The 106,536-nt window shown below is 38.3% G+C and overlaps 2 protein-coding genes across 3 annotated transcripts; both read right to left on the reverse strand.

The window, feature by feature from the left end:
- Positions 1 to 32,325: 32,325 nt before the first annotated feature.
- On the reverse strand, positions 32,326 to 86,758 carry LOC132115801 (fasciclin-2-like). Of its 2 annotated transcripts, none has more exons than XM_059524207.1 (7): positions 86,726 to 86,758; positions 49,392 to 49,427; positions 48,966 to 49,229; positions 36,611 to 36,892; positions 32,976 to 33,263; positions 32,782 to 32,886; positions 32,326 to 32,563 (listed from the first exon to the last, which is right to left on the reverse strand). In XM_059524207.1, exons 4-7 carry the CDS (start codon positions 36,759 to 36,761, stop codon positions 32,505 to 32,507), a joined length of 603 nt encoding a protein of 200 aa, XP_059380190.1. In that variant the 5' UTR covers positions 36,762 to 36,892; positions 48,966 to 49,229; positions 49,392 to 49,427; positions 86,726 to 86,758; the 3' UTR covers positions 32,326 to 32,504. The 2 variants fall into 2 exon arrangements, with proteins under 2 accessions (XP_059380190.1, XP_059380187.1); XM_059524204.1 differs by lacking the exon at positions 86,726 to 86,758 and adding an exon at positions 63,787 to 63,893.
- LOC132128327 (uncharacterized) lies at positions 64,505 to 73,086 on the reverse strand. Its single transcript, XM_059540170.1, has 9 exons — positions 72,799 to 73,086; positions 70,461 to 70,565; positions 70,223 to 70,303; positions 70,046 to 70,099; positions 69,888 to 69,962; positions 69,651 to 69,710; positions 69,426 to 69,493; positions 69,100 to 69,207; positions 64,505 to 64,657 (listed from the first exon to the last, which is right to left on the reverse strand). The coding sequence occupies exons 1-9, from the start codon at positions 72,944 to 72,946 to the stop codon at positions 64,505 to 64,507; spliced, it is 852 nt and encodes a 283-aa protein (XP_059396153.1). The 5' UTR covers positions 72,947 to 73,086.
- Positions 86,759 to 106,536: the final 19,778 nt, after the last annotated feature.

The raw sequence follows: 106,536 nt of genomic DNA on the forward strand, positions 1-106,536 counted from the left end.
TGTATATAACTGTTATAACATTAAGTAATGTGTACTGATACGTTACATTTTTTTGTATTATTCTTTAAAAACGTTTTAATTCCCTTTAGTCCATTTTTTTTCTTCCCCAGAGAGTCAGATCGATTGTAAATGAACGCTATTCCCATTTGCTCGCTAGCATTGATACATTAAAATATTAGCTGAAAGACTAGCAAAACTGTTTAGATAAGTATTACTTAACATTAATAAAAATGTCTGGGGAAATGTGAAAGGTTGACAAAATCATTAGTATTAAGCTAAAAAAGCCGCTCTGACCATTTATCGGATTCGACCACTGAATGAAGCTGTTTGAGCGAGATGAGGTCACACGACAGTCATGCGACAGACACCAAACTCAGTGAGAAGCGTTTTAATGAGGATGCATTTTTTTGTTATAAAAGCTCAAAACCTTGACGAAACAGCGCAGCCGTAAGGCAATCCACTCTTTCAGTGGAAATTTGAACCAGTGCCCCAAATTTACGTTTAAGAGGGTAACATTAGCGTTAAAAAGAAGCCATTTGTCTTATTAGAAGTCAGTGCATCAGCACTAATTAATGAGCAGCTTTAACTAATATCCTAGTTTATCTATTAAATATTTCTTCTTCTGCTTCATCACAGAGGAAGGAGTGGATGAAATAAACGTTTATGCTGCTGGATGACACCAGCATTGCTGCACTAATCCCAAGAATTGGTCTCAGGATTACATTTTTGGGAGTAAGTTTATACTAAACCATGATGATTTAATTTTTTATCACTTTTTCCAACACGTTTCAAATGCAACAAATCAATTTCAGGGGACACAAAATAACTTTTTGCACATCTGAGTTTGGTTCATGGCATTAATAGTGCTAGCACTTACTTCAGATGTTGTGAGAATGGCTGCAACAGAATATTCAATTATTTGTGGTCATATAAGAGACACATATTAAAAGAACACATTTCTGATAGAGTACCTTCCACAACCAATAATTTGCACAACCAACATATTCCAGCACAGTCACCATCAGAAAACACAAATACATCAACAACATTTGACTCTTTCATGGGGCTGATGAGGAAACTGACAACTGGGATGATTTAGCAGAGGAAGATATCACTTAGAGAGTGGCATGCTTTCTTGCAAATCTTAAACCACAATCAAATCAAACCTATTCTGCAATTAATAACATGGTGAAGCACACATCTACTTTGATCACTGATATTGTACGAAACTTGCAGACTAAGTAAATGGCTCTGTTTGATTGAATTGGCCACTCAGATCAGCCTGATGTCAGTACCCTTAACAACCATTTTGAGAGAGCAGCTGAACCACTGATTAACTTGGATTCTGACTATAAACAAATGCAATATTTTTCTGATACCTGACTTTTCATTAAGCCAGAGACTCAACAGTTTCCAGGAATTTCAAATGTCCAGCGTTTGGAAGCCTCTACTGGATGTGTGAAGCAGATAGCAGTCCAGGACACCTTTCAGTATGTACCATTGAAACCCAAATTTCTGACGAATTTTTCATTCCACTGGTCCTGTATAATGATGATTGTGAAACTGTAAATCCTATGGGTTCCTAGACTACAGGTCAAAAACTGGGCCTAATTTACTTTCAGATCAGATGTTTACCACCTGAGCTGTTGTCTTCCGTGTCAGCACGCTTTCTGTTGGCCGTGTACAAGTCAAACGATGTCAAGACATATAGCATGGACATAGTTCTTCAATGCATTGTTAATGATTTGAAGGATATAGAACAAAATGGATTCCAAGTTGAGACAGAACAATTTTGTGGCACTGTAAAGGTTGGTGTTGCCAAAGTGTCAGGATACACACTCGGAGACAAGGGAAGTGAATCCAAATAAAGTGTTTATTTACAAGAGTAAAGTGCAAGATGAGTGATGAGGTGAATCTGTGGCGAAGTTGGTAGCGTTCACCCGAGGCATTGGAGGTAAGCAGGTGAGTAGCCGCGGTGCAATACGTTGTATCTTAGTGGACAAAGGTAATTAAGACTTGGTCTTTTTCCCTCACAGGAATAGACAGCTTGGATGGAAACCGAGTCTGAGGATACACAGGAGCTAGGAGATCAGGGGCCTCATTTATAAAGCGTGCGTACGCACAAAACGGGGCTGGAAACGTACGTACGCCAGTTCCCACGCAAAGGTTGTGATCTATAAAAAACAAACTTGACGGGAGAATGTGCGCACCTTTAAGCAAACTTTGAGCCGTGCGTACGCACATTCTGGAGACAAAGGGAATTGGCGACACCGATGGTGAGGTCGTGAACTGAAGTTAGATTGTAGAAAATAAATGTGAGAAGAACGATTATAAGAATGAATGACATTTAATTTTCACTCCATTTCATACGTTATATCCACATTATCATGAAAATTAAATCCAACAGTGTTATTTGTGCCGATTGTTTTAGGCTATATACATCTAGTAAAATCCAAACGTAATTCAAAATGTATTAAAAGTAAAATAAAATAATAATCAGCACTGCCTTACAGTCACATTGTCCACAACGGGAGCACAGGAGGACATGGCGCGATACATGTGATAGCCTACAGAATAGCATGAAATACCCTTTTATTAGAGAACTGCAGAACACAGTGTAAAAAGGAAATATTTTCCTTAATGTACATAGCCTATATCATAAAATGTCAAAGTCTGCAAATACAGTCATGAAGCACAATCGCTACTCATCATCGGTCCTAACTATTACGGTGTTCATTACAAAACCGTCAAGAAGCATGTGTTCACTATAACATTTTCGTCTTAAATTTTCGCCCACAAATTAATTAAGTGATTTTGTCAAGGTGTTAACGATCAGTCTATTTGCTAGAAACATATAAATTCTCCGGTGACCCGGGTATGTAATGCTTCATGATGGCACTCCTGGCACTGTTGGAGGATTACGCTAATGGCAGAATAAGGAGAGAACGAGTTTTCAGGGACCATGATGATTTCCTGGCCCATGATGATGACTGGCTAATAAGCCGATTTAGATTCCCTAGAGCTGTGCTCTTGGATCTATGTGCTGAATTGGGTCCAGTATTAGAGAGGGCAACACGCCGGAACCATGCCATCCCAGTCCAAATACAAGTCCTCACCACTCTGGGGTTCTTGGCAACCGGCTGTTTCCAGCGGGAATTGGCAGACAGGTAAATTAATAATATAAAAAAACTATAAGTAATCCTCAAATTTGTCTCTAAGACCTTTTTGTATATGAAATAATTCTATTGGAATCTATCATCTCACCCTATAGGTCTGGTATATCACAGCCGTCCCTGAGTGCCATAATATCTGTCGTTTTAAATGGTATACTTAATACACACATATTTTGCATACTGTAAGCACATGTAAATAAAACTTTTTGAAAATCAATATTGCTATTTATATAGGTATATAGCCTAATAAAACACAAATGTAATATGTTGGTAAAAAAAAAATTTGTATACCTTCAGGTCGGACCATTTTTTCTTTAATTCTGCAACTGTCCGTTCTGTCCCACTGACACAATTGACGGCAGAAGCAATACTTTGCCACTCGCACTGCTTCAGAAGCAATACTTTGCCACTCGCACTGCTTCTTTTTATTAGTGACCCCACTGCTGTGGCCACCAAATAACACAGTTTTCCGAGCCTCCACCTCCCCTACAAGTGTTTCAATCTCAGTATCTGAGAAATTACGTTTTTTTCCTCTTTTCTCACCTGTCGCCATTATTAAAATTAGGCTAACAGAAATGCACGTTTTCACTTTCTTGGATTAATTAATTGGCGGGTCGCATGCCAGTTTTCCAGGTATATATGGGATTCCACTCTCATTTACATGCTGATCAGCAATCATGAGGTGATTTGCATTGACTATTTATGGTTAAAAATGGGCGTGTACAGGGCGGGATATGAGGCTGGTTCACGTACGCACATCTGCGGGTGATCTGTGATTTATAAAGGGAACATTGCTTACAGGTGTGCGTACGCACGGTTTTATAAATCGGAATATTTTTTGGCGTACGCCATTTTTGGCTTTTGGGCGCATGTAAACTTTTAGTAAAGATCCTACGCATAGTTTTATAAATGAGACCCCAGATCAGGAATCATCTAGCGGATCTGGAAAAAGATCAATAGAGACACAGAATTTAACAATCTTCAGATAAGTATACTTCTCTTCCGCGAACTTGGAATGGGGTATGACGATAAGCAGGTAAGTGGTCTGTCCTATTCGAGGCTTGACGTTGGAGTGCTGTTGTGAGATGGATTTTATGTGCTGGAAAGTGACGGTGCTGATTGGGAACAGGTGTTGATCAATACTCAGGTGAGTGTGAACGCTGACTGGTGGATGGGACCGAGCTTGATTGGTCCCTAACACCAAGTGTGTGGAGACAATCTTACCCTAAACTCTCTTCTTGGTTTCTCTGAAAGTTTTGCAGCAAATAGTGTCTGTCGTTTATGCAAAATGAACAAACCCTGTCTTCATACCCAGACAGCAGAGGATCCAGATTTGCTGTGCAATGCAGTAAATTACAACCAGGATTTACAGACAAATAATCCTACAGAAACTGTCCTTAATCGAAGATGTGTCCTAGATGAGCTTGCATTCTTCAGTGTTGTTCAGAATGTGACGCCAGATATCATGCACAATATTTTAGAGGGTGTTGGCCCACTAGAGGTGAAACTTGTGCTGTCAACCATTTTAACTGAAGGCCACATTACCTTTGATACTCTCAACTATAGGCTCACAAGCTTTGATTATGGTTTTGTTGATAGGTGCAATAAACCATTAGTCCTGTCAGGCCAAGAACTTAAAAACCCCAGCACCACCACACGCCAGACTGTAGCACAAATGTGGTGCCTATTACGATTTCTTCCTCTTATGGTAGGTGACTTAATACCGCATGACAACAAGCACTGGGAATTGCTTGGTCAGATTAAAAAAAGTGTCACTCTTAATGACAATGTAACCGATGTTAGGGCAGAGGGACGATTACCACACTCCGGAGGAGCAGACACCAGAGGGCACCAAGAGGCAGACAACAGAATGGCTTTTAAAAGGTAAGTTTTTATTAATTTAAAACAATAAAAGCAGTGCTGAGAATGTTTGTGGCTGGAACCCGGTTTGGGAAGAGGAACTGAGGGGGCAAGGGATATTTCTCTTCTCTACTGGCTCGTGGGTGGGACAATGGCTTCTTCTCGTCTTTTCGTCTTGTCAGAAAGTGCTTGTAGGATGGACAGAGGCTTCTTCTCGCCTTCAGCTTTCCCCACGGACAGAGCAGGTAAGTATTCGGCACGTGAAGATGTTCTTAGGACAGCCGATCAAATGAACAGCAGCTTCCCCCACCTCTCTTCTGAGGGACAGACAGTGATGGTGCTCAGACTCGGCTTGTGTACGTGTTCATTGAACAGCCGATCGAATGACAGCAGCTTCCTCACCTCTTCTGAGGGACAGACAATAACGGTGGATCAGGCAATAACAAGTGATACAAGACTTTGGTAATTTACCCGCCTCTGCTCTCGTTCCGTGCGTAGCGGAGCGGCGTCGTTTGGAGAGTTTGTGAGACTGGACTTTCGTGGACGTGAGAGACAGTGGTCGTGGAGCGTGATACTCGGAGTGCGTTGAGCTCTTTCCCTCCACACCGTACACTCGAGTGGGTACCTGGACACAGCTTAGACAGATCGATTTGAAGGAATCTTCACAGTCATAAGTCAATATTCATCCATCAAAGTTTCAGAAGAGACGCAGTCGTTTGATTCTCACCACACTTGTGCATAAATCACTCTTGTAAATCTTCACACTTGTGCACTTCACTCTTTCAGACACCGCAAACTCACTTCTCCACAGTGATTAATCAACTCGTTTCTCTTCTCTCTGTAGGGTGGATGACTCGAGGAATAATGGTTTCAAAAGATTAGCATGAACACAACAGCGATCCTCCCAGCTGTTCCAATTACTACGCTTCGTTCTGTCAACAAGATCACACACACTGCCCGCAAACAAAGGTTAGTTGCACACTGGTGATGGTCAATCTTCAAATGTGGTTTTCTCAACAGGTAATCAATGGAAGGGTGCACTTAACTTTTCCTCGGTGAGTCACTCAATATCCTGCAGTGGTTTCCTCTCTCACTTCTGTATAATCCTCTCACTTACTTCATTGCGTTGCTGTTCGTGGTTTCTGCAGAAAACTCACCAAGTGAGCATGCCTCGGGAAATCTCACAGTAGAACTCCTGATCTGGCATTAAACCTTCAGCCTTCTTACTTCACCGCCGGTGTCAGCACACACACTACTGCCTGCCCAACCGTGCACACTGCTCAAACACTCCTTTTTTATGCTCCTCTTCTGAGCACGTGCTTCAATGAAGCGCAGCTGATTTGCTTCAGCAGGCGCTCGTTATGGCCAACACTCAACAGAGCCAGATTTAAGACCAATGAGGAATCCTTTTAGATTCACCAGTTCACTCGGTGACACCCTCCCCCACCGGATCCGTTCTAGTCCCGAGAACGGGGCCCAGACTCCCATTCTCCCTATCTTGCAGGGGGTACTCCTCGGGTCTCCCGTTGGGAGCGTCGAGCTGGGGCAGCGGGTTCTTCCTCTCTTGGCGTCGGAGTGGGGGCTCTACGGATCATAGCCCAGCCCACCCAAGGTGGTGCAGGGGCCACAGGGGCTAGCGCCTCTGGTTCTTGTCTCGGGTAATTGGGACAGGGGCGCAGCAAGTTTTGGTGCAGGCCTCTCACAGGGCCAGGCTTACCCTCGGGACGGATGGTGTACACGGGCTGGTCAGGCCTCTGCTGTCGCTCCACTACGTAGGGGGTGGTCTCCCACCAGTCGCTAAGTTTCCCCTTCCCTTGGCGCCGGTTATCCCGTACCAGCACCCGTTCTCCTGGCAACAGAGGGGCCTCTCGGGCAGTGCGGTCATACAAGCGCTTGTTTTTCTTGGCCGCTACATCGAGATGTTTGGATACCTTGTCGTAAGCAGAGTGGAGTTGGCGGTGGTGTCGGTGTACCCATTCGGTGGTGGTGGCAGGGGCCTCAGCTGGAGTCGTCCCTAACAGCAGATCCGTGGGCAGACGTACATGTCTCGCAAACATCAGGTAAGTAGGGGCATACCCCGTTGTGTTGTGGATGCTGTTATTGTAGGCCTGTACCAGGGCTGGTAGAGTGTACGTCCAGTACCCTTGGTGGTCCGCATCCAATGTCCCTAACAGGCTCAGGAGCGTCTGATTAACCCTATCAAGTCGATTAACGCGGATATGCGTTTTGAGTCATTTTCTCCTGATAACCCCGAAAAGAACTTAAATTACACTTTCAGTTTTAATCGTACAGATAAGAGCAATACATCAATCGAATCTGTAAAGGGTCTACTTTTTTTTGGATACAGACATAATAACAACAAAACTTTGTGCACTTATAAAATAAAGATAACAAACAAGGTGCGCTGTCTGCAGCCTTTGTCTGCGCTGATCTTCTTTTACAAACACGTCATTTAAATGAACTGTAACTCCGTGAATACTCAACGAAAATACATGAGAGAGATATCTATAGAACGCTTGACATGTCTATTTTTAAACTAAACAAGTGCCGCCGAAAACAGATATTCTGTGATAAAGTAATCCATATGAAAACAACGCGATGTCTGTTTTTCATGTCTCCCTTCATTATATCTAATGTGACCACGCCCCCGCGCCGAACGCGCTATTCAGATTCAAACTGAAGCGCGCAGCTTGAATACGCCCATAACAGAAGAAAAAGCAGCCAGACTGTTAAAGTTTTTTTTATTTTACTGTTTGCTTCGCGATGAGAGGAATAACACATAATTCACCCCAAAAAGATGTGATGTGGTTGAGGATTTGAGAAATGGATTTCCTCAGAAAAAAAGAATGAAGCACTTTATTCAGCAGAGATCATAAACATGAGTAAGTCTCTTTTTATTTATTTATATACTTGTACTAGTTTTCACATAACGTGTAAACGTTTTACTAGTTAGACTTTTTCCAAATTATAATTCCTGACTAAATGTATAATCAAGTGAAACATTATGAAGTTCCAATAACAATATACAACACTATACCCTTCGAAAGCTTGATGTAAATAATATAAATGTAACAAATAGATAACTGTAACAAATGTAAAAACAATGCTTTTCTTTCCATTTATTCCCCCTAAAAACCCAGAAAAATATTCTCAGCTCTTTTCAACATTAATAATAATGATGATAATAATAACAACAAACGTTTTTTTTTTTTTTTGTAGAAAATAAGATTGTTAAAACGATTTCTGAAGGATTGTGTGACTGGAGTAAGCATGCCAAACAATTTGTTTGAAAGTCAGCTTTGATTGTTTCTAATAAACTGTTTAACTGCTCCCCCAAGTGGATATCAAATTATGTTGTGGGATAATTAAATATATGCTTAATAAACTACAAACATAAAATTATATAGATTTATTTTGTTCTCACATTCGTCTTGTAACTCCTTCCTCTCAGTGGCACAGATTACTGAGAGGCTCATTATGCAGCTCATTATGCGGCCCTTTGTCTTCTCAGGTGTAAATCACAATGATATTCATGGTAGTTGACGCCTACTCGCATATGACTTTTACCAACAAAAAGTGTCTTAGAAAATTTAAATCAATATATTGTTTTCTGTGAGTGAGTAAACAAGATGATTTTCACATCATTTAGAAATAAAAATTCTAGGCTACAAGCTCCAGTTCTCAAAAATCCCGGGAACCATTGTTCTTTATGTGTTTTTTTGCCTTATTCAAGCGTTTTAACATTTTTAGTTTTTCACTAACCACGCATAATATTTTTTTTCTCAAAAACACAATCATGTACATACATGCATTTCACATATTATTACAGCCCAGTTTGTGCTGATTACAGTGAGATTAGTCTTTACCCATTTAGATATTTATAAGAAACTGAAAAAAGCACAAATGTCAAGGCATGACAAAACTTCTCCAGGCCCCAAAAATACCCTTAGACTCCAGAGGGTTAAAACGTTCACACCCCCCGTTCCCCTGTGGGTGATAAGGCGTGGTGCGGGTCTTCCGGCATCCGTACAGATTGCATAGCTCCTGGACGATACGGGACTAAAAGTTCGGCCCTTGGTCGGAATGGAGCGTCTCAGGGCATCCAAATGGCTGGAAGACGTGTCTCCATAGAGCACTGGCAGTGGCAGTGGCAGTGGCATATTTGGTGAATAAATCGGTGACTACCAAGATGTTCTGGTAGCGATCGGTAGGGCGACTTAAGGTCAGAAAATCCATAGCCACCATATGGAACGGGGCTCTAGGTCTTACTGGGACCATGGGGGCCCTCACGTCTCGCCGGGACTTGAACAGCGTACAACGGGGGAATCCTTGTACATACCTCCCCACCGACTCTTCCTCGCTCCAGATGTGACAAGTGGGAATTGAAGTCGGGGGAGTAGACGATCCCATCGTCCAAATAGACCAGGGTGGAGTCCATCAGCTGCCCTCCCAGGCATCGCTGCATAAGCCTCTGGAAGGTCGCAGGGGCGTTGCAGAGGCCGAAGGGCATGCGATCCCATTCAAACAGACCAAAGGGGGTGGTAAAGGCAGTCTTCTCGCGGTCTTGTTCCTCCACTCTCACCTGCCAGTAGCCACTCGCCAAGTCCAAGGTGGAATACCAGCTGGCGTTGGTCATCCCCGTAAGGGAATCCTCGATCCGGGGCAGGGGGAAGGCATCCTTCTTCGTCACCAAGTTCAGTTTGCGATAGTCTACGCAAAATCTCCAAGAGCCCGTCTTCTTACGGACTAAGACAATTGGGGCGGCCCATGGACTGCTGCTCTCTCGAATAACTCCACGTCCCAACATTCCTTTTAGTAAGGCACGGACTTCTGTATACAAAGTCGGGGGTACCGGACGGTATCGCTCTCGACTGGGTGGAGCGTCTCCGGTAGGTATAGCGTGTTTGACTATATCGGTGCACCCATAGTCCTCATCATGGGTGGAAAAGACATGTTGCCACTTGGCCAGTAAACTCTGAAGTCGGCGGGTTTGTTCCTCTTGTAGGCCCTCCCCCTGCAGGGACTCGCTCAGTAGGTTGATCGGCATGCCTCGTGTAGCGGGACCAGGACAAGACTCTTCCCTTGCCAAACTGACTTCGACCACTGTTGCGCTCACCTGGCAGAAGCGGACCTCCTGCTCCTCCCTCACCTGATGGGGACTTACTGGCGTGATACGGGTCAGTCGTTGGTGCCGGTAGAGATGAACAGGTTAAGCATTAGTGTTCCTCATTTTGACTGCAATTCGGCCCCGACGGGCTACTGTTAACCCCCGAGCGACTTCAATAGTCTGGCACTCCCAGTGGGGCTCAACAAGGATGCAATCTTCATGGCCATAGGCCCGCTCTGGAAGCCGAACCCAGACCACAGGCTCACTCCGGGCAGGGACAGAGACAGCATAGCGACAGGCTACCCAACCAACGTCTTCCCGATCTCGTTGGGGGCTTGCGGCCTGCACCCGACGATAGTCAGTCACAACACGCTCCCACTCATTCTTCTCGGCTGCGGAGGTGTAACGGGGAGGACCAGCCCGAAACAGCTTTTCCCAACAGTCCATAATCACGTTCATTCCCAGCAGGGCTCGATGTTCCTCCAGACAGGAGTCTCGCACAATCACGACTCCTTTTTGTGGGATCGTGGTGCCATGGATCTCGAAGTTGGCAACCTGATATCCGATGTAGGGGATGTTCAGGCCATTTGCTCCTCGCAGGGTGAGCCAGGGGACTTCAACTTCAGGTAAGTGATGAGCATCGAACAGATCTTTGGACAGACACTCGGCAAGCATGGCAACCTGGGATCCTGTGTCTACCAGGCACCGAACAGTAACACCATTGATTTTAATCTCCACGAGGGAGCAATGTCCCACCAGGCCATCTCGTGAAGCTGGATTGACGAAAGGGTCCATCCGGGGGGTCCCGACCACTTGACCCACAGTGGCCGGTCGTTCTAAAACCCCCCCTGCGAGTTCCGTCGGTGGCCGCATTGGCGGCTATAATGTCTTGACTCTCCGCAGGTATTACAGATCGGGCGCCCCTGTTCATCCCACTGGAACCTGGAACTGAACGGGCGGCTGGTGCGTCTTCCCGGATCCCTCCCTCCGTCAGAATACGACCGTTCCCGAGGTAAAGGCAAGGGCTCTGGCCGCCCACGGCGGAGTTCCCCAAGAATGGATTTTGAGAATTCAGCCATCTCTTCTCTGACGTCTTTCATCAGCTCTGCACGTAGGGCTTGCTTCCAGTCTGTCAGTTCGGGCTGTGTTGAGGCACTCGTTCCACTTGCAGCCATACACACCGGTGTCTCTACGGTCTCTTGTTGATCCTGTTTCAGGGCTAGGGCCTCCTTACGTAAATCTTCGAAGGTCAAGGTGACATCCCTTCAAAGCTGCAGTCTCAGACTCTGTCGTTTTGGACCTTCTCGTAACCCCAAGAGGAACTGATCTCTGAGTAGGGTCTCTTCCTCACCCAGTCCATGATGCTCTCGACTCTTCAGTCTAGAGAACTGTTCTTGTAATCGCAGAGCAAATGCTCGTAGGGTCTGTCCAGGTCCCTGCTTACAGTTAAAGAACTGTGTTCGTAGCACTGCCACTGGAGTGGAATCACCATACTGCCCGGACAAGAATTCAAATATGGTCTGTGTGGTGGCTCGGACGGCTTAAGGCACTGCTCTGACTTCCCTCTTCGCCTCCCCCTCAAGCGAATTCAATACGAATTGTATCTTCTGTATTCTACTTGCGCTCTCCAGTCCGTTAAACCTAACTCTGAGCCAGACCCACCATACTTCTGGGCCCATGGGACTCCCATAAACATTGATGCCATTGGTTGTCGGGCAGCTGGCAAATCTTCGTCCGCCATCCTGGGCCCTCTGGCCGCTCAACTCCGAGTGGTAACCCTGCCGACTCCGCCAAAAGTTATGTAACCGATGTTAGGGCCGAGGAACAATTACCACACTCCGGAGAAGCAGACACCAGAGGGCACCAAGAGGCAGACAACAGAATGGCTTTTAAAAGGTAAGTTTTTATTAATTTAAAACAATAAAAACAGTGCTGAGAATGTTTGTGGCTGGAACCCGGTTTGGGAAGAGGAACTGAGGGGGCAAGGGATATTTCTCTTCTCTACTGGCTCGTGGGTGGGACAATGGCTTCTTCTCGTCTTGTCAGAAAGTGCTTGTAGGATGGACAGAGGCTTCTTCTCGCCTTCAGCTTTCCCCACGGACAGAGCAGGTAAGTATTCGGCACGTGAAGATGTTCTTAGGACAGCTGATCAAATGAACAGCAGCTTCCCCCACCTCTCTTCTGAGGGACAGACAGTGATGGTGCTCAGACTCGGCTTGTGTACGTGTTCATTGAACAGCCGATCGAATGACAGCAGCTTCCTCACCTCTTCTGAGGGACAGACAATAATGGTGGATCAGGCAATAACAAGTGATACAAGACTTTGGTAATTTACCCGCCTCTGCTCTCGTTCCGTGCGTAGCGGAGCGGCGTCGTTTGGAGAGTTTGTGAGACTGGACTTTCGTGGACGTGAGAGACAGTGCTCGTGGAGCGTGATACTCGGAGTGCATTGAGCTCTTTCCCTCCACACCGTACACTCGAGTGGGTACCTGGACACAGCTTAGACAGATCGATTTGAAGGAATCTTCACAGTCATAAGTCAATATTCATCCATCAAAGTTTCAGAAGAGACGCAGTCGTTTGATTCTCACCACACTTGTGCATAAATCGCTCTTGTAAATCTTCACACTTGTGCACTTCACTCTTTCAGACACTGCAAACTCACTTCTTCTGAGGGACAGACAGTGACGATGCTCAGACTCAACTTGTGGACGTGTTCATAGAACAGCCGATCGAATGACAGCAGCTTCCTCACCTCTTCTGAGGGACAGACAATAACGGTGGATCAGGCAACAACAAGTGATACAAGACTTTGGTAATTTACCCGCCTCTGCTCTCGTTCCGTGCGTAGCGGGGCGGCGTCGTTTGGAGAGTTTGTGAGACTGGACTTTCGTGGACGTGAGAGACCGTGCTCGTGGAGTGTGATACTCGGAGTGCGTTGAGCTCTTTCCCTCCACACCGTCCACTCGAGTGGGAACCTGGACACAGCTTAGACAGATCAATTTGAAGGAATCTTCACAGTCACAAGTCAATATTCATCCATCAACGTTTCAGAGGAAACGCAGTCATTTGATCTCACCACACTTGTGCATAAATCACTCTTGTAAATCTTCACACTTGTGCACTTCACTCTTTCAGACACTGCAAACTCACTTCTTCTCCACAGTGATTAATCAACTCGTTTCTCTTCTCTCTGTAGGGTGGATGACTCGAGGAATAATGGTTTCAAAAGATCAGCATGAACACAACAGCGATCCTCCCAGCTGTTCCAATTACTACGCTTCGTTCTGTCAACAAGATCACACACACTGCCCGCAAACAAAGGTTAGTTGCACACTGGTGATGGTCAATCTTCAAATGTGGTTTTCTCAACAGGTAATCAATGGAAGGGTGCACTTAACTTTTCTTCGGTGAGTCACTCAATATCCTACAGTGGTTTCCTCTCTCACTTCTGTATAATCCTCTCACTTACTTCATTGCGTTGCTGTTCGTGGTTTCTGCAGAAAACTCACCAAGTGAGCATGCCTCGGGAAATCTCACAGTAGAACTCCTGATCTGGCATTAAACCTTCAGCCTTCTTACTTCACCGCCGTTGTCAGCACACACACTACTGCCTGCCCAACCGTGCACACTTCTTCTTCTTCTTCTTCTTCTTTGTGCTTATTTGGCGGTTCGCATTCTTAAAAAGAGCATTACCGCCATCTACTGTGGGTAATAGATCAGAGACAAAATACACTAGACTAGATCACCACTACCAGAACAATCAGGACTCGTGCTTTCAATGTTGCTGCGTGTTCAGCTCCTCCATCTACGGCAAAGTCCATCTCATTCCAGAGAGGGATGCTGTTACATGTATAAAAAAAAAAAACTTCTAGTATAATAATCTATCTGTATAAAACAAATTGTATACATTTATAACCCTTCTATATTCTATGGATCAAATTGGTTCTTCTTAAGAACTTTATTATTAACCTGCCCCCTTCTACTGAATTTAAAATTATCCTTAATGTTAATTGCTGATTACCTTCCATCTGCAGTTCTTCTCTTAGCTTACTTCTTTCCTCTGAATATTTATTACACTTAATTAGTACATGCTCCACCGTTTCTCTTATTCCACACCATTCACACAAACCTGTATGATGTTTCCCTATTATTTGCATTGTTGAATTAAGTCCTGTATGTCCCAATCTTAATCTAGAAATAATACAATCTTTCTTCCTTCTTTAACTTGACTTCCTTCCTCTCCCTACCACTGGTTGTATTGAATGTAAATGTCTACCCTTTTCCTCATTGTCCCAGTACATTTGCCAATTATTATTTATCTCCCTTTTAATTATTGATTTGATTTCTAATTTGCTATATTTAATTTCCATATCTATAGTTTCTTTTGCCATAGCCTGTTTTGCTAACTTGTCTGCTGCTTCATTTCCTGCTACTCCAGTATGTGCCGGAACCCATAAAAACTGAACTATCTTATTTTCCTGTTGCATCATGAACAATATCTGTAGGATTTCCAAAACAATATCTTGTCTAGTATCTGATTTCTGAGCTTTCAGGCACATCAAGGCCGAACTTGAATCTGAGCATATTAAAGTTTTACTTAAACCCATTTCTTTTATTTTATTAATTGCTACCATAATTGCTAGTAACTCTCCTGTAAACACAGATACATGATCTGATATTCTTTCCCCTCTCGCCACTTTCAATCTGGGTATGATGTACGCTACCCCTACCTGTTCCTTTTGTGGATCCTTAGACGCATCTGTGAAAACATGTACATATTGTTCATACTTACTCCCAATATACTCTTTTGTCATCTCTGCCTCCAACATCCTCCGATTTTTATCTTGCCTTGATTCCAATAAGAATAAATCTACATTGGGTTGAGGTAATATCCATAATGGTATTGTTGGTAATATTACTGCTGGAATAACACTGTACTCATTTAATTTCATATCCTGAACTAAATCCTTAATGATCCAACCAAAATTGTTAACTTTCCCTTTCCCATGTTCCCAACATGTTTCAAGTATACCTTTTGTTGGATGACTATCCTTCTGCCCTTTTAGATTAACCCAGTATGCCAGTGTCAGTTGCTTCCTTCTTAAATGAATTGGCATCTCCCCCATCTCCACCTGTAACGCTGAAACAGGAGAGGAAGGGTAAGCTCCACAACATATTCTCAACGCTTGAGATTGAATTCGCTCTAACTTTCCTAACTGTGACTTAGCTGCTGTTCCGTATGCAATACAACCATAATCTAGTATTGCTCTTATCATTGTTGAATAGATTGTTTTTAATGCCATTCTGTCAGCCCCCCATTCTCGTCCTGAAATACACCTCATTACGTTTAATATCTTCTTACACTTTCCCTCCATCTTGTTTATATGTACACTCCATGTAGCTTTGGCATCAAACCACATACCTAAAAATCTTATGTCTTTAACTTGTTCTATTTCCTTATTATATAACTTCATCTTTAAATCAATACTTGACCTTTTGTTTGTAAAAAATATATATTTAGTTTTCTCCACTGAAAATTTAAAACCCCATTTATAAGACCATTTCTCAACACTTTTTAACACTGCTTGCATTTTTTTAACAATATATTCTACATTCCTACCTCTAAACCACAGCGCTCCATCATCCGCGAACAGTGATTTATTTATATTCTTATCTATTGTTGAAAATACATCATTTATCATAATAATAAACAACAACGGACTTATGACACTACCCTGCGGAGTTCCATTCTCAATTATTCCTTTCCTTGATATATATTCCCCAATCTTTACTTTAATATTTCTTTCCATTAAAAACTCTTTAATCCAATTATATAATTTTCCGTCTATTCCAATTTGATCTAATTTGATCAATAAACCTTCCTTCCATAGCATATCATATGCTTTTTCTACATCAAAGAAAACTGCTATTAGAGTTTCTTTATTTATCAAAGCTTTCCTTATATCTGAATCCAAATTAATAATTGATTCCATTGTACTTTTTCCCTGTCTAAAACCATTTTGATATGGGGAAAAAAATTATTCTTCTCCATATGATACATTAAACGTTCTGTAATCATTTTTTTCCATTACTTTACCTAAATGTGCCGTTAACGCTATCGGTCTGTAGTTTAGTGGAATACTTGGATCTTTACCTGGTTTTCTAATAGGAATTATTACAGCTTCTTTCCAATTCTTAGGTAACGTCCCTTCTTCCCATACCCTGTTGTAAAACTCTAGAATGACTTTAAGAGATTCTTCACTTAGTTTTGTTAACATTACATAACTAATTCCATCCTGTCCTGGAGTTGACGCTTTTGTATTTTTTAATGCCCTCTTCAATTCTGAATATGGAAAAGGCACATCTAGAATACTATTTGTTACTCTTTTTTTCCCTAAAATAAATGGATGTTCCTTTGATAACTTCTCCCTCGTTTCCTTACATTCCTTCATCAAATTATTTGAACTATTTATTTTTGAAAATTCTTTTCTAAACATCTCTGCTTTCTCCTCATCACTTATTGCTATTTCTTCCCCACTACTTAACACAGGATACTCATATTCTCTTCTAATGCCACTCATCTTTTTAATCATACTCCATACTTCCCCAATTGGAGTATTTTTCCCAATTTCTTCACAATATGCTCTCCAATATTCTTTCTTCACTTCCCTTATTGTTCTTCTAGTTTCTGCTTGTGCCTTTTTATATATTATCATGTTTTCCCAATTGTGAGTTTTCCTTAGAATTTTAAATGCTTTCCTTTTCCTCTTAACAGTTATTGCACACTCCTCATTCCACCATGGAACTATTTTCCCCTCCCTCTTTCCTTTGTTTTTCGGAATGCATTCTCTAGCAGCATTCTGTATTACTGATATTATTTCTGTATATATTCTTTCAATTATTATTCTTTCATTCATCTTGATCATTTTCAATCCTTCCTCACATATTCTTTCAAATTTTTCCCAATCTGCTTTCTCATATTTCCACTTTCCTGTATTTACTTTCTTTATCTTCCTTATCTCATTATTTACAATTGTACTTAATATTGGAAAATGATCACTACCCACTGTACAATTTAATACCTCCCAATATATTATCCCCCCCAATTCATTAGAAACAATAGTTAGATCAATTGCTGATTCCCTCCCTAAATTTACATCCATACGAGTTTTTGTTCCATTATTTATACACACTAAATTCTCCTTTTCCATCACCTCTTCAATGACCATACCATTTGTATCTGTCAATAAACCTCCCCATAAAGTATTATGGGCATTAAAATCCCCACACCATATTACTCTTTTTTTCTCTTAATCCTTTTATTGCTCCCATACTTTCTTGTGTTGTTTTTTTACACGGATTATAAAAGTTTATTATAACATAATTCTTATTTCCAACCCATATTTCTACCACTATATATTCCAGCGTTTCCCCTTTCTCCAAAACTCTATATGGTATTTCCTCTTTTACAAAACTGACACATCCTCCTCCTTTTCCTTCTTCCCGATCTCTTCTCACACTTATGTATCCTTTTAAAACAAATTCTAACCTAGGATTCAACCATGACTCTTGAATACATATCACATCTGGTTTATCTTTCATTTGGTTTATATACCCTTTAAATTCTTGTCCATTAGCATACAGGCTTCTAGCATTCCATTGTAATAAAGCTAACATACTAGCCTACCCCTAATTCCTGACTTGACTGAGATTCTGTAAGGTTTTTCATTAGGTCTTCACATTTCAATCCCTTTATATCTAGAAATCTCTCTGCCGCCTTTACTATTATTTGTAGTTTTTCTGTTCTCCTTTCTGTTTGCGCTGTACAATTAATTACGTCCACCATAAAGAGCACAAAATTTTTCTTAGTTACTATCATTGCATCTTCTGGTATTCTACCATCATCCATTCTTCCTGTATCTTCATTTATTTTCCCATACTCCACCCTCTCAGTACCACTTTGTCTATATCTATCATTTACCGCTTTCACAGCTTCAGCATATGTCCCATTATTCTTTGACTTTTCCTGTTGAACTTCCACAGCCTTTTTCCTCACCTCACAACCTCCATATGCCACATTGTGATTACCTCCACAGTTGCAACACTTCAATCCAACTCCCTCTCCACACTTCCCAAATTCATGCTCTCCTCCACAACGCGCACACCTCATTTTAGACTTACAAACTAACGCAGTATGTCCATAACGTTGACAATTATAACACCTCAAAGGAGGGGCCATATACTGCCTTATCGGGTAACTGATATAACCCAACTTAATCCGATCTGGTACTTCTTTTCCCTCCAATTTTAGACGTACTGACAAGCTATCCATTCTTCTACCTTCTCTGTTCATTTTAAGTCGGACTGCTTCTATGACTTTTACCCCCTCTAGATTATCTTTTAATTCCTCCATCGTAACTCCTAACGGACTTCCATTTATTACTCCGTACACCCATGACTCTTGTCCTACAATCTTGTAACTCATTACTATCTTTTTCCCAATTGTCTTTAATTTTATGGCTTTATTTTTTTGTTCTTCATTTCTACATGCTATCATTAAAGCTCCATCTTGCAGCACTTTTGCAAAGGCTATCTCTCCTACCAGCTTTTTCAGTTCATACGTCAACGTCAATGGATTAACTCCTAAAACTCCTACCTCTCCTTTAAACTTCAGTATTATCCTAAATTCCTTATTGACATTATTGCCCTCATCCCCCTCTTCCTCGCTAGCTATTGAGCTGCTTTCTGATATTTCCTCTTTACCTTTTTTCCTCTTTTTGTTTACCTTTTTTCCTGTTCTGGCCATATTCCATCCTACCTCCATATCATCCTCCTCTTCACCTGTTTCTCCCATTCTTAGAGTCTCTGATTCATTCCCGGTTCGATTTCCTTGATTCCTCGTATTATACGTATTCTTTGACTTATTACCATACACCGCCACTCAAAGTGTCAACCAAGTCACCAACGTAACCACACACTGACCAGATTCCCGTGCACACTGCTCAAACACTCCCTTTTTTATGCTCCTCTTCTGAGCACGTGCTTCAATGAAGCGCAGCTGATTTGCTTCAGCTGGCACTCGTTATGGCCAACACTCAACAGAGCCAGATTTAAGACCAATGAGGAATCTTTTTAGATTCACCAGTTCACCCGGTGACAACAACGTGAAGTTAATAGTTCAGAGATGGACAACAGTTTCTTTCAGTCAACTTTACTTTGCCTACGCTGTTGTTCCTAACCAGGCAGTGGTCCCTAACCATTTCTGCATGGATACACCAAACATCTCTTATACAGGTACATAGAACTGTAATTTTTTTGTCATTGCTGATAATAATGCTTGATATTTACTTAGTTTATTTTTCTTTCAAACAGTCTCTGGTCCATATCCCCATCAACAATCAATCATGTCCCTATCAGCCTGTAAGGAATGAACAACCAACACCAACAAGTCTTGACAATTATTTTATGTTTGTTTGTCTATACAGTCTACATTATTTTTTACAGTATATACGAGAAATAACATCCTTAGAAAGGCACCTAAGGCTCAAAGAGCGACGTCAGATGGTGCGGTTGTTGGTTTCTTTTTGGGTAAAAGTGAGTAGAAGTATTAAAGTATAATCACTTGACAAATTTTCTTAAATAAATAAAACTACACAAATAAGGTCTATATGAATGTTCATATGTTAGTTTCTTTGTAAAGCCCAGCAGCTGAGATTAAAAAAGAGATGGCACTAACTTGCCAGTTTCCTTGTTTGAAAAAGAGTGAGGGACATGGATATCTAAGTTGTGCTAACACATTATGATTAAAAGTGAAGTAAAGTATGATCACACAAACTAGCAGCGAGAACCAGTCCCCACTTTATGACAGATTTTTATTTTTTTTATTTTTAAGGTGAGACAATGCAGGCAAAAACACTGTTTTTTCAAGCAACTGTCAATTTTGAGATTTTGGGGTTTTTGGTTTTTCATAAAATGCTTTTTCAAACTAGTGGAAGGAAAACATCCAAAAGACACTGTTAAGTGTTTCTTTTATAGCACTTTATCTGTTTGTGTCAATAGATTTCAATTACAACACATATTTTTAAAGGCCGTTTTCTCAAAATGAGTTTTTTCTTCAACACTGAGCCTTAAATCTCCACTTCAGTAGCACTTACACACACCAAACTTGACATTTTTATTCCTGTCTATATTCTGAAGGTTTTAACAGAGGGATTTGTTCATATATATTTTCCTTGATTATATACAACATTTTATTCCCCCCAAAATTGTGAAAATATATTGTTTTCTGGCTGTTCAAAGTATTTTCTGAATTATGGAGTGACAAAAAAAGATAACCAGAATTCCCTCTGTAAAAACATTTGACTCTAATATGTCAAAAAAATTAAACAAAAAATTTGAAACTGACTTCATCTAGTGTTCAGATTTTTGTACTAGACATTTATGCAAATTAGCACATATTTCATTAAATAATGCCTCATTTGCATATTTAAACATAACATTTTTGAAAACTTGTAATACAAAAAATGTTTGCAATAATCAATGTAATCAATCAACTGGGTAAGTAAGGTGATAACTATTAGTTATTTTTTTTGCCCTATTCACCTGCAGTGTCTCGTCTTAATTTTTGCAGGAGGCATGGTATATACTTGGTCATTATCTTCACCCTGCAACTGGGTATTTAGAAGAAAGACTGCACATGACGAGGAAACGTCTGAGAGCCCCACACAGCCAGAGACAGTACAGACAGCCACAATCATCTCAGACTTCCTCTGCTCGAACAAGTTTTCCACTGCCAGCTTAGAGTTTGGGAGGGGTCATTAATGTGTGTGTGTATGTTTAAATTGATAATTGATAGTAAAGACTTGTTAGAAAATGATCATATTTTGAATATTAAATGCTGTTCTTTTTAACTTCTTATTCATCAAAGAATCCTTTAGAAAGTATTACAGGTTCCAGAACAATATTAAACCTGATACTAAACCAGAATATGATAATGATTCTGAAGGATCATGTGACACTGAAGACTGGGGTAATGACTAATGAAAATTCAGCTTTGACAGGAATACATTATATTTAACATTTTATATCTTAAAACTTATATTTAACCCGTTATTTAAAATTGTAATAATATTTCACAATATTACTTTTTTTATCAAATAAATTCAGCTTTGATCATTAGAAACTTCTTTAAAAAAATCTTGTGGTGGCCAGAACTATTAAAAGACTAGTATTTTCAGCAGCTAAAATGGTTTTAAGACAGATATTTCTATCTTTTGTTATAGTGTGGCAGTAGGAAATACCAGTTTACGTTTCAAAACATTAATTGTGCCATTAATTGTAATAATCCAGTGAGATTTTTGTCTGATGACAGCCAGTGCTCCACACAGAGATCTGATCTGATCTGATCTTCATCAGTCTGTTCGGAATATCAAGAAAAAAAAAACCAGAACAAACTGAGACGGACTCAATCAGAAGGACTCTGGAGAACAACGTCTTCAAGATGCTTCCAGAAACCTACCTACAGATTTCCCTGAAAAACTATGCACAAGTGCATCTAGGGCTAAAGCTGCTTTAAACCCAAAGGATGCTCCCACCAAATGTTGTTTTAATTTAGTTAATAGATTTTCATTGATAAAAAAAAAAAATATTTATCACATTATTATTGACAACATCCTCATTTTAGAGCAATTACACAAGTGCTTAACATTTTTAACAGTACTGTAGCTTTGCAGGTAGGTTTCTTGAAGCATCAGTTCTTCTTGATTGAGTCTGTCTCAGTTTGTTTCTTCATGTAACTCCAGACTACGGTGGCTGAGACAGCTCAACACGCTGCAACTTAAGAAAACACAAGCAAATTGAAAAAACATCAGCAAGTGAAGAAAACATCTTCATCAGTTTGACAACACAAGTGTTTTAAATCATCACAACACATGCATATAACGAAACGAGCTATAAATCATCACAACACATGCATATAACGAAACGAGCTATAAATCATCACAACACATACACATTAAGAAACAATTAATGAAGCATTGCAAATTTATTTTCATTAACCTTGAAATTATATTTAGTTAAGAATATTAAAGTTAGCCATCTTAAGAAACGTTTTACATTTAATCACGTAATTATTCAGCTTATTTAGGCTAATAATATCCAAAAGATAAAGGACTCAATGGTGTTTAAAAAACAAAAAAACTCACCTTTCAGTTCACCAACAACTCCACGGATCAGTAGCCACCAGAGCCGGACAGTAACGGAGTACCTTTACTTGAGTACAGTACTTCAGTACAATTTTGAGGGATCTGTACTTTACTCGAGTATCATTTTTGGGGAGTACTCATGACTTTACTCAACTACATTTGAAAGGGAAATATTGTACTCTTTACTCTGCTACATTTCTATCCATAACCTTAAGTTCCCGTTACGTCTTCGGCCCCATCCACACGGAGACGGAGCTTACTACAATCCGATCTTTTTTTCCCTCGTCTCAAGAAATATCCGCTTCCACACGAAACCGATGTAGTATAAATGCCAGACCAGCATGTGGCGCTGTAATTCTGCCACAGAGATACACTAAAAACGGACAAGAAGACATGGACTCTGCTCATAAACCTTGCGCGTGGTACACAAACAAACATGGAACAATACATTTATTAATCCGTGTTAATGTTAGTTAATAAAAAGACAATCATTCAGTGTTTGTTCATGTTTTTGTTGCTGTTACGTGACGTAGTGGTGTCTGATTTTTTATTTTTTTATTTTTTATCTTTTATTAGAGTTCAATTAACAATCATACAAACATCACAGTAATTCAAATTACAAACATACAGGCATCACAGTTCGTAAACAAATATTACACATAAAAAAAGACTTACAGAGTTCATTTTTTAATAAAAATAAATAAAATGAATTTATATTTTCAATTGAAAAGTTTTGAGTGTATATCAATTACTGACACAGCTTTCTTATTTTTTACAAATTTAAGAGACTCAAAATATATATCAGTTTCAATTTGGAAACAGTTAAAACATGGTCTTGATTTGGAAAATGTAGCTTTATGAATATGGAATTTACCTAGTAAAATAAAGAGATTTACAATATTACATAAACTTCTATTACTACAATCAAAATATGTAATAATCTGTTTCCCTTCAAGCGTTATTGTATGTTCTGTTTTAAATGCCACATAACTTTTAACATTTTTCCAAAATGTAATACAAAATGAACAACCTTAATGTTCATGATTCAATATGTAAAGATATAAATACCATATTTACAAATTTTGTGGGGGAAAACAGACACCATCACCTTAAAAAAGCGGTGCTTTCTGGTTCGAAGGATGAAGGCGGATTTGAACTTTTTGGCTTCGGTGACTAAAAAAAAGTATATATATATATATTAACGCAACTCTGACTTCCTTTTAAAAAAAATAATTAAAAAAATAATTAAAAAAGTTAACTAATTTTATCTTCCTCAAACTCATGCAATTGTTTCATTTTCAAAAGATGTCTACAAAATAATCAGTTCACAGAAACCATGGTCTCCTCAGTGTTCACTAGGTTTATAGAGCAGCAAAGGAAACCATTCCACAATCTGCATGTTTTGAACACATTTTCTATGATACTAGTTTCAAGTATATCTGAAGAGTTCAGATGCAAAAGCCTCTAAGTGCCATCTCAAATTTTCTTATGAGCTTTTTTTTCAAGCTTGTATTTAAGTTCAGTAATTTAACTTAAATGACAATTAATAATTTTCATTGCCAGTAATGTGAAATAAGTGAACATAAACATACAAGCTTGATAAAAATGATCATTATTGAAGGAAATTTCAGATGGCACTTAGAGGATTTTTCATCTCAACTCTTCATATTTAGAATAACCTAAATAACTGCATCAAACAGAGGGGCGTGTTTTACTAATAATTTGTTTATTTTTGCACAAGGCACTACATCGTTTTAATTATTTTGGTGTTATCAGAATACATAACACTTCAAAATTAAACTTACCAAAATAATTGAGTAAAAATTCAATAAAAGCCAATGTCATGTATGTATTTGTGGTGGTATGGAATACTATTTTATTAAGGTTTCGAGGAAATAAAAAAAGTTAAATTACTTAAATAGTTAATTTATAAATATTGTTATTTTTAATGTTACGTTTAATGTTAACTTATTTCTACTCAGTTTTATTTATTAATGTACCAGATGCAGTTACTCAGATTTACTACATTTTTTAGAGATTATCCTCCATCTGTTTGCATCTGTAGATTTCTTCTAAATTCACCAGTTTAGATTTCTACATTTCAGGGGGAAAGACTCTTGATGTAAGTCAATAATTGGGGACGTTCTGTATGCAAATTAGGCGTCAACTAGTTAAAATGCGCACATTTGCATCTAATTGACAGGGAAATGCAGGTAAATAGGATAAACAAAATAACTAAAGCATATCACCTGGTGGTGATATATGCTTATTTTATTAACTTATTTTATTACATGGCTTGGTTGAATTCCAATGTAGAATGCGGTCTGTTATAACCAACAGACCGCTGTGCGGAGTATAACAGAGCGTTGCCATGAAAAACAGAGCGTTGCTATGGACTCACAGGATTCTAACCGTAGAGACGGAGCGGACTATTTTCTTTAGCGGAAGCAACACAATCGGGTTTAACAATCGGGGGAGAGGGAGCGCTTCAGAACTCCTGACTGATATTTAGATACTATATTTCAATAAATATATTTGTTTGACAGGGAAGCTGTGTGCAAACAGAAATATATATTATTTTTAAAAAAAAAAAAAAAGCATCCCAGAAAAAAAGGGCACTTTCTCTCCAGGAATAAAAAGGGCAGGTGCTCAAGCCCCCTTTCATGTCTATGTGTGCACGTGCCTGGTTATAGCATTATCAATTTGATGTTTGTCATTCAAAAAGAGAGCTGTATCATCAGCTAGTTGAGTTACTCTAATTTCCCTACCAAAAATAGACAATCCCTTAATAATAGGACTATGTTTAATATGTAATGATAGTAATTCAACCACCAGCAGGAACAAAAATGGTGAAATAGGGCAACCCTGGCGAACTGATCTCACTACAGGGAATCTTTTGGTTGTGTTGGGATATAATATCACAGAACTATCAATATTTTTATAAAGCAGTTCAACTATAGATATAAAATTTTGTCTAAAATCAAAAATCTGAAGTGCTTTAAATAGAAAATAGTGTTCTGCCGTATCAAATGCTTTATAAAAATCAAGAAATACTATCAGTGCATCAGTACTGATGTTATCAGAATAATCCAGCAGATCTAGAACAAGTCTTATATTGGAGCTAATGTGACGTTTAGACATAAAACCTGTTTGTGTTTCACGCATTATCTCATGAAGACCTTTTTTTAATCTTTTAGCAAAAATTAATGATAAAATGTTGTAGTCAATATTTAAGAGTGTAATAGGTCTCCAATTTTCTATCACTAAATGATCTTTATCAGGCTTAGAGAGAAGACATATTAAACCTTGCTTCATGCTCGAAGACATTTCCTCTTTTAAGATACATTCTTTAAATCACTCAAATAAAGGATTTTCAATCATTTCCCAAAAATGCAAATAAAATTCAACTGAAAGCCCATCATTACCTGACGATTTACCTTTTTTCATTGAACTAACAGCCTCTGACATTTCCGCTTTAGTAATAGGACGGTCGCAATTTAACTTAACCTGTTCAGATATAGTTGGTGTAAATGCTTTAACTGAATTGATGAATTTATCCAGTGTTCGAATTGAGTCAAAGCTCTTGGGGGGTCCCCCAATCCCCCCCCCCCCCACCCCCCCCCCCCCAAAAAAAAAACAACTAATAATATACATATTTGTATTTATTTATTTCATATAATAATATAATTTACTTTACTTTACTTGTGAATTTAATTTACTTTGTGTGTTTCATAACATGTTTTTGCAGCTGAGCATTTACTATGTAAAATTAAATAAAAATCTATGAAATAACAAGATGGCTCTTCTCTTCTTTCCCTTGTCCATATCTGAGAAAATAATGTAAGATGTAAGTTGTAATATTATATTTGTTGTCGTTACTGTGAATATATTTAAGAAAGCACTCCATGTTATTCATGCTACTTATTAAGGTTATTAATGGTGATATACTATGAACAGTGCACATGTAGGCATTTTATTTCATTAAAAAAAACTAATTTATCTTGAATGTAGTTACATAACCCTTTCATATTTTCAAGCAGAAGTTGTCATAGTTGGGTAAACTTCTATAGTGGTGAATGAGAGTATATGTTTAAATATATGTTTTGTCACAATAGTGTTTCTACAAGAGGGAAAAAATAGAAATAATTTGATACGATTACGATGCTGATGACCATTAATCAATTTTGATCTCTTGATTCACTATCAATTCACATGAATAGGCCTACTGTACTTACTTTTCTTGGGTTAAACTCAGTATTTTCTTGCATTAATTAATATTCACTTGTGTGTGCTTATACGAGTATCTTTTTCAAATGTATAATCTAGTGTTTGATCATGTCTAAATATTTATTTAAATGCAAAACCTAAAAATAAGTAAGCAGTTATGACCTGCAATACTCTTTTGAGCAACTAGAGTATGTATATTTATTAGAGTGGGTAAACAATGGCATTGCAAATGGAAATTATTATTTTTCTGGCCACAAAATGACTTTAATTTGCCTCTTTGCATTGAATTTAAAATCCTTTTCTCCACTTAACCTTAAATAATACACTAATTGTATTAGGCTATACATAATAATGGAAAATAGGATACAATCCATAACAAAAACGGTTGATCTGCATGTTTGTCTTCGGCGTAATAATCAATGCATGTGTGTCTCACGCACAATTCGTGAGAGTTAGCAACCCTGCTTTATCATCGTTGACACAAAAAAAGCCTTCACCTGATGAACTTTTTCATCAGTAATAATGTCCTTAATTAAATTAACACTGTTTTTGAGCAGTTAAGGTTACTAGATTTAAAATGATTTGTTTAATTCAGAATGGGTGCAATGCTAGCTCCAAACAAGATTCTATTTTTCTCAGAATTACGTTAGATGGCTAATTACAACTAACAAGCCGATAGTGAGCTAGCATCATAAGATAAAAAAAAACAACTATTGACAGACCAAGATTATAAGTGACTCTCTGATTCTAAGATAAACACTTATTCAGTAGCAATAAATTAGGTATACCAAACAATCATAAAACAAAGAAATATTATCTTACCGTTATCGTGAGGTAAAATAATGACGAAGGATCACTCTGTCAGCCAATCACACAGCGACGTCGCGCCCGCAGTCTGTAAATTCCTTCAGAAAACAGCGTGTGGCGCACTTGAGCGTATTTTCAGATGCACATCTAATTTGAAGTAGCTTTTTATGGGAGCGGCACTTTTTACAGTCTATGGAGCGGCAGCGCAATACTTTGGTAAAAAATAGATAGATAGGGCTATGTCAAATATTGTTTCTATTTTAGTTTTAATGAAAAACCAGGGGACCCCCCAAGGTCATTTTTTTGGGCCTTATGGGGGGTCCCTTGATGCTTATGGGGGGTCCCGGACCCCCCCAGCCCCCCCTCAATTCGAACACTGAATTTATCACACTCAATGAATTGAATATTAAACTTGTATATATTGCTATAAAATGTACCAACATATCTTGAAATGTTTAAAGAATTAGAGGTGATGTTATTATCAATTTTAAGAGTCGTTAAATTATTTTGTTTCTCTAAAGCAAAGAAATAACTCAAATTTTTTTCTCCTTGCTCTAGCCACTTTGCTCACGACCTTACAAAAGCTCCTTTAGCAATATCAATATACATATCATCTATTCCCTCTTTTAATTTTTTCATTATAGTTTCTTCTTCCTCTGAAAGATTATTCTTCATCATTAAAATATTTAAATTATCCATAATGCTTATTTCTTTTGCTATATTCTTTTTTTTAATTGCTTTACTTCGTTTAATTGCTATTTCTCTCATTTTAAATTTGAAAAATTCCCATTTTTGTATGTGATTCACATCTTTATTATCAAATATACTTTTTGCTGTTATTTTGACTAAATCACAAAACTCCTTATCTTTTAATAAATTATTATTTAGTTTCCAATAACCACGTATATTAACATTTTGTTGTTTTGTTCCTGTTAAATGGATTGCAATTAATTTATTATCAGAAAATGGAGCATAACTATGTGATGATTCTGCCACAATAGCACTGTGGCAGTAGTAATGCAATATTTAGAAAATGTACTCTTATACTCTTGATACTCAAGTACTTTTAAAACAAGTACTTCAGTACTTTTACTTAAGTACACAACTGACTGTAGTACATTTACTTGTACTTGAGTAAAATTTGGCAAGGGGTATCTGTACTTTTACTCAAGTAATAAAGCTGTGTACTCTGTCCGCCTCTGGTAGCCACTGCACGATAAACAAATCCAAGTCAGGTCCGACACTTTTTGAGGTCTCCTTGAAACATTTCCATTGTGGTCAGTGCTATTTGCAGCGAGTTTGTTAATTGCATGTGTTGTGAAGATTTTCAGCGCATTTCGTTTATGCATGAATTGTGATGATTTATAGCTCGTTTCGTTATATGCAGGTGTTGTGATGTTTTAAAACACTTGTGTTGTCAAACTGATGAAGATATTTTCTTCATTTGCTGATGTTTTTCAATTTGCATGTGTTTTCTTAAGGTGCAGCGTGTCTCGGCCACCGTACCAGACAGACTGATGGTGACCAGATCTCTGTGTGGGGCACTGGCTGTCGTCAGGGAAAAATCTCACTGGATTATTACAATTAATGGCAAAATAAATGTTTTGAAATGTGAACTGAAATTTCCTACTGACACACTATAGCAAAAGATAGAAGTAAATGACTTTTGGCCACCACTGTATATATTTATGTATTTCAGCATATATATTTAAGGCATGTCAGTATTATCACCAGTAAAAAAATAAAAAAAATAAAAATCATGCATGCTCTCCAAAACACACACACACACACACACACACACACACACACACACACACACACACACACACGTTTGTTTTTGTGTAAAGTGTGTTCATCCCATATGCGTAATGGTTTTAATACTGTACAAACTGTATATTCTATGGCCCTACACCAACCCTACACCTAACCCTAACCCTCACAGGAAACTTTGTGCATTTTTACTTTCTCAAAAAAACTCATTCTGTATGATTTATAAGTGTTTTGAAAAATGTCCTCATAAGTCACCCTCTCCTTGTAATACCTGTGTCATACCCATGTCATTATACAGAGCCCACACACACTCACACACACACACAGAAGTGACATATTTTGATCAACCAGTTAAATTTGTTAACACTGTTATGGTGTATATCAAACCAACAAAAAGGCTTCATACATTTTGTGTCATGAATACTATGCTTAAAGTTATTTTTATTATATTATAAAATACTAACTTGTTATAAGCCATGTAAAGCTTGAAGTTATTCATTAAGTCAGAAAATCATGCAGCTTTTTTTAACCTTAAATAACATTTAAAAGACAAAAAAGAAAGAAAAAAAGTAATGTTTTTTTGTTTTGTCATTGATACACCAGGGCCCTTATTCATAAAGATCCTAAGAATCCTCTCAGAAAACTCTTCATTTAGCTTAAAAACTTTTAAGTAGGAGTCTTATCTTAAGAGCGATTCGGGACCGATCTGAGAGCAACTCTGAGTAAGAAAAAGACAAAAACTTTCATCTTACTGAGGAGGCGGGGCTGACCCTGTTGCTATGTATGACACAATCTTTTGAAGACTGTGATTGGTTGGTTGTCCAAGAAGGAAAAAAAAGAGTGATTTTAAGTATAGGGTCTATTCTAATTCTCACTTTGAATTTACATGCGTAATTATTCCCATTTGACCGTTCTCTCTCTCTCACACACACACACACACACACACACACACACACACATTTTTAATTTCCTATAAGGTATTTGATTGGCTTAGAATGATAAAAATTGTTCCACTCTTTCCAATTACAGTGATTGCTGTTCTATTTAAGTGGCGGTTTAAATGTTGGTTTTAATGTATCAAACATGGAATCAAAACCAAGAAGGGCGAGAAAGCCAGACTGGACAGAGGAACAGTGTTTAATTCTTAAAGGAAAATTCGGGCCGGGTGTCACAGCAAGGGACGAGAAGCAGACATAGGAGCGTATAGCACAAACTATTAATGGTTCATTCCCCCTGCTTGTGCGCACCTTTAAGCCTGCTATATTCATAAATGCAGTTTTTTGAGCCTGCAAGGTGGGAATGTCCAGTGGAAACGAAATGAACTGCGACACAATAAGATGTTCTGAAAGCGCTGTAATTGTTTGTGTGATCACTCTGCTTACAGAAGGTTGTGACTGACCCAAATCATCACTACTGCATTGGTGCATTTTCCCAGTTGCCAAATATCGTAATGTAGTGATTACTTTAATTTCTGGCGCTATGGCATTTCTGCGCTGTGTCGGAGATGTTAGCACTTCTCTAATAAGATCAGTCACAAACATGATCCCTGCACGATCTAATCTAGCGTCTTATTATAACTCACTGTCATCCATTGTCTGCAACACATTTCTTCTGCCTCTTCGTCTTTCTGACATTTTCTCCTCTCCTAAAGAAACTCTTAAGCTTCTTAAAAGTCCTCGTCTGTGCTCCTAACAAGTTTGACCTTAAGGCCTCTTTTAAGGGTTAAGATGATTTCTGAATTACTTTTTTCTTTACTATGATTTTTTCTTTAATTTTAAGATTAAACGCCCACATTTCTAAGAATTTTCTAAGAATTTTGTCACTAGGAGCTACTTTTTGCATTAAGATTCTTTATGAATAAGGGCCGAGGCTTTTATTGCCCATGTCATGATATAATGAGAATATGGAGGTGGAAAAACAGCTGATTTGTATTCAGAAGCCCGAACTGAGCAAAAATAGCTACTTGGTGCACTTTATTATTTATATAGCCAATATGTAAATTAATGTGGTTTTTATAACAGTATGCTATTCAGGACATTGACTACAATGATGGCAAGATGAACTAATAAATGTTCCTCAAAACACTGTTGTATCATTATACGATATATATTCTAACACGATTTGTCTAATGATTTTGATCAAGTAGAGATTTTTTTTTTTTAGTTTTATTCGTCTTGATAATTCAGGGTCCATGGAAATTCATGTATTGAATATGATACAGATTTATAGGGTTAAAGGACAACACTTAATTTTATCTTTACATTTTTTCACTGTTCTCTTATTAAAAATTATACAGCAGTGAATAAAGGCACCAGTTATATATAAAAAAACACTAGAAGCTTTATTAGCTTGGTAAAAAAGTATTGCAACATTTAAATGAACATTTAACACAAATATACATAATAGAAGTATACAGCATACAGAGTCTATATGTATACAGTGAAACTAAATTACTAATAATAATTATGCTAATAAATAGACAATGAGATCTTTATAACAGTCTAACAGAAACTTACATAAAATGATATAAATATATCAGTCACTCAATGTCTTAGTAAGATGAGATTTAATAGTTTATATTACAGCTCTTTGGTTTCAAAACATGTAATGCAATACAATACAATAATTACTGAGAAAATAAAATACAATTATGCTTGGATAAACAGGTAAAATCGCTTCATTCCAGTAAAAGTATAAAGCCCTTTTATTTGTTAAAAAAAGTATGATACAAATCAGATGACAGAAGACATAGACAAGGTTATTATTAATAAAAAAATAAATAAATAAAAAAAGCACAAAAAAGCATCATCAATTAAAAACATGTGAAGAAGTAATTTGACATCACATAACTGTTGTTAGTTTCATCTGAAACAAAGTCTGCTCCGTCTTATCTCTGGAGGTCTGTTCACTTAAAGTGTCATAATGAACCTGTTCCTCACATTCAGTAAAATATTCATATATCAGATATTATTGATGTCTCTGTCTCAGCTTTTATTGACAATCAGGTTAAAACTGAATAAATCATCTCTGGGCTGAAATGCCATTAGTTTGAACATTTCTCCTCCGTGGGTCTGTAGAAGAACTGATCAACTGCAGGAAAACGGATTGATTTTATTAACAGTTTTGTTTGTTCCCTCATTTAGGATGATATCTAGAATGAAATCATATGATAAATGATAACATTTGTGATGAACTCTGTGTAAAGTTGTATACATGAGGCCCCAGGAGAATTAGAAACGCTAATAGTCTGCATGTGTGAGAGTGTGAATGTGTGTCTGTTAGTCTTGTGAGTTTCCTTCAGTCTGAAACTCCAGCATCCTGAGACTCTGCACTCGGTTTGAAGAATGGATGAAATCAGGTTGAAGTTTGTTCCTCTGTTACAGCGTACTGGCTTTGGTCTTCAGTAGATGTAACTGTGACACACACACACACACACACACACACACACACACACACACACACTTTAACACTTTCTGTTTTGCTTCCACTGCTTATGAATGAGCACCATCTGTTGTAAATATGGATCTAAATAACATATGAAGACGAAGAGTAAAGGGCTGTCTGTCAGTGAATGTGAATCATTGGTAAAAGTGACTGAGACGGAGAGAGACGGATCAGACAGAAGTGTTACCTCTCGCTCTGTAACATTTGAACAGCAGCACGACTGTCGACAGCAGATACGGACAAGCTGCCAGAAGAAAACTGAGGATGCTGAAGACAGAAATCTGACCTGAACCTGACAAACAGAGTCACAAACACATTGAGCAACACTAGGCTTTCAGAAACTTTCTTGGGTTATTATTAATTATCACAGTAATTACTCACCATTAAGAGACAGATGTATTCGGTCACTGTCCTGTGATGAGTTTGGTCTCTGATCTCTCTGTCCTCTACACCAGTACTGACCCTGATCTGATGTAATTACTCCTCTGATAGTGAGAGTGTCTCTGTTTACAGTGTAACGATCAGACGTCTGTAACATTACACTGTCTGTGTCTTTATACCACTCATATCTCCAGTTACTGTGAGACTCAATCACACACTTCAGATTGACTGTCTCTCCAGTGAATACAGGACTGTCTGGAGTTACAGTCAGTGAAGATCTGGGGGAATCTGGGAAGATAAAAGCAGACAAAGATAAAATGAAAGAGTTGCAACTCAACACAGTAACTGTGTATTATACATCTTGTTTTATGTATAAAATTAAATTGTTTAGGAATCGAACATTAAATTTCCATATTAGTTGATCATAAAGATGAATGTCTATTTCATCTCTGGTACTTTGGAACTAAGATATGAAAAAAAATCAGAAGGTTATTCTGTTTCTTACCTCATGACATTAATTAATAGGTGCTGTCATAAGTCACATTAATTGTTTTGTTTTTAAAGGGTTAATGAAATAGTAAATCAAATTTGTGTTTCGTTTACACAAATAAGAGTTTGATCTACAATACAAAATCTTGTCATCGTCTCATTTCAGTCGTGGAAAAAAGATCAAGTGAAGTGAAGACTAAACAGTTTGAGTTTTGGCTTCACTTGGCTATAGTGGAAGAAAGTAGAGAAGTGTTGTGCATTTTTTAAAGACAGTCGATGATTTTGAACAACTCATGTCTGTCCATCAGGGCTGGGAAGGTTACTTTTCAAATGCATTTCACTACAGATTACAAAATACAAGCTTTAAAAGTAATCAGTAAAGTATTTAGTTAGATTACTCAGGTTTAGGAACTTAAAAAAAAATTATCAGCAAAAACTAGAAGCATATCTGGATGTAACGGTTCAATTAATTTATGATGCAATAAAGTTCACAATACAGATTACACCATACAATTTTCTTACAATTTATTTATATATTTATTTACAAAATGAGATTTAAGACAAATTATAAATGAAAATGTGTCCTTTTATTATTAGACAAAAGACAAAATGCTGCATTTTTCTTTTTGATAATAAAAAATTATAAAGCTTAATAAAACCTAAATCAAATTTTCTAAAAAATCATACAACTAAAAGAAATATCAAAATTTAAACAAACAATGTGTCTGTCTATTTTAAATCAGCGGAAACCATTTGAATTACTATCCAAACAAGATGCTAAATACATGTTATTTGGATTGTATAATTAAAAAATGTAAGTAAAAACCGAATGGTCTGATTTTACCTTTGTGAATGAGACACAGATGTGACTCTCTGACAGCAGGTGCCACTAATGGAACAGCAGGTATTTAAAGGTATCGCTTGAATCAACAAGACTTAGAAAGAGGTGCAAACGATCAACTACGATCCGTTTCACTCCTTCAAGCAAGTGAACAAACGCAAATCACGTTAGGAATTGTACATCACTATTCACGATAGTCCTTCAGTCAGGGCGGGGATATATTTTGGAGCCAGACTGGAAAACACAATAGCGCCAGGATGTTGGGCTAGCGATTTTACGAGCCCTGCACCTCAGATCTGTCCAGTTTGTGAACAATTGGTTCCCACACTGGTTTCGTTAATCAAAATAAATTATTATTTTAAAAGATTGACTCAAAATAATCATCTGTTCATGAATTGGATCATGAACTTGCATTACCGAACCAAAGATGATCTATTCTTGAACATTTGTAATAAATAAAGACTTCAAGTTCATCTGTAAAGCTCATAAAGCTATTGTTTGAGTTTATAAACTTTTATTTCATGCATGATTCATATGGATCGGTGCCATTATTTGCAGGGGGGTTACGGGGGTCATGACCCCCTCAAAAATCAGGTCCAGCTAATATAACCCCCCTAATATCTTCACATCATTCAGATTAAAATAAATATGAAATATTCAGAATGAATACTTTTGTTCGTTTTCTTTATTAATTTCATTTGCCAGCAAGGAAGATAGTATCATATTTTAAATAATCTGTAATGTGCCCACCGCATCGACTACTTGGTATTACCCAATGGCTTTCTCTACCAAGTTTGTTCACTATTTTGCACAGTCGCTGGGATGAATGGTTGGAGAAAGCTGAAGGAAAGATGAAAAGGACTCTGAAAAGCTGCCAGACAACGATTTTTCATTGTTGGTCGACACCAGCCAAAAAAAAAACAAAAACAAAATCCTGACCAAACCGAGGTATCCCTATTGCTAAGTTAGCTGTTAATTTAGCTCAGCTTTTCTCAAAATGGTGGGGAATAGAGACATGACAAGTGGCGCGACAAACAGGTTTTGTGCCCATCTTTTTAATTCCTTTATTTACTGAACATACACTCAAAACAAAACAAAGACAATTTTAAGTATCACACCTTACTTAATCTTTCCATGCGTAAGTTTAAACGTTTTTCAAGGCGACCGTTATTGATCGTAGTATCACTTTATGGTTCCCATGGAGACGCGTCATTCATTGCTCGTTACAATAGCGCTGAATGACTCATGATCTGCTTTTATTTCCTTTTTTATTCAAAATTTCACAAATGTGTTAGCTATAGCAGGATATATCTGATATTCCGATTGTCAAATATGTGCAAGTGGATGTGTTTTGTTGTTCAAACACCTTTATAACGATCGCGTTAGTTGAGCTGTATGCGCAACGTATTTTAGGTAACGTTATCTATCTTATTAAAATACATAACAAAATACGTACATTATTAGGAATTTACCACATCCAGCTCAATTTGAGATTATATATATATATATATATATATATATATATATATATATATATATATATATATATATATATATTTATTATCTACATGTGAGTCTTATTTCATGCAAAGTGCTAATATAATTGCACTTTCATTTTCTCTAATTGAAAGTTTTTAATGCTGTTATTTGATGTTAAGTTTTTAATCAGTAAAAGTGTCACAATGTGTTTCTAATACAGGAACGGCAAATTAGCATGTTACCTTTTATACAAGAAAATTATTAAATAAATAAATAAATATGCCCCGAGTTGAACCCCCCAACCCCCCCAATGGTAGACCCAAAGTTACGCCCATGATCTGTGATGATGAGCATGTATCCTCACTAGGATTTGCTAAATGAACAGCTGCTGGACACAGTTTTTTTGTTTCAGCAGTTGCAGTAATGGATGAAATTCCAAAACTGTGACTTAAATATTAATAAATGACATCAATATAAAAAGAATAACTGGTAATCTAAATTCATTACTCCCCGCCCCTGCTTCCATCAACCACAAGAGTGATACTTCTGTTAACTTTGCTGTTTACAGGTGCTTCTCAATAAATTATAATGTCGAGGACAAGTTTATTTATTTCAGTAATTCAACTCAAATTGTGAAACTCATGTATTAAATAAATTAATAAATCAAATGAACACAGAAGTCTTTGGTTCTTTTAATTGTGATGATTTTGGCTCACATTTAAAAAAAACACCAATTCACTGTATGTATTTTTCTATGTGAATATAAACTGTTTTCCCTAAACATTAGTTGGAAACACCATTTAGGAGACGATGATATTAATCTTACCTGTCACAGTAAGATAAACAGCAGATCTTGATGAGTTTGGTCTCTGATCTCTCTGTCCTCTACACCAGTACTGACCCTGATCAGATGTAATTACTCCTCTGATAGTGAGAGTGTCTCTGTTTACAGTGTAACGATCAGACGTCTGTAACATTACACTGTCTGTGTCTTTATACCACTCATATCTCCAGTTACTGTGAGACTCAATCACACACTTCAGATTGACTGTCTCTCCAGTGAATACAGGACTGTCTGGAGTCACAGTCAGTGAAGATCTGGGGGAATCTGTGAAGAAAGAAGACAGAGCTTTTTCAGTCAGAAACATGATCTGATCGTCTGAGTTCCTGTGTTTGTGTGACACTGATGATGGTAATTTTTTATTTTATTTTTTTTTTTGCTTCTGGGACAGTTCACCAATCACAACACATTCAGTTTTCGGAAGGCAGGCCTTTATCAAACCTGGAACTAATCGAGATGTTTGTGCCAGGCTGGGGGGAAGTGTATTGTAATAATGTAAATTATGTGAAAAATAATGCATTTTTCGAACCACCAAGCATGAGAGCATGTTCTAGTACACTCCAAAATGAAATCAAGACTTTGTGAAAGAGCATAATATGAACTCTTTAACCACTCCTATCCATCCGAGGTATTGAAGTTTGAAGTTCCTGCATCATGAACACTAATTCACGTACTTTATCAGGAAGATAAAAGTGGGATTTGTTCAAAGCTGCTATTATCCACATAGATCTTTTGGTAATTCAATAATGTTGGCTAAAAAGTAACTAGTAATTAGTGCTCTGAGTAGTTTTTGAGAGGAGTACTTTGTACTTTTACTTAAGTACGGTTTTCACATATATGAGCAGCATTTTAGTCCCTCTTTTCACTGTTTACAATTACAAATTGTTTACAATTTGATTTTTATATATTTATTTAAGTCATTCAGATGACCAATCATGTGCTAATTTTGGAGCCAATTAAGAAAAAATATTTGTACAAAGGAGACATTAAAAAAGGCTTTGTAAATAAACAATATAAACAAACAAACAACTTTTGAAAAACGAATTATTTTTATACAATTAGGTCTCATTAGTTAATGTATTAATTAACATGAACAATAAGTCATATATTGTGAACAGTGTTAAGTTGAAAGTGTTATGTTGTTTTTAAATGTTCTTTTAATTTAATGTAATTTTATTATTATTATTATTATTTGTTTTACTGTGATGGTTTTATTTAGAACAGAATTTACCACAGAAAACACATCATGATAAATGATGAATCCTCACTGTTGGAATAATTGTGAAAGGAATCACTTCTTTTGAGAATGAAACTGTTTCTTTATTTAGTTGCCCTGACTAACGTGTGCTGATGACTTGATCTGAACCAGACTGATGTTCTCCAGACCTGAGAGCTGATGGACGAGGCAGGTGTGTGTGTGTGTGTGTGTGCAGGGCCGGCCAGCGGCATAGGCGGTATAGGCAAATGCTAAGGGCGCCAACATAGACTGTATAAAAATATGGACGTATTGTCCGTGACGTCACCCGTAGACTACTGAAGAGATTTTTTGAGGCCTAAAGTGTGTAGAGCGGGCCGTCGCCATCGCCATGGGCGTCACCGCGCGACTCTCCCCAGACAATCAAAAATGGGCAAAAAGGCGGGAGCTAGTTGCTGTAACCACGCCCACCTAGCGCGACGGCAGTGTCAGCAGCGGCAATCCACCTGTCACTCAAGTGGCCACGCCCTTAATTATGCAGAACTTTAAGTCTTAATATAATTTAAACGGATGAGTTATAAAAAAAATTCACCCCCCTCACAGTTGTCATGAAGGGCAAAATTAGCTATTTAGACCAAAATCATTTTTGAACCAGGCTGTAAACATGATTTTTCCTGCTGTAAAGTTGGGCATTTTAACATGGGGAGTCTATGGGACTGACTCCCTTTTGCAGCCAGCCTCAAGCGGCCAGTCGATGAATTGCAGTTTTAGTCACTTCCTTATTGGCCTCACGAGAGAGAGGCCCTGTCCCAAATCGCGCACTTCATGTGGACTTTCGGTCTCGTGGACTTGAAATGCGCGTGCTCGCCGAGTCTACGAGTCCGTAGGCCGTCCCATTCAGCATTTTAACGCTCCGAAGTGTGCTCAGCAGCGCCCCCTTTGTACCCTTGAAGCGGTCTTCCGCGAAGCCCGCATAGAAGCAGGCTCCACGCACTTCAACTACCCAGGAATCCTTGCGAAAGACCAATCAGACAACAGATGGGAGGATATTTCGCTCACGGACTGTAAACATGGCTTAGAAGAGAATATTTAAGTGTAAAAGTATCAATGTTTTTTATGACATAGGCGTACATTTTACCAGTTGTTACTTACAGTTATACAAACATTATCGACCAGTTGATATCTCAAACATAATAATAGCGCGTTAAATAATACGATCGCATTATGATTCATTACATAAATAGAACCGAATGTCATGGCTTTATGAGTCATATAAACGTAGTATGAAAATTGAAACCTATACATTTTTCTTAAACTCATTTTAATTTTGTGTTAAAATTTAACATTATGTATTATTATGTACAAATGTATTTATCATTTAAATAACCATGACATCTATTCTAATGCCCAGGTGGCATTTACAATTATAGAACTGTAAAAGCAGGCTGTGTATTTCACATGGACATATTATTTGGGAAATTAAATTAATCCTGTTCTCTATGCTAAAGACTGTAATTTGTTTAATGATATTTGTGATATTTTTCTAATAAAGGGACTGATGAGATGACCTTTAAGTTTATTCAGCTCCGTATGGAGAGGGATAAGTCAACCAGACCTTCTTCCTGTTTCCGGCGTGACGATCGAGTCTGTCCCAAAATACCTCTCAATGCACCCTCGCGGACTCGCGCTAAGGGCCCTATAGGTCTGCACTACATGACGTCACCGAAGTGTGGACTCTGAGGAAGTCGACAAGTCCGGAGTGTGCCATTTGGGACAGGGCCAGAGCGGGAGGTTGGCGCTCGGGCGCCACTCATCCATATGGGGCGCCAGAATGAGTGAACGAGTGAATTTATTTATTTATTTTATTTTTTTTTACATATTTTTTTTTATAATAGGCTACTATTTAAAAACCATTAATTCGAAATACTACCAAATAAAGCAAAAAAAAAAAAAAAAAGTCAGGCTCTTCAATCTTCCCCCGCCCATCGAGTGCTTGAAGTGCGTCAGAAAACGAGCGCGCGCGATCAGTTGTTGGTAATTTGTTGTGTAGCGTGCCCGACGCCGCGTCCAATGTAGACAGCACTGCTTTTGTTAACACACAGCTCGTCGAAACGGGCCTGGCAGCTCGCGCCAGTTCTAGACACGGTGAAAGTTTCCTGATTATGACGGAAGGCCGAATTCACATGACACATTATAAATGAGCATAGTCTGCGATAGATACAGTGCCAAAAAGAAGAGAAGAGGATAAAGACAGAGGTAAAGAGATTAAGTGAATTAACAATTTATTGCATAGGAGTAAGATACTATAATTTCATGGCAGTTATTTTTACCTTAAACTTAATGTTAGCAGTTGTTCTGAGTTCTGAGTCCCCAGACTGTGATTTTGTACAATCATGTCAGTTTTAAGATGCATTTTTTATTATCACTTTTTAGGGCCCGAGCACCGAGGTGCGAGGACCCTCTTGTATCTGCTTTGTTTATTAGGGCCCGAGCACCGATGGTGTGAGTACCCTCTTGGAATTGCTCCGTTTATTATTATTAGGGCCCGAGCACCGATGGTGTGAGGACCCTCTTGGAATTGCTCCGTTTATTATTATTATTGTTATTATTATTATTAGGGCCTGATCACCGATGGTGTGAGGACCCTCTTGGAATTGCTCCGTTTATTATTATTAGGGCCCGAGCACCGATGGTGTGAGGACCCTCTTGGAATTGCTCTGTTTATTATCATTATTATTATTATTAGGGCCCGAGCACCGATGGTGTGAGGAACCTCTTGGAATTGCTCCGTTTATTATTATTATTATTATTATTATTATTAGGGCCCGAGCACCGATGGTGCGAGGACCCTCTTGGAATTGCTCCGTTTATTATTAGGGCCCGAGCACCGATGGTGTGAGGACCCTCTTGGAATTGCTCCGTTTATTATTATTATTATTATTATTATTATTATTATTATTCTCTAAGATGAATCGCATTTTTGAGGGCCTAAACATGCTCGAAAAGTCATGAAACTTTGCACACACCTCAGAACTGGCGAACATTTACGTCTGATAGGGGTTTCAGAAGTGGGTGTGGCAAAATGGCTCGACAGCGCCACCTATACACGTTCAACGGTGTGCGCCTCGAGCTACGTTTCACGTACATGTATGAAAATTGGTATACACATGTATCTCTCCAATACCTACAAAAAAGTTTCTTGGAGCAAAATCCGAAACCCAACAGGAAGTCAGTTATTTTTATTTTTATGAGCAAATTTTGTGTTATTTTTGTCATTTCCATGCGTTGTATTTTAACGAACTCCTCCTAGAGATTAATTCAGATCAACACCAAAGTTGGTATGCCTAATCTAAAGGCCTTTGCGATGTTAAATTGCGAAGATTTTGAGTTTTCGTTAAAGGGCGTGTCCGTGGCGGCCTGGCGAATTTCGATGATTCGCCATGAAAAATGAAGTTGCTATAACTCAGACATACAATGTCCAATCTGCCCCAAACTTCACATGTTTGATGAGACTCCGAACCTGAACAGATTGACATGCCCATATTCAGTTATAGTCATAGAGCCACCTATTGGCAACAGGAAGTGACATATTTTACACTGCGACTAACTACTCCTAGAAATTTTATGACATCAATGTCTTTTTTGTGGTCAGTCTAATCTAAAGGCCTGTGCGATGTTAAGTTGTGAAGATCTTGAGTTTTCGTTAAGGGGCGTGTCCATGGCGCCGTGACAAAATTCAAAGTCTCGCCATGGGAATAAAAGATTTTATAACTCAGGCATAAAATGTCCGATCTTCCCCAAACTTCACATGTTTGATAAAAGTCCTGGCCTGAACAGATCTGAAGGCCAATATTCCATCGGGTGTGGCAAAATGGCTCGATAGCGCCACCTATACACTTTCAACGGAGTGCGCCTCGATCTATGTTTCACGTACATGTACAAAAATTGGTATACACATGTAACACCCCAATACCTACAAAAAAGTCTCTTGGTACGAAATCCTAATCCCAACAGGAAGTCGATTATTTTGAATTTTCCCTGCAAAATTGGTGTTGTTTTTGCCATTTTCAGGGGTTGTACTTTAACGAACTCCTCCTAGAGATTTATTCAGATGAACACCAAACTTGGTCAGTGTAATCTAAAGCCCTTTGCGATGTTAAATTGCGAAGGACTTGAGGTTTCATTAAAGGGCGTGTCCATGGCGGCCTGACAAATGTCGATGTTTCGCCATTAAAAAGGAAGTTGCTGTAACTCAGACATACAATGTCCAATCTGCCCCAAACTTCACATGTTAGATAAGACTTCTGCCCTTAACAGATCTACATGCCCATATTCAGTTATAGTCATAGCGCCACCTGCTGGCAACAGGAAGTTACATGTTTTACGCTGCAACAAACTACTCCTTGAAATTTTATGACATCAATGTTATTTTTGTGGTCAGTCTAATCTAAAGACCTGTGTGATGTTTAGTTGTGAAGATCTTGAGTTTTCGTTAAAAGGCGTGTCCATGGCGCCGTGACGAAGTTCGATGTGTCGCAATGGGAATAAAAGATGTTATAACTCAGGCATAAAATGTCCGATCTTGCCCAAACTTCACATGTGTGATAAGGGTCCTGGCCTGAACAGATCTGAAAGCCAATATTCCATTGGGTGTGGCAAAATGGCTCGATAGCGCCACCTATACAATTTCAACAGAGTGCATATACACTTTTAACGGAGTGAGCCTCAAGCTATGTTTCACGTACATGTACAAAAATCGGTACACACATGTAACACACCAATATCTACGAAAAAGTCTCTTGGTACAAAATCCGAATCCAAACAGGAAGTCAGTTATTTAGAATTTTCTCTGCAAAATTGGTGTTGTTTTTGCCATTTTCAGGGGTTGTACTTTAACGAACTCCTCCTAGAGATTTATTCAGATCAACATCAAACTTGGTCAGTTAAATCTAAAGGCCTTTGCGAAGTTAAATTGGGAAGATCTTGAGGTTTCGTTAAAGGGAGTGTCCATGGCGGCCTGACAAATTTCGATGTTTCGCCATGAAAAAGGAAGTTGCTGTAACTCAGACATACAATGTCCAATCTGCCCCAAACTTTGAATGTTAGATAAGACTTCTGCCCTTAACAGATCTACATGCCCATATTCAATTATAGTCATAGCGCCACCTGCTGGCAACAGGAAGTGACATATTTTACGCTGAGACAAACTACTCCTAGAGATTTTTTGACATTAATGTATTTTTGTGGTCAGTCTAATCTAAAGGCTTGTGTACTGTTAAATTGTGGCAATATTGAGTTTTTGTTAAAGAGCGTGTCCATGGCAAAAATGACAAAATTTGATGTCTCGCCACAGCAAGAGAAGTTGTTGTAACTCGGGCATAAAATGTTTGATCTTCCCCAAACTTCACATGTTCGATAAGAGTGCAGCCCTGAACACATCTGAAGGCCAATATTCCATTATAGTGATAGCGCCACCTGCTGGCAACAGGAAGGTTTGCACATATATGGAATAAACATTGATATATTCTACTTATATTTATGAGTTTAAACGCATATTTCTCACCGTTCACCTATTTACTAGAGCCACTCGCTGCCGGTGAGCCCGGGTGCGAGGGCCTGTTCATCGCTGCTTGCAGCTTTAATTATTATTATTATTATTATTATTATTATTATTATTATTATTATTATTATTCTCTAAGATGAATCGCATTTTTGAGAGCCTAAACATGCTCGAAAAGTCTTGAAACTTTGCACACACCTCAGAACTGGCGAAAATTTGCGTCTGATATGGGTTTCAGAAGTGGGTGTGGCAAAATGGCTCGACAGCGCCACCTATACACGTTCAACGGTGTGCGCCTCGAGCTATGTTTCAAGTACATGTATGAAAAATGGTATACACATGTATCTCTCCAATACCTACAAAAAAGTCTCTTGGAGCAAAATCCGAAACCCAACAGGAAGTCGGTTATTTTTAATTTTATGAGCAAATTTTGTGTCATTTTTGTCATTTCCATGCGTTGTATTTTAACGAACTCCTCCTAGAGATTAATTCAGATCAACACCAAAGTTGGTATGCCTAATCTAAAGGCCTTTGCGATGTTAAATTGCGAAGATTTTGAGTTTTCGTTAAAGGGCGTGTCCGTGGCGGCCTGGCGAATTTCGATGATTCGCCATGAAAAATGAAGTTGCTATAACTCAGACATACAATGTCCAATCTGCCCCAAACTTCACATGTTTGATGAGACTCCGAACCTGAACAGATTGACATGCCCATATTTTATGACATCAAATTTTATGACATCAATGTCTTTTTTGTGGTCAGTCTAATCTTAAGGCCTGTGCGATGTTAAGTTGTGAAGATCTTGAGTTTTCATTAAGGGGCGTGTCCATGGCGCCGTGACAAAATTCAAAGTCTCGCCATGGGAATAAAAGATGTTATAACTCAGGCATAAAATGTCCGATCTTCCCCAAACTTCACATGTTTGATAAAAGTCCTGGCCTGAACAGATCTGAAGGCCAATATTCCATCGGGTGTGGCAAAATGGCTCGATAGCGCCACCTATACACTTTCAACGGAGTGCGCCTCGATCTATGTTTCACGTACATGTACAAAAATTGGTACACACATGTAACACACCAATACCTACAAAAAAGTCTCTTGGTACGAAATCCTAATCCCAACAGGAAGTCGATTATTTTGAATTTTCCCTGCAAAATTGGTGTTGTTTTTGTCATTTTCAGGGGTTGTACTTTAACAAACTCCTCCTAGAGATTTATTCAGATGAACACCAAACTTGGTCAGTGTAATCTAAAGCCCTTTGCGATGTTAAATTGCGAAGGACTTGAGGTTTCGTTAAAGGGCGTGTCCATGGCGCCGTGACGAAGTTTGATGTGTCGCCATGGGAATAAAAGATGTTATAACTCAGGCATAAAATGTCCGATCTTGCCCAAACTTCACATGTGTGATAAGGGTCCTGACCTGAACAGATCTGAAGGCCAATATTCCATTGGGTGTGGCAAAATGGCTCGATAGCGCCACCTATACACTTTCAACTGAGTGCATATACACTTTCAATGGAGTGCGCCTCAAGCTATGTTTCACGTACATGTACAAAAATCGGTACACACATGTAACACACCAATATCTACGAAAAAGTCTCTTGGTACGAAATCCGAATCCAAACAGGAAGTCAGTTATTTAGAATGTTCTCTGCAAAATTGGTGTTGCTTTTGGCATTTTCAGGGGTTGTACTTTAACGAACTCCTCCTAGAGATTTATTCAGATCAGCATCAGACTTGGTCAGTTAAATCTAAAGGCCTTTGCGATGTTAAATTGGGAAGATCTTGAGATTTCGTTAAAGGGAGTGTCCATGGCAGCCTGACAAATTTCGATGTTTCGCCATGAAAAAGGAAGTTGCTGTAACTCAGACATACAATGTCCAATCTGCCCCAAACTTCACCTGTTAGATAAGACTTCTGCCCTTAACAGATCTACATGCCCATATTCAGTTATAGTCATAGCGCCACCTATTGACAACAGGAAGTGAAATATTTTACACTGCGACAAACTACTCCTAGAAATTTTATGACATCAATGTTATTTTTGTGGTCAGTCTAATCTAAAGACCTGTGTTATGTTTAGTTGTGAAGATCTTGAGTTTTCGTTAAAAGGCGTGTCCATGGCGCCATGACGAAGTTTGATGTGTCGCCATGGGAATAAAAGATGTTATAACTCCGGCATAAAATGTCCGATCTTGCCCAAACTTCACATGTGTGATAAGGGTCCTGGCCTGAACAGATCTGAAAGCCAATATTCCATTGGGTGTGGCAAAATGGCTCGATAGCGCCACCTATACACTTTCAACTGAGTACATATACACTTTCAACGGAGTGCGCCTCAAGCTATGTTTCACGTACATGTACAAAAATCGGTACACATATGTAGCACACCAATACCTACAAAAAAGTCTCTTGGTACGAAATCCGAATCCCAACAGGAAGTCGGTTATTTAGAATTTTCTCTGCAAAATTTGAGTTGTTTTTGCCATTTTCAGGGGTTGTACTTTAACAAACTCCTCCTAAAGATTTATTCAGATCAACACCAAACTTGGTCAGTTAAATCTAAAGGCCTTTGCGATGGTAAATTGATCTTCAGTTTTTGTTAAAGGGCATGTCCATGGCGCCATGACAAAATTTGATGTCTCGCCACAGCAAGAGAAGTTGTTGTAACTCAGGCATAAAATGTTCAATCTTCCCCAGACTCCGCATGTTCGATAAGAGTCCTGGCCTGAACACATCTGAAGGCCAATATTCCATTATAATGATAGTGCCACCTGCTGGCAACAGAAAGATTGGCACATATATGGAATAAACATTGATATATTCCACTTATATTTATGAGTTTAAATGCATATTTCTCACCGTTCACCTATTTACTAAAGCCACTCGCTGCCGGTGAGCCCGGGTGCGAGGGCCCGTTCATCGCTGCTTGCAGCTTTAATTTATTAATGTTTTACTCTACAGTTGTGCAGTTTTGGGGGGATACAGTACAGGCCAAAAGTTTGGAAACATTACTATTTTTAATGTTTTTGAAATAAGTTTCTTCTGCTCATCAAGTCTGCATTCATTTGATCAAAAATACAGAAAAAAATGTAATATTGTGATATATTATTACAATTTAAAATAATTTGTTTTCAATTTATTATAATTTAAATTATCATTTATTTCTGTGATGTAAAGCTGAATTTTCAGCATCATTACATATATATATATATATATATATATATATATATATATATATATATATGCTAAATCATGAACACAATGACAGGGTGAAATGGGCTGTGATGCATGGGGCGCCAGGTAAAATTTTGCCTAGGGCAGCAAATTGGTCAGGGCCGGCCCTGTGTGTGTGTGTGTGTGTGTGTGTCAGAGTCTGATTCAGTCTGTATGTCTAGATTTACTGTGACATGATAATGATTCAGTGTGAGTGTGATCGGCTCTCTGCAGTCATTTATCTCTAATGGTCCTTTTCACTGGGATTGTTTAAAATTTTGGAGATATATATATGATATAGGCATTAGCTCAAAATTACACCCAGGTTGACCGTTAAACAAGTTTGCAACATTATAGAAGTGAGAGAGAAACATGTTTGTGTTTTAAGTGAATCCTCACTGAGAGATGATGTAACTCCTCGAAGTGATGACACCTGAATGTACATTATTTTACAAGTTTTTTTGTTGTTTCTTTTATGTGCCAAAGTAAAATTGCTTAACAATCAAACTATATTTAAAACAATACGCAAATCTTATTTTTGTATCATTTTATATAATTCTGCCTTTATTTTGCAAATTTTTAAAGAAAAATCTAAACCTTACCCTTAATCAGCATAAATGCTATTTAAAATATTTAAAATAATATTTAATTGACTTTTTTGATGTAGTATTGATGAAAGAATACATATTATTGCTATGTCTTTGAATAGCAAATGTATTGGTTGTTATATTAAATCTATGTTTGATCATGTCTTCTGCTAATCGTAATGAATCACTGCTCCAAACCTTGGGCTGAAGATTGATTCAGCTTTATTAAGGGATAACACACAATCGTAAAAGACAAAGGGTCAAACACAGGACAAACAATAGAAACAACAGATAAAACACAGACAAATAGAGAAATCCAGGAAACCAGGCAGAAGATTAAAACCATGACATGAAAACCAGAGAGAGCTCAGAAATGCAGAGTAAAACACCAACAAGACTTCACAATGAGAGTCAGATCCATCAGGGACATAGTCACAAAACATCTTAAGACTAAAGTAGCTCCGAAGCTGCAGATCTAGAAGAAACTCTTAAAAATAATGAGTGTGTCAGTCCTAATTTTAAGACTCCTACATTTCTGGTCTTAGAGTATTTTAATTTTCAACAGGAAATATGTTTCTGTGGGAACTGCTTCCACATTTGACAAATGGCAGAAGTGATATAAAAGTGATTTATTTATTGAAATATGGATTTCTCTGACAAAAACGCATGTATTCTCTACAGGAGGCATTTATTCATCCCCCAGAACCATGTGAGACACGTTTTATTACAGATGCGCACGCTTTATTAGATGTGTTTTGGACGGTTGAACAGAAACACCTGTCCACTGCAGTGATAGAGCTGAGAAGAGACAGGACAATTTTTTAGATAACTACGATTGAATTAGTCTGAAAGAAGTCATATACATGTACGATGCCTTGAGGATGAGTAAAACACAGGGACATTTTTGGGTGAACTAACCCTGTAATGACATCATCTATAGCAAAAAGTTTAACTCCGCCCTTTCCTCAGTTTAAGATTTCTCCAAATTCTTTAATAAAAACTGGTCTCTGCAGCTCTGTGAATAGGTTTTAAAAAGTACTCTAAAGAACTTCTACTTATGAAAACAGATGAATGTGTGTGTGTGTGTGTGTGTGTGTGTGTGTGTGTGTGTGTGTGTGTGTGTGTGTGTGTGAATAGAGCCTTGGGCTTATTCAGGGTGAGTTATCAAGATTATGAGATGACAGATGAAAGTAATCGAACAAGATGAGTCCGGGCAATGGATGATGGGAAATGAAGTCCATGATGAGAAAACAAAGACAGAAGGAGTGCCCTCTTGTGGCTATCACACACACACTTCAGCTGACAGCAGTGACACGAATCAAGTCCTTCAGTCTTATCTGAGAACAACAGGTAACAGAGTTTTGTGTCCCTGACTTAAAAGAGAGAGAGAGAGAGAGAGAGAGAGAGAGAGAGAAAGAAGAAGAAAGAAAGACAGAAAATGCCTGGTTTATAATTTCTTGTTTCCAGATGAATGTTAACTGCACTATTCATAATATATTTATTTATACCGGGCAATGTATAACATATTCCTACATGATTATTTCTTTTTTTTTTTTTTTAAGAAAATGCTCAGAGTTACAGTAAAAGCATGAATCTGACTGATAGATTTACTGTGTGCTGTTATTTCAGTATTGCTGTAATTGAAATTATTTCAGCAAATAATTTTCTACATACATTCAGTTCAGTTAAATCAGTCAGAGCTATATTCCTAAACTTATTCACCCTAGAGCAGCAAATCCTGATGTTAAATGATGATTAAACAGATGTGAATCTGATCACTCACCTGATAGAGTCAGTGTAACAGCAGCACTGATGTCTGATGATCTCTGTGAGTGTGTGTCTCCTCTACAGCTGTATTCACCTCTGTGAGACACATCAGCTGTGAAACTGTACTCTGCTGTTGTTCTGTATAGAGTATATCCATCTTTAAACCATCTTTATATCCACTGAGTGTGTCCTGCTCCCTGTATGTCACATGTGAGAGTGACTCTCTCTCCTCTGAACACACGCTCATCTGGAGTCACCTTCACTACAGCTTTTGGTTTCGCTGTATTAATACACATATGAGTAAATATTGATCATCAGTATTATTGCATCAAACACTGTTATGAACTCAAAACCTCCTCGTGAGAAAAACACTGCATTGTGGGCAAATAAACATCAAAGAATTACAAAACTATTCAGATTTGTTAAATTTACAGCACAGTACCTTGAGTGAGTCCAGCGTGGATGAAGGACATCAGCACTAAAAACAGAAGAAACACAGATATGAAGCATTTCCATTCATTCAACACAATACAGATCACTGAAACATGTCTAGAGTTTGAACTGAAAGTGTTTTTCTGTGTTTTGAAGCTCATCATGAGAACTGATGCTGGAGATTCTCCATCATTTAACATCAACACACACAATGACGTCACAGGACTCATGAACCGATACGAGAGTCGATTCACTGATGATTCACTGATGATTCACTGATGATTCACTGATGCCCAGAGAAGCACTTTCAACCTCTGAGATTCACAACATACAACACATGAGCATATTCTCATCCACCAGTGTGACGTCTGTCTCTGTAACGCTGTCTGTCTAGCTTTCCATTGTGTGTTGTGTTTTTATAATTGTTTTCGCTGTCTTTATATTTTTGTTTTTCTGTTTGAATAACTATACATGACCCAAATTAATTGTGTATTGTTTCCTCTGTTTGCTTATTTTCTCACTTTTTGGTAAAACATGAAAGATGCTGTTGAAATATATCAAGTGTAGAATCGTGCAATTTTCATCCCAGTAACTATAGACAGATTCAGACGATAAATATTTCTCATGTGGACATCTATAAAAATATATTTACACAACACTGGTTCATAGGATCACAACTCACTTCTGATCTGTGAATAAATCACCATCTGAATCCAGGAGTTTTAACACAAAGGAACACGCTGCTCGTGATGCTGGTCACATGACTGTCTTCTGTAAATAAAATATATGTATTTACTAAAATATCTACAGTATATAATCTTATTTATTATTTAATTTTTTTAAATCTCCTGTTCAAAAATAGGAAAATAGACATGATATAGTTGTATATAATTATACACACTACTGTATTGCATGCGTGCTGCTGCCATTATAAAGGCCCATTTGAATGTTTGTGATTTTCAGTGGTCAGAAATGATTTAAACACTTAATTTTAAGTCTGTTTCATCTTGTAAACTCAGAGATGTGGATTCAGACAGCATTTAAACCACAACACGACCCTGGTGTTTGTCAGAAACATTTTTTAATTCAGAAAAGGATTTGTACAAGGGTGGTAAAGGAGGAAAAACACTGATATTCTGGATACGGACAGCAATTAAATCACAGACTACCTCTTGTAAATGGTGTACAAATTAATTAACTTTTGTATTAAGACACTAGTGAACAGGTTACATGCAGTAAAATGGTTCATCTTTCTCATCACTGATTATTCACTGAAACAAAACAAGCCACAAAACTCCTGAACAAATGAAGTCAAAGTGTTTGAGATGCACTCAGCCTCACTTCCTGTTTGACGCTGCTACCATCAACTTAATTTATTTTACAGAGGCCCAGAAAATAATTTAGACACTTAGGATGTTTTCACATGAAGTATATTTAAATGAACCAAACTCAGTTCAGTTAAAGTGAAGCAGAAAAGAAAACTGCTGCCAGTGACCTCAGTGCTTTCAGTGTTCACAATGTGAACATGATGATACAACATATTCATATCTGAAGTTTATCACAACAAGTGGCCTTTAATTTAACTAAATATAACACAAGCATCAATAAAAATAATTTCACAAAATAAAACATGATAATAAATGTGATGTGTAATAATTACAGTCTTTCTGATAGTCAAGCATTAGTGGAACATGTTTCTGCTAATTTCTAAAGGTCTATAAACCTGAGCAGAACTGACTTCAAACATCCACTAAACATGATGTTGAAACAACCGGGTTAAAACTGTGAAAAAGTGTCTCAGAAAACAGAAGTTAGATCTAAAAAAGCTTGAGCATCATTTGTTGGCACTTGTTTGGACATGTTGTGTCTAATGCGATGGAATTCATACATTTTTAAAGAGATCGTTCACCCAGAAATGAAAACTCTGTCATTAATTACTCATCCACATGTTGTTCTAAACCAGTAAAACCTTCGTTCATCTTTGAAACACAGATTAAAATATTTCTGTTGAAATCCAAGAGCCGAGACCCTTCATAGACAGGAAGGTAACTACAATGTTCAAGGCCCAGAACTGCAGTAAGAACATTGTTAAAACAGTCCATGTGACATCAGTGCTTCAACTGTCATTTTATGAATCTACGAGAATACTTTGTGTGCAAGAAAACAAAAATAATTACTTTATTCAACAATTTCTTCTCTTCCTTGTCAGTCATTCATTACAAGGACGCATGTGTGTGGGGTGCTTTTTTCATGATCATGTTTGTCATGTTGGGTTTTCTATTTTGCAAGCTGTTTGAGCATCACAGTCAAACTAGTATCCCTATAATAAAGACAAAACTTGTTACATTAAGGTAACAAAATATGAAAAAGTATGGATATTTAGGCCAATATGGGAGAAGATAAAAATCTCTGTCATTATTTTATCTTCGTTATAAAAAAAAAAGAAAAGAAAAAAAGATACACATTACAAATACACATAATTTTTTGGTACAATAGTATTTAGCCGAAGAAACCTGAATGAATTTCCTTCTGGATAGGTATAAAGGTATAAAACCAAACAGTTTCTGGTTTACAGTGACATCCAGAGTATTTTTCCCCTTACTATCAAAGTCAATGTGGACCAGCCACTGTTGGGTTGTCAGCTTCTTCAAAATATATATTTATTTGTGTTCAGCACAAGAAAAAAAATAAAATTAATAATAATATACTGTACGTTTGTGAGTGAATAAACAATGGCAGAAATTACATTTTAGGGTGAACTATCCCTTTAATTACAGTGGCACCATGTTCAGTACTGTCCCTTTAAGACCTGCACACATCTAATATACAGACATGCATCTGTTTCTTTCAGTTATTTACTTTCATTTTAGACATAACCAACTGAGGCTATACACAAACCTTGTGTGTTTTACCTCCTCTGACACCTTTGGTAGGCTGTCAAGGAAAATGTTGTCCACACAACACTCTGACTTGAGCTCATTCCTATACAGATTTTGATAAAACTGTACTGCCCTTCCCCGAATATCAGCACAATTCGACAATAACACTCCATCTTCAGAGCGCAATTCATGAATAAACAAACAATTTCTGCCCATTCTTTTTTTCCAGATTAAAAAAAGTATTGGAATGGTGCATCCATCTGGTCAACGCTTTGAATGCGTGAACAGAGTCCCCTGTACTTTATTCCCCAGGAGATCAGCTAACTGAGCTTTCTTCTTTGAGCAGGCTTCTAAAAAAATTAATCTCACCAGCAGATTGAGTCAAATGTAAAAATTCAATTATGTCTTTTTCCAAAAACTCTAAAGAACGAGTCAACTCCTTAGTAACGTTGTGAGTATACGCTTGAGTAAATTGTCTTATTTTAAATCTTACCAACATACTGTACATCCACTGTTGCAATGAATAAAAAGACGACTTCTTTGTTCTGTGAGTTTGTTCTCTTATTTATTATTTTATTTTAAATTCAGCAAATTGTCTGCTTCATCACTGAGCTGTGGACAGCAATAGAAGTTGCGGTCCTCAGTGCCGCAGAAAAGTGCTGGAACGGAGATGAAGGGAAACCTGTTTTTTTTTTAGAGGGGGTGGGGGGGGTGGGGGGGTTGGGTGTATTCAAAATTGTCAATGCGAAAAATTTTGTGTCATGTCTAGCTCGACATTATCCTGAATAATCATATACGCTAATCGCCTGAAAGAAACAATGTGTTTTAACAGAGGTGATCCGCTATTGATTGGGATCTTTTTAATCAGAGATAAAGCTTGTCAAAATTTCGTCACTTACGAACAGTGGAACATTTGCCAACGTAACTCTCTTAGCCAGGGGCGCCCCCAAGGGGTGGCCACGACCACCACTGTATAATCTCTGGCCACCCCTGTGGCCACCTCTAGGATGCTTTGCAGTGGGTACTATTAATTTAAATGCATAATGTACGTTCACAATTGTTTAAAAAATGAAAAAAATACAACCTTGCAGCACTCGCTGCAGCCACCATAAAAGATTGCAGATTGGCGCCACCAGAGTAGCTGCCCTCCCCGTCCAATCAAAACAGAGTGAGCGCATACATCACGTGACTGCTGCGCATACGCATTTATAGTGATGTGATATTGATTTTATACAACAGTTCAATAAACAAGAAGTTTTTGTTCATCATTCCAAACACAGCCAGTGTTTTGCAGCTTCTGTTTTCTCTGCATTGCAAAGATCAATTTTGTTGATACTGATTGCATTTGCTGGGTAACAGCCTAAATGCAAGTATTTGACCAAAAAGATGGCTCACTTTTAGAAAAAAAATGGTATAAAAGGTAAAAATAAGAATCAGCTGTCAGCACAATTAGAAAAAAGACATCAGCACAATAACACTCAGCAAAATAGTCTAATTATCGTTATCGATAAAATCCCAGAAATCACAGAGATGTAACTTTTTGTCAATATTCCAAACTGTAGGAGCCATAATTAAGTGGGCTGTCACTCATCACTGGGTGGTGACGCGCTGGGTTTGAGGTCACGTGTTCACGGGAGGAGTTTTCATAAGGCGCGCATCTCTTTTGTGAATGGAATCTGTCATGGAGATAGGGGGGCCGGGGTTGCCGTAGTTTTTGTTGAACGTTCGTTTGTTTGTTTAATTACATCGTTTTCACTGGATTACATGCAATACGTGTACACTATTAACATCTGCTATGTATGTGAACCTAAAGACACTTGTTTTAATTAAATGCCACAAAACGCATTTGGTTGAACTCTGTGCTTCTGTGACAAACACCAAGCAGCGCGTCATACAGATATACCGAACCCAAGCAGCTCCTCGGAAGCGACAACAGGGCTTGGAGTCGCTACATTAAGTCAACAAAAAAGAGAATTTGCCGAAAGCCATCGCTCGCAATATCAATCCACTTTGAACACGACACGTAAGTGCATCAGTGATCTACGCGCAGGCAAAGAGCCGCATCAAACGCGAGGAGGCCAGGTAAGCTTACCTGTGGTAGTTTGTATGTGGATATGGAATCCTTATTGCAATAATACATGAAGTATTTACGATTGGAGCATTTGGATGAAAGGATACTTGTTGGATGCCCGTGTGTAAAGGTGGATTTTTGCTGTTATTGACGCTTATGCAATGTGGATTAAATAATGCGATGTTCAGATGGAGTTTCATGGGAAATGACAATGCTGCTTCGTTGAAATGAAAATGACGTATTTGTTGCACACTGGATGTATAAATGTAAAGGTTCACTGACAGAAATAAAGGGAAAATGAGTGAAATAAATGGTGCGGCCTCATTTCCAGGTGTAAAGCCTAAAAGGCAAAGTAAACTTACTGAAAAAGCGTTTCTCCTAAAGTTGGAAAAATTACAACATGAACGCAAAGGTTTTGTGAGTAAAATGAAAGCCTTAATACCGGAAATGAAAGGACTCATGCATAAAAAGGAAAATGTGTTTCAAGTAAAGGAATCTCTTGGAGCATTGAATGAATTGAGTGAAAAGGCCATCATTGCTCACAAGGAAGTGTTGCCCTTATTTCCAAAGGATAAAACTGCACAACAAATAGAGTGGTTTTCGAGCATAATGACATACAGTGAAACCTTTAAAAATGATGTTCAAAAGTGGCTCGATTAAAGTGAACCCGATGTAAATGACAAGGGTTTGTTTGAAACAAACGGAAAGTCATCCTTGGCTCAAACAAATGAAACAAATGGAGTAATCAAACATTGTTTGAACACAAAGGAAACTGCTGATGAACTGAAACCTTCAGACAGTGCTTCAAACATTGGAACATGTATCTCACTGTCTACCACTTCTTCTGCACGTTTAAAGGCTGAAGCAGAGCTTGCTGCTTTGGGTGCTCGACAAAGGTTATTGGAAGAAAGACACTCACTGGAAGAAGAAGAAGAAAGATTAAGAAAAAGGAAAGAGAAATTGCAATTAACCACGGAAATTGCTGAAAAAATGGCAACATTGAATATTCTCAAAACAAGAAGTTCTATCAGTGGAAAGTCATCAAAGGTTTCAAATGCAAAAGCAACGTCAAAAGCAGCATCACGTGTCTCAAATGGAATGGATTCTTATGTTGAAAAGAATAAGTCTAGGCAAACTTTCAATGTTCATGCAGGAGAATTTATTCCAGCAATGCATGTAAAACAAAATGCAACCAAAAATGACGAAACATACTCTCTCAAATACACAACAGCTCCCTCTGCTGGACAAAGTTTAGTGCATCCTCAGGATTTGGCCAACACACAGCTTGTGCATGGACCCATTTTAAACACACAAGTAAATGAAGAAGATGTGGAAAATAACAATGAAGTTTTGGGAATTATGAAAAAGCAGAATGAAATAACCACTCTTTTAATTCAGCAACAATGTCTCGCTGCTCTGCCAAAGCGAGAGATCCCTGTGTTTGATGGGGACCCATTAATGTACCACACCTTCATAAAGGCATTTCAAAATGGAGTCGAGAGAAATACGAATAATAATTCAGATCGTCTATATTTCATGGAACAGCACACTAAAGGCCATGCGACAGAACTGATAAGGAGCTGTCAACATATCAATCCTGACAATGGATACATGAGAGCAAAGGCTTTATTGAAGGAGCATTTTGGAAACGAACAAAAGGTTGCTGCGGCCTATATGGATAAAGCCCTCTCATGGGCCAACATTAAGAGCGAAGATGTAAGAGCACTACAGGATTACAGCCTGTTTCTTCGGGGCTGTTGCAATGCTATGGAGGACGTGCAATACCTGCATGATTTGGACATGCCCTCCAATATGCTGAATGTTATAAGAAAACTTCCTTATAAGCTCAGAGATAAATGGAGGAGCCGGGCTTGTGATCTGCAGGAAAGCCAAAAAAGGAGAGCAAAGTTCAGTGACATTGTGGATTTCATTGAAAAGCAAATAAAAATCTTAACAGATCCAGTCTTTGGCAATATTCAAGATCCCCCCACAATAACCGGTAAAGTCGCATTCAAACCAAAGTCACAACCTCGCCTTAAGGGAGCCAGCTTTGCCACTACAGTGGGTCCCACAGGGCAGAAGGCACAGTCTGCAAACAAGGATGTGAAGGCACCAGAACACAAGACGTGTCTCTATTGTGGAGCAGGACATGCACTGGAAATGTGTATGCAGTTGGGAAGGATGGCACATGAGAAGAAAAATGTTTTTCTAAAGGGAAAGGGCATTTGCTTTGGTTGTTTGTGTATAGGACACATGAGCAAGCACTGCCGTAAAAGGATTTCCTGTACTAAGTGTAGCCTTAAACACCCTACTGTCCTCCACAAAGAAACTACGTATAGTGTTGTGCAGACTGAAAGGGGTGATGAGGTCTCTATTGACAATACTCTGGTATCAAGTGGCCTTACAGGGGCTGGGGACCAGGATTGTAAGCTGCCAATTGTGCCCGTTCAAGTTAAATCAAAGAAAGGAAGCAATATAGTCACAACTTATGCATTTCTGGACCAAGGGAGTACTGCAGTGTTTTGTACGGAATCTCTGATAAACAAGCTCAACCTGACAGGAAGAAAAGGAAATATACTTCTCCGGACGATGGGACAGGAGAAGGTCGTGAGAAGCAATATGGTGTCTGGGCTTGAAGTTGCTGCACTGGATGGAGAGAAGTTTTTGGAGCTGCCAAAGGTCTACACACAGGAATCCATGCCAGTGTACAAAGGGAATATTCCTATAAAAAGGGATATTAAAAAATGGCCTCACCTGAAGCACGTCCACTTACCACAAATTGATGCTGGTATAGAGCTCCTGATTGGGACAAATGTGCCAAGGGCCCTGGAGCCACTAGAAGTGGTGTGCAGTGTAAACGGAGGACCATTTGCAACTAGGACTAGGCTGGGATGGACTGTTAATGGACCACTTGGTGCAGGAAGCAGAGAGACGGTTGCCTGCAGTCAGCCAGAATTAACTGTCAATCATGTTTCAGTGGTGAATCTGGACGAGCTGTGGCAGCAGCAATTCAAAAACGATTTCCCAGAGAGCGCCATGGATGAAATGCCTGCTCTGTCACGAGACGATCAAAGGTTCCTGGAAAAGGTGACAAATACAACAAAACAAGTGGATGGGCATTATCAGATCGGCTTACCATTGAAGCAAATGAACATCAAAATTCCTAATAACCGGAAAATGGTTGTGCAGCGCTTATTTCAGCTGAAGAAGAGGCTGCAGAAGGATCCAACCTTTTTCACTGAGTATAACACCTTTATTAATCAGCTTGTGGTGAAAGGCTATGCAGAGATGGTGCCTGAAGAGGAGCTGGACCGTGGCAGTGGCAAAGTATGGTATATCCCACACCACGGTGTTTATCATCCCACAAAAAAGAAGCTCAGAGTGGTGTTTGATTGTGGAGCAAGCTGTCAAGGTACAGCGTTAAACGCTCACCTCCTACAAGGCCCAGACCAAACCAGCTCCTTGATTGGTGTGGTGACCCGTTTTAGGAAGGAACCGGTGGTGATAATGGCCGATATAGAGTCAATGTTCCACCAGGTGTTGGTCACCCCCAATGACAGAGATCTGCTCAGGTTTCTCTGGTGGCAAGATGGTGATATGGAGAAAGCACCTAATGAGTACCGGATGAGAGTGCATTTGTTTGGGGCCACGTCATCGCCCAGCTGCGCAAACTATGCCCTCAGAAGGTGTGCAGAGGACTACGGGCATCTTTACAGAGAAGAAACTGCACAAAGGATCTATCATTGTTTCTATGTTGATGATTGCCTAGTGTCTGTGGCCAATGAAGAGGAAGCTGTGCTACAGTATCAGGAGTTGTTCTCACTGTGTTCCAGAGGAGGATTTACTCTCACGAAGTGGATGAGCAATAGAGCAGCAGTCTTGGATGTCATCCTGGAAAATCATAGAGCAAAAGGTACGGAGATTTTGGATATGGAATTTGATTCTGTGCAAGTGGAGAGAGTGCTGGGAGTTGAATGGTCAATTAAATTGGATACGTTTAAGTTCAGGGTCCAGATCAAGGAAAGACCACTCACCAGAAGAGGAATGCTCTCGACCATTGCCTCCATATATGATCCCCTTGGGATGCTCAGTCCTGTGATTCTAACTGCCAAAAGGATAATGAGAGATCTGTGCAGGAGAGAAATAGGATGGGATGATCATGTTCCTGAATCCATCGCAAAGCAATGGATAAAGCTAATTCAGCAGCTCCCTCTGCTGGACAAATTTGAAGTGGATCGGTGTCTAAAACCACCACACTTTGGAAATGTCTGTACTGCACAGTTGCACCATTTCTGCGATGCAAGTGAAAACGGATATGGAACAGTCACTTACCTGGTATCAAAAAATTCAAGTTCAGAGCTGCACTCTGCTTTCGTGATGGGGAAATCCCGTGTGGCTCCTCGTAAAACAGTGACTATTCCCAGAATGGAACTCATAGCAGCAACCATGGCAAGCAGAATGGATGTGCTCTGGAAGTAGGAGTTACAGATGGAACTTGTTGAATCAGTATTTTGGACCAATAGTGAATCCGTCCTTAAATACATTCGGAATGAGACTTCACGGTATAAAGTGTTTGTGGCTAACCGGGTCTCACAGATATTGAAGGCTCCATGCTACTCAATGGAGGTATGTGAATACCAGCAGCAACCCAGCAGACATGGCGTCCAGAGGGGTAAAAGTCGAGGCGTTTGTCAAACATGCTACGTGGTTGTCAGGACCTCACCTTCTTTTATGTCCAGAGAGTGAGTGGCCTGTAAGTCCTCAAGATCTTGGGCAGCTCCCTCCCGAGAAGAAAAAGGTTGCTGTGGTGAATGCTGTGCAGACAGAAGAAGAGCCCATTTCATATCTGTTACAGTACTTTTCTTCCTGGACACGCCTTAAAACATCAGTGGCGTGGATACTGAGAATAAAAAGCTGGCTTCTGTCTTGCGTGAGGAAGAGGAAACAATTATACCAGATGCTGTCACAATCTGGCATCACGAGAGAGCAGCAGAAATCCTCTGAGGATGAGGAAATGGAAAGATTCAAGAGGACCACTGGCGCCCACATACTCGAAGTAGAGGATATGGAGAAGGCTGAATTGGCCATTATAAGGTACTGCCAGCAAAGAACATATCCAGCGGAACTGGCGAGTCTGGAAAAGGGGCAGCCCGTGAAAGCAACTAGTCACCTTCGTAAGCTCTGCCCACAGTTATTTGAAGGAGTCCTGAGAGTTGGAGGGCGTCTCACCAAACTTTCTATGCCTGTGGAAGTGAAGCATCCAATTATACTGGCCAAAGGTCTCCATATTACAGAGCTCCTACTACAGCATGTACATCGTCAAGTGGGACATGCAGGTCGTAATCACATGCTGTCAAAGTTGAGAGAGCGATACTGGGTAACCGGAGCCAGTACTGCAATAAGAAAGGTGCTGTCAAAATGTATTACCTGTCGCCGCCTGAATGCTTTGCCAGTTCACCAGCAGATGGCGGACTTGCCTCATGAAAGAGTTGTTCCAGATGAGCCACCCTTCTCTTGTGTGGGTGTAGATTACTTCGGGCCTTTTGAAGTACGGAGCAGAAGGAGCATGGTGAAGAGGTATGGTGTCATTTTTACTTGCCTGGCCATCAGGGCCATACACATTGAAGTTGCTCCCTCGCTAGATACTGACTCTTTTATAAATGCGCTTAGACTCTTTCTTGCGAGAAGAGGCCAAGTTCAAGAGCTCTGTTCGGACAACGGCACCAACTTTATAGGAGCAGAGCGGGAGCTGAGAAGTGCTATGGAGCAGTGGAATAAGGAACAGATCAATCATGTCTTGCTCCAGAGAGGAATAAGATGGAGTTTTAATCCACCCACTGGCTCCCATCATGGAGGTGTATGGGAGCGGCTCATAAGATCAGTGCGCAAAGTTCTTAACTCCACCTTGAAAACTCAAAATCTGGATGAGGAAGGACTACAAACTTTGCTGTGTGAGGCTGAAGCAATCATAAATAGTCGGCCAATCACTAAAGCCTCTATGGATGTCAATGATCTGGAAGCATTGACTCCGAATCACCTGCTGCTTCTAAAGAATTCCCCATCACTGCCGCCGGGAGTATTTCAACCCACAGACATGTATGCGCACAGGAGATGGAAACAGGTCCAATACATGTCAGACTTGTTCTGGAAGAGATGGGTTAAGGAGTATTTACCTCAGCTTCAGGAGCGCCAAAAATGGACTGGAATAAAGAGAAATCTCACAAAGGGGGATCTCGTCCTCATTATGGATAATACAGCTCCACGGAACTCATGGCTGGTTGGACGAGTCATACAAACCTTCCCAGACCGAAAAGGACTTGTTCGCCAGGTGAGGATCAAAACACGGACTAGCTGCCTGGAACGGCCCATCACCAAAGTTTGTTTGCTGCAGGAGGCTGAGGCAGATTAGGTGTATTTAGTGCTAGGCCTCAGTGTAGACTTGGACACTTTTGGGGCACTTTTGATTACTTTTTTTTTTTGTATGTTTGTTTTTGTTCTGCTCGATTTATTTTGTGGATTATTTTTTGTTGTGATTCTGACACAGACTATGAACTATTTTTTTTTTGTTCATTTGGACATGGTTTATTAACTCTTACTTTGCTTTACTTTACTTAAGAAGATACCAGATTGGACCATTATGGACATTTAATGATGATTTTATTATTTGTGATGATCATTCTTGTCTTGTTTATGTCTCCTATACTATTGGATGTGTTGGTAATTATTGTGTAATAATTAAGGGGCTGGTTGTGTAGGAGCCATAATTAAGTGGGCTGTCACTCATCACTGGGTGGTGACGCGCTGGGTTTGAGGTCACGTGTTCACGGGAGGAGTTTTCATAAGGCGCGCATCTCTTTTGTGAATGGAATCTGTCATGGAGATAGGGGGGCCGGGGTTGCCGTAGTTTTTGTTGACCGTTCGTTTGTTTGTTTAATTACATCGTTTTCACTGGATTACATGCAATACGTGTACACTGTTAACATCTGCTATGTATGTGAACCTAAAGACACTTGTTTTAATTAAATGCCACAAAACGCATTTGGTTGAACTCTGTGCTTCTGTGACAAACACCAAGCAGCGTGTCATACAGATATACCGAACCCAAGCAGCTCCTCGGAAGCGACAACAGGGCTTGGAGTCGCTACACAAACCCTTATTTATTTTTATTTTTTTATTTCGATGAGGCACCCCAAGATTTACTGTGGCCTCAACTGGCCACCCCTGTTAAAACTTTCTGGGGGCGAAAGAGGAAGAACAGAGACAAAAAAAATAAAAAAATAAAATCACAACCACCAATGACTATTCCATGTTCGACTACTTCATTGACTTTATCTACACTAGAGGTCACAGTGCACCAGAGACCCGTCGACCCGGGACCCGACCCGGGTCTGTAATACCCGTGCGATCAGAGTCAACGGACTCGGAGAACACCCGACTGTGATCAAACACTGCTTGTGTTTTTTTGTAACTTGCAACTTGTAAAATTAGGAAAATAAAAGAGTGAGCCAAAAAAAAAAATTAAATAAAATAAAAAAGCAATCTGTCTCTCTCTCTGTCGTTAGAAGCAGAGCGTGCAGACTCAGAGTTAATGCAAGTGCATTCACGGTAATAAGCTTGAAGACTTGACCCACTCATATTTTATATTTTAAATCAGCAACAAGATCTGAGGTGAACTGTCACAAGAATGTTTTCTATGATGCTCAAATTGCGTTAAAAAGCATATTTTAGGTTGATCCAGCTAGCACGTCGCTAGTCTCGAGCGCGTTTCATGTTTCTATGGCAACCAGTGAGGGACACTTCGACTGCCAAACCGCGCTTAACATTTTCTCCCATTTTTATAATAATATAAATGAACCGTTTAATCTTGAAGTTTTATTGGTCAGATTCAGACACGATGCAAAGCAGAGAGCACAGAGATGATAGCAAATAAATAACGTCAGCGAGTGATCGTTATTATAGTTCACAAGGGCAAACAGTCGAAATTATTATGCGAGTTATCGAGTCAGAATGTACATGTGCACAGTTGTATTTGTCATCCGTCACCGTGACATCAAGTGGACTTTTGAAGCTGAAATAATGAGTGGATTAAGCTTGAACTTGGAATAACGAGCGGAACAACATGGATAACTTTCTTGTCCGAGGATTGTAATGCATTACAGGCAGTCAGGTACAATGAAGAGAGACTACGGCTCTTTAAATTAGGTAAGACAAAAAGTTGTATTTTTCGCTGGCATGTGCAGTATCATCAGCTCCTCGGTTCTCGAATCGGACGCGTCTGACAGAAACGGTTCTTGACTCGTGAACGAGTCAATGTTTTGTTCGTTATCTGGCTCGGCTCGGTGTTCATCTTCAGTTCTCTCTTCACAGCAGTTCAATCAGTGTACTGTTTGAGTGCATGCATTACTCCGGGATATTGGTTTGTTTGAACTCAGAGGGAGTGTCAGCCACATTAAAAAAGTTAACAGCTTAAGTCATTTGTGGATTAATGCGTATTTGATACGCGAACCGTTTAAAACGATTCAGTTTGATTTGGTGAACTGGTTCAAAAAGATCCGGTTACATCGAATGATTCGTTCGCGAACCGGATATCACAAACTGCTTTGTTTTGAACTCTCTCACAACAGACACGGAAGAGAAGACAATGCTGAAAAAAGTTGGAGTTTTTGCTATTTTTAGACCAATTTTTTTTTTCGATGCTTCAAAATATTCTAACTGACCCTCTGATGTCACATGGACTACTTTGATGATGTTTTTCTTACCTTTCTGGACATGGACAGTATACCGTACACACAGCTTCAATGGAGGGACTGAGAGCTCTCAGACTAAATCTAAAATATCTTAAACTGTGTTCCAAAGATGAACGGAGGTCTTACGGGTTTGGAACGACATGCGGGTGAGAAATCAATGACAGAATTTTCATATTTGGCTCACTTATCCCTTTAAGTGTGACTTATCTGTCCAAACACTTTAACACATACTTTAACATGTCATCACACTGAATCTGAACAATAAAGAATACAGTTTGCAGTCTGCGCTGATAGTCTTGTGAGCAGTGTCAACATACAGCGCAGTTACTGTGCTAATCCTGACACGGGGACTTTTTTACGACAACCACCCATCACACACACACACACACACACAAACACACACACACACACACAAACACACACACACACACACACACACACACACAAACTTTACTTCCTATCAATTCTGATCTGTCCGGTCACAATAAAAGGTAAAAATACCAGCAAAAGACAATAGAATTAGCAGTTAGGTTAAAGTCATAAACCCTCCTACACACAGCACAACCTGCTGAAATTGATCTTCAACTGAATACAACATATTAGAAACAGAAAACAGAAGAAAGTGTAGAAGAGAGCAGCCAAATTCAGTTCCTGGAGGTCTGGAGCTTAGTTTTACATCTCAGGTATAGAATATAATAAAATACTTACAGAGAATGAGAGCCAGTGCACCGGAGCCCATACTGACACATTAATAAAAATAACTGCTGTCCGGTGTCATCTAAAACAGACACTTCCTGTTTAAACAGTCATTTCACACTTCAAGAAGACATGAGGGAGGAGATGAAACTCTTTACAGAAATAAACAAAGAAATAGGAAGAAAAAGAGATTAATTCTAAGATATTTAGCTTCTTTTTTTTGTGTTCATGCAAGTTATTGGAGATCTGTTTCTCTACTTGAAAAGAAGTTCTGTCAGAATTCTTCTGAAACCTATTTTGTTGATTCACACATTAAAGGGATACTCCACCTTGTTTTATATTAAACTATGTTTTTCCCTTAACTAAGACGAGTTGATACATACCTCTCTCGTCTTTGGCGCGCGGTGACACTTTGAAAGCACTTAGCTTAGCCCATTCATTCAATATGGGCCAAGCAGAGAAGCTACCAAACACCTCCACATTTTCCCTATTTAAATACAGTTACTCCCGTAGTGTAACTTGACATTGGACGGTAACACAAAACAAAACGTTGCGCTTTTCTAAGCGTGTAAAATGGACAACTATATTGTATGGCGGAATACCATGGCAAGTGCTTGTAAGATATTACTGCGCCAAGACGAAGTGCTTACAAGACGAAGTGCTTTGTTTTGTGTTACCGTCCTAGGTCGAGTTACACTACGCGAGTAACTGTATTGTAGGCCTTTTCATGTCATTTGAGTTCTGTTTTCAGCTGTACACGGCAGCTGAAGTGCGGTTCATTCTGTTGAGATTGTGAGGAGCTCTCTGGTCTCAGTACATCGTCCAAAAGTCTTGTCTTCAACACAGACGACAGACAGCTGGAGTCGAGATGAGTGGAAAAGAGCTGCAGAGAAGAAAGCAGAAGTAAAACCAACAACTATCAGTTTGTAGGGTCAAAAATGATCAAAGACAGTCGAAAATGATCAAAGACTTCTGTTTTCCTGTCCCAAACTAACTTGAGTAACAAAAGGCCCATTTGGCATTCCTGAAGGCATTGAAGTGATGATATCAATCAAGGCCTGTAGGCCAACATGTGTTTACATCGGGGGTCTTCTAATTGTCACACCTTTCAGTGGGTGAAGCTGTAATCTGCTGATTGGTCACTTTGAATGTCTCACATTTGGGTTTCAGTCACATGGTCAAGGAAGGGATAAAATAAGACTGAAAAGCCCCTTTCACACTGCAATTCAGGCAAATACACAAGTGAAGTGTTCCAGCAATTGTTCCCGGGTCGCTAGATTTTGCATTTTCACACTGCCAGTGATTACCCGGGATATGTGCGTGCTTTCGCACACAACCCGTAAAGATCCCGTAACGACACGTGACATCACGGCGTGACGTGTAATGTACGAGTCGAAAAAGTTAGGCACGTTATACTTTCACTGAAGCTGGCGAACGATCTCGCCTTCAGCGAGGATAGTGAGGAACTAACTGATCTCTGCTTCATTGCAGTTTGCACATATTTTTTGCAATCGCAAATGTAGATCTTTCTTCAAATCAGCCGGTAAAAGAGTCGCGCCATAACGTGCTTCATCATTATGACACAACATTAAATCTGGCTTTTGTTCACACAGCGCTCGTCCCGGGATTGAACCCGGCAATGTTACTAGGTCCCTGACCCGGGTTCAATGCCGGAATCAATCCCGGGACGTGTTTGCTTTCACACAGAAGGCGACCCGGCAATGTTCCGTCAATTTGCCCGACTTGCAGTGTGAAAGGGGCTTAAATGTTGCTCTATGCTTTCTCTCTTCTGACTTTCCTTTGCTGACTCTTTCCTTGTCTGAAGCACTCTTCTCGGGGCCTTGCCCTCTCTCCCTCTATTTCTCCCTCTCCCTCTCTCAATCTCCCCCTTTCTCTTTCTCTCTCATGTAATATTTTACAAGAGGTGGAAAGTAACGAATTACATTTACTCGCGTTACTGTAATTGAGTAGCTTTTTTGTGTACTAATACTTTTTAATGTAAATTTTTAAATCTGTAATTTTACTTTTACTTAAGTATATTTTGTTTAAAGTATTGTACTTCGCTACATTTTAAAACACATTAATTACTGAGTAAAAAAAAAAATCGCTCCCTGGAAACTACGTCAGTAAATAATGGGCAGGAGGGCAAACTGGCGCTAAAATCAGAAGAAAGATGCAGATGGTAGTGGTGGAAATTATGATTCTTTCTAGAGATTCGTTCATTTTCAGTTCGTTCACCAAAATGATTCGTTCAGAATCGTTCACTGATTCATTCAGTGATCATTTCTTGGTATTACACAAAATATGCCAGCAGGTGGCAAAAAAAGAGTGTATTATGTGTTATGTCTTTAGTCAACGAACGTATTCACTTGTTACAAAAACTGATCTGGCTTTATTAAAATGTGTGTATAATCGCATTCAGTATATAAAGTCTAATTAAGTTGTTCAGATGAACAAAGCACAAGGTTTTCTTGCCTAATTAGCATTTTAATTGTTTGGTCAGACAATTTGTATATTATATATTCACATTTTAAATCGGGGATTAAACGTGGAGTTGCTAAATATCAAAACAAGCGTATGTGCACAGTAACTGTAACTGCGCTTTGCATTTTGCGAGATTGACATGCTAAATGGCAGACTAACCCAGTTTACTCTCATTCATTTTGTTCACAAACGAGATAAGCGATGTACCAGTTAATTTCATTCACGAACGACATGTATCCGTTCATTCAGGTTCACGAATGACATGTGTGCCAGTTCAGTCATTTAATTCACGAACGAGATGTACTAAATCATTCAGCTCGTTCACGAACGATAAGATCTCTAGATCTTGTTCAGACTCATATGAAACTCGTTAATTGAAGGGCGTATTCGCTCACTACATTCAACAAATCACATGCTCTGTCACATCTCATACTCAAAGGCTATTGGCTCGAGGTTGTAACTCTTTGACAGGATGAAATGGTTGTTACTCGGTTCACTGAGCTGCGCATGCGCTGCTTATAGCGCCGCACTGCTGTGGAGGGAGTAACTTCAGTGAACGAGAAATATGAGTCAGTGGATTGCGTGAACGAGAACGGTTCGTTCACCTAAAAGATTTGTTCAAAAAGAACGATTCGTTCACGAACGACACATCACTAGCAGACGGTCAAAACAGGCGTTAGTGGTGCAGACACCGCTGAAAACGAAACCCCGTCATATTCTGAAGTTGAACTCGAAGGAAATGAAGTGAACCCCTGGACATATGTATGCTCTATTATGCAGTGTGAGCTGTACTTGCAGGAAGACCAAACTAGCAGCTTATAAAATCTCGACAAGACATCAACCCTTCGCAAGAATGTAGAGCTAAGCTAAATAATTGCATCGTTGCATTGGTGGTTAAAATGAAGCTTTGACATTTTAGCAAGAGGTTTTGCACAAATTAGCCAAAAAGACAGTGGTGAGGAGTGTGCTATATATATATAGTCTGCGATAATATCATATTTTTTGTTTTAATGATGTGCGTGCGCATTTATAGTGCATTCTTTCACTGTGTGATTCAGTCTCCTAAAATGCATTTAGAATGATCACAAAATTGAAGATATAGGGGCAGAAAATTCACATATTTATATAATTTCATATATTAAATCAAAATCACACAAAGAATGCCATCGTTTCCTCCAAAAATCATCATGAATATATACATACATACATATATATAACAGTTCAGTAAACAAGTTAATTAAGAGACTTGCGTTTTAGACACCATATTGCCTTTTTTAGCTCTATTTCTACAACAGAAAATAATTCCAAACACAGCCACCAAAGCACAGTTTTGCGTCTCTGAGCAACGTGACAGTGTTTCGTTCCTGAATGAATCAACCGTTTAAATGATTCGGTTCAATCGCAATGACTCACTTATTAACAGTGACTTGCTGACACATACTGGCCATTTTAATTTCACATTTAAAGTATCATTTTTTAAATAATGAATTTCTTATCATTTCAAATGAGTATTCAACATTTTATGTCTTGTATATCCAAACATTATTCATGCATTTGTAACTGCAGGTTAAATGCATTCTTGTCCTGCACTAAACAGTGTAATACATCTAAATGCCACTTCCAATGAAGCTTCTGCATTTCCTCTGCATTAAAAGATGAGTTTGTTGATACTGATTTGCCTGGTAACAGCCCAAATGTTTTATTATTCTAAATAACTGATTCCTTTAATTAAAAACAACTAGTTTGAGATTAATAGACCTATCCCAGGGGTGTCAAACTCAGTTCCTGGAGGGCCGTAGCCCTAACCCTGCTCCAGCACACATATCATGTAGTTTTCAAATAAACCTAAATGATTAGATTAGCTGGATCAGGTGTGTTTAATTAGGGTTAAATCTAAACTGTGCAGGACTGTGGCCCTCCAGGAACTGAGTTTGACACCCTTGGCCTGTCCCATTTTGACTCCCTCCCACTGTTAAAATGTAACTAAGTAATTTTTACTCTGAGTAAATTTTAAATGAGCTACTTTTTACTTTTACTTGAGTAGATTTTTAGACTGGTACTTTTACTTGTACTTAAGTAAAATTTCATTAATGTAATGGTACTTTTACTTGAGTAGAATATTTTTGTACTCTTTCCACCTCTGTATTTTACATACATGTTTGGTACAAGTAACTATATGTTTTACCATCCTCCATCTATTTTGTAACTAATTAAAGTGTAACCATAACAAACTGAAACTGACATTCACCAAACCGTGGGCCTCGAGACTGGCGGTGGGTCGCAGGTGTCACTGATTTCCCAATCATTGCCGGCCTCACTCCTTGTTCCCACGTCCCTCGGCCCCGCCCCACTCGCCACACATGTATTTTGATTGTTTTTGTTGCCAAATTGATAAGGAACACAATAAACAATTGAACTAAACAATTACACCTGACTATCTGTTTGACTGACAGTTTTGAGCACTGAGATAGCATTGACTTGTAATAAAAGGTGTTCAACATAAAAATTTAATTTTAAAAGTAGCTTAGATGTAGCAAGCTACTGTTGATGTAGCTAAGCTTGCTACATTTCCCAGGGGATAGCTTCAGTGTAGTGAAGCTTCATTTACTGTAGAGTAACTGGTAGCTTAGCTCACTACATTTTCCAAGTAGCTTGCCCAACACTGGTTGTTCTGTTACCAGACAAAACTGATATTTTCTGAAGAGATCTGGCGTCTGGGGCTGGATCTTAATTATCTGGGGATCTAACTATTGAATATACTAGAGAGACATTTGTTTTGCTTATGTAATATGTTTAGAGATAACAGTGCATATGTATCTCTAAAGTAACTGAATCAAGCACGTGTGTAAGCAGTTCACTCAGATTCATTTCTGAAGCAATGCAAGCGTCACTGTGTCTGCTGCTGTGAATCTCTTTTAGCCGTCTGTTGTCTTCACTGCACTCAGAGACCTTTAACAGATAAAACAGATACAAGATGATGCATTATGATGTGAATCATGAGCTCATTCTGTTGAAGATTTACAGATTCACAATAAACTGATCATCACAATAACTGAATCACTTAAAGCAGATTTATAATGTAAAAGAATCAATGCATGCCCTGATCTGCATGAACGAGTGCAAACACACATTTTCAGTTACTGTAAAAATTATTTTAAGATTATAACATAATTCTTGTGTGTTTTATTCTTCTTCCTCAAAGGTTGAGCACAAGTTTCATCACCAGCATCAGCATCTGAAGAACACAAATGATGATAAAACACATGATTGTCCTCCATGAGTCACGTGACTTCAGGAATCAGAGTGATGTGTGACAGAAACGGTGAAGGTTCATATTTCAGGTCGGTGGTTTGACTGTAATAGTGCTGAAGCTTGTCTTGTGTTTCTCTCACCTCTGTCTGTGTTGTGCTTCAGTTCAGAGTACAAAGTGTCTCCAGACTCACTGCTCTTCCCTGAAACACATCAACAGACGTCTGAACAACACTAAAAACTGATCAGATGAGCACACAGCGATGGACCAGACCACAAAGAATAGAATGTTTAATCATAATAAATGTAATATAATTATTAATGTCTGATGATGATGATGATCATATTGTTCAGGTGAAGTTAAGATAATTTTTTTTAACCTTTGTTCATCTTTTTCTTGTGTTTCTTGACAGTGATCTCTGAATATGTGACATCTGCCAATGGCTCTGGATCACCTTTAAAAAAGGTTTATATGATTTAATGAATGATATTTGTTGATTTTGAATGATATGTGTTTAAATGAGGTTTATGAATCAACCTTTGTCTCTCTTCTTCACTTCAGTCACAACGTCACAAATCTGATAAGAATCTGCTGGACAGCAAACAAACAGTATTGAGAGAAAATATCTAATCAAATTAAAATTATATATATATATATACTGTATAAATATCCACAGAAGACCATCACTTTAAATGATTAGTTAGTGAGGCTGACCAGACTGTAGAGGAAAGTTTTCTGGTTGAGGTTCTGCAGATTGATTTGGGACTGATGTCTGGTTAATGTTACGCTGCTGATCTAGAATAGAAACAAAGAGCATTATGGTCACTCAAGAGTATCTGCAGTGATTACACTGACTCTTTCTGCTGATATTTAAATCTTCTCATGAGCCTTTATTCATAAACTGTATCTCTCATGTGTTTCTGTTCAGTTGTATTAATCATGTGATGAACACCTTTGTTCTTCTTGTATCTCCACAGCAGCAGCAGAGAGATGAAGATCAACAAGAAAACACTGGATCCCACAACCACAGCAGTGACCAGAAGAGAAGATGAAGAGTCTGAGACTGGAGAACAAACACATTCAGATCTGATCGTAAGTCACATACTGTGTGATAAAATTACAAAGGTACATACAATCACTCATTATTCCCAGACCTCGTTTGAGTAAAGATCTGAACTACAAACATACACTGCTGTTCAAATGTTTATTTATATTTATTTTGTTTGTTTTTTAATTAATCAACAGTTTTATTCAGCAATGATGCATTCGGTAGATAAAAGTGATAGTAAAGACTTCTATTGTTATAAAAGCTTTCTATGTTGAATAAACCTGTTATTCTCTGTCATCATCGCTGCACTCACAGCTGATTGGTCCAATATCTGTTACAAACTCTTAACTAGATCATAATAACATAATCTTACTGTGAGCATAAATGAGAGTCAAACAAAGAACACATTTATCTGGTTATTGACTCAATCTGTTTGTTTTTGAGATGATGTAATGAGAAATGAACAGTCTCACCTGATACTGTCAGTGTAACTCCGTCACTCATCTGTGTGTGTGTTGGTGCTTGTATCTGAGTTCCTCTACACCTGTACACACCACGATGAGATGGATCCACAGATGGGATTTTATAGTTCTGGTCTCGTCCTATGATATAATCTTGTTTGTAGTCTTTATACCAGCTGTACTGCCAGACTCCTGTCTGCTGTATGTCACATGTGAGAGTGACCGTCTCTCCTCTGAACACACGTCTATCAGGATCAACACCAACTACAGGTTTGGGTCTCACTGTGAAACGAACAAAAAACACATTTCACACGTCTGAAAACATTTCAGATGATCTGTGATACCACAATTATTATTATTTTGTTTGACATGTAGTTTAACTGACAACACATTGTTAATGTATGACAGTATTTATCATGTTTTATGACAAACACATCAAGTTTCCTTCCACAGAAAAAGTATGCGAGCACTGACCTGTTACTGTAATCGTAACTGTATTACTGAACTCGCTGTAGTAGTTTCCTCGTCGTGCTCTGCACCTGTATTCTCCTTCATCAGAGATGCTCACAGACTTGATTGTTTTAGTTGCATCAGTCGTGGATTCAGGGTTTGAGTCTTTTCTCCAGTGAATTGTCCATCCAGTCAACTGTCCCACATCACAGCTCAGAGTAACTGTGTCTCCAGTGAACACTGAACTCTGGGGTTTTACAGTCAGAGTCGGCTTCGGTTTATCTGTGAGTGTACAGTGATGCAGCGAACATTTTACATTTTATTTGACTGAACACAACATATATATATATATATATATATATATATATATATATATATATATATATATATATATATATATATATATATATGTGTGTGTGTGTGTGTGTGTGTGTGCGTGTGTATGTACCTGTATGTATATGCTAACTTAAAGTTTCAACATTATTATTATTTATTTATCTATTTCTAGATCAATGTTATCCCATCTTACTAAAAAGTTTTGAACACAAACTGATATCATAATCAAGATTGGATTTTTAAGTGAAGTGAGTTTATGAGGACAGTAGTCTCTGCCTCACACGTCACGCCCACGGACCGATGTCTAAACGTCTGATGCAGGGGAGAGGAGGCCAAGATGGCAGCCAGTGCGGTCGAAGTTTCATGCAGCTGATTCAATTTTACTGTCCATCCCCTACATTTTACCTCTATTTAAACATGGACGCATCATAACGTTCGAATATGCATTAGGGCACTTTTCTGTTTTGTTTAAGTGAAGTAACTTGTTATTTAAGTAAGTTTAATTTTCTCCTTTAGTTGGCGATCGTTAACTGATCTCAAACGCACATGGAAACCAAGGATAGCACGATGAAACGCAAAGGAAAAAATAAGAATTCTACTTCCAAGTAGCTTACAGGAGAAATTGAATTAGATGTTCCTGTTGCTGTTGTTGGGTCTGCTGCACAAATCGAGATAGACCATCAATACAGCAAAAAAAGTCCCGCTGTTACCCAGTCTGAAAGCCCAAGTCTCGAGATTGTCCACGACTCTGACCTAGATACGCCTGTGAAACCTCAGCTAAAGAAATCTTGAGGGGAAATTTCTCTGACGGAATTGCAAGATAACGTCATTGAGGTATTGACATCCAGGATTAAAGAAGTGCAAACGACCTCGGCAAAATGATTACCAGCAACACGGTGAGCATTGAGGGTCTTAAAAAATCAATTGACTTTGTGTTTGAAGAAGTAAACGCTTTAAAAACAGATTTGATATGAGGACAATGATATTCGACTCACCCTTCACTGAGAGAGAAACAGAGTTTGATTGAGATGAGACTGATCTTATCTGTCCTCTACACCAGTACTGACCCTGATCAGATGTAATTACTCCTCTGATAGTGAGAGTGTCTCTGTTTACAGTGTAACCATCAGACGTCTGTAACATTACACTGTCTGTGTCTTTATACCACTCATATCTCCAGTTACTGTGAGACTCAATCACACACTTCAGATTGACTGTCTCTCCAGTGAATACAGGACTGTCTGGAGTCACAGTCAGTGAAGATCTGGGGGAATCTGGGAAGAAAGAAGGGAGATAATACATTAATAAAATAAATTATTATAAAAATAAATCAATTTACAGGGAAAATTTGTATGTAAATGTTTTACTAAACTATAATGCATACTTTTTTAATTAAAAAAAAAGTTAATTAACATGAAAGCACAAATGTGTGACTCTCTTGGTTCATTATATTTTATGCACAATTTTTAATGCTAAATTAAATCAATTTAAATATTTGGTTACGTTTTTTTTCTCATTGTTTCTGTGTTCACTTCCTGTTTCTCTTGTTGCCTTGTCTACCTCATCTGTTTCCATAGTAACCCTCCTCTGTTACCATGGCTACTCATTGCCTACACCTGTCTCTTCAAGTCTGTATGATCTCCAGTGTTTCTCTTCTTTATTGTCTGCTCTTATACGGATGAATCGTGAGCATTTGTTTCAGTTCCTGTATTCGTTTGTCTTGTTGCTGGATTTACTTTTGTTATCTTGTTTAAAGAAGCTTTAAACTGCACTTGGATCCAACACTGTGTTTCACTGAAACAGAACAAATGACACTCACAGATCCAGCAGTCACATTAATTCAGCTTCACCAAGAAACTCATTCACTCGAGGACCATCGAAGACTTGCTGGACGTTTCTGATCTTACTGACCTGCCTGACTTTGCTCTCATTGATTTCTTCTGTCATGGAATCAACAACCGTTACAATCCACACTGATCTGTGATGATCCTCGAGGATCTCGGAGTGAGTTTCTACATTATTACACTCTTACGCTCTTTGTGTGACACTGATGTTAAAGAGGAGAGATGTGGAGAGGAGAGTGATGCTCTCTCTTTTGTCTGATTCACTACAGCTTTAATGTGATTCAACATCAGATCATCTCAAACAATCATCAGACGAACAGTGAACAAGTGATATTTGATGTTTTATATGTTATGATGAGAACACAGCTTCTAGATTCATGTAATAGAGTGAGGGTAACTAAATTCATTAATTGTACATTTATAATGCATCTTTATTGTGTGTTGATTGATATTTTAGTTCATGGTTTGTAAGTGCATCATTGTATCTTGACTTTAAGGCGCTCATCATTATTAACTCATTAATAACTCAAACACTAATAGCAGCTCATGTCTTGTTAATGTGTTATTTTGTCATGACTTTACTTCAGTCCTATTTTCATTAATTCACTGTTAACTACTTACTAAATCCAGCTCATGATTTATTATAAACTTACTCTCAAATACACATGTATAGTCCAACAGAGAAAGAGAATAACACAAAACAGATTCTGATCGTTTAAGATCTGTCATTAGTGTATTTCATATTTTCTACATTTGATACGGAGGATCAGTGAAAATAATGACAAACTAATCCTGTGTCGTCCAGTAATGTTTATGATGAATCTGCAGATGTCAATCATTTAAATTATGACAATATTAAATGATTTACATTTATTTAGTCAGAATATTTCCTCTTCCTTTTACTTAAACCCTAAACATTGATGCATTAACTATTAAACATGTACTAACATGTAGTTAAGACTGTGTTCTTCATGAATCCACATGATTACAGTCATAGTTAAGATGCTCTTGATTAATAATTTGCTCATGTCTGCATTAATCATGAGTTCATGTTGAAGTAAGTATTAATTCAAGTGTTAGTACATTATTATTCATGTATCTTTTATGTAGTGTTACCTAGAGAGAGTTCAGGAGGAAAATGATATTCAACTCACCATCCACAGAGAGATAAACAGAGTTAGGTCGTGATGGGTCTGGTCTTCCATCTCTCTGTCGTCCACATGAGTAATAATCCTGATCAGATCTAGTTGCTCCTCTGATAGTGAGAGTGTCTCTGTTTACAGTGTAATGATCAGACGTTTTTAATTTTACACTGTTTTTATACCACTCATATCTCCAGTCACTGTAGTAAGGTTTTATCACACATGTCAGAGTGACTGTCTCTCCAGTGAACACTTTATCGTCTGGAGTCACAGTCAGTGAAGATGAATCTGGGAACAGAAGAAAACAGACTCTGAACTGAAAATCTTAATGTAGCTGATAGTGATGTCATTATGACTAAAAATAGATATGTTATAAGTTGAAATAAATGTAAAATATTTTATTAATTTCTTTGTTCTGTTAATTGTATTTTGAAATGAGAAAGTCATTAAAACATCATTGAATAGTTCCTGTTCTGGCCGGTAGATGAGACTGTGTTTACTTATTAAAAATAAATGTGGTATTATATACAGGTGCATCTCAATAAATTAGAATGTCATGGAAAAGTTTAATTCAGTAATCCTGAAACTCATGTATTAAATAAATTCAGATCACACAGACTGAAGTAGTTTATTTCTTTGGTTCTTTTAATTGTGATGATTTTAGCTCACATTTAACAAAACTGCATCAATTCACTAACTCAATAAATCAGAATATGATGACATGTCAATCAGCTAATCAACTCGAAACACCTGCAAAGGTTTCCTGAGCTTTCAAAATGCTCTCTCTCAGTTTGGTTCACTAGGCTACACAATCATGGGGAAGACTGCTGATCTGACAGTTGTCCAGAAGACAATCATTGACAACATTCACAAGGAGAGAAAGAAACCAACATTCATTGCCAAAGAAGCTGGCTGTTCACAGAGTGCTGTATCCAAGCATGTTAACAGAAAGTTGAGTGGAAGGAAAAAGTGTGGAAGAAAAAGATGCACAACCAACCAAGAGAACGGCAGCCTTATGAGGATTGTCAAGCAAAATCAATTCACGAATTTGAGTGAACTTCACAAGGAATGGACTGAGGCTGGGGTCAAGGCATCAAGAGCACCACACACAGACGTGTCAAGGAATTTGCTGAACCACAGACAACATCAGAGGCGTCTCACCTGGGCTAAGGAGAAGAAGAAGAACCGAACTGTTGCCCAGTGGTCCAAAGTCCTCTTTTCAGATGAGAGCAAGTTTTGTATTTCATTTGAAAATCAAGGTCCTAGAGTCTGGAGGAAGGGTGGAGAAGCTCATAGCCCAAGTTGCTTGAAATCCAGTGTTAAGTTTCCACAGTTTGTAAAAATTTGGGTCATCTGCTGGTGTTGGTCCATTGTGTTTTTTGAAAAGCAAAGTCACTGCACCCGTTTAATAAGAAATTTTGGAGCACTTCATGCTTCCTCCTGCTGACAAGCTTTCTGAAGATGCTGATTTCATTTTCCAGTAGGATTTGGCACCTGTCCACACTGCCAAAGCACCAAAAGTTGGTTAAATGACCATGGTGTTGGTGTTCTTGACTGGCCAGCAAACTCTCCAGACCTGAACCCCAGAGAGAATCTATGGGCTATTGTCAAGAGAAAGATGAGAAACAAGAGACCAAACAATGCAGATGAGCTGAAGGCCACTGTAAAAGAAACCTGGGCTTCAAGACCACCTCAGCAGTGCCACAAACTGATCACCTTCATGCCACGCTGAACTGAGGCAGTAATTTAAGAAGAGGAGCCTCTACCAAGTATTGAGTACATCTACAGTAAGTGAACATACTTTCCAGAAGGGTTGCAATTCAATAAAAAAGCTTTATTTATTTATTTTTATTTTTATTTTTTATTTGCTTTATGAAGTATTCTATTTTTTTTATATATATTTGAGACAATTTCAGTTTAATTACTGAAATTCATTTTTCAACAATATTCAGATTTATTGAGATACACCTGTAATTTAGTAAAAAAAAAAAAAAAAACTGAGTTATTGACTAAACTTTCCTGAGTCTCCAAACACCAACCCTGGTCACTACCTTCCTTCCTTACTAAGAACTTTGTTACACTAATATTGAAACTATTTATTTATTTATTTATTTTTAGCAGCAGCATGAGGAACATTGGAGAAGGTGAATGACAGCAAAATATAGACATAAATCTTCAGCAAAGAGACAAATGTAGGATCCTCATATGATCCATGTAGACAAATAAAGTACTACAACACAATTCACATTAGTTTAATAAATCAGATGTAGTCCAGTACAGCACAGTACCTTGAGTGAGTCCAGCGTGGATGAAGGACACCAGCACTAAAAACAGAAGAAACACAGATATGAAGCATTTCCATTCATTCAACACAATGCAGATCACTCAAACATGTCTAGAGTTTGAACTGAAAGTGTTTTTTCTGTGTTTTGAAGCTCATCATGAGAACTGATGCTGGAGATTCTCCATCATTTAACATCAACACACACAATGACGTCACAGGACTCATGAACCGATACGAGAGTCGATTCACTGATGATTCACTGATGATTCACTGATGATTCACTGCTGCCCAGAGAAGCACTTTCAACCTCTGAGATTCACAACATACAACACATGAGCATATTCTCATCAACAATAATCAGTAACAATGACTGTAAAGCAGTTTACAGAAGTGCTCTTGCCAAGTGTGCAGCTCTCTGGACAAAAACTAGTCGCTCAAAAGTGGCTTCAGACCAGGTTGAGGATGTGTAGGGCACGTGTTAATTTTTTTCCAAATTAATTTTTTTCCATTTAAATTTTTCTGGATTCCATTTTTTTTTTTCTGTTTCAATTTTTCTCAACTATTTTTTAATAGTTACATTTAATTGTATTAATTAAAAAGCATGTCTAATTAATTAAAATCATAACATACATTTTAACAACAATTTATTAAAAGTTTAACAAAAAAGACATGTTTAGGGCGCTATGAAATGTTTTTAGTTTTTCTTCACCATGTTTTATTGTTACCAAGTTCTTTTTTAGTATGAAACGTTTTTTTTGTTTGTTTCTTTTTAGAAATTCTGTTGTGTATCGTTGTGTATTTACATTCTTCTGGTTATCAAATGAAGGCTTCCGTGTGTGTAATAAACTAATAATACAGATACGCAGAACATGCAGGATTCATATTTAAATAGACTTATCCAGCTTAATATTTACAGATATTAGTCCATATCGTGATTAGATGTAAGTGCAATGACCTACTTTTGATTAATTCATTAAAACCTGGACAAATTCTGATACATTCCATGTTAAACTGTAAATTATTTATTTATGACTGGATTCTGCATTTCCGTCCGTGTTATCTGCATCGCGGATGCGCCCTAGATGTGCTAAAAAGAAAGCTCATCATACCCACTTGCTACTCGCTGGAACTCAACTCATGACGCCTCGTCTCTCATCACAGAAATCCCAATCAGAGATTTAAACACCATTTTTCTAGACGGAGTGTAAAGAGCATCACAGAGCGACAGTATCAGTTCCTGAAGGAATATTGTGCAGTGTTAAGTCCTCTTGCTGCTGCATTAGATATACTACAAGGACAAGATGATTGCTACTACGGCACTCTCCTGCCATCTTAGAGATTCTCATGTCAAAGTAGCTTGTGTTGAAGGATGCTTGCCTTTCCCAGATGACAGCTGGCATGTCTGGTGCTATTATACAGGTAAACATAGGCCCTACATGAAGAAAACATGAAGGAAAAAAAGTAAACTTTACTTAACTAAGTTAAATGAAAGTAACAAAGAAAATAAGTAATTTAATCTTGGCTTGGAAAAGGTTGAATATCTATTTAGTTTAAGTTTCCTTTCAAACGATTTCACTCAAACATATAACATTGAATGAAGAATTTACTTAGTTTTTTGTATTCTTGCCTGATGAACTTTTTCATTCAAATTACATTGTTTTTTTTTCTGTAGTGTTTACTTCACCACAGAATCATTTTTATCAGTGCCGCCTTAAATAATAGCTTGCAGTGTAGGCTATAGGTCTGCAGTTTAATATAGCTGATGTACTGTAACCCAAATTTATGAGGCTGTAAAAGCTGTTAAATGAACTATATATGTTTGTCTAATGTAGCCTACTATTTCATATCACAGGCAATCAAAGACAGATTTGCATCCGTCTTGGACACTAAGGATGCTCTGATGGCTGTGCCACAATGCCCAAATTAAAGGTCCACTGACTCAAAGATGAGAAGAGAAGAGATGCTGTTAAAACCATTCTTATTTCTGAGTGTCGTGCCTGGATTCCTGAAGAGCCACTGATGAGACCAGCAGTTCAGAGCCCTGTCACCTCCAGTCACAATGACTTTTTTGAATTTGAAGAGGAGTTTTCCTACACCGTAGAGACTGAAGTCATGGAGGAATTAAAAATGCCTGGATCTGACTGGGAGGTTCTCTCCAGGTTCCCCAGGATTAAGGAAATTGCAAAGCAGTAAAAAAACACTCCAATACCGTCAAGTGCACCGGACGAAAGGCTTTTCAGTCTGGGCAGTATTGTTCTGACCCCAAGGGGGAACGGGCTGTCAGATAAAGGATAAGAATATAGAGAAACATGATTTAAAAATGATAAAGTTTATGAGATATACTTTTTGTTGCACTTTCTGTTTTCACTGTTGAACTTTCATTTTGTTCATTGTGATAATTGCAACAAACAATAATTCTGTAATAGAATAGTCAGCTAAGGGGAAACCAGGGTGAGTGTTTTTGGGATGACGTGAATTTTCTGTTTAATTAATTAATTAATTTCATTTTTTATTTCTTTTTTATGGGCTTCTTTTTTTGTTGTTGCCATGAATCTAATAAAAAGCTGGTTTTGTTCTCATGTTTCCCAAAGCCTGTGTTTTGAAACTTGTGTGTTGACACCATTTTAAAATGACCTCACCATAGCCTTCTTTATCCGGTTGTTTCTGGATTTTACAGTGAGGCATATATCTTTGTGCAGAGCACATGGGGATATTGTTCTTTCATATGGTTCAATATTTATACAATAAACTCTATGCAGAAAGGTTGAGTGATGATAGGGCTATGATGTTTGTCCATGTATCTTCACAGTAAATCAAGAAAAAGGAAAGTAAAGTAATAAGTAGTGGAGTTACTTTTCAAATGCAGTAACTAGTAAAGTAATCTCATTACAATTAACAGAAGTAACTAGTAACTAATTAATGATTTTGAATAACTACCACAACACTGCTATTAGTACAGGGTTGTTATTTTTACAGGAAATTCAAGTCAGTCATGTGATTGCACTTTGCATAAAAAAAACACTTTATGAATTACACAGACAGGAGCACGGCACAATAAAAATAACTCATGATGCCATACAAACTCTATAAGCTCCACTTGTGATTATGAGCTCGAATAATACCAACTTTCATATGCAGTTTTAACTCCAACATTACTATTTACGATCATTCTAGGAGCACGTGAAGGCAGCATCAGTTAAAAAAGACAAACAATGGTAGCTTTAGCAACATTAGCCTTACAGAGTGCCAAGAAGCTCTTTAAGAAAGGCAATGGAGAAACTTCTGTGCAAAACCTGCTTCATACTGACCCTCATTCACAAAAGCAGTCTGGTGAAAAATGATTGGCGCAGATATAAACATATTTTTGTAGAATTGAGGGAGCATTTCCTCTGAAAACTAAATTAATCCACCTTGTCCTCAGCGGCTCAGCTTTTGGAAGTAAGGAGAGAGCTATGAGGATTCATACATCCAGCTACAGAACACCTAAAACTCTTGGGAGACATTATCATCAGCGCAGCAATGGCGGACATCTCACTGTATCTCACTGTAAATTTGCTTAGGGAAGCTCTAAGTTAAAACGGCAGTGTCTGTTAAAATTTGTGGGCGGAGCCTGTGGCTAATGTGACATCACCCCATGAGTGGGTGGATTTTTATCAATATAGAGTGGTTGTGTACACACACTCCCAACACACATTAATGTCCAAACACCATTGAAAAAGGGAATTTTGCATAATAGGTTCCCTTTAAGTCCTCAGTTCTCCTTCAGTGTTGTTGTTTCTTATCTATATGTATGCGTGTTCCTGCCCACCTCCATGTTGCATACTCTTTTGTGAAGCAATAAAATGTCCATTTACCCTTCATCTTCCTGTGTGTACTCTCAGCACCAACCTATGACAATATGTTTGTATGTATGTATATTTATCTATGTATGTATACAGTCATCGTCAAAAGGTTTGGCAGTGACATACATTTTGTTCATTCACACTGTTCCTAGATTATTGTGTAGATCGTTCAGATGCAGTCTAAATAATCACTAAAAGTTTCATTGGCCAAAAAATTTACATTTCACAAATAAAATAAAATAAAATAAAATAAAACATCACTGAAAATGACTGGGAGCAAGTTCCAGCTCAAACCGCTGCACAACGTTCTGCTAGACTTTCAGAGTTGGATTTGAGATACGTTTTCTCTTGTTTGGTGGATGTGTCAGAAATGTCAGTCCAATCAGCAGCAACATAAACACACGGTATTAAAGAGACCGCTCACACAATGTAATTAACATCAAAATAAATTCACAAAGAGCAAGTATATTGTTTGCACATGATTATTTACATTAAAGGAAAAATAACTGAAATAATAAGAGCACAAGTATAGATCTGGAACAACTTTTCATCTGTCTAAATATCATTTAGTAATTGCAGTGTTTTCTGGTCCATATCCTTTCCTTAGGAATGTGTGCTAAATACTGATTAATGTAACATAAAAATACTATACATATTTATATATTTTGCTGTTGTATTGTGGAGTGACACTTTCATTAATTTCCCTATACTCCTCTGAATATATAATGGTGAATATTACAATATCATTGCACAACAACAACATTGTTTAGCAGTAATGATAAGCCAATACTCACAATAAAATAATAAGGTCATATAGATCATAACACAGTCTCGAAGGAAAGAAGTGGATTATCCTTCACCTGAAATGTTGGATCACAATAATTTCCACAATCCTTCACTTGATTGTTCTCTTTTATTCTGGAGGGCAAGGACAGTGACCGTAACATTGAGTGTAGTTTGCAGTATTAAACACCTATTTATTCTGATTTCATCAGGCTCTGACATTCTTCAGAAAGAATAAAGAATGGCCTTCTCAGCTGCTATAGTTCTAACTCTTGTGTCATTAGAACAGGGTGTTCAACGCACCACCGTTTCCATTTAAAAAACCTTTTGCACCATTCTGTCGGGGCTGAACGCAGCCCAGCTAACATTAATCTGCTAATCATATCAACAGTGTTGGGATAGCTGCTTGAAAAATGTAGTGAGCTAAGTTAACAATTATTCATCATTAAATGAAGCTACACTACTATAAAGCTAAAGCCTCTCTAAAATGTAGCAAGCTACGCTACAGCTACTTGGTAAAAGTAGTTTATTATATCTAAGCTATGATATATGTATATATATATATATATATATATATATATATATATATTGAACCAACATCACAAGTCAATGCTTTCTCATTGATAAAAAAAAAAACAAAAAAAAAACAAAAAACAAGTCATTCAAACAGACAGATTGTGTCCTCTAGAAGCTTGCATTCTGCCAAACCGATCTCATGAGAGTGAATACAAATAGTATGTCAATTAAAAATGAAAACTTGTGGTACTGATATGCAAAAATAGACTTTGGTGTGTATTTGCTATGCGATGCGTAGATTAAGGGTTGTGGGGTAGATGCGCATCATATGCACAGCGACAAATTTCGTATCATATGTACACAAAAACTGCATATTATATGCACACCAAACACATGCGTATCATATGCATGCCAAAGTACATTTTTACATATCAATACCATGGGATTTCATTTTTATTTGGTGTACTATTTATAAGCGTTTTCATGAGAACAGGCTCGATCAGCAAGTTAACATTGCCTTAGCCATCTTCAAGAATCCTCTAACACTTGCTTGCTCTAAACTTTTTCTATTCTATCTGTTTTATTTTGATTTATTATATGATAAAAAACCTTGCTACACATACTCTATTATAGCACTTGTGTATCATTGCTCTTTTGTTGATTTTGATTTCTTCCAGTGTTTTCATGTATAAGTCGCTGTGGATAACAGCATCTGTTAAATATCTAATATATAACAAACCCCAATAACAAATATTCAAACAAACACCTAAACCATATCAATTTACAATGAAGCCAAATAATAATAATACAACAAACAAACCAAAAAAAAAAATCTATCTCAAATACACAAACACAGACACACACACAAAAGTTATTAAGATAGAGACACATCAGAAGAACAACACAAATCAACAATGTACTGACACAAATGACCTCCAGGTGGAACACATGAAGTGTTTAAAATAAATATGCACAGTTCAGCTGAATGATGGAGTTTACTTTATATAGTTTGCACAATATTAACAAACTGTACACTGAAACAAAATAACCATAACATTAATGACTGATCGATCTCATGGTTAATCTGTCAGACAAACATGCAACGGCCTGCTCCACCCACTTTTGGTTTCAAAAACTCTCTTCGGAAACCTATGGGTGATGTCACGGACACTACGTCTATGTTTTTTTCACAGATAAAAGTAAATAAAATGCAGTATTTGTCAAATACACAGACGTTTTAGAAACGTTTTTATGAGCAACAAAAACACTTTTTATATACTGCTTAATACAGCGCCATATTTTCAAGAATAAAGTTCAACATAATCATGTACTATTTAAATACTAATAAAGTGGGGGTATATATGTAGCTATATAGTACTCACGCAGTACTTTGATGCCACACGTGACAGTCATGTGGTCTCGGCGCAGTGTCAAATCGGACAAAATTTCGAACCGGCATGCACTGCTTCAAGTCAGATTGTGATCGGTTTGCGCAGTGCTGCGTGAAGTCGATCGCATCTAATGTTGTTGTTGTTACTGTCACGTGACATAGTTTTGTCTGACTAGGGTCGGGACATGGGGTGATGACATCATCGTATCACAAAATTGGCTATACACACGAAAACTCAAGGATGTAATTTTGTGATTCATCCACTCTGGGGCACGATAAAAAAAAAAAAGAAAAAAAGGGTTCAGGATCCCAAAACGCTAAACTGTAAAATACAGAAAAGTTGACATTACTTAAAATTACAAGGCAACTTGCTGCACAGCTTTTTTGAGTTTACTCAAGTTTTTGGGACTTTAGCTTATTCACCGTATATATGTTCGTTGTTGGCGCGCTTCATTGCACATGCGCAACTTCTTGGTTGTTGAAGTGGGCATGCTCCAACCTCCAACACAACTTGTCTGCTTGTTAACTTGCATTTACAAATCGAATTTACAAGTAATACTAGATTGGTCCAACGATTGTTGAACCAACATCTTTTCACTAGTTAAGCCAACATTTTTGCATTTAATTGTCCAGTTAATTAAAATATAGTCATTAGTCTTACTTTTTGTGAGTTGGATTTTTTACAGTGTGGATCGTCTGGACAAATTGCCGTTACAATACAAATGTTTTACGTATATAGCTTAACGCGTCTCCGTATGCACGGGGCCTCAAAGTTTGTTGAACATCGAAACTGAAACGGGCCCCAGATGTGCTAAAACAGTAGCTACATTTAAATCTAGACTCAAAAAACACTGTTCAGCTGAGCATTTACTGATTGAACTCTTGCTTAACTATTATTCATTATGTATCCTAAACATGGCTTTATACTTCACTCGTTCTAATATCTGTGTAAAATACTTCACATGCGCATAAATGTTGGTTTGGGAACTGAACAGTGATTTTACAGCGGACCTTTTAAAATAAACAGTGTAACTTTTATGTTTGGTTGACTGCATTTCAGTTTGATGATGGATGGCTGAAATGTCACGTAACACTTGAACTAATGTTGTTTGTGTGTACGTGAGGCGTCTGTGCGATCTGATGGATTAAATCAAATAAATATAAAGTAAAGAATTAAAATGCATTAAGAGTGTCACAAAAACAAGCATAGTCTATAATTGTTGCACAGTGGGGTTTTTTTTCTTTGTTAAATTGTTAATTATATTATGGCCTATTATATATTTTGAGTGATCCTATTTATTTTATTCCTTTTATAGACTTAGTATCTGTTTTTCTACTTTCACAGAAGCACTGCAGGTGCATGATGTGAGGATTGAATCCGCATGATCTGTGGTTAATGCTGCTATTCGTGCATAAAAAGCTAAAGCCCTGTTTATATATATATATATATATATATATATATATATATCTAATGCCCTGAACACAACATGAGGGTTAAATCGATGTTGTCAGCGCTAGACAGGAAGTGAGGCTGTGTGTTTCTCAAACATATATTGTTATTCATAATTTATAGTCTGTTCGCTGTATGTTTTTATTACCTTAAATTTTATATGTATGTCTGCCCTATGTCTTTACTTTCTGTAGTGGAAGCTCCTCACACCAAGACAGATTCCTTGTGTGTGTAAAAATACTTGGAAATAAAACTCTTTCTGATTCTAATATTAAAATTTGTGATAATTTTTTCCACACCACAGATTCTTCACTTTAACAGAAGTCCAAACCACATTAGGTCAAAGTGTTTGAGAAACACACAGCCTCACTTCCTGTCTGGCGCTGACAACATCGACTTAACCCTCATGTTGTGTTCAGGTCATTTTGAACTGGAAATAATTTTCTTTTATTCCTAAACATGCAAGTTAATATTATGGGATTGAACTAAAACTTAATGACTTTGCTCAGACAGGGTTTAACAATAGCAATTGCCTTCACGTCTGCATTTTGATTTCGACAGATCAGTTTGAGCGACTGCAAACAACGTGATTATTGATCAGGAGCACAACATCCTAGGCAAGAAAATATGCAATCTACCCGAGGGAAGAAGTCTTTCACTATTGTAAATTAATGTTAAACAGAGACAGAAAAAAAACAATTAAATAGTAACTTCTAGCATTTATTGAAGCACAAATTCAAGCACCAAAAGCAGCCCACGCTCTCTAAGTTCTCTTTAATAAAAAATATCAATAGGTAGTTACAGGCGCTATTAAAGGTAGTGACTGTTGTTCTGTTTTATATAGTTTTATGCTTATGCGGTGAGCCTGAGTCTATTCTGTAATGTTAGTGATACGCAGAGTCAGGGTTTTTTGCACATTAATCTGTCCTTTTTCTGGCTCCGTTAGTGGTGGCCATGAACAGAATTTGAACACTAAGAGTATTTTTTACATGAAATATATTTTAAATGAATGAACATCGGTTCAGTTAAAGTGAACTAGAAAGTGAGCCAGCAGCGAATATGTATATTAAGTATATTAAGAAACAATATCTATGTTGTTCAAAATGAAAACCAAACACACTTTCTGACTGCCAAGCGTTAGTGGAACATGTTCATATGTTTTTCTGCTGAGAACTGGAGAACTAACTTCACACATCCACTAAAAATGACACGGAGACAAACTGGTTAAAAATAACAGAAAAAGTGTCTCAGAAAACAGAAGTTGTGGACAATTAATTTTCAAGAATAGGACCAGAAAAAATTAAAAGTTATATAGTAACTTGTGTTTGGTCACTGTTCTCAAACTCTGAACCTCTGATGGAAAATCTATTACAAGATACAATATCATACAATATCAAACTCATAATAACACAAATACATCTGATTGAACTGAACCAAACAAAACCAAGAAAAAAGCACATGTCCACAGAGCCTCCATCTTTCACAAGCAGCTCAGATAAATACATGTTCTCTAAAACTCTGTGTCTGATCCACATGCAACACATCATCACATTAATCTAAACAATAAAGAACTCATAGAGCCTCCTACACACAATCATTAATTTATCTTCAGCTGAATACTGTTAATAACAGAAAAACTGAAGATAGAGTAAAATATAGTGAAATACTCACAGATCATGAGAGGCAGTGCACTGGAGCCCATACTGACACATTAACAGACTGTTTTAACAGTGATGCGTCGCTAAATCAGACACTTCCTGCATTTCACAGTTCAAGAAGAGATGAGGGAGGAGACACAACTCTACACAGAAACACAAAACAGGAAGAAAAAGAGATGCATTCTAAGACAATTACCTGCTCTTTCAGTGCAAGCACGTTGTTAAAGCACTTTTTGTACTTGAAAAGACTGTTTCACAGAGAATGTCTCCAGTAAATTGTTCTCAAACTTCTTTATTTTGTTGTTCACACAGTCAGAGCTGCACAAATTACCACATAACCATCAGCTCAACCTTTATTAGGCCTCTATAAACTACTACAAGCAGCTTCTAAAGTTAGCAATGCACAAATAACGGCTTCATTTGTTTTTTTCTTTTTTTTACTAACTACGGCCTCAGAAAAATGAGGCCCACTATATAGAAACAACCAACAAAATGCTGTAACTTTGTCAACACTGAGGTATGTTTCCATTTTTATTAGAGATGGGACGTTTGATACTGAGGCTCTGAAGCCTGTATTTCTCTATTACAACAGACAGGTTCAAAAGACAGTTTCAAGGATTGTATAAATCTCTGTGATCACGTGACCAATGAGGCTCGAGTCTTCATGCGTCCCAATGAAAGTGAAAGCGAAAGTGAAGTGACATACAGCCAAGTATGGTGACCCATACTCAGAATTCGTGCTCTGCATTTAACCCATTCAAAGTGCACACACACACAACAGTGAACACACACACACACACACACACACTGTGAACACACACACAGAGCAGTGGGCATCATTTATGCTGCGGCGCCCAGGTAGCATTTGGGGGTTCAGTGCCTTGCTCAAGGGCACCTCAGTCATGGTATTGCCGGCCCGAGACAATGAAACAATTAAAGCGAGGTGACTGAGTCAAATCTTTGGAACGGTTTTATTTGTTATAAGCAGGCGTGAAATGCTTGGTGTTCCCTCCCTGCTTCACCGTAACAGAAACACTTTCATGTGTGGACAATGATTCTAAGAATGAAGGCAGCTGCTATTGTTACAAATTTTAACTGGAGACCCCCTCAAAATGTGACCGGGCTAGTTTTGAGTAATGATTGGGTGGGTTATCTTGTAAAAACCTGGCAACCCTGTACAAAAGCTTCACAAGGTTTCGCCTGCCCATCTCTAGTGTTTATGGTCATCAAATCTCTGCAAACATAAATATATTATAATAATTCAGACACATAATGATTCCATATTTATACGGTTGGAAAAAACTCCTGAGATATGGACAATACAAATAGAGTGAATTAACATCTGTTTCTGTTCTCACTGAGAGAAGATGCTGGAAAGCTTCTTTCTCACATATTCTAACTTCATATTTGTTTCTTCTCCACACTACTGTACTTAGACTGTAAAGACCAAAAGGGAATTTCTGTTTACATCAACAAGATGTTGTTCAACCAACCTAAATTTTGGTGGGCCTGTTTATTGTAATAATAGTCTAGCTAAGTGTACATGGGAGACCATGTCATGACCAGAGGTGGGTAGAGTACCCAAAAACTATACTCAAGTAAAATTAAAAGTACTTATAGAAATATTATTTCAAGTAAAAGTAAAAGTACTAGTCTGAATAGTTACTCGAGTAAGAGTAAAAAAGTATTGGATAAAAAATCTACTCAAGTAGTTAGTTACTAGTTACTTTGGGTCATATATACTGAGCCTATTTTTATTTAGATATATAGATAAAATGTATGCAATGTATGTGTGTGTGTGTATATATATATATATATATATATATATATATATATATATATATATATATATATATATATATATTTAATCAGCCTTTAGTCCAGTCTTCAATATCACATAATCCTTCAGAATTCATTCAATGAATTCAACTATAAATTATGAGTAGTAATTAGGCGATGGCTTGTGTCCAGAATTATGATTGATGAGACCTTTGACCTATGAATTATTTCCAGATGTGCCCTTTGACCTATGAATTATGTCCAGATGCGCCCCGACTGGCATGCATGAAATTGATCCGTCATGCTTTGAGTTCCGGGAGGTGATGTTGTTTGTTCAGCGACCAAGTGATGAATGAGTTCAGCTGAAGAATTTGTTTGAAGATTATATGGATCGTTTCCATATTCGGACTCTTCTGGACGCGTCTGTGTGTTACGCGAGCGCGGTATCAGGTGGCAGCCTGTAATGCTCGAGCGCGCTCTCACTGTGTGTGTGCGTATGTGTGTGTGTGTAAACTGTGATGTATGTTTTGATGAAGGATAAATATAATAAATGATTTTAACAGTTCGTATCACAGTGTGTGTGTGTGTGTGTGTGTGTGTGTGTGTGTGTGTGTGTGTGTGTGTGTGTGTATGCATTTAATATGCCGTTTATATAAAACAATCCTCAACGTATTAATAATCTAAGAATTAACCAATAAAAACATATACTCCCCAAACATTATTTTAAAGTGTCCCTAGCGCAAGCGCTAAGATTCCTCACAATGAGTTTCACAACATTTTGTCTTGTTTAAACTAAATCAGTAGCGTGAGCCTTCTATTTCACTCTCTTTAACAGCATGTATGTATGCACGCATGCTCCTGTCATTTCGGTCCGCTGCAAAAGATACAGTGGATAAGTAGAGAAAACGTTTTAAATGCACTACATCTCTTACGACTGAGCGATATAACTTCAATGTTTAAATAAACAGACTCCCTTTACATCAGTTGTCCGGAGGTTCATGTTTATTTGTGATTAGTATTCCCCAGAGCTGTGACTTTTCTGAAGCTGTAGAGTGAGTTAGGTGACACCCGACATGATTGTTAGCCCCAAAAGGCAAGCCCTGTGATCTAAATGCTTATTCAGACATCCGCAGAACCATAAACATTTTATTACCCAGCACAGATCCGTCCTTAAGGTATGTAAACACATAGCTATTCTAACCGTGACGAAACACCTTATGTTTTTGTCGTCACACAGGATACAATCACAGCTTCAAAGGGACTATGAAAACACGCTGTGTTTTCACATATGGTATAGCGAGAACAATAATATTTCACAGCTGCAGGATGAGAATCTGCACCATAGAGCTCGGCTGCCATCTAGCGGTTATTTATAAATTTACACCCTACGCGTGAACTGTGACGTTCATGGTTTAAAGTTTATTCAATATGAAAACAAATATTTTGTCAGTTATTCATGAAGACATAAATATGCTATTCTTTCATTTAAATCTAAACGTTTTAAACACTCAATATTTATAAGACGATTGATAGAACTTTCACAGCTGCAGGATAAGAATCTGTACCGTAGAGTTCGGATGCCCTCTCGAGGATATTTATAAAATGTGTATACAAACCATCGCAAGATTTGGCCCATTCACAGTTTAAACGTATAATATTCGCTACGAAAAACAAATATCCTGCGTGGTAATCTCAAATAGCTTTAATATGCTATTTTTCCATAAAATGTAAACGCCATGCAATATTTATCTAGGAGATCTCCGAGGCTCTATAAAAGTAGACACGCCCCTCGCCGGATAGTTTAAAAAGTCAAACCCCTCTGAGATCCATTCATTTTCTGATCGTATTTTGAACGACTGAGCTTGTATTTTCCCCCGAGACACTATGGAACGCCAAGGTGAGTTAAATTATTTATTAAAAAATCAGATATAATTTGAATTTAAGGATTAAAGGGTTGATAAGACGTTTTCCATTTGCTCTCTATTTGAATAGATTTAATCTTATAGGATACACAGAGAAAAATGCTTTTAGCCAGATTAATAAATGTAAGTAAATCTCTTTTCCGATGTTTAATACACGGATAATGTTACGCGAGAATATGATTTTCATTTAATTGTTTTTATTTTTGTAGTGGAAGCACAGCTGATCGATGAAAATGGTGGTAAAGTAATTTATTTATACTTGTAAAGATTAACTTTTAACTGCACATTTGACTCTTTTGGTCAGTATTCGAACATCTGTTGTTATGGACCAAAGTCAGAGATATTAGCGCAGAGCCATACACTGAATTAAGTTCTGTGAGACTATTCATCCGTTTTAATTTTTAAATACCTGAGTTAGAATACTTACATGTGATTATCTATAGATAATGTACCTATGGTTGAGGACCTAGCTTCGCAAAACGGTAAGTAGATATTTCATACTTTTAAACTTAATTTTCTAACTAAACAGCATGTACTTTTGTGACGTATTTGAGTATCAGCTATAATGCATCGGAGTCAGCGATGATGTTTACACAGAGCCACATGCTGAATTCCTTTTTTGTTTTTTCTTATGTTTATCTATAGAAGATGTCCGCATGATTGAAGGGGAAGTCTCGCAAAATGGTAACTTATTTATTTTATACTTTTAAAATGAATCTTTCTTCTGACTTTGTATATATATTTTAAATAAGTAGGCCTACAACATAGTTGTTTTTCATTATTTATAACAGAGGTGCAACTCATATGGGAAACGGGTACCCAGAATGGTAAGACAAAAGCTGTATATATTTTAAAAATTAAATATTTCTTTTGACTTTCTACACTTGTTATAATTGTGAACGGAACAGTATCGGTTTTTGTTTGTAACTGTTAGCTGTAGCTAAATACTCTGATTTGTATGATGAGAACTTAGTTATAACAGAAATTATTTTCTTTATTTTCTAGAGTTGCTTCGTGTAATTACACAGCCTAATTTCGTGGACCTGACTCAGGACTAGGGTGAAAGTGATGACCGCGCTGGTCCTAGCAACGCTACCAATAGCAGAAACCCATCACATAGCCCCTTGAGAAAGAAAAGGACGGTTGTATCAGTCCAACCATCACAGAGAGCAAATTCACATACAGGTAATTAATTATTAAATTATTAAATTATCCGTAAGATAATATGGTTCCAACTTTTGGTGCAATTTATCTATTTAATATATTTATTATGATAAATATAATTCTTAGTTATTTATTTATCTATTGGTTATTTATTTATTTATTCATTTATTTATTTATTTAATTTTTGTTTATGTATTTTTTATCATTTATTTATTTATTTGTTTATTCATTTGTTTATTCTATTTATGCAATCTTTTAATTTAATTAATTAATTAATTTATTTTATTTTGTATTTATTTATTTATTTATTCATTCTATTTATTTACTTATTTATCTATTTTTTTTCTTTTTTTTCATTGTTTATTCACAACGTTTTAACCTCCTGATTATTCTATACAGTTAGCTCGGCAGAGTCTGTCAGATTCGCTAACGATGCTGTGCCCGAGATAGATCAAGGTATGGTTGCATAATGTATTTAGATTATATTTTTTTCATGATTTTGTTAAATCAAAGAAAATTGATTGTTATAACTGTAAATATTTAAAATGGTAATGGATATTACAATTTTCATCTGCTAATTATTTAAACTACTGGTATTCTTTTCAGACGCTGTATCCAATGGTGTGGACAATGCCGCTAACTGGACTGATACTCAAATAAATGACTAGCAAAACGCTGATTGGTCGAGTGTTCGCAGCGACAATTCGGCACAGACGGGTAGGCAGACTCCGTACGCTTCCGACGACGTGTCCGGGGAGGAGCCAGAATTAAGGTCCGAGTTACAACGTAATGATGGTCGGAATGATTCTGTAAATGAAAGAATTGCATCTTTGTTCGAAGAGTTGGTTGAAAGGCAGGACTCTATGTACAATGAGATTCTTAATAGGCAGGAGGCTTTCTTCGCTGAAATAAACAGCAACGTGGACGCCAGACTTCATGAGCTTCAAGACAATCTACACCAGTTAATAGAGATTCGTCTGCAGCGGTTGCAAGAGCAAATGTCTGAAAATTACTCTTCGGTACAAGAGGTATTACAATCGCAGCTAAGGGAGAGAACACTGATCGTACAGTTGCTGTGTGCAATTAATGGACGTCTTCAGCATCGATAGACAACGCTTTTGTAATTTTCTATATTAATACTGTTCCGTTTATGCATGCTGTACCTACCTACACTCTGTTGTATGCTATATACTTTCAATGTATCATGATTTATTTCACATTATCATTTGTATGTAATCTTTTTGCTGATATTTTTTAATTGTACTCGTAGTCTTCTCCTACACTTGATTTGTAGTTTTTCTATGTACCATGACATTTTGATTCATAGTTTTTGTAAACGACCATCTTGAATCGTAGTCTTTTCCTACACTTGATTTGTAGTTTCTCTAGGTGGTATGCCATTTGAATTGTAGTCTTTTCCTATACTTGATATGTAGCTTTTTCTATGTACCAACTAATTTGTGTGTAACCTTCTGTTTGTAATCGTAAATGCTATGATGTGATTGTGATTTATATTTCCTCATAGGTTTAGTATCTTTTTACCAGCATTGTTGCTATTGTAACTATATATATATATATATATATATAATAATTATAAATAAAAGAACTATAAATATGTATATATATATATTACAATGGATGTCAGAGTATAAATAATTATAAATAAAAGAACTACATATATATATATATTACAATGGATGTCAGAGGTGTCCATAGCTGTCATACAGACCAATCTCTGGTAGACCTGTTGCAGAAAGCTATAGAAATGCACACAGTACCACCCCATGACTTGTGCGATATATTACAACGATTGATAGATCAGCATCCAAATTTGACCGAAATTACATTCAATAGCTGTAATCTTGAAAATACTCATGATTTACAGTAATTCGAATCGGAAATAGAACAAAGTCCTAACATTGATTTGTGTACGCTGTTGCAGATCGCTATAAGTCAAGATGTCACACAGAACGGAGGCACATTAACAGTTTCCGATCGCACCGCTGCTCACAACTAGCTCTATGTCTAATAACCGTGATCCGTCCGGTAATAGCAACGCTGAGTGACCGACGACGTCCCACGCTGACCGCCCTTCTGACAGAGTATACCCATCGACTAGCTCTATGTCTAATAACCGCGATCCGTCCGGTAATAGCAACGCTGAGCGACTGACGACGTCCCGCACTGACCGCCCTTCTGACAGAGTATACCCGTCGACTAGCTCTATGTCTAATAACCGCGATCCATCCGGTAATAGCAACGCTGAACGACCGACGACGTCCCGCGCTGACCGCCCTTCTGACATAGTATACCTGTCGACTAGCTCTGTGGCTAATAACGGTGATTCTCGGACTTCAGGGGTGATAGAAACAAATCGTGAAAACATTGACGCTCTTAGACGACATGGTGGATTCATAAATGGTTATCAAATAACCCCTAGGCCGTGGTTTAACAGTATACAATTGCGAAGGAGTATGAATATGCGTGAGATGAGATCTACGGATTTGGCAGCCCTTCACGTATTATTACACAACAAAATTGAGGAGATCGCATCATTTGCTAGAACTATCGGTGGGGACGCTTGTGTGATTAATTTAACGATGAATGGTGAAAACTTAAAATCCCCCGTTAGCGCCATTTTAATAGATGGCAATAATTACGATGTGGAACTTTTTACAGATCAAATCAAAAACATTTTACAGAGCGATGATCAGTTATTATATGACGACATGTTGAAATCGTAGTCAGCGTGGTCATGAACAGACATGGCGGTGGGGGTCAGAGACGAAAACTCACAGATGTTCCACTTCAACAGGTGATTAAACGAAAAAAGTCGAATCTATTCTGTCCTACAAATATATGCCATAAATTATGCCTATCTATCTGTCTAGCCCACTTTTTCGACCCGCAATTACCCGAGAGCGAATTAGAAAGTCGGGCAACAGTCATTCACAATGACGCAGGATTTTCGATCCAGGACAAGATCGGTCTTCATGATATAGCGAAGTTTGAAAATCTGTTAGACATCAAAACTGTCGTATTTTACAGGACAAGCGCAGGAGCGTTAGAAACGTTCAAAAATAGTACAGAAATTCATCCTAAAACTGTATTTCTTTATTTGCACGACGAGCATTACTACATGATTCTCAATCTGACGCCGTTCATAGGCTCTGGCTACGTTTGTCAATTCTGCTACAAAGGATATTCAAAAATCCAAAATCACCGTTGTAAACATGTCTGTAACATTTGTTTTGATCAAGAATGTTACAAATACCCTAAAAGAATCATTCACTGTCCCGATTGTCGTCGCTTTTGTAATTCAAAGCACTGTTACGACATGCACAAGAAGACTCCGCTTGGCAGAGACAAACTCCCATGCGATGTTATAAAATATTGCAAACTATGTAACAGACGGTACAACATTATAGGGCCCATAGACGACCACGAATGTACACCCTTACGATGCAACGATTGCGGCGCTCCACTGCATGACCAAGGGTTACATTTCTGTTTCATACAGCCCATGCATCCCAAGGAACCTAGCAAGGCTTATATTTTTTATGACTTCGAAACTCGTTATGAAAATATGAGGCATGTAGCTAATTTTGTCTGTGCGATCACTTTTGATGGAGAACGTTTTGTAGCCCAAGGTAGCAACTGTGTGGAACAGTTGATCAACCATTTCAGACAACCCCGATACAAAGGTTACTGCTTTATAGCCCATTACGCATCCAAATTTGTCTCTTTTCTAATCCTAGAGTATTTTTGCAAAGCGGGTCTTACTTTCGACATCATCATGCAAGGCTGTAAATTATTCTTCATGTACGACGAAGCTTTTGCTCAGCGATACATAGACAGTTACGTTTTCATCCCAATGGCACTGTCTAAGATGCCCGCCGCTCTAAACTCAAATTCAAGGTACTGATGCTAGTCTACAAGACGACCACTGGCAAGGCACCAACTTACCTAAACTCATTGGTTAAATCTTATGTGCCCTCCAGAAGTTTGCGCTCTGCAAGTGATCGACGCCTTGTGGTACCATCCCAAAGAAGTTCAAAATCACTCTCAAGGACCTTTTCCTGGACTGTGCCCACCTGGTGGAATGACCTCCCAATCTCAATTCGTACAGCTGAGTCTTTACTCATTTTCAAGAAACAGCTAAAGACTCATCTTTTTCGCCTGCACTTAACCAACTAACACTAGCACTTTTCCTTTTCTTGTCTTTTAATAAAAAAAAACCCTACCTATGCGTTCTATACTAGACTAACTGAGACTTGTCATGGCACTTGTATACTGTTGTTGTTCTCTTGTTGACCTGACTGCTTCTATTGTTCTCATTTGTAAGTCGCTTTGGATAAAAGCGTCTGCTAAATGATTAAATGTAAATGTAAATGTAAATTTCAATAGGAAAGAAAATGAGAACTACGTGGGGTCCTATCCAGACAAAAAGTTTTATTGGTATGAAAACATGTCGGATAAAGATCAGACAAAGTTCGACGCATGGTATAACACTGTATCGGGTAAATTGTTTGATTTCAGGAAAGAGTTATACGAGTATAGTGTCAACGATGTTGTCTTATTACGCGAAGCATGTATGAAATACAGAGAGGCTTTCATAGACTGTACCGAACTCAATCCATTCGTCTTTACCACTCTTGCGAGCTGTTGTATGGGCGTCTTCAAAACCCACTACCTCAACAGAGACACACTAGCCCTGACACATAATAACATGTACGTCCAACACAACAAATCTTACTACAACATGTCGATCGAATGGTTAGAGTATGTGAAAAAGATCAGAAATGTAGACATACACCATGCAATAAACCACAGTGAAGTGCAGATCGGGCGTTACTTTTTAGACGGTTACTACGAACAGGATGGAGTGAGGCACGGGCTTGAATTTAATGGATGTCTATTTCATGGACACGAATGTCGTTTTGAGCCCCATAATACCCATCCCATGTCAGGTGTGCCTTTCGGCGTTCTTAGAAGAAGGGTTGACGATAAGGTCGAGATTCTACAAAACGCTTACGGTTTGAAAATAGAGGTCCTGTGGGAATGCGAATGGAACAAGATGAAACAGACTGACCCCTCTGTGATGTCGTTTATGAGTACTTATTCGGCTCCTGAGAGGTTGAAGCCTCGAGACACACTTTTTGGCGGTCGCACTAACGCTTACAAACTCTATCACAAAACGAGCGAAGGGGAGAAAATAAGTTACGTCGATTTCACCAGCTTATATCCCTTTTGTCAGGCTAGGAAGAGCTATCCGATCGGTCACCCCGAAATAATTTGTAACGATTTCGAACCGATTGAAAATTATTACGGTCTTATCAAGGCCACCGTGTACCCACCACGTAAATTACTACATCCTGTCTTACCTTACAGGTGCAAAGGAAAATTAATGTTTCCTTTATGTCGCACCTGTGCACACACTGAAAACCAGACATCAGTCTGTAACCACACGGATGAGGAGAGGTCTCTCTCTGGGTGTTGGGTAAGTATCAAACTTTTAAAAGCGATCGAGAAGGGCTATGTTGTGAGCAAGATCGATGAAGTTTGGCATTTCCCGCAAAGGACTGATAATCTGTTTCGAGACTACGTAAAAAAGTTTCTGTGTTTGAAACAGCAAGCATCTGGCTATCCGTCCAACGTGATCACAGATGCTGACAAAGCATCTTACATCAACGAATATTATGAAAAAGAGGGGATTCGTCTCGACCCTGAAAAGATCAGTCACAACCCTGCTCAGAGGTCTATAAACAAGCTATTGCTTAATAGTTTATGGGGAAGATTCTCTATGAGAGAGGATTTAGCACAAACCACCCTGGTAAAAGACCCCGAAAAATTCACCAATATCGTGTTTGGTAAAACGGATACCCTGAGCTACTTTACATTCATCTCAGATGACGTAGCACTTGTCCAGCGTAGACCCACCAAAAGTGATGTTCGTCAGACAAGTAACATTAATGTGTTTATAGGAGCCTTTACAACTGCCCATGCCCGACTGGAGTTGTACGACCTGATGGATAAACTTGGCGACCGCGTATTATACTCTGACACAGACAGCATCATTTTTCTATCTAGGGATGGTGACTGGACTCCTCCCCTCGGAGACCATTTGGGGGATCTGACTGATGAGACAGGGGACGGCGACTACATCACAGAGTTCTGTTCTAGTGGTCCGAAATCTTATGGCTATCGCACTGCCAAAGGAAAAGTGTGCATGAAAGCTAAGGGTATAACGCTGAATGCTAGAAATTCCTGAGCTATCCGCTTAGATTCACTGATTGGTCTGGTTAACAGCTATGTGACGTCTCACGACGATACGCTATACATCATGGCCCATTCTGAAAACATTGTAAGGGATAAAAAGCATCTCACCCTGCACAACAAGTCAGTCGAGAAAATGTTCAAAGTGGTGTATAATAAGCGCAGACTGTTATCTGATTTCAATACAGTTCCTTATGGCTACTGATTCGATGATGCATAGAGGGTTTCGGGATGCCTCCGAGTTTGACTTTAGACTTATTCATCCTTTCTCATGTGTGATCAGTGGACCGTCCAATAGCGGCAAGACCTATTTTGTAAAACAACTGATGGAAAATGGTCTAAATATGATTTCTAAAAAAAATTGAAAACATTGTACATATTTACACCTGTTGGCAACCTCTGTACGATGATCTGCTTAAACTGTACAATATTAAATTTGTGGAGGGAATACCCTCGTCTCTGAATGATAATCATTTACTACCACCCAATAAGGCTAAACTTCTCATTTTGGACGACATTATGAGTGAAGCTAGTGGAAATGGACAGGTTGAAAAGGTCTTCACGCAGTTTGTACATCACTATAATCTTAGTGCTATTTATATAGTGCAAAATTTATTTGCTCAAGGTAAATCTAGCAGAACCTTCAGCTTGAACACAAATTATTTAATTTTGTTTAAAAATCCTCGGGATGCAAATCAGGTGATGGTATTAGCAAAGCAGATGTATCCAACCAATGCAAAATACTTTATGGAGTGTTATCAAGATGCTACGAGTCAGACTTACGGATACCTTATGATAGACTATAAAGCAAAAACACCAGAACAATATTGACTCAGAACTAGATTGCTTTCTGATCGCCAAGTGGTCTACCTACAGAAAAAAGAAGAATCTGTTCATTGGTCATGTCAGCCAAACTTTGTATGCATCTACCTCTGCTAAAGATGCTACATAAAGCTACGCCTAATCAACGACGTCTTATTTTACAGTCGTCATCCGACGAGCTCATTTTAGCACTCTGCGAAGTAGCACTAAACATACTTTATGGTACGATTCCTATCAACGGCCAGCAGTACCGAAAACTGAAGAGGCGAAAATCAGAAATTAAATTTCTCGCCAATAAGAAAATAGGCATAGCCACTAAGAAACGGATTTTCAACCAGAGTGGTGGCTTTCTTTTACCACTCCTGAGCGTAGCTGTACCATTTATTTCCAGCTTGTTATCGTCTAGACGTGGCTGAGCATGGAATACGCAGAGAAGATGTATCTCGTGCCCTAGAACCAGCTAGAGATGTTGAAATCCGGAACCAGTCGGGAGAACATTCACCATGTCATAGAAAACGATTTGGATATCGCTGTAAGAAATATTTTACTCAGAAACGATTTGGATCAGAGTGAAAAAGTCAAACTTTACTCAAACATCCTCACACGGTTTTTGACACTCGTTAAACAAGGTGATCGTGAGAACTCTGTTTTAACACTCTCATTACCGACTCCTGCACCCAGTCATAAAGATGATTGCATCACTACTATACCCCGAGATAATGAGGTCACTGAAGATGTTGTAGCCGAAGTTCTGAAGAACGTATCATCGAGAAGCTTGAAAAACAGCCGATACATATTAGACAAAATGTCTAAAGCTAAAGGACTCTGCTTTTGGAACAAAGCGGGTGAATTTGTGTTTAAAGACAAACCCATACATGGTTCGCACATGCTCGATTTGATAAAAAATGTTACAGCTCCGCACCAGGTCCGAAATGACAGAAGACCTCTTGGATGGTCTGAATTTCTACAATCGTTTGCAGAATTAAATATACCGTTTTCTACCGTGCCGAATCATCATGTTAGACACGTGATAAATTCTTTAAAATCAAACCCTGGGTCGATCTCTCACACACCTGTTCCTACTCCCCCTCCTAAAAAAATAGTCAAAAAGAGAATTATGCATACTACAGCCCTGAGGACTGACGAACCCTTGTTCAAATCACCATCGCTCGATCAAAGACAGTGGTTAGAATTTTAATGATGTATTTTCTTTAAAATGTATGTCTCTGTGAAATGACCAGTACGCCTTATGTATGAATATTTAAGAATAAAAGACTGTAAAGTGATATGTTTTAAAGAGTTTTTATTTATTATCAATCACATACAAAGGATAATTCAATAATGGGTCATAGACGTACTACATGTTTGCACACAATGAATACACAGATAAATTTTTTCATTACAAGTATTAGATCTTAGTCTTTTCGCAAAGAGCGAAACCATTTTATCATTTTTTATATAATCGTCACTGTACAAATTGATCACATAGTTATAGTCTCGACCCCTGGTTAGGTGATATAGAAAGAACAAGCAGTGTTGTCCGCACGTATCAGTTGAAAAATCCTGAACCCTTTTGGTAGAATATAGCACTACATGGGCGTTGGTCGTCAGAAAGTTTATGATGGTTATTGGGAAGCTCTTGCTGTCAGGAGCATTACCAAAACTATCAAAAAAACAGCCGGAACCATCCAGGGTTAAATAAGTGGCGAGCCAGTGTTCGCCAGCTTGGGTCGAGGGGTGAGTGTTAACGATGGCCATCGCTGGTAAGTTCCTTAATGGTATCTTAGGCAAATGATCACTTGGGAGGACTCCGAGAAAATGAGTGTTACATGCGATTTTGTCCATAATAGCGGTGAGTTGCAACGTGTTCATTTTTTCTGATCAGTAGTAATCGACCAGGACCTGTCTGCGGTTAGACACTTTGATGATACTGTCAAACACAGCATAAACTATGAGATTAATAGTATGTTGTAGCGGTTGTTTGAAGCATGCTTCAAGTCTGATATTCCCTGACTTGATGAGCGATATGTGTTGACCGCAATCTTCGTCAGGCGTTAGGTTAAAGGTGTAAAGTGTGTATCCTTTTAGAAAATCTTCCCTGTTGATAGAGCCTGATTTTTAAGATGTCTCTCGGTAGCGGTCGCCAGCTGATAAAATTCACGGACGGCGGATCCTGAGGCAAAGTCTGGCTGTAGAGGTTTGGCAGGGAATTATTGACCGTCGACGTACACGGCTAGGAACTCCAAATCATAATGATTGAATGCGAATGGATTTTCATCGTAGGTACCGGTGAATGAGTCGTTATCCACCATAGCTAGGACAATGGATTTGGGTAAGGTCCCCAAAAACAGATTTTCCTGATTTAATACACGGGACCCCGTCGGTATGGAGAAATTTTTCAAGCACACCCTATCTATGGGATACTTGGCAGTTGTTGAGAGCAAGGTCTGGGCATGTGCCAATCTTACGGATGGTGATACGGTCACTTTCTTGACGAAAAGCGCAGCCGACATGATATTTAATTTATAGGCCACATCCTTGTCATTCATCAGGCAGAATTCGTCTTTACCTCTGATCATTCTTATTTTTATGTCAACGCCGTTTAGCATTAATTTTTCTTGAAAGACAATATCTCTGTGAATAGGTACCAACAGTTCCACAACCTTGCTTCTAGCTGTGTAAATCCATCTCTTGGTCAGCCCCGTGTTACGACCCAGAGGATCGGTCTCATTCATCTGCTCCGCTGTGTCTTTGAAAAACAGACCCGCAGAGAAAAGCGATTCCAGAGCATCTTTGCTATAGTTGAGAAGACTCTCGATGATACACCGGTAAGGATATGTACTCGAACTCTGAGATATCAAACGATCACCAAGACTGACGTCGACTTGTGAAAATATAGTCGCTCCGGGATAATTTATTAGTGATACCTTTGCAGTGTCTGCGATGTCAGCGCCATTAGGTTTTGTGATTTTAAGGCGTAGAAACAACATTGTGTTATTTAGGTCAATATAATCTTCACCAGTCCCCGGGATAAAAAACTCCAAAGGGGATGAATCTGATATAGCCGATAAAGGCGGTACTTCTAAATACGCATTTTTCTCAATAACCTTCTGTGTCAACGGTAGATTGCTTTCAGTAGATATATTTTTAATGTAGGCTACCTATGTGAGACACCACGATATTATGTTAATTAAAAAAATTATACATTCATTATCATGAAAAATTAAAGTGATGAGATGGCGCCTCCCTGTCATTAATGCACATTAATAATTGTTGCACAAAAACTTGAATATGAGCTTCTTATCACGAGTAAAATTCATGCCAACAGCCAACATATTTAGCTTGATCAGAAGGTTGACTGCAAGAGTACAGCAGGATGTTAAGAGTTTGTCTGTTTCTTTTACTGATTATTTTCGGGTTAAAGCATGATTTAAACAGATTCACACTCAATCGCTTTCGCAATAATGCTTTCAAACAAATGTAATCTTACAGTGCTACATTATCAGCATGCTATCTGATTTTGAAATCTTGAAGTTAATCGATCTGTTTAGATAAAAAAACTGACAAAAATATACTGTTATTTTCATCACAAACAAAATTTTCACAGCAGAAAGTAGCAATTAAAGATGTAATGCTTACAATGTTATTAGTTTGGCATGTGATAGGCTATAGGGAAAAAAAGTTTACACAAAATAGCTTAAGCCACTTTGAAACTCTCCAGTTATTTTTTTTTATTATTATTATTTTATATGCTATGTTATGTTTCTGGTATCAGAGCGCGTGGAGGGGAAGTTGTTGCTTCTCACAGACTCTGCTGCGGAGTGAGAGAGATGTTTCACCCGACGAAATGAAGACGACCGCGGCTGCACAAGCACAGCACATCCGCCGAAAATCAACCTGCAGCAATGCTCGTTCATCGACTCGCCAAGCTTTACTTTTTTAGGTCGCATCATGGCAGTAAATAATTCAATAATATGACCATGCAGTCAATACAGATATTTAATAAAAACATTAAAAGAAGCAGGCTGTAAAATAAAACAATAAAAAAACGCATGCCAGGTCTACACCGGACACAAGTGGAACGATCCAACAAAAGACAACAGAACACAGTGATGGATACACTGGACACGATCCCCATCAGTGAACTGATGCTCGTTCTGTTTATGATGAAATGTTCTGACACTGTGTTCAGATGATTTGACACTATAGTGTGATGTCATCAAGTTTAGACACACTTTTCGCTGTGGGGCACAGATGACAACTTTTGCGTCCGGTGTAGACACAGACAGTGACTGCTCTATTTACAAATAAGTTCTATAAGAAAAAAAAATAAAAATAATAAATCTAAACCAGTGGCATAACGAGATGGAAATATAAACTAGAAAAAATATTAACAGGTCCTCCGTCCATGACACTGACTCATTGCGGAGCTGCAGTTTTAATCTGAACAGCTCTTAAAGCTGAGTGGATGGTTAGATGCATGATGGGCTAGTATTAAAAAAAAAAGCATCTTTCCAGCATTAAGTTAATAACAGTACTGTTTTTTTTATCATCTTGTTGCAGTTATAAATTTGACTGCTAAATGAATGATAAAGAACTATATTAAAACTTGTTTTGTAAAATTTCTTTTTTAAAAAGAAAAAGTTATTTGAATATTGATTTAAAAATCGGTTTAAATCATAAATCAGATTTTTTTTTCTAAAATAAAAAAAAACAGGTTTTTTTTTTAGGCTATATGATATTACCCTACTTTAAAAACAAGTAAAGAAGGTTCCCTTTAAAATTACTTTAGTTGTCAATTACTAAAGCTTTTTTTTTACTTTGTGTGAATGTTGTTGATTATAATGAGAGAATTAATTATTAATTCTTTAGAGTTTCAACGATTTAATCGTGCCGGTTTAATTTTATTTGTTTCTTGTTTTAGGCAAATTAGGCCTAAATAATGGGAACGACATTATACAGTGCTTCAAATTTAAACATGCAACAATTTCTTAATCAGTTTACGGACAAATGTCTTTTTCCCAATAAGTTAAAGCACTATATAAATAAAGGTGACTTAACTTGACAAGAGATCCAATCGCAGTGTGGGTTTTAATGGGTAATCCAAATCAGAAATCATCAAGCAGGGGTCAAAACCATAAATCCATCCAACAAATAAACAAAAAAGGAAGGAACAGGAACGGGAACAGGAACTCGGAAGACGTGGAACATGGAAGGCGAGGAAACTGGGTGACGTAAAGAAAGGACTCCATGAAGACAAACATGGTCACCATACTTGGCTGAATGTCACTTTCACTTCACTTTTTGGAATGGGTATTATGGTGGAGCGTTTGAAGCAGGAAGGCACTTCACACAACTCCAGGGATCTGTTGAAGATCTGTGAAAAGATGGGGGCCAGCTGGTCAGCACAGATTTTCAGACAGGCTGGTGTAACGTCATCTGGGCCTGGTGCTTTTCTTCTTTTGTTCTTCCTGAAGACCTGGCGCACATCATCTTCACAGATTTGAAGAGCAGGAGGTGTGGAGAGGGGGATTGCAGGAGGTGTTAATGGTTGTGTAGGGAGATGGTCAGAATGGGTGTTGGGGGTTTCAAATCTACAATAAAACTCATTCAGGTCGTTAGCAAGTCGTTGATTAGCCTCAGTGCAAGGGGATGGTGTTTTGTAGTTTGTGATGGCTCTCAGTCCTCTCCAAACTGAAGTAGAGTCGTTGGAAGTAAACTGGTCTTCCAACTTTTTAGCGTAGGTCTTTTTAGCCACTCTAATCTCTTTGTTCAGTGTGTTCCTGGCCTGATTGTACAAGACTCTGTCCCTATTTCTGTAGGCATCCTCTTTGGCCTGACGAAGATGTCTGCGTTTTACTGTAAACCATGGCTTATCATTGTTGAATGTTAAATAAGTCCTGGTAGGAATGCATATATCCTCACAGAAACTAATATAGGATGTTACGGTCTCTGTGAGTTCGTCCAGATCGGTGGTAGCAGCTTCAAAAACACTCCAGTCAGTGATGTCAAAACAAGATTGTAAATCCTGCTCTGTTTCGCTGGTCCATCTCTTCACAGTCCTTACTACAGGTTTAGCAGATTTAAGTTTCTGCTTGTAGGATGGTATAAGATGAACCAGACAGTGATCAGAACGTCCCAAAGCTGCTCGTGGAACAGAGTGATATGCATCCTTTATTGTGGTGTAACAGTGATCCAGTATCCAGTCTATGGTGGGACATATAACATGCTGTCTGTATTTTGGCAGTTCACGGGAGAGATTGGCTTTATTAAAGTCCCCAAGAATGATTAAAACAGAGTCCGAGTGTTGTTGTTCTGTCTCTGTGATCTGATCAGCGAGTTTTTGTAAAGCTGAGCTCACGTGCGCTTGTGGAGGAATGTAAACACTCACCAGAATGAACGAGTGAAACTCCCGCGGCAAATAGAACAGCTTGCAGTTGACAAACTGCATTTCTAGATCAGGACAGCACATCTTCTTTAACACAGTTACATCTGTACACCACCGTTCATTGATGTAAAGGCATGTCCCGCTGCCACGCGATTTCCCGTTGATTCTGATCCGCTCTAAACAGCTGAAAGCCCGGCAGATGGAGCGCGCTGTCTGCTTACTGTTTCTAAGTGTGTAAAATGGATAACTATATTGTGTGGCGGAATACCATGGCAAGTGCTCGTAAGCTTGGCGCAGTAATATCTTCACTAGAGGGAGCGGGGGCCGGTGAGAGGATTTTTCACGAGTGAAGATATTACTGCGCCAAGACGAAGTGCTTACAAGCACTTGCCATGGTATTCCGCCATACAATATAGTTATCAATTTTACGCGCTTAGAAAAGCGCAACGTTTTGTTTTGTGTTACCGTCCTAGGTCGAGTTACACTACGCGAGTAACTGTATTTAAATAGGGAAAACGTGGAGGTGTTTGGTAGCTTCTCTGATTGGCCCATATTGAATGAATGGGCTAAGCTAAGTGCTTTCGAAGTGTCACCGCGCGCCAAAGCGATTGAGTGCACGCACTGAGACGAGAGAGGTATGTATCAACTCGTCTTAGTTAAGGGAAAAACATGGTTTAATATGAAAACATGGTGGAGTATCCCTTTAAGATTGTAGGCCTTTTCATGTCATTTGAGTTCTGTTTTCAGCTGTACACGGCAGCTGAAGTGCAGTTCATTCTGTTGAGATTGTGAGGAGCTCTCTGGTCTCAGTATATCATCCAAAAGTCTTGTCTTCAACACAGACGACAGACAGCTGCAGTCGAGACGAGTGGAAAAGAGCTGCAGAGAAGAAAGCAGAAGTAAAACCAACAACTATCAGCTTGTAGGGTCAAAAATGATCAAAGACGGTCAAAAATGATCAAAGACTTCTGTTTTCCTGTCCCAAACTAACTTGAGTAACAAAAGGCCCATTTGGCATTCCTGAAGGCATTGAAGTGATGATATCAATCAAGGCCTGTAGGCCAGCATTCGTTTACATCGGGGGTCTGCTAATTGTCACACCTTTTGCGCAGTGGGTGAAGCTGTAATCTGCTGATTGGTCCGTTTGAATGTTTCACATTTGGGTTTCAGTCTAATGGTCAAGGAAGGGATAAAAGAAGACTGAAAAGCCCCTTTCACACTGCGATTCCGGCAAATACACGAGTAAAGTGTTCCAGCTATTGTTCCCGGGTCACTAGATTTTGCATTTTCACACTGCCAGTGATTACCCGGGATATGTGCGTGCTTTCACTCACAACCCGTAAAGATCCCGTAATGACACGTGACATCACGGCGTGACGTGTAATGTACAAGTCGAAAACGTTAGGCAAGTTATACTTTCACTGAAGCTGGCGAACGATCTCGCCGTCAGCAAGGATAGTGAGGAACTAACTG

Source organism: Carassius carassius, chromosome 3 (genome assembly GCF_963082965.1).
Source record: "Carassius carassius chromosome 3, fCarCar2.1, whole genome shotgun sequence".
In the NCBI taxonomy this organism is placed as follows: domain Eukaryota; kingdom Metazoa; phylum Chordata; class Actinopteri; order Cypriniformes; family Cyprinidae; genus Carassius; species Carassius carassius.

What these genes read in the sequence shown, in the direction of transcription:
- LOC132115801 (XM_059524207.1), bottom strand. Translation starts at nt 36,761, where the DNA reads ATGTTACAGACGTCTGATCGTTACACTGTAAACAGAGACACTCTCACT. An exon ending in AATACATCTGTCTCTTAATG is followed by an intron (nt 32,887 to 32,975) that starts GTGAGTAATTAC and finishes TCTGTTTGTCAG; the next exon opens with GTTCAGGTCAGATTTCTGTC. An exon ending in CAAATGTTACAGAGCGAGAG is followed by an intron (nt 32,564 to 32,781) that starts GTAACACTTCTG and finishes TGTGTGTCACAG; the next exon opens with TTACATCTACTGAAGACCAA.
- LOC132128327 (XM_059540170.1), bottom strand. Translation starts at nt 72,946, where the DNA reads ATGTTACAGACGTCTGATGGTTACACTGTAAACAGAGACACTCTCACT. An exon ending in CAAGAAAAAGATGAACAAAG is followed by an intron (nt 69,711 to 69,887) that starts GTTAAAAAAAAT and finishes GATGTGTTTCAG; the next exon opens with GGAAGAGCAGTGAGTCTGGA. An exon ending in TGAGTGAACTGCTTACACAC is followed by an intron (nt 64,658 to 69,099) that starts GTGCTTGATTCA and finishes TCTTCTCTGCAG; the next exon opens with CTCTTTTCCACTCATCTCGA.